General features: G+C 35.0%; 7 protein-coding genes across 10 annotated transcripts; 5 read left to right on the top strand and 2 right to left on the bottom strand.

Moving 5' to 3' along the window:
- The first annotated feature begins 2,870 nt into the window (after positions 1-2,870).
- LOC128555193 (cilia- and flagella-associated protein 52-like) lies at positions 2,871-24,397 on the top strand. Its single transcript, XM_053536801.1, has 12 exons — positions 2,871-3,052; positions 8,892-9,097; positions 11,568-11,704; positions 12,163-12,291; positions 12,594-12,693; positions 13,599-13,840; positions 15,061-15,139; positions 16,341-16,480; positions 19,130-19,278; positions 19,953-20,307; positions 21,838-22,075; positions 22,426-24,397. The coding sequence occupies exons 1-12, from the start codon at positions 2,974-2,976 to the stop codon at positions 22,570-22,572; spliced, it is 2,001 nt and encodes a 666-aa protein (XP_053392776.1). The 5' UTR covers positions 2,871-2,973; the 3' UTR covers positions 22,573-24,397.
- Positions 24,398-35,351: 10,954 nt separating this feature from the next.
- LOC128555195 (charged multivesicular body protein 6-B-like) lies at positions 35,352-47,155 on the bottom strand. The gene is made up of 8 exons (XM_053536804.1): positions 46,886-47,155; positions 45,317-45,426; positions 44,820-44,907; positions 43,563-43,649; positions 42,212-42,277; positions 40,575-40,655; positions 38,669-38,738; positions 35,352-37,131 (listed from the first exon to the last, which is right to left on the bottom strand). Exons 1-8 carry the CDS (start codon positions 46,958-46,960, stop codon positions 37,076-37,078), a joined length of 633 nt encoding a protein of 210 aa, XP_053392779.1. The 5' UTR covers positions 46,961-47,155; the 3' UTR covers positions 35,352-37,075.
- A 45-nt stretch (positions 47,156-47,200) lies between these two features.
- Positions 47,201-60,487, top strand: LOC128555194 (phosphatidylinositol-glycan biosynthesis class X protein-like). Of its 2 annotated transcripts, none has more exons than XM_053536802.1 (5): positions 47,201-47,331; positions 49,599-49,758; positions 50,137-50,371; positions 53,092-53,183; positions 55,169-60,487. In XM_053536802.1, the coding sequence occupies exons 1-5, from the start codon at positions 47,225-47,227 to the stop codon at positions 55,316-55,318; spliced, it is 744 nt and encodes a 247-aa protein (XP_053392777.1). In that variant the 5' UTR covers positions 47,201-47,224; the 3' UTR covers positions 55,319-60,487. The 2 variants fall into 2 exon arrangements, with proteins under 2 accessions (XP_053392777.1, XP_053392778.1); XM_053536803.1 differs by having other exon boundaries at positions 47,291-47,380.
- A 5,694-nt stretch (positions 60,488-66,181) lies between these two features.
- Positions 66,182-109,910, top strand: LOC128555197 (uncharacterized). 3 transcript variants are annotated; one of them, XR_008369864.1, is made up of 11 exons: positions 66,182-66,449; positions 73,294-73,469; positions 73,679-73,744; positions 74,655-74,760; positions 75,099-75,214; positions 75,882-75,973; positions 84,728-84,813; positions 86,195-86,686; positions 103,744-103,914; positions 106,391-106,498; positions 106,780-109,910. XR_008369864.1 is itself a non-coding variant. In XM_053536805.1 (8 exons), exons 1-8 carry the CDS (start codon positions 66,360-66,362, stop codon positions 86,324-86,326), a joined length of 864 nt encoding a protein of 287 aa, XP_053392780.1. In that variant the 5' UTR covers positions 66,182-66,359; the 3' UTR covers positions 86,327-91,718. The 3 variants fall into 3 exon arrangements, 1 of the variants encoding a protein (XP_053392780.1); XR_008369865.1 differs by lacking the exons at positions 103,744-103,914; positions 106,391-106,498 and having other exon boundaries at positions 109,064-109,910; XM_053536805.1 differs by lacking the exons at positions 103,744-103,914; positions 106,391-106,498; positions 106,780-109,910 and having other exon boundaries at positions 86,195-91,718.
- LOC128549504 (uncharacterized) lies at positions 95,852-99,123 on the top strand. The gene is made up of 4 exons (XM_053526239.1): positions 95,852-96,555; positions 96,772-96,940; positions 97,610-97,927; positions 98,173-99,123. The coding sequence occupies exons 1-4, from the start codon at positions 95,852-95,854 to the stop codon at positions 99,121-99,123; spliced, it is 2,142 nt and encodes a 713-aa protein (XP_053382214.1).
- On the top strand, positions 102,298-109,222 carry LOC128549507 (fatty acid-binding protein 12-like). The gene is made up of 4 exons (XM_053526243.1): positions 102,298-102,382; positions 103,748-103,914; positions 106,391-106,498; positions 109,064-109,222. Exons 1-4 carry the CDS (start codon positions 102,298-102,300, stop codon positions 109,220-109,222), a joined length of 519 nt encoding a protein of 172 aa, XP_053382218.1.
- An 18,077-nt stretch (positions 109,911-127,987) lies between the features above and the next one.
- LOC123566652 (uncharacterized) lies at positions 127,988-129,400 on the bottom strand. The gene has a single exon (XM_045360979.2). It carries the CDS (start codon positions 129,398-129,400, stop codon positions 127,988-127,990), a length of 1,413 nt encoding a protein of 470 aa, XP_045216914.2.
- Between the last annotated feature and the right edge of the window lie 14,779 nt (positions 129,401-144,179).

Consider the following 144,179-nt stretch of genomic DNA (forward strand, 5'->3'; position numbering starts at 1 on the left):
AATAAATTAAAACAAACAAACTGACAAACACTGATTTACATTCACTATTATATTTCCTACAAAAAAGAAAACTGCGGGTTTTTGCGTGTAAACAACATCATGAACATTAGCGCAATATATATCAAAGATGACCCTTTTCGCGATGTTGCACGCGCAAATGGACGTCGTCCACGAAAGATATGAACGAAATGGCGACGTTCGGATAAAACCTTTCAAAATCGGACACCAAAATACCAAAAAATACATTTAACTGGCTCTATAAAGACGAAAGGACAGGTTTATACTTTGGGCAATGAAATTCGCATTTCCCAGGATCAGGGTAAAGGTCGTGTAGTAAGCAAGTCTACAAGATAGATTAAGCTCCGCCTATGATATCATATTTCTTTATTGTTTCTGTATGTAAGATATATACATATTTCTAGAGAAGAGTATGAGTTTATACTTTGGAACACACATATTAAATATACAAACCATCCTTCGGGTCTTGTTCTGTTTGTGTGTCAATAAGCCATCTCAATAGATCAATACATATATATTACAATGACAATATATATTACAGGTCGAATGCCACATATCCTGTCGAATTGATTGGTCATGATATACCATTCACTTTTAATTTAACATTCTTTCTATAAATTAAATTTAGCAAAAGCATTAAACAGAAAACTTCATTGATATATACTAAAAACAGACTAAAATTCTATGTCATATGCATTGGAAACGTACAATGATTATCGCCCCATATTCCTCACATAATCAAAGTTAATGGAACATATCCTGGTCTATAACATTATATCCTTCTATGATCAGTTTTGTATCCTTATCCCTTATAAACATGGTTTCCGGTCAAAGCACAGCTGTGAAACAAACCCAGCAAATAAGTTTGTCCCAAGAAGTCAGTGACAACTTAGAACTAGGTCAACAAACAGATATCATAGTCATAGATTTCAGCAAAGCTTTTGATAAGGTAGATTATCAAAAACTAGTCCATAAGTTACAGAGATTAGGTGTTAATCCACAGGTCACTTTTTGGGAGGGTCGCACCAAGCAGGTTGTCGTCAAAGATCACAGTTCAGACAATCTCCCCGTCCTCACTGGTGTTCCTCAAGGCTCGGTCCTAAGACCTTGCCTTTTCCTTTCCTACATAAATGATCTGCCTGAAAGTGTTAAGGGCAAAGTGGGGCTGTTCGCAGATGATAAGATAGTCTATGTTGCGGTCAAATCCAACAGTGATGCCCAACCTCTACAGGAAGACTTTTTAAGCCTTGAAACCTGGGAGTCTGACTGGTCCATGAAATTCAATCCAGACAAGTGTGAAACCCTGTAATCTTCCATTATAAGCTGCACGACATCGAGTTAAAATCGGCTGATTCTGCCAAATATCTAGGTGTTACCATCAGCAAAGACCTATATTGGACCAATCATATCAACAACATAACATCCAAAGAAAAATATTCCCTGAGTTTCCTCAAACGAAATGTCTAAACCCCAAATAAAAGAGTCAAAGAGATTGCATATAAAAGTTATGTTAGACCCCAGTTAGAGTATTGTTTCACCATATAGCATCCATGGCAAAAATACCTAACCCTCAAAACTGAGCAAGTTCAAAGGCCTGCAGCAAGATATGTTTACATTGACTACAGCTACACCAGTAGTGTTTCCAAAATGTTAAATGAATTAAACTAGCAAATCCTAGAACAACGCCGTAAGATCAGTGCAGTTACAATGTTGTATAAGATCCAACAACACCTTGTTTTTGTTGACCACAGTCACCTTAGAAGCAGCAGAGACCTGATACCGTATTCAAAGACACACTATCATGCAAACTGCTTTTTCCCAGAAGTATACGTCTGTGGAACTGTCCCCTTGTGTCTTTGCAAGCTAATCGCAGCTTAGAAATACACCATTCTATCAGTTCTAATTCAATTTCCTGCTTTTATTTTTAACCTGGCCTGTAAAATAGTTCTTTTACTTTATCGTTGTGATGCACATAATATCTGTGTTTTAACTATTTTAACAGCTATCCCTGACAACGCGCCTGCTAGTCATAATCGTTAACGATTGCTAAGCAGTAGAACATAGACTTAGACAAGAAACATAAATGAAGTAGTTCATTTTCAGTCTGTCGGTGGTTGAAACTTTGAACAACCTACCTTAACAAGTGGTAAATGCATTCCCACCAAATTTCCTTCAATTTTTTTTCAAATTTCAATCAAGTTGCTTTAGTTAAAGGGGATATGTTCTGTACTTAAAGCCACTATATAAGCTAGTGTTGAGAATAGTGTGTATATTCTAATCGAAGCATCTAATTCTGTTTTGGATATTTTTGGCAATGTCTTTCATTTCTTTATAGTGCATTTATCTAATTTCTCACAATGCTACAAAAGCATATTATTAATAAGGCGTAAAAAATGTTTGTTTCCGGTATCCCGACCTACGTTAAATTTTGGCCCGACCCTAAATGTTTTTATGGTCTTGGAGAATATTTTTTTCCATTTTTTTTTACAGAAAGTTGCAAAACTGCACTTTTTGTGCTTTAAACTTGGTCAGTGATGTTAGAAACCAACTTACTGATGCTCTAAAGGCATAACCCCCTTATTTGTATTCATTTTTTGACACAGAAATAATTTCCGAAAAGTCTCACATAATGAAAAAAAAATATAAAAAAAATCTGACTTACCTACCCTATTTTTTTTAAGCATGTTACCGGAAACAAAGAATTTTTAGGCCTAATTATAACGTTAACATACTTAGAGAATGATATTTAGGTACGTACAACCTCCAACGAAGCGTTGTCATTTCGTGGTCTGTTACCTAGAACACGTTTATCAGAGTTGTCTACCTTACATTAGCTGGTGGCGTTGTTAGGTCGCCATGATTGTTACCGATAGCAACCAGTAAATTTCGAAGCTTGTGATCGTGTCAGAAAGACAAGGAGGTTTGATAAATTTGTTTGTACCTCCTACGATAAATATGGAGCAACAACAGATTCAGGAGCAAGATACATATGAAGTTCAAAGGTTACAATTAGAAAAGATTGATGGATTTAATGGTATTTTCATGTTTTATTCATTACCCTCGATATTTTTTTAGCTTATCGTCGCACCACGTAATTTTACGCACACCTATTTCGACGCCATTTTTGTTTTGACCTCGTTCTCGATTAACTTGGGGTTTCCGATGACGTAATTACTCGGTGTAATTGCAGAAAACATCATGGTTACTTTTACCGATAAAAAAGTTGGAAAGTTCAGGATTTGAAGATATTGATCAACTTACATTTACCCTATACATGATTTTTAGTGTTTCTACTAATGCAAATTTTCATCCATTTTAAAAACGTCCCAGTGGAAGCTTAGATTAAAAAAGTTACTGGAAATTTTGTTGTACGTCTGCAGCCGACTTTAGTGCTATCAAGGTCACATCACTGCCATGTGACATATGTAGTCGCACTATTTTATGCACTGTTTTGGAAGGTGTACGCATTATATATCAGTGCCATCATTACTACACACTTCATTTTTTTTTCTCTTGTCATGTAGGCTGCGAACACTGGGTTCATCTAAAGTTTTGTATAAAACAAAATGTGCCAAATTCCTCTGTAAACACTGCAGTCCAGAAAAATGAAAGAAAAAACATCAGACAGTGTATTAAAAATGCAGAGTGATTATTTATGTTCTTAGCCCCTTATGTTCACGAATGTTAAAATGTTTTCAGATTTATTTATATCATTTTTGGCCTTAATATTGATTATCTACTTGAACCAGCTTTTGTGTCAAGTTTTATTGCAGCATCCATGACAGTTATGGTGTAGCACATTACTTATAGTGATTGCACAAATATTTAAGCCAATCAAAAGCTTCGTAACAAGTATCATGTAAGATGCGTCGAAATAGGTGTGTTAGAAAAAAGTATGGCCGACCACACTAGTTGTTGTTTACCTTTTGATTTCTGGCAGTCAATTGTTTATAATAAGATGTTATTGGTATGATTCAATGCATAAAAGGTTAGTGCACATGCAACATCTAATGGAGTCACGTATGTTACTGAATGAAAAAGCGCGGCCATGTTGCTTGTTATGTGCGTCGAAACCGGTGAGTCTGGGATAGCATTATGTTGATTTCAAGCTCTCATAGAAATAAGAATTATTTACATTTGTAATACATAATAAGATTGTAATGAATTTGAATATGATTCGAGACGGAATGTGAAAGTCCTGCAGTACCTTCTTACTGTAATGCCTAATGAAATTAGATCTTAGATATGCTCTTGGCAGTGGCTAGAATTATGGTACCGTAATCGTAGCCTCTGATTCTAGGATTACAGAAGTTCAGTATTACTAGACAAACCTATGAGGCTAGGTTTATGGAAGTATATTTCCCCGGAAGTTTACAATGCACATGCGCAGCCAGGGCCCTCGTTTGCCGATTTTTGGGGCCGAAATTCGGCCCCATTCCCCCCTCGAAATAGTATGTTTCTTTCCCCCCAAGTATAGAAAAATTCCCCCTCGAAAGAAAAAAATATCAAGAAAAAAATCGATACCCGATAGTCTTAGGAGCCCGGGTCCGGGAGATTTTCAAAAGACGCTCAAAGGACCATGATAATTGCCTGTGCGTCACTCGGGACCCGGAGACATTTTCCTTTGATAATCCTTCCTCTTATCAGTCATTTCCCAAAGTAAAACTATGTCCACGATAAACACGTGTATTCAAAGTAAACACTCGCGGTCATGCCCTCCTTCCTGCCTTTGATCTTCTGCTAAATTCCCGCCCTTTATCCTGTGGACATGCCACGCTGATTTTTCTTTATCAGCAAGTTACGTCACGGCGAGTGCACATAGGTAATGAGAATCAATGAAGTGTTAACATTAATTCATTGATAAAGCGTTACCCGTATTGAGCCTGCATACTGTCAAAAAAGGCGCCAATTATTAAATTATCGTAATTAAGCGACCAGCTGATTACCGAGCATGTGAAAAGTGTCCTGCAAGATTTCTTCATGCAAACTTTAAATTAGATCATTGTTTAATGATTGTACCTTAACTTCAACGAGAAAATCCACAAATTTAAATGAATTTGGAAAGTAAAAATAAGTATAGAATGTCCATTCACGATTCTAATTACACCCGATGACATATGCAATTTTTCCAAAATTCACTTAAAAACTTGACTTTCAATGCAATTTTTAATGAAAAGTAGCATCATTATTTGAGGAACTATCTCTGGTTTACCTTAGTGGACCAAGTAACTGGCAAAAAACAACATTTCAGACGACATTCCAGAAGTGTACCAGTATCCGGATAGTACGTTTTTGGATACATTTTTACAGAGTGTTTTAGCACTTTTCTGCTAACAAACAAAAATATTGAAGAAAAACCTCATCAAATTAAAATGAATTTTGATAAAAATTTATTTACAATATGAGATTATATGACCTGAAACAGAAATTGTTATTATGCTGTAACATGTTCTTGGTTGTAGTAGCTATTAATTACGTAGTATTACTTTATAAGAAAATATAGTCAATTGTATCGATGTGTTGGGGCAGGACTCTTGTATTTTGAAAAGGGACCCTTCAAAATTTGGACCCAAGGGTCCCGGGACTCTTTGGTTTTCAGGTCTAGTGGAACCCCTGGTTTTACTGATCCGTATAATACGCTCGTTTTTCAGTTCCCCGGGTGCGTGTATGCAAAGTTACTTCCCTTTGAAAAAAAATGTTGCATAATGTACATCATACAGTAAAAAGATCACAGATGCAACTGGGGCGAAATGCGCAAAAATAGATTTGCTTTTTAAGCAGCATGCTCTCAAAAAACAAACTACTGTCACGGACACCGCTGTTTCATCAGGGCCAGACATGCACAATCAGGTAGATATGACGAAGGGAAGCACTGCTCCGGCTGCTGCTGAGACAATGTCCGTGGATACTGCTAGTGCTTCCGTTAATGACGACATGTGAACCTCGATTGGATGTCACCTAATTGATTTAATAAAAGAAAATAAAAGTTGCCTGTTTTCAATAGATTATGTTCTGTACAATACTTCAGATATATTCACATTAGTTTGATATCTGTAATACTCAATTGACCTTAATTTAAGGGGTTATGTTCAGATGTCATATCTCCAGAATGAATTCCCCCCTCCCTTGAAAACGACACGAAATTCCCCCCTCCAAGGGCCCCGGCCCCAATCCCCCAAAATGTAGAGAGGGCCCTGGCAGCAAGTTGGGGGTGTGGGGTAAAGCAGGGGTGTGGGGGCAGCAGCCCCCAAACATATTCATCTCAAAATAAAGTTACCCCTTTTAACTTTTAATATTTAAGACATTACTAAACTACTATTGTTATAGGGACCGCTAAAGTGCAAGTATATCTTGATCTTGATTTTGAAGCCTTCCAGCCGCAATAACTCATCGTTGTCATCTCGATCTCTGGTAAATAGTCTTACAATGTAAATGTCACTCAGGTAGTGTTTTGAAATTATAACTTTTACATTTAAGCATTAATGTGGAGTTCGGTTGTGTTATCAGCCAGAACTGACTTAACAAATCTCTTTGACCTATAAATGTATTGGGAAAGTTCGTCTAATATAATGGTTCCTATGTCTTTCCATGGGTCGTTTTTTTCTGAACTAAGTAACAATTTGAGATCAAGATTACATAAACCAGTTCTGAGATGCAAATTTGTTCTCATTATCTCTCTGTGATTCTGAAATATATGTTAGGACTATGTCACATGCATTTATAAATGATGTAATCATGTTTTAAACTTAATTCACTTAAAAATAAATAAAATAGCAATTTTTCATGCCTGCTGTATTATTTTGTGTTATCAGTCCCCCATTTTGGGTTAGTATAATCTTAAACGATTATTAATGGCAGTGGATCGATAACATGAAATAATACGGCAGGCAAGGAGGGAATTAAAACAATGGATTCAATACAATGTAATCACTATTTAAACCTTTTTGCAATTATATACGAGAAAACAAGTATCAGAAATAGGTTTTAAAAGAAAAGGGCATATTTCATGTTCATAAAAAAATGGGGCTGACACATTGCAAAGACATGAGCCTTTAATCTTTCTGAATCCTGAGTGATTTGAAACGGAATTTTGCGACACATGTTGTAGCCTTTGAAATAAGTAAGTTTACAACATCACTTATGCATGTCCTAACATATATTTGATGCCTCTTAAATACTTCTGTAATCCTAGCCTGTCATCATAGGGTTGTCTAGGAATATGGTACCGTAATCCTAGCCACTGACTTTCGTCATTCAAAACCACTTGAGATGGTATTTCAGTGGGTAGAATGCACATTAGAGGACCCCTGAAATTTACAATGTGCAGCAAGTTGGAGTGTGGGGCAAAGCAGTAGGCCTCAGACATATTTATCTTAAAGTTAAGTTATCCTCATAACTTTTAATTTTTTTAAGAATTTTTTTTTAACTGTTATTATAATAGGGACTTCCAAAATGCAGGTGCTCCATTTCAACTCTTATCAATAGTAGATGTTACCTGCCAAATACTTTTTCTATATTTTGATTCCCCAACATTAATTTAAGTTAAAATGTCTGCGAGAAGAAAAATTCCAAGAATATTTGTCAGTGAACAATTCAAGCTTTCAATGATAGCCATCACTCTGAAAAATAGAATGTTTTCATGTTGAAGGGAAACCGATGATCATTTGTACTAGCGCCTGAAAACTAAGACTTTTTTCTTAAAAAAATCTTCAAAATTAAGAAAAGGTAGACGATAAAGTAGTTCCTGTAAGAAAGTAATATATTATCATTCGATCATCTGTTTTGACACTTATGAGTTTTGATGCCCATTTTTATTTTGCTGTCAATTAGTTAAAGTGGCATTTTATGATGCCAAATTGCACTAGTTTGCAATGCAGGCAATATTTTACTTTGCTCATGTCACAGTGCAGACTTGGTCAGGATAGGAGAGATGTGTCAGGCATCTGGTTAGCTCAGTTGGTAGAGCACTCACCCTGTAAACGAGGGGTCCTGGGTTCGAGCCCCTGACTGACTGCACATTTTTCTCACCCTGTGACATTTGGTGCCCAACATGCGATCATGGTATGCTTGTTTGGTCAGTCTTATGACACATGTAGTATAATGTACCTCCAGAATTCGAGGATACCTCTGTGAATTTGAATATATTAGCAAATTATAGGCAAAAATTTCAGATGACATCGCTTTTAATTGGAATATATTGTTTTTGTTTCACCTTGATTTAAATCGCCACATGGTTTACCAAAAGTAGGAAATGTAAAGTAGCTGCAAGTGCAAATTTTTCAAAATGCTCAAGGTGAAGGCATGGAATAACAAGAATGGAGAATTTTTATAGACTGAAGAAGCATAATTTTAAACTGGAATGAGTTAAATATTACCTTGTTTAATGTTATCCAGCAAAAAGGTGTCGATAATAAACAAGTGACAGAAGAAAATTCGACTCCGAAAGTGTAACTTCTAAAAAGGTTTTATTATTACTATAAAGGATACTATTTTTCTGTAATCTTGATGCTTGCACATTATAATCTGGAATGCATTGAAATAAGATAGTTGGACTTTTGTAAATGGGCCACACTGGTACAGCATGTCTCAACATTAAATCATCTACTTTTATTTATGTTTGATAATTGTGTATAGGTAAGATAGAAAACTTAAAGGCTTAAAACAGTAATAGTAGTACAGAATTCACTCAACATTTGAGACTGAAACCTACATGTATACCAATTATCCTTAGACAGGCAATATAGGGCAGGGGATATGCCTTTTCACAACAACTCTTGCTTGATATTTAAATGACAAGTCAACCATAGATATTAGAAAGGTAGACAAATTTTGGAATAATATTTTATTACAAGCATACTCTGTTTTAATTTTAGGCAAGGTGAAACACGGTTTAAAGGTTCACCCTGACAGACAGAATATCATATACCCCCTTGGTTCTTCAGTGGTTATAGAAAATATTAGCGGAAATGGAAGACCAAGTCTACTTTGTGGACACACAAGCAAAGTCACTTGTATTGCTATTTCAAACAAGAATGGAGATTTTATTGCATCAGGACAGGAAACATATAGTGGTTTCAAGGTAAGTGATGCTAAAACTTCTGAATAATAGCTTTAGTAACAGATAATAATTTCAAATGTTAAGTTTCAACATAGGTAGCCCGCTTTAAATAACAACAGCAAAAAATACAATACAGTTTAACATAGAAATAGATAAAAAAATTGTAAAAGGATAGATAATTTTTGACAAAATGCTGAGCACTTTGAATTTGGAAATAAAAACATGATCTTAAAGAATTTTGTACAAAAAAGTCAATCACTTTCATAAACTTTGATAAACATGTAGTCCCACAGATACTTAGTAAAAACTATGGTAATAGGTGTGGCGGAATAGTTCCATTAGGGTACAGTCATGGTGAATTCTTCCACACAGCTGATAGCCAACTCCATATGTGTGCAGACAGTGCAAATTAATTAAAACATTTGTGCTATGTGACATTTCTTTTTAGCTCATCTGATTTTTTGAAAAAAAATGATGAGTTATTGTCATCACTTGAGCGGTTGTCGGCGTCGGCGTCGGCGTCGGCGTCTGCGTCGGCGTTGCTTGGTTAAGTTTTATGTTTAGGTCAGCTTTTCTCCTAAACTATCAAAGCTATTGCTTTGAAACTTGGAATACTTGTTCACCATCATAAGCTGACCCTGTATAGCAAGAAACATAACTCCATCTTTTATTTTGCAAGATTTATGGCCCCTTTTGTACTTAGAAAATATCAGATTTCTTGGTTAAGTTTTATGTTTAGGTCAACTTTTCTCCTAAACTATCAAAGCTATTGCTTTGAAACTTGGAATACTTGTTCACCATCATAAGCAGACCCTGTACATCAAGAAACATAACTCCATCTTGCTTTTTGCAAGAATTATTGCCCCTTTTGGACTTAGAAAATCAGTTTTCTTGGTTAAATTTTATGTTTAGGTCAACTTTATCCTAAACTATCAAAGCTATTGCTTTAAAACTTGCACCAGTTTTTCACCATCATAAGTGGACCCTGTACAGCAAGAAACATAACTCCATCCTGCTTTTTGCAAGAATGATGGCCCCTTTTGGACTTAGAAAATGTCAGATTTCTTGGTTAAGTTTTATGTTTAGGTCAACTTTTTCTCTTAAACCATCAAAGCTATTGCTTTAAAACTTGCAACTGTTGTTCACCATCATAAGCTGACCCTGTAAAGCAAGCAACATAACTCCATCCTGCTTTTTGCAATAATTATTGCCCCTTTTGGACTTAGAAAAATCATTTTCTTGGTTGAATATTATGTTTAAGTCAACTTTTCTCATAAACTATCAAAGCTATTGCTTTAAAACTTGCAACAGTTTTTCACCATCATAAGTGGACACTGTACATCAAGAAACATAACTCTATCCTGCTTTTTGCAAGAATGATGGCCCTTTTTAGACTTAGAAAATCATGGGTAGGACAATATTTCTATTATACAAAAAAAATCAGATGAGCGTCAGCACCCGCAAGGCGGTGCTCTTGTTTAAACATGTGCTTAAGTAAAACATCTAATCAAATTTGAAAGCGCTATACTTGTTGATGTGCACAGGGCGCTTAATATCACATCAATATGTGACGTCAACATAATATTGTTGTGATGATTAAAGTATTGTTAATCATATTAGAATTACGTATAAGATGGGGACCATGCCATCCCATGCAATGATTTGTTGTATCTTATTACTCGATGATTTCTATTTCCAACTTTGAGGAAAATGGGGTTTATTGTTTTGCTGAGTGTTCGTCTGACTATCTGCCCCCTGTTGTTTTGGAGACCTTTTGCCTTCTACATCAGTTACTAGGGCATGCTTAATCTCACAAAGTCAAACTACATAGGATGACTGCTTGTGGTCAGTAAATGACCCATATTGTTTAGGGTGAGTAGGTCAAGGTCATTAAAAAGGGGACTTATAATGGTTTCTGCTCAATAATTACAGTGGTGGAACTTGGTAAGATGATTTCATGTAGTCAATAAATGGCTTCTATTGTTTAAGAGAGCAGTAGGTCATAGGTCAAGGTCACATTTATTTTGAGACTGAAAACATGTACTTTCTACTCAGTAACTAAAGAATTTGTTGTCCATCAGTTGTCAAACTTCATAGGATCATTGCCTGTGGTCAGGGATCATTGCCTGTCTGTGGTCAGTAGATGACCCCCATTGTGTTGATGGTCAAAGTCAAAAAATATTTGGTCAAAAAGCTCAAAGCCATAACATACAAAACTGCATACCCACTTGCTTCCGACCATTAAGGGGCATGTATTTGTTTTACAAAGAAAGTCCGTAACTGTCCCGAAACTGTTCTTGTGTTTCTACTTGTTATGCCATTTTAATGCTCGAGATAAAAGGTACAAATTTGTCTCTGTTTGATGAAAAACCTTCAAATAATTTCCTTCTTTTTTTTCACCATTGAGTATGCCCCATTTCATTAATCATCAATGTTTTAAAACATAAGAATTATGCTGATCCCATTTATTGAGATAAACATTTCATTTCAGGCCATAGCAATTGTTTGGGACTACAGATCACAGACACGTCTTCACACATTAGAATTACACAAAGTTAAAGTTCAGGCTCTAGTTTTCTCACCTAATGATCTATACCTGGCAACTTTAGGAGGTCTCGATGATGGCTGGTTTGTCTGTTTTATTTGTTTCATTGAACCATATTTTTAATATATTTGATTTATAACATATTTTGACGTCATGAGAGTGAAATAAAGCCATTACATAATTTTAGTATTACAATAGTGTAATTAAGCTTTGATGTTTAATTTGTTTGAGATGAAGGAGGCATTAGCTGAATTGACTTGGTTTATTATAGGTAAAGAAAGAAGAAATTTTGATGTTTCAGTAGGAAACTCTATTATGACGTAGAATTGTAGATTAGCAATACTCATGTCAGTACCAAAACCAGATCCATATTTCATTGTTTGACAAAAGAAAGTGTGGAAATGGTCAACAGAGATCCTCATTGCATAATATGTACCGCTGTTAATGAGTGTGTAAAAACCAGATTAATGGTGACAATTTCTTTTTTAATGTTAGTATAGCTTAGATTTGTATGTCATTTTATTTAGTTTGTACATTACAGTATTGTGATATGGGATGTGCAGAAAGGAAAGGCAATCTGTGGTTCTCCTGCTCAGGTAGAGAGTGCAGGTGATACATTGTGCGTTGAATTCTCCAATGTAAGAGATGATGTGTTTGTTACTGGGGGAGAGTAAGTATTCAAACATGGCAAGACATATTTACGAAAAGTTAATTATCAACTTTCATATTTGGCTAAACTGTATAAATGTACATGCAGCTTTTAGATTCTCCTTTTTCATTATCTGTAAGCACTTGCTAGTTTTTGGAGAGTAGTTAATTGAATGAATACAAGAAAACTGTAGTTTATACCTAAAATGATTACACCTTCTATTTGTAAAGCCCAAATTTAAGGATAAAATATGGATAATTTGTAAAAATTGACTGACTGCATGCTACCAGGAGACATATTATTCTTGTTATTGTTGTTTTAAGTTCAACATTGAGAGTTTGGGAATTGGATGTGGAGAACAGAAAAATTCGACCATCAGAAGTTGACATGGGGCAGATAAAGAGAAAGATCCAGTGTATATGCGTAAGTATTCAGTGAGAACAGTTCACCTCAGAACTTATTTTAAAGATTTTTCAATTATTTTATTAGGTCACGGTTTCAGTAAACGTGTGCCTAGACCAGTACTTAGATATGTTCTAAATTTTGAATGAAAAACATTGTAAGAATAAGTGATTGGTAGGAGTACAATTATCCTGGTAGTCATGGTCTCATCAAGTCAGACTCTAGTAGTCATGGTCTCATCAAGTCAGGCTCTGGTAGTCATGGTCTCATTAAGCCAGACTGGTATCATGGTCTTATCGAGTCAGATTCTGGTAATCATGGTCTCATCAAGTCATACTCTAGTGGTCATGGTCTCATCAAGTCAGACTCTGGTTGTCATGGTCTCATTAAACCAGACTGGTAGTCATGGTCTCATCAAGTCAGATTCTGGTAGTCATGGTCTCATCAAGTCAGACTCTGGTACTTGTGGTCTCATCAAGTCAGACTGGTAGTCATGGTCTCATCAGGCCAGACTGGTAGTCATGGTCTCATCAAGTTAGACTGGTAGTCATGGTCTCGTCAAGTCAGACTTGTACTTATGGTCTCATCAAGTCAGACTGGTAGTGGTGGTCTCATCAAGCCAGACTGGTAGTCATAGTCTCCTGAAGTCAGGTGCTGGTAGACATGGTCTCATCAAGTCGGGCTCTGGTAGTCAGTAGTCTCATCAAGTCTGACAGGTTGTCATGGTCTCATAAAGTCAGGTTCTGGTAGTCATAGTCTCATCAAGTCAGGCTCTGGTTGTCATGGTCTCATCAAGCCAGACTGGTAGTCATAGTCTCATCAAATCAGGCTCTGGTAGTCATGGTCTCGTGATATCAGGCTCTGGTAGTCATGGGCTCATCAAGCCAGACTCTGCTAGTCATATAAAGTTTGTATTTTCATTATAGATGGATGATCCATATTTCTACTGTGGAACTGCAACAGGCGATATACTGGCTATTAATATGAAAACAAAACGCTTCCAGTACAAAGCTCCAGAGAAACAAAACTTTCAAAGTGGAGTCACTGCCCTAGCACATCTGAAAAACAGCAACTTCCTTGTAGGAACTGGCTGTGGCCAATTGTTTGAGCTGAAGTTTCCTCTGCCAGGTCCAAATGACAAAAAACAACCTAAACCAAAAGAAGTCAGGTATGTCTTTGCTCAGAATTTTGTATTGCAGAAATATAAAATATATTTTCTTACCCCAGGTGTCCAAGACCAGGTAGGTATATAATGTTTTAACTGTCAGTCCATCCCTCCAAATTTCTTGTAATTTCAATGCCTACAGTATTCATACAATTCAAATGGAACTTAGGAGTTGCATGTCTGATCATTGTTTTTTTGAGTTATGCCTCTTTTTTGGACTTGGCTATATTGGTGCTACATCTGTGAAAAATCAATTATTCAAATTTTCATAAATTTTCCATCCATTTCAAATGAAACATGGTATAAATTATCAACATGAAATGAACATGTGCATGTTGTCTGGATTTTCTTGCCGATAATTATTTTTTGAGATGCATTTTTTGACTTAGTCATATTAAAACTATACATCTGTAGTTTGTGCACTAAATGCCTCTTACTCCACACTTCCAATTCAAAATGAATTAAAATGAAGTGGACATGTGCATGTTTTCACAGCTTTTATGTCAGATGAATTGAGTCGTGCCATGGGAAAACCAACATAGTGGGTATGCGACCAGCATGGATCCAGACCAGCCTGCGCATCCGCACAGTCTGGTCAGGATCCATGCTGTTCGCTAATAGTTTCTCCAATTCCAATAGGCTTTAAAAGCGAACAGCATGGAGCCTGACCAGACTGCGCGGATGCGCAGGCTGGTCTGGATCCATACTGGTCGCATACCCACTATGTTGGTTTTCTCATGGCACGGCTCAATTGATGATTATTTTTTTAGCTATGCTTCTTTTTGGACAAAGCCATGTTACATGTATGTCTGTACCTTGTGTACTGAACTCCTACAGCTTCCATCCAATTCAAACGGAATTTGATATCCATCATCAATGTGCACATACTATTTGTAATTGCATGTCAGATTTTTTTTTGAAGTTAGCACATTGTTTACTTTATTTTACTGTATATTTAGTTCCATCAAGCATTTACAGGTACCATATGACATACAGTGTTGACCTAATTTTCATTTATGGCAACATTTCCTGTGCAGTGAGATGATGTCATTAAAATATATCTGTTAACACATACTGATAGCTTTGTGTTGCACAAACATGAGAAAAAGACCACGGTACATCTGATTTTATGTCATTTCAAAAACACATACAGATCTTGAAATATGAATATAGAGCCTAATTTGTATACTGTTTAACGGATGGTTGTCTTTTACATGTTACAGATCTTGGAGTGATGAATCTGTAAAGAGTGCCAGTGGTAATGGTATTACCTCTATTGCACTGAGAGGAGCTGGACACCAGGTAAAACAGTTGTTTATTTTATACTCATTTATTTTTGCTTGGTTGTTATAGCTTAAAACTCAGTGGATAGGTACTTGAATCAGTTTCAAGTCCATTTCCTTGGAAAATCCAATCATTATGCTGTAAAATGCAGTCACTGTTCAAAACGGGTTCAAACTTCTGTTTTATATGACCAGCATTGTACCTTTACCATGCTGTTGGTTTTGTATACTTCAAGTCTGTTTCTTGAAGTTCTACTTTTCAACATACACCATTGCAAGGGCATGTAGTGTTACCACTGTACATACTGCTGGTGTGTGTGTGTTTGTGGGTGAAAATCTTGATTGGCTCATAACTTTTGTGCATGGCTGGATTTCAAAATAATCTGATGCAAATAAGCACTGTAAGAAGATGATTTGTTGTGTGTAAGAATCATGCTGACAGCCTTGTGGTCAAGGTCATATTGACAGCCGTGTGGTCAATGTCATGTTGAAAGATTATGGTCAAGGTCATGTTGACAGCTCTGTGGTCAAGGTCATGTTGACAGCTTTGTGGTCAAGGTCATGTCGACAGCTCTGTGGTCAAGGTCATATTAACAGCTCTGTGGTCAAGGCCATGTTGACAGCTGCGTGGTTATGGTCATGTTAACAGATTTATGGTAAAGGTCATGTTGACAGCTCTGTGGTAAAGGTCATGTTGACAGCTTTATGGGCAAGGTCATGTTGACAGCTCTGTGGTCAAGGTCATGCTGACAGCTTTGTGGTCGAGGTCATGTTGACAGCTGTGTGGCCAGGGTCATGTTGACAGCTTTGTGGTCAAGGTCATGTTGACAGCTGTGTGGTCATGGACATGTTGACAGCTTTGTGGTCAAGGTCATGTTGACAGCTTTGTGGTCAAGGTCATGTTGATAGCTCTGTGGTCAAGGTCATGTTGACAGCTCTGTGGTTAAGGTAATGTTGACAGCTGTGTGGTCGAAGTCATGTTGATAGCTCAGTGGTCAAAGGCATGTTGACAGCTAATTGGTCAAGGTCATGTTGCAAGTCTGAACTGTCTCTATTTTATGATCAAACAGTCAAAGTATTTTATTTGATTAAATGTGTTTTCAGCTGAATGTTTTATATGATAGGTCCTATGCTAGTATGACTCTTAGTAAGAAGAAGCTGTAGCTTTTGTATGATATGTCATAATGTAATAATGTTGAAAGTAACTTCCTTTATTTCAGTTTTTTGTTGGGACAGAGAATGCTCGCATGTACAAGTTTGGGTATGAGTGTTCTAACAAGTCAGGTGCGCCGATGTTTGATTCCTGTGAACTCATTAAGTCCTGCCACTCAAGTGAAGTGACTGATGTCATCTTCCCACCGTAAGTAGTATTGTAACATAGATTCAAATTGCAGGACTTTTCATACTGCACCAAAATGCAAATCTAAATCTGGAGGATATGTTCATAAATTATATTGAATTACAAAACAATGTAAAAATTTGATATGATTCACTGCCTGCTTTGTATTAAAAACAAATGAAATAAGAACAGTAAATGCTTCCATTATTTTGTAAAAATGTAATTTGGATATTCATTTTGAAGGACTTGCAGAATTAATCCCCAGGAACTGATTTTAAGGGTTTTATCTATAAAACAAATACTTTAATAAAAGTACGTTCTACAGTTTTTGATTAAATTCTGATCTTTTGAAACTAAATACATTTAGAAAATTATATTTATAAAAAGATAATGATTATTTGAGAAATTAGTAGTGCAAGCAATTTTTAGCTCACATGTCACGAAGTGACAGTGTGAGCTTTTGTGATCGCGCAGCGTCCGTCGTCCGTGTGTGCGTCCGTGCGTAAACTTTTGCTTGTGACCTCTCTAGAGGTCACATTTTTCATGAGATCTTTATGAAAGTTGGTCAGAATGTTCATCTTGATGATATCTAGATTAAGTTTGAAACTGGGTCATGTGCGGTCAAAAACTAGGTCAGTAGGTCTAAAAATAGAAAAACCTTGTGACCTCTCTAGAGGCCATATTTTTCACAAGATCTTCATGAAAATTGGTCAGAATGTACACCTTGATGATATCTAGGTCAAGTTCGAAACTGGGTCACGTGCCATCAAAAACTAGGTCAGTAGGTCAAATAATAGAAAAACCTTGTGACCTCTCTAGAGGCCATATTTTTCTGGGATCTGTATGAAAGTTGGTCTGAATGCTCATCTTGATGATATCTAGGTCAAGTTCGAAACTGGGTCAGCTGCGGTCAAAAACTAGGTCATTAGGTCTAAAAATAGAAAAACCTTGTGACCTCTCTAGAGGTCATACTTTTGAATGGATCTTCATGAAAGTTGGTCAGAATGTTCACCTTGATGATATCTAGGTCAAATTCGAAACTGGGTGCCCTGAGTAACTAGGTCAGTAGGTCAAATAATAAAAAAACCTTGTGACCTCTCTAGAGGCCATATTTTTCATGGGAACTATATGAAGGTTGGTCTGAATGTTCATCTTGATGATATCTAGGCCAAGTTCGCAACTGGGTCAACTATGGTTAAAAACTAGGTCATTAGGTCTAAAAATAGAAAAACCTTGTGACCTCTCTAGAGGCCATATTTTTCACAAGAACTTCATGAAAATTAGTCAGAATGTTCACCTTGATAACATCTAGGTCAAATTTGAAACTGGGTCATGTGCCATCAAAAACTAGGTCAGTAGGTCAAATAATAGAAAAACCTTATGACCTCTCTAGAGACCATATTTTTCATGGGATCTATATGAAAGTTGGTCTGAATGTTCATTTTGATGATATCTAGATCAATTTTGAAACTGGGTCAGCTGCGGTCAAAAACTAGGTCATTAGGTCTAAAAATAGAAAAACCTTGTGACCTCTCTAGAGGCCATACTTTTGAATGGATCTTCATGAAAATTGATTAGAATGTTTACCTTGATGATATCTTGGTCAAGTTTGAAACTGGGTCACGTGCCATCAATAACTAGGTCAGTAGGTCAAATAATAGAAAAACCTTGTGACCTCTCTAAAGGCCATATTTTTCATAGGATCTGTATGAAAGGTGGTCTGAATGTTCATCTTGATGATATCTAGGTCAGGTTCAAAACTGGGTCAGCTGCGGTCAAAAACTAGGTCATTAGGTCTAAAAATAGAAAAACCTTGTGACCTCTCTAGAGGCCATACTTTTGAATGGATCTTCATGAAAATTGGTTAGAATGTTCACCTTGATGATATCTCGGTCAAGTTTGAAACTGGGTCACGTGCCATCAATGACTAGGTCAGTAGGTCAAATAATGAAAAAACCTTGCGACCTCTCTAGAGGCCATATTTTTCATGGGATCTGTATGAAAGTTGGTCTGAATGTTCATCTTGATGATATCTAGGTCAGGTTCAAAACTGGGTCACATGAGCTCAAAAACTAGGTCACTATGTCAAATAATAGAAAAAAAACGATGACATACTCAGTTCAAAACTGGGTCATGCTGGGACAGGTGAGCGATTCAGGACCATCATGGTCCTCTTGTTTGTAATACAGTTAATTGGAAAGTCACAACTTTTAAGATTATAATAAATGGAAAAGACATTTGTATAGAAAAAAGTTCTACATTGTCGATTTTATTGAAATTGTTCAGAATTTCAATTTACCTGTTTTATAAAATATGGTAAGAATTAATTCAAATAACTTTGTATTCCAACATTTTTGTCAATTTATATTTATGTATTAGAAAGATAAATTGTCAGCTGGTACAAAGTTTCCCTTCAAGGTTACTCATTGCAAGTTTTACGTTTCTTTGAGGTGGATCCAAGTTCATTGTAGAACAGTATTTGTTTCAGACATACAGAACTACCATAAAGATGAAAATGATTTAAAACCTGAATCAGTACTGACATGCATTACAGATTAAGTGATCAAATAGATTCCTTCGACATTTATTTAGGCTTGAGGTATTGCCTTACAGAGCAAAATACAGCTAACTTTAAGGACTTCCTTAAAGCTGCCATTTCTTTTTATTCAGGGCTTCCTCAGATTTGATAGTGACATGTCAGAAAGAACAGATACGTATCTGGGCTATCAAAAATATGAAGGAATTGAAGCGACACATTGTCCCCAATATGACATGTAATGCCATTGCTCTGGCCTGTAACGGACAAGCTATTGTTTCAGGTAATTTTATACTTGACGTTATAAATGTTAGAATTTTTAGACTACATTTGTATGGATAGATGGTTTAATGTTTAAAAGGAGAAATTGTTTGAAATTGCTTTAATATAGTATACACCTTTTCTCAAGTTTTACTTTTGTCTAGCAAACCTGTGGTTAACTATATAGACAGGTTAACAGCACAAACTATGGACTGGCTGTTTATATAAGTAGTCATGTATTGTTACTTATTAAAGAATTACAGGTATATTAGGCACAAATTCCATCTATACTGCACATCATCTATGTAAAACATGAAATAAATGTTTTTGTGTGTAGAAACAGTACTGTTTGCCAGGTTAAAAATGCACATACTTGATAAATGTATAACAAGCTACAGTATGAATTTGTACTACAGCTTAACAGAAACAAATGACTGTAAATACATGATATTAAATTGTGACTCTATGTCACAGTTTTTGTATTTAAGCAAGCTGAATATATTTTGAGAACTTTCCATGGTGAAAGATCATATCTAATGATGAATACATTTTGAGAACTTTTCATGGTGAAATTTCATATCTAATAATGAATACATTTTGAGAACTTTCCATGGTGAAAGATCATATCTAATGATGAATACATTTCAGTAAAAGATGAGTATAGTATATATTAAACAAAATTCTATTTTATTGCAGCTTGGGATGATGGGATTATTCGTGTATTTGGCTTTGGTGGCAAGAGTGGAAATGATATTGTTTTAAGAAAGATAATCAGTGCAGCCCATAGCAAGGGTGTGTCTGCGATTGCTTGTACCCAGAACTCACCTGCCTGTGGCCAAGGACAGATGGATTTCAGGATCATATCTGGTGGAGGTGAAGGTCAGGTCAGAATCTGGAATTTCCGGTATGATGGACGAAATGATCCTAGTTGCGAGCTTGAAGAAACACTGAAGGAACATAAAGGATCTGTGTCAGACATCAAAATAAAAGGAGACGACAGAGAATGTGTGTCATCAAGTGCTGATGGAACGTCTATTATCTGGGATTTGGAGTAAGTTATGCGCCAGATAGCTGCTATCATTCTCAAGTGCTTGTAATTTTTTTTTATTTTACAGAAAATTATAAAAAGTTATTTTTGGCCTTCTGTTAGAGGTGTGCATGAAACATAGAAAATTCAACTTCTGCTATATAGGAATTTTTTATAAGGAAATACATATATGATATTGCAAAAGAGAATATTGTTGAGGTTGATGTTATTAGTGTTAGCTGTTTTAGACACCAGCTTATTTCACAACACTTGCTTGTTCATTTTTAGCTCATCTGATTTTTTGAGAGAAAAAAAATGATGAGTTATTGTCATCACTTGATCGGCGTCGGCGTTGCCTGGTTAAGTTTTATGTTTAGGTCAGCTTTTCTCCTAAACTATCAAAGATATTGCTTTGAAACTTGCAACACTTCTTCACCATCAGTAGCTGATCCTGTACAGCAAGAAACATAACTCCACCCTGCTTTTTGCAAGAATTATTGCCCCTTTTGGACTTAGAAAATATTAGATTTCTTGGTTAAGTTTTGTGTTTAGGTCCGCTTTTCTCCTAAACTATCAAAGCTATTGCTTTGAAACTTGCAGCACTTGTTCACCATCATAAGCTGACCCTGTACAGCAAGAAACATAACTCCATCCTGCTTTTTGCAAGAATTATGGCCCCTTTAGGACTTAGAAAATCATATTTCTTGGTTAAGTTTTGTTTTTAGGTCAGCTTTTCTCCTAAACTATCAAAGCTATTGCTTTGAAACTTGCAACAGTTGTTCACCATCATAAGCTGACTCTGTACAGCAAGAAACATAACTCCATCCTGCTTTTTGCAAGAATTATGGCCCATTTTGGACTTAGAAAATCATGAGTAAGACAATATTTCTATTATACAGAGACAAAAAATCAGATGAGCGTCTGCACCTGCAAGGCGGTGCTCTTGTTAGCTCGACTTCTCACCCTGGTGTCAATGTCTGTGTCACACCTTGGTTAAAGTTTTGCATGCAAGTACACATGTCATTTAAAGGCATATAGCTTTGAAACTTATTTTTTATTACCAACCTCACTAGGTCATGTCCCATAACTCTGACATGTATTTTGGCCAAATTATGCCCCTTTTGGACTTAGAAAATCCGGTTAAAGTTTTGCATGCAAGTTACTATCTCCAAAACTAATGCAGATATTTACTTGAAATTTCACTTGTGTCTTCAGGATTATAAAATTAGGTGATAGCAATATTCCTGCTTCTGGGACAACAGTTGAATAGTTGAGCATTGGCTGTCTTGCAGACAACTCTTGTTTAAAACATACTTGTAAAACCTACACCTGAAGTTTTAAAAATGTAGATGGGAACTTGATTAAATGCTACAGACTATTTTCAATATTTACTTATTACAGCATATAGGCTTTTTTTACATGTTTATGTACATGTATGCATATTGAAATCCAAGCTTTTCTAGTATGATGAAATTTGTAACTTTGAGGGTTTAGTTTACTGATATATTGAAACATACTACAATGAAAATTTTTGTTTTCCCTTTTATTTTATAGCAAGAAATCAAGAAGTCAAATTGTATTTGCCAACACGCTATTTAAGTGTGTGTGTTACAACAAAGATGAGACTCAGATTGTAACGAGCGGTTCAGATAGGAAGATTGGTTATTGGGAACGTTACGATGGCTCAATAATTAGAAGTATTGAAGGTTCCATGACGGGATCTATCAATGCAATGGATATTTCTCCAGATGGACAATACATTGTTACAGGTGGTGACGACAAATTGTTAAAGGTACCAATGTCTTTTTTGATATGTATACAAAACACAACCTATGATATTAGGAACATTTAGGTCATCAACAAGCTGTCCAAAAAGTAGAAAGAAATTAGTAGTTTTATAAAAAAAAAAGTACCTAGGAATTTTGGCATGGAAAGTAAACCCATTTTAGGTCATAAAGAGTCGATACTTGATTGCAGTTTATTTCGTTGTCATATTGTGAAATTTTACATAGTGTATGTCAAGCCCATTGTATCAGGAAAGGTTTAGATGCAAAATGTATTGCATAAAGAGTTTTACTTAGTTTGTTGTTTAGATAAGGCCAATTGATATATTTTTCACTACATTGCATTATTTTTGATCAGGTATGGTCATACAAGGAAGGAGAGGTGATAGCAGTAGGAACCGGACACAGTGGAAAAATCTTACGTATCAGGATCTGCCCACAGCAGAGGTACATCTGCAGTGTGGGTGAGGATGGTGGCATCCTTTTGTGGAAATTCCCCTTCTAGACTGTTGTTGAGATATCAGTTGTCACCTAGACCATAGAAAGCAAAACACAGCCAGTCCATTTAAAGAAGAGCAGGTTTCTAAAATGCTCTCCTAGATATATTGTGTTTCCAGCTAATAATCCATGTCATTAGTTTCTACTTCTTCTCACTTCTTCTTTTCATTCTGCCTACACAAGGAGAGCATTTAAGAAACTGTTGCATGGATCTTCAAAGTTGTTAGTGTGTAAGAGAGAAACTAGCGTTACATGTGGAAATAATGTTTATGTGTTTTTGCATTTTATGTTTCTGTATGCAGTTGTGTATACAATATTTGTTTATATATTAGAATTACATGCATACAACGGACATACTGTGATATCTTGTTTAAAGGGAGAAGTCATTTCTGTTGCAGAACAGAATCATTGAAGGAACCAAATATTCTGTCCTTTGTAAACATTGTCTTATTTATCATATAAGTTTGTGTATTTGATATGAATTTGCACTAATGTGTGCTAAATTGTACAGCCGATCTTAATACAGTAAATGTTATATCCAGTGCACAGTTCTCACTTCTTTCATTTTCATATTATTTATATAGGAAATGTATTGCAACAAGTTGCTCAAAGGTGAGCTCTGGTCTGCTGTCTGCTCTGATAAATATATCACTGAATTGGTTAGATACGACATTAAATCTGTTAAAAGGTGGTCAATTTCATTCAACATTTTATGACATTTTTCTCTTTACATAGAGTTCTTCATAAGAAATATATGGGTTTTTTTTTTACTTTTATAAAATTTTGTGATTACCTCACTTAAACATATTAGTAGAAGTATTTAAGAAAGTGGAGTAATTTTTCTGATTTCGATATAATTTCTGATTTTACATTTCCATTTGAAAGATATCTGGATATTTCAATAATTGAACTAACAGGACATATAGTGCTGGAATTCATTTGTTTAGTCATGTTTGCAACCAAGATAGGCAAAAGTAAGGAGATGGTACTTTTTCAAACTTTATTTTTAATAAATTTCAACTAAACATGTGATTGTCAATGCAGATATTTGACAAATGTAATACAATTGTTCTTATATTATTACAATTTCAAATATTATTTATCTGAAAAGACTCTGTCTGAGTAGACAACCAGGATAGAAAGATCAAATTCTAAAAATGCATAGGCTGAAAAAATTGTATCATTCATTCAGCGTTCATTGCACAAGAGTAATGGTCAGATGTCAAATTTCAAACAAAGCCTTTAGTTGAACAGTTTATAAACCAACGTGTCATATTCTGATGTGTTTGAATTGTTCACCAATATGAGATGCAGAATCGAAGAACGAGTGTATCTGCTGGAAAGCTTATCCATTGGATAACATTTTGAGCAAATCTGTCTTTTCTTTCGTTTTATCAGTTAATGCAAAAAATTGCATTAATGGAATAAATCTGACATTGATTTTTGAAACTCAATATTTTTAGTTTTAGTTTGGACTTATGAATGCTTGTGTGTAAATGCTTTCAAAATGTGAAGTTTTTTTACATAACTTATTTAAAAGTATAGAACCAGATAGTGAAGTAGGTAATGCCAAACCAAGGTAACTTGAGTATTTCTTTGCCTTACTCAGTATTCAAGGTATCAGTTAGTTAATATATCTTTGTCAAAATGCAACAGGACATTTTTTAACAACACTTCTGGTTGTGTTAATGTCTAATTGTGAAGATGATTGTGTTTTCAACCTTTATTGTCTCTTTTCATTATGTACATTACAATTGCATTTTTTTTATTTACTTGGTATAAATGAATTTGTGTATATTAAATAAAATATCTATCTCTTCAAATATAGATAACATTTGGTATTTTATTTTAAAACATTGCAAACAAATATGCACTTGTGTCATATATTCATGTCCTAGGTGTATGTTGGAAGAAGATTTGCTCAACTTTAAGCATATCTGTTTGCCCACCAGATAGGTTGTTTCCAATCAACATCAGGAAAATTCTTTTACCTGAAATGATCATACTTCACCAGAGGATGGCCCATGTATTGTGTAGATGGACCATATGGTTTTTGGAGTAAATTAGTCAAAGGTCAAGGTCACAGTTGTCTTTATACTGAAAACCTTTCCACATTAATAACCTGAAAGGGCTTCTTGGATATTGAACACACCTTTAATCAGGAAACAACTTGTGTTGATTTTGGTTTCATTAAGTTAGGTCAGTTGTCAAGGTCAGATCCTCAGCATTAATTTTTTTTTTGATCATTTGGCTAACTTGGAAAATCTATCATCTTTAGACCAGGCTGTCCATAGTAGATAAACTCTTTGGATTTTATTAATTGGCAAGATCGCACTAAAGTAAGCTTGAAAACTGTCTTCAATCAAACATGAACATACGGACATGAAAATTTCATACTGTGATTTTCTTAGCAGTTAGTGAATGATATCTGATTATTTTTGATCAGCAGCTCAAAGGTTCAAGGACATATTTACTTTTAAGTACTATCTTTTGATGAGTTATGGTAGAATGAATAGGGCTATGGAATTCAAACTTGGTGATGAAAATCGGTATTGGTTGAAACACTTTTTAACTCAACTATTCGAAGAATAGGTAGAGAGATTGCACTTGACCATTCGTAGGTGCCCACATCTCCCTTTTGTTAAGTTTTTATGTGTAAGATGGTATCTCAATAACCTCTTGTAGGAATGGATTGAAACTTCACACACTAGTCTTATTCACTGTGATAAGTTTTGTATGTAACTTTTATCTCAGTACCTACTTACAGGAATAAACTGAAAATGTGCACACTTGTTCACTTCGATGATCTTACTTGCAGTGCACAGGTTCCATAACTCTACTTTTCATTTTACCAAATTATGCCCCTTTTTTCAACTTAGCATTAGGATTACTTAACATTTTTATTCAGGTTCGTTTTTCTTGATTCTATGGCTTTGAACTCTGAGGTCCCTGAACCAAAAACTATCTTGCTATTGTGACAAGAGGTTTAATGATATTGTGTTCAGCAGTAGAGATGATTCAGTGAATACAATGCCATACAACTAAACCAATTCTGACCCCAGTGCTTGACTTTTGTGCCTGAACCAGGAGATGTGTGCCCCCCCCCCCCCCCCCCAACACCAAAGCTAACCCTTACGTTGTTTGAAGAGTTAAGAAGATACTTAGAACTGTACCATACAACTTTTACCTTGAAGTAACTGTTTAACATTTCATAAGTCATCCACTTTAAAGTGTAAAGATTGAATCTGATATGTCTTGGAAATCCTTTTACAATCGATGTCCTCCTTGCTTGAGGAGAGTTGTTCATCATTCGGTAACAACCCTCTGCCCAATGTCTGTGTGCTATAGTGTCCACTGAATGGTGAATGATAGAAACAGAGGTATCTAGTCGTGCAGAACCTGGCATATTTTTGGATATCAGACTAGTTTAGTCCTGTTTTTTTTTGTGTTTTACATTTTGAGTAGAGGATTGAACAGTTGCAAAACAAGAAGGTTCTGATGGACTTACATTTCTCACCAGAGTGTTGGTATATTGAATGTTACAACATGTATTGTTACTTGAAGCAGGATGAGATCAATACAGAATTTCTAACCAGAATTTCAAAGAACAAGCTGTTTCAGGGTAGATGAGATAGTACAAGAAACGAAAAGACTAGATGACACAGTAAAAATGCACTTCTGCTCTGTTCCTTTCAGAACGATGGACACATTCTGAATAATTCAAAATAGCTATAGACAATAATTATTGTAGATCTTTGTACAAGTAAACAGGAAATGTAAAGTCTGACCTGACTGTGTTCAGAGGATGCTTTATAGATAGATGATCAATTTGTTGAATGTCCTGTTGAGAGGCTGTGCAAGGATTAGCGCCTCGTCACCACAACTTTAATGCAAATTTTGAAACTGTCCAGGTTCATTGTTTTCAGTCAGGTTTTCAGAAATCCTGGTTATGAGGCTGGCAAATGAGGCATAAAACTTTGGCTACCCCTCAGTAACTTGAGTTAGGGGTGACTGATTACAATGAAACTTGGTATATAGGTAGCTTGCATAGAAATAAAGTTTTGGATTGCATGAGGTCATTGGGATCAAGTTAAAGGTCAAAGTTATAGAAAAAAAGTTTCTGCTCTTATAGTCAGGAACGATTATGTCAATGAAACTTTGTATGTAGGTAGCTTGCATGTAGACAAAGTTCAGGATTGCGTATGTGGTCACTAGGGTCAAGGTCAAGATTGCCATAGCAAAAAATAAAACAAGAGGACCATGATGGTCCTGAATTGCTCACCGCTTCCCACATGATCCAGTTTTGAGTATGACGTCGTTTTTTGTATTATTTGACATAGTGACCTAGTTTTTGAGCTCATGTGACCCAGTTTTGAACTTGACTTAGATATTATCAAGATAAAAATTCTGACCAATTTTCATGAAGATCCATTGAAAAATATGGTCTTTAGAGAGGTCACAAGGTTTTTCTATTATTTGACCTATTGACCTAGTTTTTAAGGCACATGACCCAGTTTCAAAGTTGACCTAGATATCATCAAGGTGAACATTCTGACCAATTTTCATGAAGATCCATTCAAGGGTACGGCCTCTAGAGAGGTCACAAGGTTTTTCTATTTCAAGACCTACTGACCTAGTTTTTGATCGCAGTTGACCCAGTTTCAAACTTGACCTAGATATCATCAAGATGAACATTCAGACCAACTTTCATGAAGATCCATTGAAAAATATGGCCTTTAGAGAGGTCACAAGGTTTTTCTATTATTTGATCTACTGACCTAGTTTTTGACGGCACGTGACCTACTTTCAAACTTGACCTAGATATCATCAAGGTGGACATTCAGACCAACTTTCATACAGATTCCATGGAAAATATGTCTTCTAGAGAGGTCACAAGGTTTTTCTATTATTTAACCTACTGACCTAGTTTTTGACGGCACGTGACCCTGTTTCGAACTTGACCTAGATATCATCAAGGTGAACATTCTGACAAATTTTCATTAAGATTTCATGAAATATATGGCCTCTAGAGAGGTCACAAGATTTTTCTATTTTTAGACCTACTGACCTTGTTTTTGACCGCACGTGACCCATTTTCGAACTTGACCTAGATATCATCAAGATGAACATTCAGACCAACTTTCATACAGATCCCATGAAAAATATGGCCTTTAGAGAGGTCAAAAGGTTTTTCTATTATTTGACCTACTGACCTAGTTTTTGACGGCACGTGACCCTGTTTCGAACTTGACCTAGATATCATTAAAGGTGAACGTTCTGATCAATTTTCATGAAGATCTTTTGAAATATATGGCCTCTAGAGAGGTCACAAGGTTTTTCTATTTTTAGACCTACTGACCTAGTTTTTGACCGCACGTGACCCAGTTTTGAACTTGAACTAGATATCATCAAGATGAACATTCAGACCAACTTTCATACAGATCCCATGAAAAATATGGCCTTTAGAGAGGTCACAAGGTTTTTCTGTTGTTTGACCTACTGACCTAGTTTTTGATGGCACGTGACCCAGTTTCGAACTTGACCTAGATATCATCAAGGTGAACGTTCTGACCAACTTTCATGAAGATCTTGTGAAATATATGGCCTCTAGAGAGGTCACAAGGTTTTTCTATTTTTAGACCTACTGACCTAGTTTTTTGACTGCACGTGACCCAGTTTCGAACTTGACCTAGATATCATCAAGATGAATATTCTGACCAATTTTCATGAAGATCCATTGAAAATATGGCCTCTAGAGAGGTCACAAGGTTTTTCTATTTTTAGACCTACTGACCTAGTTTTTGATGGCACATGACCCAGTTTCGAACTTGACCTAGATATCATCAAGGTGAACATTCTGACCAACTTTCATAAAGATCCCATGAAAAATGTGACCTCTAGAGTGGTCACAAGCAAAAGTTTACGGACGCACGGACGGACGGACGGACTGACGGACGGACGACAGACACTGCGCGATCACAAAAGCTCACCTTGTCACTTTGTGACAGGTGAGCTAAAAAAATAGTTTCCTCTCTATAACTAGTCAGAAATGACATTATGGCAGTGAAGCTTAATTGGTATGTAGGTAGCTTGCATGCAGGGGTAGCAGATGGGGTCACTAGCGTCAAGGGCAAAGTCACAGTTACTAAAAATAGAAAAACTGTTATCACTCGAAAAGTTGAGTTAGGAGTATCATATGGCAATGAAACTTGGTGTGTAGATAGCTGCTTGCATGGAGAGGGAACTTGGAACGGCAAATGGGGTCACTGGAAATCAAGGTCAATGTCACCATTAATTAAAATAGAGAAACAGTTTCTGCTTGGTTACTTGACATCAAAGTGAACATTTGCATTGGAACTTTGGTGTAGGTTGCTTGCAGGTGGTCAAGGTCACTATTACTAAATATAGAAAATAGTTAATAACTCATGACTTCAGTCAGGAATGATGTATTACAATGAAACTTTATCTGAAGGAAGGTTGTTACACTGAGACCAAAGATTGGGATGTTCTTCTACTGTTTTTATAAGAATATTGTTCATGAATAAGTTCGGATGGTGAGGTTTATTATACTTTCTAGAAATGAGAAGAGTTTCCGTTTTATTAGGATTAAAATCAACTAGCCAAGTTTTTGCCCAATGATGTATTTTACCGAGGTCAGAGTTGAGTTGAGATGCGGCGTCTTTTGGATCGTCAACTACTAGATATAAGCTTGTGTCATCGGCGAATAATCGAATGTTTGATTTAATATCTTTCACAATGTCGTTTATATAAATGAGAAAAAGAAGAGGCCCGAGGATCGAGCCCTGTGGCACCCCGGCCATTACGTTCCTCCATTTTGAATTTGAGTTTTTTAAGACTACGCGTTGTTTTCTAAATATGATGTAAACCACTGTAAAAGGGAATCCCTTATTCCAAAAGACGATAATTTATGTATTAATCCACGGTGCCAAACACGGTCAAACGCTTTTGAAATATCGCAGAAAACTATTCGTATCTCCTTGCCATCATCAAGAGCCTTGCAAATATCATTATAGATATAAACTAACTGATTTGTTGTAGAATCCCACGAATGAATCCGGAACTGAAATGGGCTAAGTAGATTTTGATTTATCAAATGATTATAAACATGCTTATGTACACAACGTTCCATTAATTTACCCACATAACTTAATAGAGATATAGGTCGATAATTTCCAGGATTAGAGGATCTGATTTTTTAAAAATTGGCGTAACATTTGCTTTTCCATTCATCTGGGAAGAAAGATTTCGCTAAAGAATGTTGAAATATTGCGAAAGGGACTTGAAAGTTCCACGGATGCCTCTTTTAAACAGTTTTGGGCTTATCTGGTCAGGGTCAGACGCTTTGGATGAGTCCATTTGATTAATGGCGTCGATAACATCTTGCCTCGAAATCTGCAAAGTAGATAAAAGAGTGTTTAAGGGTTGTTCAATATTCGGCAGAATTTTATTAGTATCATCTATATTTGACTGACTACAGAAATAATTGTTTAAAATATCCGCCTTTTCTGTATTTGTTGAGGCAGTCAGATCTCGGGTTATTAATGTTCGGATAGTATCAGTGTTTTTCTGGTTTTCAGTTATATTTTTTGCAATTTTAAACCACTCCTTGACAGTTAATGAATTATCATTAATCCTGTTTATAAGATTTAGTTTATAGTCCGCTTTTGCTTTTTTTTATTTGTTTCGTTACCTCATTCTAATTTTTCGAAATTTTGCCCATAATATTCAGTATTATTTTCTTTAGCTTTTTTGTGAGATCTGTTTCGCTTTCTAATTAGTTTACGGATATTACTCTTAAACCAAGGAACGTCGTTTGGGCGGATAGTTACTTCTTTATTCGGAATTGATTTCTTTGCGGCGTCTATAATGGTTTCGTTATGCTTAGTGCTATATGTTCCATATTATCATTTGAAAGAATAGAATCCCAGTGAACACTTCCTAAAATAGATCTGTAATTATTGAAATCCCCTTGGTCATATTTCCAAATATTTCTCTTAAAACTGTCATTTTTTCATTTTGTTTAGTTTTAAGACTAGAACAACGGGACAATGATATCTGGTAAGGTCAGAATAAATGGGTCATTTACAAAACTAGCTAGTATAGCTGTTGCTATTTTTTACAATAATTAAGTCTGTAACAGAGTACGAATTTTCCGTATAATGGGTAGGTTCTGTAATCAATTGTTCAAAATTATTAGACGCAACTAAATTGTCAATTTTATGTGAATGAGAGCCAGCTACGTTTATATTAAAATCGCCTGCTGTTAATTAATTTCAAGTTTGGTGTTATATGCCCTGTCAAAACTCTCTTCTATGAGTGACCAGTATTCGTTATTTGCATTCGGTGGTCGATAAAAAACCGCCTACTAATAGTTTTTTTATCATTTATATTTGTTTTCAATCCAGATAGCCTCTAATCCGTTGATCATGAGGTCATTTCGTATATTATTACCATGTAAGGTATCACGCAAATAGATTGCAACACCACCGCCAATTCTATCAACTCGATCTTTCTGAACGGGAGACCGAAGTTTGGAATTTTAAGGTCATTAACTGTCGAATCTGATGTAAGCCAAGTTTCTGAGAAAATCAATATATCATAGGATTGGGCTTCGATCTCGAGAAGATCTATTTTCGGACGAAGACTTTGAATGTTCAAATGCATTATACTAAGGCCATTTTTGAGAAGGTTTACAGATGAAGATGGACTAGAGAAAGAGTTATCTGGGGTGTTTGGTCCCGGATTTGGATGAACATCTCCTGACAAACGTATTAAAGTAGCAATCCAAATTGCAACCAATGATTGATATAGAATCGATTCTATTTTTATCAAAACCATGTCAAACTGCAGAAACCCATATATAAACAATTCTGTGAATGTTAATGTAATGTCAAATCGCAAAACGTTGTTTATAGCCTAAATAAGCCACAGCTATGATACGGTTTAAGATTGATACTATCTTGAGTCGTCGCCTCGATTCGCGCACGAGTTATGTTACGAGTAAAAAATGTGAAGTTCAAGCTTAACAAGAATAAATAGAACAGGTGCGCAAATGTAATCCCCCACGTGAGCCCCCACACCGAAGCCAGCGAGGACCAGAGCACAAAACATGACCACACAAGCCGACACAAAAATAGTACAGCAGCATATTCTCAAACAAAAAAATGGAAAGAACAAAAAACATAGCAAAAGGAAAAAAAAGAAGCATAAAAAGATGAGAGTTTCCTAAGGAAATATTAATTTGTGTGAAGTTATTTAGGATCGTAACTACTTTCGTTATTATGATTATCGTTGTAAACAATGCGAGCTACATGTACATCTTTACTTATAACATGTAATCACTGTCCAAAAAGTGAATATTTTATTAATTTTAATTATGCTATATTGAAGTTAAATGTCGCTTCTTTCAAGTAGAAGGTGAAAACAATATTTATATAGTAATATTTATATTATGAGTATTATAATCATTTCTTAAATTCTTTTTATAACCATAGCAAGTAAAATTGTATCTGGTATACATTACCATAGAATATCACTTCTTTCATACTAAACTTTGTATCATGGGTAACTTACGTTTGCTTTTGTCTTTAAAACACATGCATATTTCATACAAATATAATTTTGCATAGATAAATTATATACATTTTATGCATGATCCAATCGAACAGTATCCGTCGATACAAAAATGTCCGATAGTACAGTGACAAGAATTTTGTAAATAATACATGCCGTAAAATTACATTAGATATAACTTTACCATACACTTCGTAAGAGACAAAACATAGGCCTACTAGTACAGTATAATAAAATGTGAACAGTAAAACTAATAGAACATTCTATATTATTGATAAGAATAATATACTTTAATGACACTAACTAAACAGTATGAACATTACAAGCAAACAAGTGTATAGTCTTTAACACATATTCAAGATCACTATAATCTGATATGGGAAAAACCAATAATTCACTCCTTTAAAAATAGCATACTGACCGCTTGTCGGGTATATAAATAGCATATAGGCGAAGGTTGGGAGATTTAGAAAGACTGCACGTGGATATCGTGAGAGTAAAGTATAGTACAGAGAGGAATGCCATTCATTGGCAATTTCGTAGTAATAGTAATAAGTGTTATTCAAGCATGAATTTAATTAGAATACGTTAGAGTATTCTCAAAGATGACTATTTGATACAGAGAGTATGCAACCTTATAGTGCGTTTTACTTGAAATTTTATCTTGATGATCTTTAGGCCAAGTTTGGATCTGAGTTATGTGGGATCAAAAACTAGGTCACTAGGCCAGATCAAAGGAAAATCTTGTAAACATTCCAGAGTCCACAGTTTAAGTTTGAAACTTGTGAGAATTGGTCAGAATGTTTGTCTTGATGACTTATAGGTCAAGGTCGAATCTGGATCATCTGTAGTCAAAACCTAGGTCACTTGGTCAAGTCAAAGGAAAAGCTTGTTAAAGGCAATATTATGACCCTATCTTCATGAAATGTTGTCAGAATGTTTATCTTGATGATCTTCAGGCCAAGTTTGAATCTGGGTCATGTAGGAATAAAAACTAGATCACTAGGCCAGATCAAAGTTAAATCCTGTAGAGACCATATTTTAAGTTTGAAACTTATAAGAATGTTTGTCTTGATAAAATCTAGGTCAGTTTTGAATATGCGTCATCAGGGGTGAAAAACTAGGTCACCCGATCAAATCAAAGAAAATCTCTGTGTGTGTGTGCAATAGGGGCTGCATTTTTGACTGGATATTCGTGAAATTTGATCAGAATGATTTTCTTGACAAAATATAGATGAAGTTCCAATCTGGGTCATCTGGGGTCAAAAACTATATCACCTGGCTAAATCAAAGAAAAACCTTGTGTATACAATAGGGGCTGCATTTTTCATTTGATATGCATGAAACTTGGGTCAGAATGTTTCCATAAAATTTTGGAAGAATCTTTATCTGGGTCACGTGGGGTCAAAGGCTAGGTCAGCAGGTCAAAGCAAAGAAAAATCTTGTTTACACTCTAGGGGCCACATCTTTGATTTTATCTTCATAAAACTTGGTCAGAATGTATGTTAACATGAAGTCTTGGATGATTTTAAATCTTGGTCATGTGGGGTCAATAACTAGGTCACTAGGTCGTCAAAGTAAAGGTTGTTTACAGTCTATAGGCGACCTTTTTGCTCCAATCTTTCTGAAACTTTGTCAGAATGTTTGTTTTCATGAAATCTTGGATGAGTTCTAATCTGGGTCATGTGGGGTCAAGAACTAGGTCACTTGGTCAAATAATTGAAATTCTTGGTTATACTCGAGGCCACATTTTAATGAAAATTGGTTGGAATATTTGTCTCAATGAAGCCCCATGTGGTTCTGGGACGATCTGTGTATGAAAAGAATTGGAACCATTGCCTTACCCTTGCATGATCCTAAGAGGTGACTAATAGGGTCTTAACACTTGGTTTTGCTGTAACTCTGTGATTCCAGCAGGTATGCAAATTTTGATTCCATACCTCATGTTTTTTTGTTTTTTTTTTATGTAAATGGGGTGTGGAACCAAAATTTGTAGTCCTGTTTGGCGCCATATAACCTATACTATGTTGGTGCGCCGTAAAACCCAAATAAATAAATTAATGTCTCCATGAAATCACTAGGTCAAACAAGTTTACACTGTTATGGTATGTTACTCAGGTGAGCGATCTTGGCCCTCTTGTTTTATAAGTTTTGAATTAAAATATTTTAAAATGGAGTGAATTTTCAAAAATATTTGCCTCTGAAAATTACAGGCCTGGCACCTTAGCGGGTGCTGAAGGAATTAATTAGTTGTGTGCATCATGACAATTGGAAACTCGCATACGAGAGGTCCTTTTCAGTAATGCTCTGGTTAAAAATTTGGCAGTATAGTACCATGGGTGAAAACTGCTTTAAAAGCCTAGCTTGTTTTGTTAAATATCGACAGGAAAGCTAAAGTTTCCCACATGATTCCATCACAAGTGCTGCAGAGACGGAACAGGAATGGACACTGCATTTGAATGGACACTGCATTTGCAAAGTGTTCCGGCATGATATGTGACCATACTGAAAATGGTGTCAGTTTACAATGTAACTTGTAGAGTTAAAGCATGACATGTGAATTCTTGGCACTTCATTGAGCAGTTATCGATCACATGGTGATCCATATAATTTGACATTTACCACAAACAGTGATTTCGTTTTTTTTAAAAAACGACCTACAAAGCACTTTTTTTTTTGGATTTAACGTCGCACCGACACATGATAGGTCATATGGCGACTTTCCAGCTTTAATGGTGGAGGAAGACCCCAGGTGCCCCTCCGTGCATTATTTCATCACAAGCGGGCACCTGGGTAGAACCACCGACCTTCCGTAAGCCAGCTGGATGGCTTCCTCAGATGATGAATTCAACGCTCCGAGTGAGGCTTGAACCCACAGCGATGAGGGGCAAGTGATTTGAAGTCAGCGACCTACAAAGCACAAGAAATCTAAAACTTCAGAGCAGAAATTGTTTTTCCTTTCGGTTGCCATGAAGCTAACCACTCAAGAAACATACCTGTTTGATTGAAACTGACTTGGTTTGGAAGGAGATGTTCTTTAAAGAAATTACTGACGACAGACAACCAAACGGATGTACAGACAATGGACATCCAACCTTCCTAAATGCTCATCTTAATATGCACTACATGCTCAGGAGAAAAAATCCCAATAGGGAACATAATATATAATTAAACGAGAACAAAATATTCATATATGTATTTGTATCATTTATTAGTTATGCCATCAAAATGACGTAAAATATGTGTCAATGTATACAAAAAATTTAACAATGATTTTTTGTAGTCAATGCAAGATAGATGTACAAGATTAAATCGTGACTAATGCGTAATTATAAATAAGGATATAATATTATAATAAATAAAACATGCAATCAGAAAGCCTCCTAAAGATACCAATGCTCTCATGATAAGGGCCAGGCATTACGTAAATATCACATGCATCTGAGTGTGTTGGCAGAACTTGTGAACCCAAGAAATTTTATGTCAATCGAGGGGCTATTTATCAAAATGAAAGATAGACAAGTGAGATGACAAAATGAAAACTTATTTTTATAATTTCAAAAAAAATGTAGTAAACTGATTACTGGAAAACCTGTTATCTGCATTTAGGAGTTTGCTATTATGACATTATTACATGGGTAACATTAACATTTTCTATTGGGGAAACCTCAAATCAATGTTTGGACTGTGTTATTTTTAAAGATATGCTATCTGAAGTTACATTTCCTGCTGGGTAAATTATATCAGTTTAGACTGTGCTATTTTTAGAGGAGTACCAACATGATGTTACATGAAAAACATTGAGAAATATGAAATATACAAGCACAGGAATTTTATATAGGGAAATGTTTGTGAGATATAATAGTAAATATGCATAGCAAAGTGCTTGTCCTGTTTGCTATTTTCAACTATGGTGATCAATGCTTAAACCCCACCACAGACTCAGACACTGGCAATCATAAAACAACAAAGCTAAAATCTGACTAATAAATGAATGAATGCTATTTAGCATTTGCCCAAATATATAATACAGCATATTAAATTTGTATGTTTATTTCAAAGATCAAAATAGGTATCAATGAGGCAGCTACTGGTGAAAATGTTGAATGAAACAAAAATTAATATCAAATATAGAGTGAACAAATTTTCTTTTTATTTCAATACTTTCAATGAAATTTATTTGCACAATGTAGCAGTGCAAAACACCATGACATTACAATGTTGATAAATATACAATGTAACAAAGAAAAAATACATTCTACTGATTCAAATATGAAGTGGATGTAAATTATCTAACTGTTAGGAGAAATTAGGTTCATCTACAACTTAAGGGATGTTTGTTTTAAATCAATGACAGAAAATATTATAAACCCCTGATGAAGGCTAGGCCACACAGTTCTTTTTTCCTGTTCTGTGACCCAGTGTCAGTGCTAGTGATAGGTATATTGTAGATACAAAACATTTTCTTTGACATATAACCAAATATCTGAATTTTTCTGCCAATTTCTTGAGAGACTTAAAAGCTGTGATAAAAGAACTTACCGGTATCACAGAGTGAAGTTATGCTAGTGAAAGTATAAATAAACATCAAAGGATATAATAATAAAGGTATTTCCAGCAAATAAAATGCACAAAATATATACATAACACAGACAAAAAAGGGTACAGCCATAACAAGCTCACAATGTAAGGTTCATTCCATGTATACTGTAAATGACAAGTTTATGAGTTAATGAATCATTTTTCTGTTGTAATTCAATCCCACACTGGTATTTCAAAGTCATATGTACAGTCACAAATGTGACAACATTTTGTTCATAGGATACCAGCATACAGCAAGTATACAACTATATATCACATGATTTGTAGATACAAGTATTACAATAATTTTATAATTAACTAAATTCCTGAGAGGGTCATGATGCCAACATGGCTTCAGGTGATCGTTTTTCTTTCCTTGCCTTGACTTTCTCTGAAATTAGACAAAAAAAAAGATACAATGAGTTTAGTTTATAACTACTCGTGTTGACTTTTGATCCTTTTTATTCCCTTTCTAGTACTGTTGAAAACAAACTTGATCCTTTTCTTCATGCAAAAACAAATCTCAGCTTTGACCATAGATGTAAGTTACAACCTATATGATGGAACATTTATGGCGAGTAGTAACTACGTAAAAAGGAACAGACACAAAATATACCTATCTTACATATGAGCCGTGCCATGAGAAAACCATCATAGTGGGTTTGCGACCAGCATGGATCCAGACCAGCCTGCGCATCCGCGCAGTCTGGTCAGGATCCATGCTGTTCGCTTTCAAAGCCTATTGGAATTAGAGAAACTGTTAGCGAACAGCATGGATCCTGACCAGACTGCGCGGATGCGCAGGCTGGTCTGGATCCATGCTGGTCGCAAACCCACTATGTTGGTTTTCTCATGGCACGGCTCATATGAGATCAACATACAACCTGAACCCTGAACCAGCATGGCTGAAATTTGTATTCTGCATGTCATCTCATTATGGCAAACTTTTGTGCCAAGATATTTAACAAGAACTGTCGTAGGAGAAAGTACACTTGATAAAACAAGTGATGATGTGGCACAACTGTTTTACATCTGAATCAACCAATTTTGTAATAACACAGGGTGAAATTGTATCAAGATTTTAACCTGAAATACTAAATAAAAGTTTAGTTCACACTAATTTATTTTAGATTGCAAAGCAGGTTCTACAACTAAAATTAATCACTCTTGACACCTCATTCCTGATGGAATCCATCACCACGAGGATATGAAAGAAGAGAAGCCAGTTTCTTTTTTAATGCTGAGCTCAAAGCATGGGAGCTACCATATATGGCCAGTTTTTGAATTTTCTAACAGCAACTACTATTTTTGTGACCAGTGACAAACCTTCATTATTCTAGTAACAAAACGTCACAAAAAATGGTTTTTGAAAACTGTCTGAAATTTATAGATTTTTGACAAAACCTTTGATTCTATTTTCTTGGTAATGTAAGTAACAAAAGGTAACATCCCTATATAACTCTAGTAACAAAAAAGTCACAAACAGTCACATACTGGAATTCACTGATTTTTGACAAAACCTCTGATTCTATTTTCAGATAATAAAGGATTGTTACCTTTCCCAAGAGTAATTTTAACAGGAACTGGTGGTATTTGTGTGAAACTAAGTTCTGGCTTTCTGTTACTAGATTATAGAGTGTTTGTTACAGGTAACAAATATACAACTACTTGTATAAAAACTCAGATTTGAGCCATATCTAGGAGCTACAGGTACCATTTTTCACATCTTTGGTATGACATGGCAGAGGATCAAACCAATGACGTCTACACTCTAAGCTGACTCATAATTCTACATCCGTTGCACGAATTTGAACCACAGCTGTTAGGAGAAAGCTATTCAAAGTCAATGGCCGTAAAAAAATCCACCACATTGGTACCATTCAAAATTAGAAAACATTAGTGACAAGTATGATATGTATGTCCCATACCTTCTGGTTCCTGGCCTGGTACATCAGGCAGCTCTGGTACACCTTCATCCTCAACTGCAGGCAGGGATTGCTGAAATAAAGCAAATAGGTTTTAAACAAATAAATAATAGAAAAGTTACATTATTATTGTAAGAATGGCTAATGTTATATATAACGTCAAGTAGTTATACTGGTGAAATGAAGAACAGATTTAAGCTACATTATTCAGGAATTCATAACTCTAATGACAATATGAACTATTGTGTGAATATTTGTACATTCCTTGCTCATTTGAAACTAGAGGAAGATAGTTAAAACTCCATACCTAATAACAATACAGGTAATGTAAATTGTTGTGATCATGACCGTTATCATCCAAGTATGACCTTGATCTTGAACCTTGTAATTTTGTCTTGACAAGGTCAACAACTGAAGTGTGTTTAAAGAAAATCCTTCAAGCGTTATATAAAATATGGAGCAGACAAGAAATAAAGCTTTTTGACCTCTGACCTCTAACTGTAACCTTAACCTTGATCTTGTGACCTGGATCATGCATGATTCTCGTTGTGTTATGATGAAGCAGTTATATGTGTAAACCATATAAAAGCAATTTGACCTTTGATCTAGTGACTTGTATCATGCAATCTGCATGTAGTCTAGATAAGGTTAACAATTTAAAATACTTCTTTTATAAAAATCCTTCCAATGGTTTATAAGATATGGAGCAGAAACAAAGTTAAGGCATCTTACATAATAATAATTTGACCTCTAAGTGTGTCCCTGACCTTTGACCTAGTGACCTGCATGGATGAACATTGCCATAACAAATCAAGTCCTTTTTTTTCTAAACCTACCTATATACCAGTGTTCAAAACAACTGATAATGAAAATTTTTAGTCAAGCGATTAGTGACCCCGACTTTCATAGAGGAACTTATATTTGTCCTCCGTTTTTTGTTGTTAGGTTACATGGAAATTTGTAATAAGGTTACATAGTCCAATTTGGAATGCGTTGTAATTATTATAGAAAAACATTGTATAGTTGTATGGTCATGCAAAAAGGTAAACAAGAGCACCGCCTAGCGGGTGCTGACGCTCATCTGATTTTTATTGTGTAATAGAAATATTGTCCTACCCATGATTTTCTAAGTCTAAAAAGGGCCATCATTCTTGCAAAAAGCAGAATAGAGTTATGTTTCTTGATGTACAGTGTCCACTTATGATGGTGAAAAACTGTTGCAAGTTTTAAAGCAATAGCTTTGATAGTTTATGAGAAAAGTTGACTTAAACATAATACTCAACCAAGAACATGATTTTCTAAGTCCAAAAGGGGCAATAATTATTGCAAAAAGCAGGATGGAGTTATGTTTCTTGCTGTACAGGGTCAACTTATGATGGTGAACAAGTGTTGCAAGTTTTAAAGCAATAGCTTTGATAGTTTAGGATAAAAGCTGACCTAAACATAAAACTTAACCAAGAAAACTGATTTTCTAAGTCCAAAAGGGGCAATAAATCTTGCAAAAAGCAAGATGGAGTTAAGTTTCTTGATGTACAGGGTCTGCTTATGATGGTGAACAAGTATTCCAAGTTTCAAAGCAATAGCTTTGATAGTTTAGGAGAAAAGTTGACCTAAACATAAAACTTAACCAAGAAATCTGATATTTTCTAAGTACAAAAGGGGCCATAAATCTTGCAAAAAGCAAGATGGAGTAATGTTTCTTGCTATACAGGATCAGCTTATGATGATGAACAAGAATTCCAAGTTTCAAAGCAATAGCTTTGATAGTTTAGGAGAAAAGCTGACCTAAACATAAAACTTAACTGCCGACGCCGACGCCGACAACCGCTCAAGTGATGACAATAACTCATCATTTTTTTTCAAAAAATTAGATGAGCTAAAAAAGAAACTGACATGTAGATTTATTTACCTTAATAATTTCATCTAATTCTGAGAGCACATCATCCTCATCTTCCTGTGTGAGACCTCCAGACAATAAATCATCTATCTCCTGTAATAACATCACAATTTAACTTTTTATTCCATTACTTTATAACAGAAGAGTCCTGTGAAAAAGATCAGAGTTTGAAAACACCTCAGATCAAAACTAAAAGGTGTTTTTGTCACACAAACATATGGCTCCCCCTATGTATTCTATTTTTAGCTATGGCAAAGCAGAAGATGCCAGCGATATGCACAACTAGGCTTGGCACTGATCACTCCTGTGAAGTTTCATCGAAATTCAGCCAGCAGTTTGCCCTGTGAAAGCTGGACAAGATTTTTCTACCTTTAGCTCTGGCATCCATTTTGTGCAGCAAAGCAGAACATACCAGCAATATGCACAACTGGGGCTGGTACTGATCACTCCTGTGAAGTTTCACTGAAATCCAGCCAGCAGTTTGACCTGTGAAAACCGGACAAGATTTTTCTGCCTTTAGCTCTGGCGGCCATTTTGTGCAGCAAAGTGGAACATGTCAGCAATTTTCACAACTAGGCTTGGTAATGATCACTCCTGTGAAGTTTCATCGAAATCTGTCCAGCAGTTTGACCTATAAAGGCTGGACAAGATTTTTCTATTTTTAGCTCTGGTGGCCATTTTGTGCAGCGAAGCAGAACATGCTGGCAATATGCACAACTGGGCTTGGTAATGATCACTCCTGTGAAGTTTCATCAAAATCTGTCCAGCAGTTTGACCTATGAAAGTTGGACAAGATTTTTCTATTTTTAGCTCTGGTGGCCATTTTGTGCAGCGAAGTGGAACATGCCAGTGATATGCACAACTAGGGTTGATACTGATCACTCCTGTGAAGTTTTGTTGAAATCGTGCCAGCAGTTTGACCTGTGAAAGCTGGACAAGATTTTTTCTATCTTTAGCTCTGGCGGCTATTTTATTCAGGGAAGCGGAGCGTGTTGGCGATACACAACTAGGCTTGATATTGATCACTCCTGTGAAGTTTCATTGAAATCCGGCTAGCAGTTTGACCTGTGAAAGCCGGACAAGATTTTTCTATTTTTAGCTCTTGTGGCCATTCTGTGAAGCAAAGCAGAACATGCCAGCGATATGCACAACTGGGGTTGGTACTGATCACTCCTGTGAAGTTTCATCCAAATCGGGACAGAAGTTTGACCTGTGAAAGCCAGACAAGCGTAATGCGGACGGACAGCAAAGGCAAAAACAATAATAAAAATAAATAAATAAAAAATCAGTTGCCCTAAACAGCATTGTTTAAAGATGAATGATAACTTGTATTTATACCAAACTTACACTACATCCATTTCATGTTATGTGCCTTACATACAAATCACAGCCACTTAAGGGTACAAAAATGTATCCCTTATCAGTTCAGTGACGTTACCTGACTTGAGAGAGATCTCTGATTATGTTGAAGAACAGAGACTATGTTAGATAATCTAAACATTGATGCTTATATAAATATTATTACAGAATTTAGTAGAACATTAAATAGTAGTTTATTAAAGTGAACAGTTGTTATCGTTGCCACCGTTGTTGCTGTTCTACCACAAACCAAGTGTTGAATTGGTAGAATATAAAAAACTGTTACGAACCTGTTGATATTCTGCTGCCTCTCGAGTTTCTTCCATGATCTTCTCAACTGTCTCAATTGAGAACATCTGTGAACATAATTTATTGAGAACATATTTGTATATTAGTTAATGAAAACATCTGCAAACATTATTTACCGATAACATCTATAAGCATAATACATTAAGAACATCTAGAAATATATTGCTGACATCCATAAACATGTTATTTAGAACATCTATGGATACAATTTACAAAAAACATCTGTGAACACAATTCATTGAGAACATATGTGGACAAAACACAGAGAAAACATATGCAAACATTTATATTGAAAATATATGTAATCATGATTTATTGAAAATATCTGTTGATACAGCTTTCATCTCATGTATATTTTCTGTCATGAATGATGCACCTAAGAAGTCAGTATTTACCCTTGTCAGTTAAAACTGATGCACTTGTGCAGTCAGTATCTGACTTTGTCAGTTATAAATGATGCACCTATGCAGGCAGTATTTGACCTTGTCAGTTATAGATAATGCACCTGTGCTGTGTTTGACTTGTCAGTTATAACCAACGCACCTGTGCTGCCACTATTTGGCCTATCAGTTATATATGTGCTGTCAGTGTTTGAACTGTCAGTTATAAAAGATGCACCTTTGCTGTCAGTATTTGACACACCTGTGCTGTCAGTATTTGACCTGTCAGTTTAGATAATGCACCTGTTTCTGTAAGTGTTTTACCAGTCAGTTATAACCAATGCACATGTGCTGTCAATATTTGGCCTATCAGTTATAAATGTGCTGTCAGTTTTAAATGATGCACCTGTGCTGTCAGTGTTTGACCTGTCAATTATAAATAAAACACCTGTGCTGTCAGTGTTTGACCTGTCAGTTATCAATCATGCACCTGTGAAATTAGCATTTGACCTTGCAGTTATCAAAAATGCACCTGTGTAATTAGTATTTGACCTGTCAGTTATCAATATTGCACCTGTGCAATTAATATTGACTTGGCCGATATCAATTATGCACCTGTGCAATTTGGTATTTGACCTGTCAGTTACAACTGATACACCTGTGCAATAAGTATTTGACCTGTCAGTTATCAATGATGCACTAAATTGAATAACATTTTGACTTACTCATGTACAATGTATACTACACATTTCAAAACTATCTGATACAAATATGTTGAATGATGTTACTCATAAAACCTGTTTGCTGTAGCTGCTCGATCTAAATTAGACTAGTCCACTTTTCTTAATATTTGGAAGGGTTTGTCACAGATGTTTAAAAGAGTCTGTATTAAAAAATATTTTCAATACAATCTGATGTAGTTGCTTGTTTGACTGTATTAATCAATACATACCTCGTGTAATTTTTTAAGGGACTCGTTACCCGCCTGTAAACCTTTCACAACCTGTGCTTCTATCTGGGCAAACTCAAGATCATGTACCTAAAACAAGAAACGTTAATACATGTATATTGAAATAATATTATATATTTCTTACAGTAACACTCTTTGGAACTAAGAAATCTTCCTATTAATTATAATGCTTTTTTCAGACAGTTCACAAAATTAATTTAAGTCAATATCTGTCTAATGACAGCATGTTCAACTATTTGAGACCATTCCACTTATGAAGAGTTTGAAAACATTCAGTACATGCACAACAGTTCTCGAGAAATCTACTTACATTAGAAACATTTACCAAAACTTCTAAGTGAACCAAGTGGCCGGCAGAACAGAACCTTGAGTATCCAAAAATGCTTATCAAGATATCACTAATGATGCTGAAGACATGTATTAAGTTTAAAAGATTTTCACCTAGTAGTTTTTTGAAAACCTGCTTACATTATAAAACTTCTGTGATGTGGATACAGATGAAAGGTTGATTACAAAAGCTATTCTAAAATTTTTAAAAGTCAAGCTAAAACGGATTTCATTTCAAGACTTGATTTCCAATTTAGCTTTTTCGAATGACAATGAAGAAATGATTACATCTATGTATATGCAGTGTAATTTCTTTCTGCTGAAAGTTGAAAGTTTAAATATTCTCAAATGGGTGCTTCTAAAATCAATGAATAAATAACCAGTCAGGGGTGTAACTGTTTCCAGTTATCGCAGTTTATAACCCATTTGAGTTACTGCTTATTCTTTCATAACTTGTTTCAGTTATATCATTGAATATTACAAAGCCCTCCTGTGCCAATTCCTCATTTTGAATGAGACTAATGCAATTTTTTCCTGAATCCTTGAACTTTTATCTTTCCAGCTATGCAGTAAAATTTTTTTACGCAAGGCTGATAAAGCTTTACGCAAAAGATTTAAAGCTATAAAACTCTTAACATCCCATTATGCTTATCAGGTCACGGTCAGACTAAAAGAGAATTTAATTAACCACAGTTTGCTACTAATTTTACTTTAAAGCCAAATTAAAGGTCAATTTGTGAGAACAGCAAAAATACTTTTTTTGAATAACTTAACCGAGTTAACTATATTTTATAAGTAATACAGGTTATAAAATGCTTGAAAAAGTAACTGAAATAGGTTACATAACTTAAAACAGTTACACCCCTGACTGATAATAGAACAAAGAGAAAACAATGTAAGTTAATGTATAACCATTCTGTCAATATTTTCCAACTGTCCATCCATTTTCTCTATCTGTGTTTCTCCAAATTTCTTATGTCTTAGAAGCCGCTTAGCTTTCCTAAAAATGAATAGATAAAACTACATGTAAGTAAAAATCTTATCTGTGCTTTGTGCATGGTATAATTTAATCTCACTGAGGTAAACAATTTTGCAAAACATGTACAAACTTACATAAAACAAGTCAAAGTTACACATTACAGCCAGGAGAAGATCAGACCAACCAATTCAAGCATACAAATAGATAAAAGAAGAGCAGTCTAATGACTGCAATATTCAATAGATTTACTTTTTCTTAAATCCAGCCTTCAGGAAGGTTTTCTGATGGAAATGGATTTTTTTCTGCAAGTGCATGTGATATATTGTGTTGTATATTTATACCATATTCCATAGTTAAATCTCACCAATTTCTAAGACAGAATGAAAAATACAAATCACAACAACAATCAATTATGTTGTTCAATACTTACTCTTTTTTACCCTCTTTTAAAAACTGCCGTGCTCTTTCTCTTTCTTTCTCCATCTGAAGGGTTATTTTCTTCTTGAGCTGTTTCAACTTGTCTCTCTGCTGTTTCAATTCCTACAAGAATACACCATTGACTAAGCTTTCTGCGAGTACATAAAATTATGAGTTCAATATAAGTAACACCTTTATCAAGTCGATCAATAACAGGTTTTCCTGCATGTCCAACAGGAGTTTCCTGTGTTTTTGCCTGTGTTCAAAAAACTTATCTGACACCCCATGCTTTATGATGATTCACATGCGGATATATAAAATGTGTTAAATTTACAAGCTACTATAACAAAGCAGTGCTTAAAAGAAAATCTTTTGTTTTAATTTATTTTATTGAGTTGAAGGAGTGCATGGAAATTTCTGGCTCTAGGGAGCCTGTTTTGTGGTATTTTGGAAGAGCTTCATTATCACCTTATTAGCAATTTTTATCTAGTCAATTCAGTAAATGGATCTGTCAAAAGCAATATGTATAACCAAATGTTACATTAAGGATTGTCCTACTCAAATATCTTCTATTTTCTCTATTGATGTGTTTGACACAGCAGCATGAAACAGAAGTATTTAAATAATGCTTTAATCCTGAGATAAATACTTCCGTGAATTTGATAAACAGTAATTATTATTCCATTTATCTGTTTGTTTTTTGTGTGTTTCTTTTTGGGTTTAACGCCATTTTTCAACAGTATTTCAGTCATGTAACGGCGGGCAGTTATCCTAAGCAGTGTTCCTGGATTCTGTACAAGTACAAACCTGGTCTCCGCAAGTAACTGCCAACTTCCCACATGAATTATCGGAGGTGGAGGACGAATGATTTCAAACACAATGTCTTTTATCAAATTGTCACAGAGAACATACGCCCCACCGGGGAACGAACTCTTGACCCCGCGATCCGTAGACCAACGCTCTCCCTACTGAGCTAAGCGGGCAGGCTTAATTCCATTTATGTGTAGTAATGGAAACTTTTGTATCAATTTCGTGTATTTCATGGGACCGAAGGATTAAAATAATACATATATATTTTAGACTAAGATATTATGCTTACAAATTGCTGAATCAGTTTTATTTATAAATTAAATTTAAGTAAGTAACAGTGACTATTGAAAAATTATAATATTTTACATTCAGTATGTCTCCCACCGGAGTGAGCGCAATTTCATATATAAAAAAAAAACAACAACAACATAATACTGGCAAAAAATGACAGCCTTTCCCAGGCAATCACATACACTGGTAACACAGCACAAGTTTATCAGACCTCTAGACTACAGCCCCTTCCTATACATAAAATTTTAGCACCTATTTCACTTTAAAAAAGCATTTAATGTTTGGCATGTTTGATAATCTGTACCAAGCAATTTGGACTCACTAGTCTCTAGTTGCAATGTAGATGTAGCTACATTTGGAACAGTACGATAATTTTGTGCACGAATTATAAAGCATTTTTAACACATTTTCGCGATGTGTGTATAAATAATATTTTTCATAAAGGTAAAGTTTCTTTAGCAAAAGAATCATTAAAAGTTACCAATACTGCTTTGTCTTGCTCTGTCACCCTGGATTCTGTCTTTTTACTTTCCTTTTTTCCAAAGAGATTGCCCATTATTGATGATGACTGTATGCTCTTCGATAAAATGTGTAGAAAGAGCGTTCAAAACAAAGCTAGATTGCACTTTAGCGACTTTATCTTTTATTTGCAGGTTTTGCCGTCTAAATAACACTGATAAGCTTATTAAACGCCAAAATTTACAGAATTTTGGCACTACATAAACATCCGGAAGTTTACATTCACAATAATTATTATCCGGAACGAATAATTGAAACGTGTTCGATTGGATGATATTTGGTTCATGAATCAGCTGTCAAAATGTTGAAAAGCATACTTGTATATTTTACATTTTTATGGCTTCCCTCATCATCAGAATCCATTCCTCCTGTTTTACAACGAAATGTAATGAAATCTGGATTCCACAGGTATAAGTGACATGGTAAAAGTCAAGTTTTGTTGGCGCAAATTTTCAAGGTATCTAGTCATACGTTCCCGAATCAACTCGTACCTAAATAGGCAATAAACTTGGAAGAGTCTAGCTGTTGGGTAAATAGATGCATTGACCGTATAGTTAAGAAAGACAACAGTATGCTCGTTTCCTCCAACACAATCTGCGCATTCGAAGCCAGGATACTAAATCCAGTGCTTACCAAAACCCTTGTTAGACCACAACTAGAGTACTGCAGCTTAGTGTGGAGTCCACATACACAGCTCAACATACATAAAATCGAGATGGTCCAACGCAGGGCCGCTCGATGGGTCATCAGTGACTATTCAAATTACAGCAGCGTCACACACATGTTAAAGCAATTGGGGTGGCGTTCCCTTGCAAACAGAAGAAATGATGCCAGGCTACAGATGTTTTACAAGATTGTCCACGGACTGGTTGCAGTGCCAATGCCATCTTATATTTTACCCCCTACCCGGCTCACTAGACACATGCATTCCCTATCTTTCTGGCAAATTCAAACACCCTGTAATTATTACAAGTTCTCTTTCTACCCGGCTACCATCATTCTCTGGAATTCTTTGCTGACATTGCTCAGGCACCTACCCTGGACAAGTTTAGGCAAGGGGTAACCAAACTGTGCCAGGACTTCTGAGTGACCAGGCTGTTTTTAATCTTTTTACTGTACATTTCGCCTTTTTATTAGCACTATCAGCTTTGTCTCAAATTCTCACAAATACTTTATGTATTACTTTATTTCTCCTGTACATTCCTGCTTTTAAACTCTTATGCACAGACACGCACCTGCATAAAATACTCGCAAGGGTGTCATGCAGTATTTATAGATAGATAGATAGATACTTTGCAATGGTTCGTTCCAATTATTTTGAATACTGCACATCGGTCTGGAACCCCACACACAACAAACATCCAACCTGGAGATTCTGCAATGCAGAGCTGCAAGATACACCTGCAACCTTTACAGAAATACCAGCAGCATGAAAGATATGCTCAACTACCTGAACTGGGATTCGTTAGGAGTCCAGGCGCAGCAAGATCAAACTCACCATGATGTAACGGCCGATTCTCAATAATCTAGTTGAACTAGATGCCGCTACCTATATTAAGCCAGCGTCTATATGTACATGGTGTCAACACTCAAAGAAACTACGGCAACCACAACCAAAACAAGCACTTATAAGTACAATAATGCTTTCCACGAACTGTACTTACTTGGAAATATTTACCGGCGCAACGGGACTTGGTACGGTTCAAGCTGAGGAGCTTACCTACCATCTAACTGCAGCTATCTGCCCAGGCTGTTTTAAGAACCAAGGATGGTCAGAGCTGTACGGGTTGGATGAATTTCCTTATAGGAGCTACACTTTTAAAAGTGAGCGGTCTTTCGCTGAGGAACCAGCGCAGTCTTGGGACTATCTGTTATATTGTCTTATTTTGAAATTGCTTGTTTCTGCCTATTGTATTATATCTATACTGCTTATCTTAAAATTGTGCTTTTTCACTTTTTCTTGTCACTAGCTGAAACATAATGGTCAAACTGATGACAGAGTTTCGTACAATGTAGATCTCTGTAGTATTTTTCAATGAATGTATTGTTGACATCATTAAAGGTATGGTATATGTTTTGGTGCACCATTTATGACTGCTAATGGTGTCAAATTTACTGCGCATTCAGACCTGCAATTTTCATTATTTGTTCAAAGGGATGTTTCCTGCTAGTAAATTATGAAGGGTAAACAAATGTGTAAATATAATGAAAACCTAAGAATTCTTTAAGGTAATTTGTTAAATCATCTGCTGAGATTAATTTCAATGAGTGTGTAATGCTATGATTTATAATTTTAGATTGGCCACATGCATGTTCAGTTATATGTTTTTATTTTATTTTTCCTAATTCACCAATAACTTCATGTTTAAATGATACAGTTAAATAAATGAAATATCCTCTAAATGTACAAGCTTGATTCAGATGAGCAATATAATTATAGGCTGTTTTCTGACACTTAAAAAGTTGTTGGGCAGAATTCAGATTAAAAAACTTTGACAAAGAAATTGTCAGAATGAGACAGGGTTTACTCTGCAACTTCTAGAGAAAAATGTCCAGTTAATAGGTAATAAATGTCTTATCAAAGATCAGTACTGCAAGATTAGATTTTTTCAAGTAGATGTAACATAATCTTAATGTAAAACAATGGTCTGTATTGTAAACCTGTATATTTTCAGAGATCTAGTGACACAACTAACAGTTCCAGCCAGTCTGATACCTGACACAAGCCCAGGGAGCGATGTACAGTGCTTCCTGATGTTTACAGAGACAATTCCGTCTGGAGCTTATGTTGATCCTGACCAAATAAACTCCTTAAAACCCTATGGCGGCCCAGATGTAAGCTTTCTTACCTTTGAGGAGACCGGTACATTTATAATATGATATAGGTTTATCACCCATTTGGAGTGTGGTGTTCTGGACAGACTTGAGCACAGGAATTGTATTCTGAGGTCCACTGGGTGCACATTTTCCATTCAGAATGAAAATGCTGAAGTTAGGCTGTCAGTTTGTCAGTGATGCAGTGATGAAGCTTCCATCTTTAACTGCTGAAAATTAAGGTCTCATTTTAGAGTTTCAGTTTAAACCGTGTCCTGAAATAGAAGATTATAGATATATGCCATTGGGTTATAAAATGGGCAAAGCTGAGGTTAAATTCTGGTACATTGCAGTGGTATGTACAGTACAGCATTTATAATCAGTTTTTGATTTCTGTAGGTTTTATTGAGCAGCCCTGTTGATGTAGAGAAACCAGAGATTGAGTCGACAGAGTTTCAAGGACATGTATTTTCAAACTTGAGCAGAGTTGGAGACAAGTTGACAAGCAGTTACAGGTTACCTGTACATCTACGTTACCATGGTATCTCAGATCAGGACTATACAACTGTAACTTTCACTAATCCAGAGGTGTCTGTCAGATGTGTGAACAAGAAACTTGGTATGCCTCATTATGGTAGGTAAAAAATAATGTAATCCCCTAATAGTAATAGTCATAGTGTAGTGTGTAGTGTGCAGTGTGCAGTGTGTAGTGTGGTGTGGTGTGGTGTGGTGTGGTGTTTGTTTTGGGTTTAACGCCATTTTTCGACAGTATTTCAGTCATGTAACGGCGGGCAGATAACGTAACCAGTGTTCCTGGGTTCTGTACCAGTACAAACCTGTTCTCCGCAGTAACTGCCAACTTCACCACATGAATCAGAGGTGGAGGGCTAATGATTTCAGACACAATGTCGTTTATGTGGTGTAGTGTAGTGTGGTGTGGTGTAGTGTAGTGTAGTGTAGCGTAGTTGTAGTGTAGTGTAGTGTAGTGTAGTGTAGTGTAGTGTAGTGTATATCACCCTGTGTCCGACATCAGTCACGATGCATTGTCAACAATTTGACTGTTAACACTAGAGGTCATTACAGCCCAGTCCAAATGAAACTTGGTCAGAATATTACCCTCAAAACTTGGTCACTAGGTCATTAAATAGGAAAATGTTGTTAACATTCTAGAGGCCACACTTTCAAACTAATCTTTATGAAACTTTGTCAGAACATTTGTCACAATGAAATGTAGGGGTAAGTTCAAGTTTTGATTACCTGAGGTCAAAAACCAGGTCACTTTGTCAAATTATAGAAAAACCTTGTCAAAACTCTAGGGGTCACATTTTCAATTTGATCTTCTTAGATTAATAGAACTTCAGATTATTTGTCTCTATGAAATCTAGGTCAAGTTCAAAATGGATAACCTAAGGTAAAAAACTAGGTCACTAGGTCAAATCATAGAAAAACCTCATCAACACTCTGGAGGCCATATTTTCTCTTTTATCTTCTTAGAACTTTGTCAGAATGTTTGCCTTTATGAAGTTCAAAATTGTGTACATGAGATCAGAAACTACGTCATTAGGTCAAACCATGGAAAGACCTTGCAAACACTCTAGAGGCCACATTTTCTACTTGATCATCATAACTCCTTCAAGGCTTGTCAGATTGTCTCTAAAATCTAGGCCAGGTTCAGAACTGAGTTACCTGAGGTCTTAAACTAGGTCATTAGGTCAGATCATAGAAACACCTTGTTAACATTCTAGAGGTCATATTTATGTCCCCCCCCCCACCCCCGGGGGAGACATATTGTTTTTGCCCTGTTCGTACATCCTTCTGTCCATCTGTCACACTTCATTTCCAATCAATAACTGGAGAACCATTTAACCTAGTACCTTCAAACTTCATAGGATGGTAGGGCTTATGGAGTAGACGACCCCTGTTGTTTTTGAAGTTACTCCATCAAAGTTCAAGGTCACAGGGGCCTGAACATGGAAAACCATTTCCGATCAATAACTTTAGAACCACTTGACCCAGAATGTTAAAACTTCATAGGATGATTGGTCATGCAGAGTAGATGAGCCGTATTGATTTTGGGATCACTCTATTAAAGGTCAAGGTCACAGGGGCCTGAACTTGGAAAACATGGAAAACCATTTCCGGTCAGTAACTTGAGAACCACTTGACCCAGAATGTTAAAACTTCATAGGGTGATTGGACATGCAGAGAAGATGACCCCTATTGATTTTGGGGCCACTCTATTAAAGGTCAAGGTCGCAACGAACAGATAATGAAAACCACTTGACCCAGAATTTTTAAACTTCATAGGGTGATAGGACTTACAGAGTAGATGACCTCTTTTGTTTTTGGGTCACTCTATTAAAGGTCAAGGTCACAGTTAACAGAACATGGAAATCCATTTCCAGTCAATAACTTGAGAACCATTTGACCTAGAACCTTCAAATTTCATAGTGTGATAAGACTTACAGAGTAGATGACCCCTACTGTTTTAGGGTCACTCCATCGAAGGTCAAGGTCACAGGGGCCTGAGCATGGAAAACCATTTTCAATCCATAACTTGAGAACAACTAGGCCCAGAATGTTGAAACTTAGTGGGATGATTGGACATTTTACTTTGCTGTTGACTTCTTGCCTATATGATTATGCATTGGGGGAGACATGCACTTTTGTACAAAAGCATCTTCTAGTTTCTAACTGATCTTCATAAAACTTTGTTAGCATGTTTGTCTATATGAAATCTGGGTCAGGTTTGAAATTAGATTATCTAAGTCAGAGACTAGGTCAGATCATAGCTAGGTAGTGTTAAAACAGCAGATTTATTTGTGTGCAAACTGTCTTTGTGAAATGTAGGCTGAATTAGATACTAGGTTATCTAGAATGAGAACTAGATCAAGTGAGCAATACAGAGACTTCAGGGCCCTCTAGTCTTGGGGTTAGTGTTTTAAGACACACATTTTTTCATAGCTCACCATAGAGAACATTATCCTGCAATTTCTTATTAGTCTTGTGCTGTTGGGGGTTGGTAAACAAATACAAACAGTCTCACTATGAGATGTATATGGATTTAGAGTTAAAAGTTTTCTTCAGTCTAATTTTATTTTTAACTGTATTAAAATCCTCATTCATGCTTTTTAGTAAGGAAAGAGACATTTGGCTTATTGATAGATAGTTATTACTTTCAAATACCACATGCTTAACTCTAGTTATATTCTCTTATCAGAAGATTTTTTTTAGTATTTAGAAAAATTATAATGATTGATGAGTCAATTTTGCTGTTGCCAAATGTTATGAAATTCAATTTCAACTTTCTTGAATATTTTCTGATATTAATCTAGTTTGATATATTTGATACAGGTTACCATGGTGATATAGTAAAACAGAAGAGTGAGATGTGCAGCAGCAGCAGTAAGATACTGTGTGACTGGATTGTTATACATTATGATGCTGTAAGTTTTTGTGCTCATTCAAAAAAAGAGGAGAACAAAAGCTCTCCCTGTCCTTTTTCAGCTTCCTTCACACATGTGTGTCATACTTTATGGACAAAAGTTCTACTTATGCGTTCAGCTTCCTTAACATCCTGTGTGTCGTACTATTAAGGACACAAGCTCTCCTTGTCCTGTCCCAGCTTCCTTCACATCTTGTGTGTCATACTTTATGGGCAAAAGTTTTACTTGTGCTGTCCCAGCTTCTTTAACATCCTGTGTGTCATACTTTATGGACACAAGCTCTCCTTGTCCTGTCCCAGCTTCCATAACATCCTGTGTGTTGTACCCAATAGACATAAACTCTAATTGTCTGCCCCGGCATCATAAACATCCTGTGCGTCATTCACCATGGACACAATTTTTCCTTGTCTGCCCCATCATCCTTAACATCCAGTGTGTCCTACTTGGTGTATACAATGCAGTAAACCTTTCCAGTACAGCGGATATCCCTTCCTCGTTAAAAAAATTTCAATGTGCAAAACATTTGATTCTCTTTAGCGGCCAGCATATAATTATATTCACAAGGACAATGATCAGTTTTGTTTTATCTGTTTAGAGATTTAAAATTCCTTTCAATAGTTTTATATACTTTGTAAATAAATAAAAAAGATTCAAACCTTTGAATGTTTTAGGTATTAAAATTTTATAAAGAAATAACAGCATCATTCATCACTTGAACACAGTTTTTACTCAGTAACCAGAAAATGCCATAGCCTGCAGCGTTCAACATTCATAGAATAATTGTCTATGGTCAGTATGAAAACACCAATTGTATGGGGGATCAGTAGGTCAAAGGTAAAAGTCATAGTGACCTTGAGACTGAACATGATTTCTAATTAATAGCTTTAGCTGGTCCTACAGTACTTACAAGTCACAGCATGATTGTCTATAATCAGTATGTGACAGCTATGTTTTGGTGTCATAAAGTCAAAGCATACAGTATACACACCCATTTGCTTTGAACAGGCCAACATAGGGGCATATGTGTATTTCAGACAGCTCTTGATTGAAGTAAATCCAGCCATAGTATTGGCATTCATTAGAAATTCTTCAGTGGGTCAAACTAAAAGATGTTTTTGCAATGCTGTGTATGCAGCAGTTGGAAGTTGATATGTCATAACATGATTAATATCTTTTGTGTTGTCTTTCCTTTCTTCTTCTCAGAGGCGTAATTCATCTTTGTCACTGCACAAAATAAGTCTAAAGCTTGACTAGCTTATCCTGGCAAAACGAATGTAAAACATTGTACATGTACTTGTGTATATTTTTGGTCACAGCTCTGGGTATATATATATCATTGCAATGATCAGCATTTAACAAGGTCATTTCTTAGATATAGGAGAAACCAGCGATATAAAGTAGGTGAAGTTTTATCTAAAACCAGGGCATTTTTCCTGTTTTGGCAAGGTCTTTTATTGGGTCTTCACTTTAAAAAATTCTTTCAAATCAGGCAGTTTTCAATTTTTCATTTAAAATTTACTTTATATCAGGATTTATACAGGGTTTCAGAAATCTGCAAATTTTCATCTGGTAGCCCGAACATTTAAGTTTATTTGGCAATGGCCATTTCGGTTGATTTACTGGGTGCTTCTATACTACAGTGGTTGGAATGATTAAATTATTAGAGGTTTCATAATTTTAGCCATACGCACATTGTTATAAATTTTGTTCTCTTAAATAGCAATTATCATTACTCCTTTTTCTCCTTTTTATCATTTTAAAAGATAAAACTACATGTATATAAACTGAGATATATTAAATTTAATTTATATGCCCCTTTGCTCAAATACTATTCTATTTTGCCACAAATAACAGATGCATGCCCTAGTGTATAGTGAAGAAAAAAAAGTAAATTTTGTTAATCATATTTAAATGTATTTCAGTATGCATTTTACTGTGATATGTAAATACTTTTTCAATCCAAAAAACATTGTTTCTATTACTAGGAGAAGAAGGACATCAGTGTGGAGGTTCCAGTGGGGAAGGTCGAGCACTATATCCTGGTGACTGTAGGTACCATGGTAACCACATTGTCTGCATGTATATTCCTTGTGTATCAAACTCTGTGTTCAGGAAAACACGTTAAAGTGAGCTGAAAAAAGTGTCCAGACTTCAGTTATGAAATAAATATGTGAAGAATGTACTGAAATGACTGAATGTTTGACGTCAAGTTAAAGAAGAAAACCAAAGATATGAGTTGTGATTTATATTGACATTCCTGAAGTCACCCAGTAGCGGACTGCATGGGTTATACCTCAGTGCAAGTTTTGGTAGTGCAGAAAGTGATGGGTATATATAAAGAGGTATACATCTGTCTTTCATGGCATATAAACCTCAAGAAACAACAGAAAATGTATTGATGATACAGTATATAGCTCTTGGGTAGCTACAGTAACGTTTTTCATCAAAGCTTAAATTTCAGTGAACTATAAGAATTATAGCACATTTAATGACAAGAAATTACTTCGCTTTAAAGATAAAGGTCTAGGACATTTTATGTGGATTTAGAAAGAAATTGCACTGACATTATGATAAAAATTATGCTTCATACTGTGAACAATCCTACACAAAAATGTTATCCCAATTGCCCAGAATAAACCTAGAATGAGTGGAAGTGATGTAGTTCCTAGTGTACAGCTGTGTTACAACCTCCATTTCAAATTGTAATAAGCATTCCAACCCATTTTGTTATAGTTATTACATTTTGCAACTTTATTACAAAACGGGTTGTAACACAGCTACATGGTATCCTATGTCCCAATTAGGGCCTCTTCTAGCTCTTGAAGAGTGTGCTGTTGACCACAATATTGTTTCATCCTGCTGGTGACTGTAGTTGCCAAATGGATTCCAGTGCCCAGATACACTCTCTGAATGACTGCAATTGCTATATAGTGGCCAGCACCAAGATGTGCTTGCTGTGTGACATATATTTTTGTGTTTGTGCATTGATTACATGTACGTATTTGCCTTTGTATATACATGTACCTGTAAAACGAGACATATTATGGAAAACCTGCACCGCGGATATGCTTTGGGCTAAAGTTGTCTGTGAAAGTTGACAGTGTGCACTGTCAAACTTGAGTAGTTCTGTCCAATGTTCACTAAACTTGCTCACAATGTTTATGTGCATAATATCTCAACCATCTAGATATCTTCAAGTCTTTCTGGTTTTGTGGACTTCAAATTACTCAAAATTATGAAAATTGATGATATCCACTCTCTAACTAGAGTAGTTCTCATCAGGTGTTCATCAAACTTGGTCACAATGTTTATGGGCATAATATCTCAGATTGGATGCTCACAGTCAATCTAATTCTTGAGAAATGGTCCTTGATTTACTTAAAATTGTGAAAATTTGACAGTGTCTGCTTGATAACTTGAGCACTTCTTATCCAGTGTTCATGTAGAATGTTTATTGACATATTATCTTTGATAACTAGCCAGATTGTCTTTGTCGCTTTTGAGTTATGGCCCTTTAAATAGTTGAAATTGAGAAAATTGACATTTGTCAGTAGAGTAATTTTTAAAAGTCAGAAGTTAATTGCTGCTACAGATGTATTTCATGACAGTTTGCTACATTTGTTAACACAGAAATTTTATATGAAAGTTTTACATGGAAGCAGGTTTCTCAGGAACTTTTGTGTAGAATGCTTTCAATTGTTTATAAGTTCCCAGCATGGTGTGATGACCATACTGAAACAGGTTTCATATCTCTAAACTTACAGTTTAGAAAATTATGCCCCTTTTTGTATGCCTGCAAAATGGGATATATTATGTGAATTCTGGAATTGGATACCACTTCAAACTCGTGACGGATGGGCTTTTACAACTTGCCATTATTTTTCAATTTTAATGTCCATTGTAAGTAATTCTAACAATCTGTGGGCTTCAGGCAAACTGGACAGAAAATGGGCCATATATGTTACACAGATGTATTGAAAATAAATAAAGAGGCATCTCCACAAAGTATAAATATGCACACTGTCTTTTATCTTATAAAATATACCCTTACAGAAGAAAAAGGCCTGCTGCGTACTCTTGCTGTGTACATACAGCGTATATGATGCGTACATGATGTGTACTGAAATCAAGGGCTTTAAATAGTACGCAGGATATACACCGCACATACACCGATAGTACGTTTGTAGTACACTTTTGACATGCAAATGAGCTCTGCCGCGTACTACTTGCTGCGTACATGCTGTGGACTACATAGTACACAGGATGTACGCTGGAGGAATTTAGTATGCGGGAAATAGTACGCAGCATGTATGCGGCACATACACTTTTCACATGCAAATGAGCCTGCGGTGTACTACCCCTGCGGCGTACATGCTGTGTACTCCTGGCCCGAGTCCTGCGGCGTACATGCTGTGTACTCCTGCTGCATACATGCTGTGTACTCTTGTGGCGAAACTGCTGTGATAATGTAAATTCCTTACCCCACCAACTTTCATATGCAAATGCTGATCATTTGGACAGAAAAAAGCAGAAAAAAGATAAGTGACATGCATCAATAAGTATTTACCCTTACCAAAATAATGTAGATTGATATTATCAAATAAATTAGTATGCTTTTCTTCATCCACTTTTCAATGAAATAAATCAATTTTTGTAGCATGTAATTTGGTAACCTTTGAAGAAAATGGCGTAACTGCATCAAGGGGAAACAACTTTAATGCAACTAAATATAAGTGTTATGATTTATTATAGACGATGTGTGCGTAGTATGTATTTATTTTGATTAAAATGCATCTGAGAACAATCTAGGACTGGAATTATATAAGCATTTATACACTTTTACGTCCGTAAAAAGTAGCGCACCAAAACATTTTGGATTGATTTTTTCCAATGGGGAGAGCGCAATTAGCCAAAAATATACGAGCAGCAAATCCGATGAACAACTTTTTAATTTGGTGAGGCCTTAATGAGTTAACATAATGAGCATTAAAGCCTTTATAAAACATGATAGAATGGTGTTTTGCTTAAGAGTATTCAAATAACAGTGAGAGCTATTAATTCTTCTCATTCGGGCACTGTTGAGGCATTATCTTGGTAATTATTTCATGTATTACAAAATGTAATGCAACGAAGTTCAAAAAAGGCTTTTCAATTATCCAAGTTAGAAAGCTCCAGGATTAATTCAAAATGAAAAAGAATATATTTTTACACTGCATGCAAGGTGCAGCTCAGAAATCACTAAGATGTAAGCTTCATAAATGAACATTGCAAATAGTTTGGCAAATTTTCATTGTTCAGAATACCGGTAATCTGAACTATTCTATGCTATTAAGATAAAAGTTACTCGGAAATCAAGTTCTTGCTTCCAAAAAAAAAAAAAATGTACAAATCCTTCCTGCATGAAGTGTACTTCAGACTTTTACCTAAAAAAATTCAAAGTATAAACACCAAAAGAAAATGAACAAGTCCCTCCCACGTATATGAAGTCTACTTCAGACTTTAACTTATAAAAAAAAACTAAGTATAAATGCCAAAAGAAATTGTACAAGTCTTTCCCGCGTATATGAAATGTACTGCACAAATTTCAAAGTATCTGCGGTGTACATGCAGTGTACTATTTTCTTGTACAAGTCCCTCCTGCGTACATGCAGTGTACTCCTTAAATTTTCAGAGTCTGTGCTGCGTACTTGAAGTGTACTAGTGACCTCCAGCGTACATGCTGTGTACTCGTCAAAATAGTATGCGTCATGTACGCGGCATGCGGTGTATGTAAAATGTACGCCTCTGGCGTACTACTGTGTTCGCGGCATATACACAGCAAATACGCAGCATGTATGCCACAGAGGCTTGCTTCTGTAAGGGTATTGTTGTTTTTAGCTCACCTGTCATGTAGTGACAAGTTGAAGGTGAGCTTTTGTGATCGCCTTTCATCCGTCATCTGTCCATAATTTCTTGAACACGGTAGAGACCACATTTTGCAGTTGATTTAACTAAACTTGCACACAGCTTGTATTGGCATAATATCTCTGTTTCATTCGAAAACTGGCCAGGTCCCATCATGGGTTCTAGAGTTATGGCTCCTAAAAGGGCCAAAATTTGCTATTTTGGCTTTTGCAGCCATATAGAGACTTCATTTATGGATTGATTTAATACAAACTTGCAAAATATCTTTAACAACAATAGATCTTGGATTCCATGATGAATCTATCAGAACCAGTCATAGGTTCCAGAGTTACGGCCCCTGATTGACCACTGAAAGAGCCAAATTTGTTAATTTTTACATTTTTAACATGATAGAAGTGACATTTTACATTCGATTTTAACCACACTTACACACAACATAATTCACAATAAGATCTTAGTTCCTTTCGAAAACTGGCTAAATTCCATCATGGGTTCTAGAGTTACTGCCCCTGAAAGGGACAAATTTTTCTATTTTGGCCCATTCAGCCATATAGAGGTTTCATTTATACTTTGATTTGATACAAACTTGCACAGAGTGTTTATCTTAATGATCTCTAGGCCAAGTTTGAAACTGGGTCATGTGGGGTCAAAAACTAGGTCACCAGGTCAAATCAAAGGATAAGCTTGTTAACAGTCTTGAGACCACATTTATGATCCTAAGGAAAAACTTAACACCCTAGAGGCCACATTTATGACCCTATCTTCATGAAATTTGGTCAGAATGTTTATCTTGATGAATCCTATGCCAAATTCAAAGTCACCAGGTCAGATCAAAGGAAAAGCTTGTTAACAGTCTTGAGGCCACATTTATGACCCTATCTTCATGAAACATGGTAAGAATGTTTATCTTGATGATTCCTAGGCCAAGCTCGAATCTGGGTCATGTGGGGTCTAAAACTAGGTCACCACTCAGATCAAAGGAAAAGCTTGTTAACACTGTAGAGGCCACATTTATGACCCTATCTTCATGAAACTTGGTCAGAATGTTTATCTTGATGATTCCAAGGCCAAGTTTAACAGATGTTCGATAATAGTAATGAAATTTTGGCCAGTTTGTTTTTGTAAAATAATAGTAATGACATTTTGGCCAAACATTTACTCTTAATATATTACATATTAGTTACCACTTGCATTCAGGTGAAGCAGTTTGTGGGGCATGTACTTTTTCAAAAGTAGTTTCTTGTCACAATTTATGTTCTTATGCATTCAGTATACTTATGTATCTGTGAAAAATATATTAGAAACCACTGTAAACATAGCATATATATTTTACTCTAATATTTTGATAATCTATTGCAAACTTTGTAATTATATGATTTAATAAAATAGAATGATCATAATACTTTGTGTCAATTTGACTCTCTTTAACTTTCTTTTTCTATTTTCATCATTAATTTGATAGTTTTTATAATCTGCTTTGTTAAACTTAAATTTAGTTATGTTTAGTTAAAGTCTCTGTGTCTTAAAGGGAAAGTTAGTGTTGTTCTTACATTAATTCTGTCTGCTAGAATCCTTATATCATTCAAAGAAGTGAAAGAAATTTTCAATATCGGTTTAAAAATGAGAAAGTTATTAGCATTTGATGAAAATGATGGCCATTTTGTTTCCATGGCAATTAAAAACAAAATGGTGGATTTATTAAATTTCTAGATACAAATTTGAACTGTACTCATTTCTGTAAAGTAATAACTCTACTTTTTATACACCTTGTGGGCAGACTGGATGGCAGGCGGCGTCCACTGATATAAAGGACAAGATTGAAGTTAACAGTCTGGTTTGGAATTTAAGTTCAAAGACAATGTGTCATTAGTTATGCCAGGGACATATGGATGTTGGTTACCAGAGCTTTGCACACACTACTCCCAGACTGTGAAACATAGTAGCTTTAAATGTCTTTTAAAATCGTATCTCTAATGGTTCAACACATTACATATAGACTTTGTAATTTTGAATTTCTATTTTTGTACTAGTATATCTAAATCCCTTTGTCTAGTGTTGCTTTATCTATGCATTTTTAGCTCGACTATTGAAACTTATTTTTTCTTTTTCTAGGTCAATTACCAACCTCACTGGGTCAAGTTCCATAACTCTGACATGTATTTTGAGCAAATTATGCCCCCTTTTGGACTTAGAAAATTCTGGTTAAAGTTTTACATGCAAGTTACTATCTCCAAAACTAATGCAGATATTGAATTGAAACTTCACATGTGTCTTCAGGGTTATAAAACTAGTTGATAGCAGCAAGTCCCATAACTCTGACCTTCATTTTGGCCAAATTATGCCCCCTTTTGGACTTAGAAAATCCTGGTTAAAGTTTTGCGTGCAAGTACATACAGCTATTACTAAAAGGCATATAGATTTGAAACTTATCTTTTCTTTTTATAGATCAATTACCAACCTCACTGGGTCAAGTCCCATAACTCTGACATGTATTTTGGGCAAATTATGCCCCCTTTGGACTTAGAAAATTCTGGATAAAGTTTGAAATGCAAGTTAATATCTCCAAAACTAATACAGATATTGAATTGAAACTTCACATGTGCCTTAGGGGTTATAAAACTAGTTGATAGTAGCAAGTCCCATAACTCTGATGTGCATTTTGATCAAATTATGTCCCCTTTTGAACTTAAAACTCTTTTGATATTTAACCTTTTTGGGTAATATTTTCCTGCTTCTGGGACAATATTTCGAATAGTCGAGTTTGGCTGTCTTATGGACAGCTCTTGTTTAATTCATCTTAACCAATGGTCAGGGTACTGAACCAACGGTCAGGGTATGCTATAAATATAGATGGATGGTCTGACTTCAGTCATAAACATTTCAACTGAAAGCATCTTCTCTGAAACCACTGGTCAGAATCACAGCAAACTTGGTCTGTAGTATACTGACAAGGTCTCCCATCAGAAGTCTGTTGAAATGATTCCACTTGAGTACTTCTATTGGGGCTGCTATAGCTAAATAAAAAAAAAGAAAATAAACAACTGATGAGCTGCTTGAAGGATCTTCATTTAACTAGGTCTTTAGTGTTTCAGTACAGACCTCACAAGTTTGTTTAAATGGTTTTGCTTGTCCCAGTTTAGAGACCTCCTGAGCTAAAAATAGGTAAACCTATGAACAGCATCTTTCCTTAAAAGGCTTGATGTAAGTTCATTAAACCTGGCATGTATCATCCTTGTATAGAATACATTTAACATTGCTCCACTTGACTCTATTTAGGTGTCTCCAGATCTGAAAAAAAAACGCTTTAAATGAATTCTACTCCAGACATACTTCACCAATTGTAGCATCATTCTTGTAGTGACCTTTATTTAAATTATTCAGCTTGGCTGCTTTGAGCCAAAAAATGGGGAAAAAAGCCTTCGATCGAAGGCCTTCATCTCAAGAACCACATGATAGGTCTTCACAAAAACTTTGTCTTAAGCATCCACCTATTGGCCTTCCTTCTGATTGTTCATGGTTTTCTGCCTGACTGCATTAGGGACTACTAGAGCTAAAACATAAGAGCCGCGCCATGAGAAAACCAACATAGTGGGTTTGCGACCAGCATGGATCCAGACCAGCCTGCGCATCCGCGCAGTCTGGTCAGGATCCATGCTGTTCGCTAATGGTTTCTCTAATTGCAGTAGGCTTTAAAAGCGAACAGCATGGAGCCTGACCAGACTGCGCGGATGCGCAGGCTGGTCTGGATCCATGCTGGTCGCAAACCCACTATGTTGGTTTTCTCATGGCACGGCTCATAAAACCTTTGAAACAACTTATGTACTGCTTAACTGATTTATGCCTGACTTGGTCTTTTATTGACCTTTTTCAAATTTGTTCAGATAGGTTCCAAAGACCACATATAGGGATTGCTGAGGCTGAAAAAAGGAAAAAGCTTTAATAAAATAGGTTTTTCCAAATGAGTTGCTGGATATACATTCACTAAATTTTGTCTGTTGTCTGTTGTATCTGCAGATTGACCTTTCTCAAGTACATGTACTTTCAGAAACCAACTTAGCCTCTTCACCAAGACAAATTTTAAAGTAGAAATAAGCATGATTATTCCCCTCTTTGGTGTGCTATAGCCATTGAGACAGTCTGGGCTGGCAGTCTTATCTAAGAACACCAGACATTAATTCATCATTCAACAAACTCAGGGTTACAGAATATAGTATCAGTCTCTGAATTCTTATATACAAACTCTTCTCAGACACACCAGACACCTCCATCCACTATCACACAGACTCTTGATTATAAGTAAAAAGATAGACCAGTGAAGCCTTGGAGGGGTTACGTGCATAGTAGATGACTTATTGATATGGGGTCGAACTAGAGACGAGCAGGATGCGATGCTCGAGGGGGTGCTTTTGCGATCACGTGCTTCAAGACGGACGTTCAAATTGCCATCGCTAGAAGTTTGACCAAAACGGAAATGGGTTACTCAAATGTAGAAAGGGAAATGTTTGCTATAGTCTTCGGTTGTAAACATTTCCATCAGTACAAGTATGGGCGAAAGGTCACTGTCCTTTCAAATTGTCGTCCAATCTCAAGTATCATGAAAAAGGAATCTCAGCAAAACCACCAGGTCTTAGTATATTCTTTCTCCAACTGTCGCCATATGACAAAGAGTTCAGCACTGGCTGCATCAATGTTCCAACCATAACTACTATATATACTTGCTTTTATCCTGTTTTTAACCCTACTAATGTTTCTCCTTTCTTGCACAACAGCTTAATATGTATGCACATGTTTTGCATTTAGGGCTATAAGGTGTTGGGTTTTGCACCTTTTTTTATATCACCAACTGTCAGGGAGTACTAGGTGGACTGAGTAGCTTGGGAAACCTGATAGTTTTTCAATTTTTACCCTCACCCCACTCGCCATGCATGGCTAAAATCTATCATTAATTGAACAAGGCCATTATCAAAGAAGAATACTTTTAAGTCGTCATGTGGAAAGAATTTACAGTTACTGAGTGGAAACTATCTAATGAAGTTTAAGTTTTGTTTTGTGAACTTTATAATTTTACTGTTCTATATTATATTTCTTTACATAACCCTTACCCTACTGGCGGCGACTGGTTTTGCCTTTGCGACCAGTGCAGACCAAGATCAGCCTGCACATCCGTGCAGGCTGATCATGGTCTGCACTGTTCGCTATTCAGTCAGTAAATTTTCAGTAAACACCCCTTCGAATACTAAATGGTATTGCCCAAACTGAATGATGGAACAGTCCATTATAGAAATTTAGCAGGCTAAGGGCTAATTAATACAATTATTTCTTTTCAGTAAAAGGACCGGAATGTAGTATTAGGTCTGATTCAACAGCAGAATGATTTTACATCTATCTATCTAACCTGCAGCTTGCATTGTGTATAATGCTTCAGTCTTTAAAAGTATCGTAGATAGCACACTTGTAATGTTTAGTTTATATCCTTAAATTTGTATATACTCACAACAAGAAATATCTTTAAAAATGATGGTCGGCGAATTATAATAAGGAAAGAAGCTTATGAATTTTTCATCTAACATTCATCTTTCATCTAACATTTTTCAAATTGCAAAACTAAACACCGCACTTTAACAATTTAAATGGTTCTCTTTTTTCGCAAAGGTTTCGTAGGGTTGCAATTTTGTTTCGTTTATCCTTAGACGAAAAATTACAGCAGTAGTTTGATGAAGATTCATGAAGCAGTTCATGAAAAGAGGTCATTAAACGTGTTTATATTTTTAGCTAAATTGATCCCTATCCCCATTTGTAACAAAATAGCAGGAGACCTTACGATATTGTTACATATCGAGTTTGATAAAAATCCATTACATTTTAGTGGTTAATGCGAAGAAAGGCATATCTACTTTTAGCTATAGTGGTGCCTAATAGGGCCCAAGTTCCTATATAAATAAATTTGGAAGAGGACCTTATAATGATGCTCCAGACCAAGTATGACAAAGATCCATCAAGCTGTTCATGAGATGCTGTATAAAGGCATTTCTAGTTTTAGCTCTAGCAGCCCCTAAAAGGGGTCAAATGTCCCAGCTGAACAAAGTTGGCTGCGGGCCTAATAAAGATGCTACAAATCAAGTTTGATTAGAATACATGAGAAAAAATCAATTAAAGGATTTTTTTTATATATAATTTTTATTTATTTCTAAAATAGGCCAACTAATCCCGCTTTAACAAATGCATGTTCGCTATTCATGAATCTTTGGACAATGACGTCACACCTATAAAAAAGTGAAGGTCAAGCAAAACATACAATTGTAATTATTTCAATATTTCTGTTTCATAAGCAAAGTTTGTATATATATATAATAATAAAACAGATTTCAACTGAGTTCAATATTTGCATACCATACTAAAGAAAAATATTCATATATAATAAATCAGTTAAATAATTTATAACAAATATATCAAAGCAAACAAGTACTCATTTAAATATGCAATCTGAATAAGTCACAAAAGCTAGAAACCTTTTCATATACAGACGACAATTGTAACAAGGAAAATCTTTTAAAAAGCACTTCTCTACATAAAAGACTCTTATCACACCCTTATTCATGTGATATGCAGACAATATTCAGCTCTTTCTTTAATTTGATATATGTTGGTATTTGAACAGGTTTTTATCATATCTATTAAACTTACTTATCATTTTGAGCTATATCAATAATTCTTGCTAAATATACTGAGCCAAAGTTAGCTTTAAAACTGTGAACAGCGTCGTTTAGGATAAACGCTTTGTCTACATTTAACTCAGCGTAGCACAATCAACAGAGTGAAAGAAATTGACACTCTCGTCCAATCAGGCAGAGTGTTGCATAAATCTTCCATTTTGATAAATTATCTATAATGCGTTATCAAGTAGTTTGATTTGCAAACTGAAGTCACGTGGCATAGGTAACGAAAACGAATTTAGACGGCCTCGCCGAAAAAGTAGTATAATTAACGTAACTAAATAATACAACAAATACCCATTACTCCACATTTTGCATCATTACGTACATAAATAAACATTACTGTAGAATGGACGTACGGTACGGGTACGGTACGGGGTTTAGAGTACACCTCCAGAAAAGTCTAGATTTAGAGAAATAAATTTCCGTAAATTTCATCATTTCTTTTCGGTTTAAATAGACTCAGCAGTAGTGACAGTCATCAGTTCGTATGTGTGAATGATGATATAAGTAGGAACTAGCAGAGAAACCCGTTTATATCTGGCTGATACTCGTATACATGTATAAAAATTATCTGTTTACACTCGCACAGAACTGTCATCTTTCTTCGATGGGAAAAAACATAGACTTCGACAAATATTTGCGGAAGGTGAGAAACATTTTTCCATATTTTGAAGTTTAACATTAAAAACAGAGGATGTTTTTACTGCTCTAAAGCCCAATAGATTGTCCGTATACATACAGTAGGCGTAGTCTAGTCCAAATAATTAAACTGAATAAGTTAAATTGTCATTTGACTTTCTACATTTAACAGGGATTTTTTTCCTTATATGAGCGGTACCGAAAAGCGGTACCATTCCCCATGCAAAATAGTGTATTTTTTTTCCGATTTGAATGTACAAATTCCCAATTTACATTATGAAAAAAAAAACAAATCAAAATCGGACAAGAATTGTCCAAAAAAATGGACAATTATGTAATACCAGACTCATTGTCAGTGTGATACAGATAAAATATTATGAGCAAAGGTATGAACAATTGTGTATTAAAGTCATACGATATGATTTGTGATTAACGTTTAACCCAAATTTTATCAAAGAAATTCCCAATTCTATGGGTACCGGCAGTGTTCCCAGAATGGTGAGAAAAAGCCCTGTTTAATATTGACATTTTACATTTTTACTATCAAAGCTTTTTTCGACATCTAAACGGTAAGTACGAAAGAAGTGTAGCATAAATTCGATTTCTAAAAAATTGTACCTAGATGGATAAAAAATACCTTTGCTTCAATTCTGCAAGGTTAAAATACTTTACAATCCATTATTATCCACGAAATGTCGCTTAATTTATTTGACATCGAATGTTTACATTTGCCTTGCCACCATCTTGTTTCAAAATTGAAAGTACAAATTAAATTTGATCGGCAATAGACGAAAAAAATATTTCCCGCCAAATATTTTCATTGTAATTTTGATTTATTTTCATCGTAATTGTGTATTTTCGATTTGTATCCTTATAATTTTTTAATGTCTCTTCTGAAAATAGAAGGATTATAGACATTTGTAGTTTCTCTGGATGGGATAGAGCAAAGGTAACTTTCTTTCAAAAAATGATTCTGATATGCAAATCATGTTTACATCTGGAACACCCTCGGTTATTACCGTGCCACTATTCAAAATTTTCAACGGATTAATTAATTGGATAATTAATAAATAAGGTAAAATATAACTTTAAATTGCTGCCTTAAAGCACATTTATGGTTATTTTTCGCACTCAGTGTGTAAGTTTCAATCATTTTTGCCTTAAAGTCATTAAAAAACCTTCGGATCAAAATTCAAATCTGAAGCGATTTTTGTGTTATACGTTATTTCAGTTCAACGTTAAGACCTGACATAACATGGAAAATAAACAAGAGGACCATGATGGTCCTGAATCGCTCACCTCTTCCCACATGACCCAGTTTTGAGTATGAAGTCGTTTTTTCTATTATTTGACATAGTGACCTAGTTTTTGAGCTCATGTGACCCAGTTTTGAACTTGACCTAGATATTATCAAGATAAAAATTCTGACCAATTTTCATGAAGATCCATTGAAAAATATGGTCTCTAGAGAGGTCACAAGGTTTTTCTCTTATTTGACCTGTTGACCTAGTTTTTGAAGGTACGTGACCCTGTTTTGAACTTTACCTAGATATCATCAAGATGAACATTCTCACTAATTTTCATGAAGATCTCATGAAAAATATGACCTCTAGAGAGGTCACAAGGTTTTTCTATTTTTATACCTACTGGCCTAGTTTTTGACCACACGTGACCCAGTTTCGAAACTGACCTAGATATCATCAAGGTGAACATTCAGATCAGTTTTCATGAAGATCCATTGAAAAATATGGCCTCTAGAGAGGTCAAAAGATTTTAATAATTTTAGACCTACTGACCTAGTTTTTGACCACAGTTGACCCAGTTTCAAACTTGACCTAGATATCATCAAGATGAACATTCAGACCACATTTCATACAGATTCCATGAAAAGTGTGGCCTCTAGAGAGGTCACAAGGTTTTTCTATTATTTGACCTACTGACCTAGTTTTTGACAGCATGTGACCCACTTTCGAACTTGACCTAGATATCATCAAGATGAACATTCTGACCAATTTTCATGAAGATCTCTTGAAATATATGGCCTCTAGAGAGGTCACAAGGTTTTTCTATTTTTAGACCTACTGACCTAGTTTTTGACTGCAGTTCACCCGGTTTCGAACTTGACCTAGATATCATCAAGATGAACATTCAGACCAATTTTCATACAGATCCCATGAAAAATATGGCTTTAGAGAGGTCACAAAGTTTTTCTATTTTTAGACCTACTGACCTAGTTTTTGAAGGCACGTGACCCAGTTTCGAACTTGACCTAGATATCATCAAGATGAATGTTCTGACCAATTTTCATGAAGATCTCTTGAAATATATGGCCTCTAGAGAGGTCACAAGGTTTTTCTATTTTTAGACCTACTGACCTAGTTTTTGACGGCACGTGACCCAGTTTCAAACTTGACCTAGATATCATCAAGGTGAACATTCTGACCAATTTTCTTGAAGATCTTATGAAATATATGGCCTCTAGAGAGGTCACAAGGTTTTTCTATTTTTAGACCTACTGACCTAGTTTTTGATGGCACATGACCCAGTTTCAAACTTGACCTAGATATCGTCAAGATGAACATTCTGACCAACTTTCATAAAGATCCCATGAAAAATGTGACCTCTAGAGTGGTCACAAGCAAAAGTTTACGGACGCACGCACGGACGACGGACACCGCCCGATTACAAAAGCTCACCTTGTCACTTTGTGACAGGTGAGCTAAAAATGTAAAATATCAATTTAAATGAACTTATAAAGTGATATGAGTTATTTCTGGTCTTATATTTAGGACTAAGGCGTAGTCAGGACTTTCTATCTGTCTGTATTGCCACTCCCTCTTCGAGTATTACATTTTTGAGTATTATGTGCAGGTAATACTCGAAAAGAGGGCATGGCAGTATAAATAGATAGAAGACCTGACTACACCTAGGTTATGTGTATACAGACACCTGAGTATCAGTCAGACGTAGCAGAAACGATTCAGCTTCAGAGACGTTATAATTATGCTGTTTTGGATCTCTGAGCTGAAACCAACCTTATATTGAAACCTAACCAGAAATGCCAGCAATCTGTTACGCTATAATGTCATCAAATTAAATGCTACACTCCCCTTTTACTTTAATATATTTTTAATCCATTTTTAATCCATTCTTATTTTGATTTGACATAAAATGAGCTATGCAACGCCTTTTGAAAATGAGTCAAACACAAAAGTTTCAAATGCCCCTGTCTGCAATATTTTGCCCGCTAATTGTACATGAGTCGCAATATTGTGATAATTTCTGCACAGACCAATATCTCTCCTCCACGTAAAACATAGGAAGGACCTTTTCTGTGGTGAACCTTCCGTGAGAGAATTTGGTTATATAACTTTACTTTTGAGAGAATGTCACTAGAACTTCATATACTGAGGGAATGATGATTGAACTTCACATACTGAGGGAATGATTATAAAACTTTACATACTCAGGGATTGATTATAGAATTTCTCATACTGAAGGACTGGTTATAGAACTTCATATACTGAGGGAATGTCACAAGAACTTCACATACTGAAGGAATGATGGTAGAACTTCACATACTGAGGGAATATTGTTATAGAACTTCACATACTGAGGGAATGGTTATAGAACTTCACATACTGAGGGAATGATTATAGAACTTATATACTGAAGGAATGGTTATAGAACTTCACATACTGAGGGAATGGTTATAGAACTTCACATACTGAGGGAATGGTTAAAGAACTTCACATACTAAGGGAATGGTTATAGAACTTCATATACTGAGAGAATGGTTATAGAACTTCACATACTGAAGGAATGATGAAAGAACTTCACATACTGAGGGTTCTACATATACTGAGGGAATGGTTATAGAACTTTACATACTGAGGGAATGATGAAAGAACTTCACATACTGAGGGTTCTACATATACTGAGGGGATGGTTATAGAACTTCATATACTGAGGGAATGATTATAGAATTTCACATACTGAGGGAATGATGATAGAACTTCACATACTGAGGGAATGGTTATAGAACTTCATATACTGAGGGAATGATTATAGAATTTCACATACTGAGGAAATGATGATAGAACTTCACATACTGAGGGAAGGGAATGTTTATAGAACTTCACATACTGAGGGAATGGTTATAGAACTTATATACTGAGGGAATGGTTATAGAACTTCATTTACTGAGGGAATGGTTACAGAACTTCACATACAGAGGAATGGTTATAGAACTTCATATACTGAGAGAATGGTTAAAGAACTTCACATACTGAGGGAATGATGAAAGAACTTCACATACTGAGGGTTCTGCAGATACTGAGGGAATGGTTATAGAACTTCATATACTGAGGGAATGATTATAGAATTTCACATATTGAGGGAATGATGATAGAACTTCACATACTGAGGGAATGGTTATAGAACTTCACAAACTGAGGGAATTATGTCTCCCCCAGGAGACGTATTATTTTTGCCCTGTCCGTCCGTCCGTCCGTCCGTACGTCACACTTCATTTCCGAGCAATAACTGGAGAACCATTTGACCTAGAACCTTCAAACTTAATAGGGTTGTAGGGCTGCTGGAGTAGACAACCCCTATTGTTTTTTGGGTCACTCCATCAAAGGTCAAGGACACAGGGGCCTGAACATTGAAAACCATTTCCGATCAATAACTAGAGAACCACTTGACCCAGAATGTTGAAACTTCATAGGTTGATTGGTCATGAAGAGTAGATGACCCCTATTGATTTTGGGGTCACTCTGTCAAAGGTCAAGGTCACAGGGGCCTGAACATTGAAAACCATTTCCGATCAATAACTAGAGAACCACTTGACCCAGAATGTTGAAACTTCATAGGATGGTTGATCATGAAGAGTAGATAACCCCTATTGATTTTGGGGTCACTCCGTCAAAGGTCAAGGTCACAGGGGCCTGAACATTGAAAACGATTTCCGATCAATAACTGGAGAACCACTTGACCCAGAATGTTGAAACTTCATAGGATGATTGTTCATGAAGAGTAGATGACCCCTATTGATTTGGGTCACTTTCCGTCAAAGGTCAAGGTCACAGGGGCCTGAACATTAAAACCATTTCCGATCAATAACTAAGAACCACTTGACCCAGAATGTTGAAACTTCATAGGATGATTGGTCATGAAGAGTAGATGACCCCTATTGATCTTGGGGTCACTCCGTCAAAGGTCAAGGTCACAGGGGCCTGAACATTGAAAACCATTTCCGATCAATAACTAGAGAACCACTTGACCCAGAATGTTGAAACTTCATAGGATGATTGGTCATAAAGAGTAGATGACCCCTGTCGATTTTGGGGTCACTCCATCAAAGGTCAAGGTCACAGGGGCCTGAACATGGAAAACCATTTCCGATCAATAACTAGAGAACCACTTGACCCAGAATGTTGGAACTTCATAGGATGATTGTACATGCAAAGTAGATGACCCCTGTCGATTTTGGGGTCACTCCATTAAAGGCCAAGGTCACAGGGGCCTGAACATTGAAAACCATTTCCGGTCAGTAACATGAGAACCACTTGACCCAGAATGTTGAAACTTAATAGGATGATTGGTCATGCAGAGTAGATGACCCCTAACAATTTTGGGGTCACTCTGTGAAAGGTCAAGGTCACAGGGGCCTGAACATTGAAAACCATTTCCGGTCAGTAACTTGAGAACCACTTGACCCAGAATGATGAAACTTCATAGGATGATTGGTTATGCAGAGTAGATGACCCCTAACGATTTCAGGGTCACTCTGTTAAAGGTCAAGGCCACAGGTGCCTGAACATGGAAAACCATTTCCAATCAATAACTTGAGAACCTCTCAACCCAGAATGTTGAAACTTCATTGGATGATTGTTCATGCAGAGTAAATGACCCCTATTGTTTTTGGGGTCACTCTGTTAAAGGTCAAGGTCACAGGGGCCTGAACATTGATAACCAGTTCCGATCAATAACTTGAGAACCACTTGACCCGGAATGTTGAAACTTCATAGGATGATTGAACATGCAGAGTAGATGACCCCTATTGATTTCGGAGTCAGTCTATTAAAGGTCAAGGCCACAGGGGCCTGTTCATGTAAAATCATTTTTTGGAAGTAACTTGAGAACCACTTGACCTACAATGTTGAAACTTAATAGGATGATTGGACATGCAGAGTAGATGACCCCTATTTATTTTGAGGTCACTTGATCAAAGGTCACGGTCACAGGAGCCTGAACAGTGACTTGAGAACCACGAGGCCAAGAGTGTTGAAATTTAGCGGGATGACTGGACATGCCAAGTAGATGATCCCTATTGCAGCCAACCATCAGTGTCTCTTTGACTTTCGCTCCTGACCCCTATTGACTTCTTGCCTATAGGACTTTGAATTGGGGGAGACATGCGCTTTTTTACAAAAGCATTTTCTAGTTTTGATAGAACTTCACATACTGAGGGAATGGGTATAGAACTTCACATACTGAGGGAATGATTATAGAACTTATATACTGAGGGAATGGTTATAGAACTTCACAAACTGAGGGAATGATGATAGAACTTCACATACTGAGGGAAGGGAATGATTATAGAACTTCACATACTGAGGGAATGGGTATAGAACTTCACATACAGAGGGAATGATTATAGAACTTCACATACTGAGGGAATGATTATAGAACTTCACATACTGAGAGAATGGTTGTAGAACTTCACATACTGAGGGAATGGTTATAGAACTTCACACACTGAGGGAATAATTATAGAACTTCACATACTGAGGGAATGATGATAGCATGATAGGAATGGTTATAGTGTCTTATTGTTACAATTATAGGTGTTTGTTGAGGAGAGAAAAAGAGATGATAAGTTCATGACAGATAATGACATTGAGGAGATTTTGGATGAAAGTTGTGGTACAAAAGATGATATTCGCAGAGGGATTGTGGGATACCCAAGTCATCCACTGTATAAACAGATAGCAGCAATGTTACAAAGCTGGATGGAGTCAGGGTGAGTTATATTGTTTAAATACAGGCTATAAGTAAATAATGAAGATTTATCCACAAAATTAAGGTAAACATGAATGTTATTTTTCTGTATATTTTGTGACTGTATATTACATCTATAATATAAAAGTTACTTCCAGGCATTGACCATTTCTAGATCTGCCAGTAACCATCCAGTCTGTATTTCATATATAATATATATTTTATTTCCAGGCATTGTCCAATTCTAGATCTTCCAAAATATGATCTACTTGATGAACAAGTTTATGTTGAATCCAGGTAAGTATTACCAGTGTTCTAATAAGTTAGAAATGGCTACTTTTAACCCATTCCCTGCTGAATTTCTATAATGAACTTGTCCATCTTTCAATTTTGACTACCATTAACTATTAAAAGGGGTGCTTACAAAAAAGATTCTGACTGAATGGCGAACAGTGCAGATCTTGATCAGACTGCACAGATGTGCAGGCTGATCATGATCTACACTGGCCGCAAATGCAGAATCAATGGTGTCCAGCATGATAAGGGTGAAGTACACTAGCCAGTTTTTACAGGCTGTTATATAATATGCAATGTACAAGAATGATTTAAATTTCAGTTTTGAAATATAATTTGTTAAAGAATATAAAAAATGAATTATTTTTACTCCCTCTTGAGGGAACTGTCAGTCTATCACACATTCTTGCATTCTTGCTCTACAGTTTCTATCCACATCAAACGAAACTTGGTATACATCATCAGTATGAAGTGAACTTGTGCATATTGCTGGGACTTTCACATACAATAATTTGTTGTTTGTTTGTCTAATTTTGGATTTTGAATTATTTAATACCTGTATATCTGTGCATGGTATACTGAACTCCTCCAGTTCAAATGAAACATGGTAATACATAATGAACATGAAGTGGACTTGGGGTATATTTTTGGGTCTCTTATGTGGGAATATATCTTTGAGTTAAGGCTCCTTCTTTACTTTGAAATATTACATCTGTACATTGTGTGCATAACTTCTACAATTTCTAAACTTGATATGCTTTATTAATTTTGTTCCATGTTACACTGAATAATTGTGCATTGATTTGTCTGTTCATGTCTAATGTTATGCCCCTATTTGACTTAGTATAATTCTGTCAAGCATTTTAAGGAGGCATGTATCATACATTGTTGACTTTACTCTTGTTATTTTCAGAGCAGCAGTTATTTCATCAATCTCTCCGATGTTGGAAGGACTTCAGACTCTTCATTCCCTATGGGTGGAGGAAGAAATAGTGTTCCGAATCAGGGAAATACTAGTGGTAAATGCCTCTGTACCCATAGTCTGAGACATTTTGCTTGTCAGATGGATAAATTAAAGTTTTCATAAGGAGTTGGAAGGTTTTAGCTTGGTTTTGAAGAATTATGTAAACGTTTGGAAAAGAAACTAAAACATGTTTCCTAATTAGTTTATGTTGTTGATGTGTAAAATGAAAAATAATTTACCTGCATTTTCCGTGGCACGTGTTTGAAGTTGAAGCTGTAACTGATCTTTATTTAAAACATTTGGACATATTCATGTTCCAGACTAACGGATAGGAGCATGATAATAAAAGACTTATATGGATTACCATAATCATGTTGTTGCTATGGTTTCCAGCTTCTAGGAAAGAGAGGTATCCTAGATTTGCTAGGCGTCAGGAAGACTGTTGGAACAAAAGATCTTTGGCCACCTGCCAGGAGTAAACTGTATGCCAGCTTCACAGAACTTCATTCGTAAGTTGATTTTTACAGTATGATTTTGATTTTCAATTTGTAGTTCAACTGTAAAGTAAAGTGAAGTCATTACTGTCAGGACCTGCTGCCATTTAAGATTCAGCAATTCTTTGTCCTACAATTGTCTAACTTAATAGGATGATTACCTGTGGTCATTAAATAACCCCTAATGTTTAGGGATCAGTAGGTGAAAAGTCAAGGTCACAGCATAAATGACATACCAAGTTGCCTTTGGGTGCATAATATAATGTGTTTTATTAACAGCTTAATATGTTAAATATATATTTATAGTCATTTCCATGTCATTTCCATTGGTTAAAACACAGTCACATGATTAGTGATAAAAAGTCATATTTACTCATGCACTTATAAAACCCACTGCAATTATACGTAGTCCTTAAATAGATAAGAGTTTATACAACAACTGTTACCTTTATGTTTCTGATGCCCTTGGTCAGAATCACGTTTCCCTAGTTGATAAATTATCAAGAAAACCTCACCTAAAAGCTATAAATGCACAATACCTTCTCTTACAAATCTTATGTTCATGATTTCTTATTGGTATCCAACCTATATACATAAGTATTAACAATAAAAATGGTGGTATCCAACTTTTATACATAATTATGTACTTGTGGTAACAAACAAATTTATACTGATATTTTAGACAGAAAGCAGAGCTCTATGTTGGTGCACGAGCTTTAGCTAAACATCATCACAGGGACCAGTCAGACTCGTGGTGGGGTAACTGTACAGGAAGTAAGTATACTGTCTACCAGTCAGACTCATGGTGGGGTAACTGTACAGGAAGTAAGTATACTGTCTACCAGTCAGACTCATGGTGGGGTAACTGTACAGGAAGTAAGTATACTGTCTACCAGTCAGACTCATGGTGGGGTAACTACAGGAAGTATGTATACTGTCTACCAGTCAGACTCATGGTGGGGTAACTGTACAGGAAGTAAGTATACTGTCTACCAGTCAGACTCATGGTGGGGTAACTGTACAGGAAGTAAGTGTACTGTCTACCAGTCAGATTCATGGTGGGGTAGCTGTACAGGAAGTAAGTGTACTGTCTACCAGTCAGACTCATGGTGGGGTAACTGTACAGGAAGTAAGTGTACTGTCTACCAGTCAGACTCATGGTGGGGTAACTGTACAGGAAGTAAGTATACTGTCTACCAGTCAGACTCATGGTGGGGTAACTGTACAGGAAGTAAGTATACTGTCTACCAGTCAGACTCATGGTGGGGTAACTGTACAGGAAGTAAGTGTACTGTCTACCAGTCAGACTCATGGTGGGGTAACTGTACAGGAAGTAAGTGTACTGACTACCAGTCAGACTCATGGTGGGGTAACTGTACAGGAAGTAAGTATACTGTCTACCAGTCAGACTCATGGTGGGGTAACTGTACAGAAAGTAAGTATACTCTTTGGATATTAGTAAACTGAACATTAGTGATAGACCTGCATGAATTGTAACAGTTTTTTTAGCACCATGGGAGTGGTTTTATCCAACCTGTTTAAGCTGAGGTGGGTATGAACCTTTAAATTTTAACAGCAGAGGTTTTGTCCAACCTGTTAAATTATAATAAAACAGAAGATGAGGTTTTGAATGCTCCATCAAAATTGAGTGGGAAAGGTTGAGTTTTATGGTTTGTCTGAGAGCAATTAAATTGAAAACATTGTTAAGCAGTAGCTATGGTAAATAGTCAGATACACTATAACAAGGTGCAATTTTCTAAAATTGAGGATTGTCCTGAAAATAAGTTTGGCAGCAAGAAAGTTTCATGGAGGTCAGTAAGACCAGGGACCTAGATGATTCTATGGTAAGAACAACTGCTATACATTGCATTTAGAAGATGCCTGCATAATTACTAGGTTATATTTTGTCTACATGAAATACAATTGACCTCTTCCAAGGGGATGGGGCCTCTGTGGCCGAGTGGTTAAGGCCGCTGACTTAGATCACTCCTCACCGATGTGGGTTCGAGCCTCACTCGGGGCATTAAATTCTTCATATGAGGAAGCCATCCAGCTGTCTTCTAGAAGGTTGGTTCTTCCACTATCAAAGCTGGGAAGTCGCCATATGATCTATAATTGTGTTGTTGCGCATGACAGCCAACAAAAACAAAAAATAAAAATCTTTCAAGGTGATGAACAAGTGTTATGTTAAAAGAAAAATATCAAATGGTTTCAAAACAAGACATTTCCATTATCACTATTGTAAACTCGATACCTGGCAAACACAGATAAGAGCTGTTTGAGCAATATTTCTGGTCTCGCAATACTGTTAAAGAGACATACATATTTTCAACAGCTCTCGTATACATCTGGTCTTTTTTTTTTTCCGAATAATGTTGTTCCAAGTAAAACTTGACCAGCCCGACATCCAGAGACCTAATGATTCTTCTGACTTGTAAATAGTTACATAATTTCAGCTGAATTTTTTTGTTCAGGTTTACTAGCACCAGGGTTCACCTTTTTGCCTGTTTCATGATTTTCATGCCTGGCTGTGAAATTTGTGAAATATCTGTGGACCTGCAGGCTGTCGACAGCCAGTCTGTCCATTGTTTGTTGTCCAGCTGGTTTGTAGGAGCTAGGAGTGCCTGTGTATATTGTTGTGAACACTAAAACCTCGAGACTAACAGCGATTATACTGAGAGTAAATATTGCCAGTGAACGTAGGATCACAGATTTCTGTTGCCTTCTTGTTGAACCGATCATCATTATTGAGGACTGGAATCACTTGCCTTGAATTCCCCATCAGTTGATAGGCTTTGACTGCTTGAAAGGAAGAAATACTTGCATTATGCATTTTGCAATGATGTACAGTTCTTCAAAATACTATACCATACTTGTTGAGTTTTAGTCTTGGGCAGGACATTTTTGATTTAGTGATTTTTATTTGATAAGAACCTTTCTTAACATACTTGTAGCTTAATAACAAAAAAAAACAATGACATTTCTTGTGTATCAGTATGTTTGCAAACATTATCATGATACGAACTTAACCATTTAATATACAGTTATACACTTGTCATGGTTTTAAAAGTTTTTCCTGCCAATTTTCAAAGGACAGGTAAAAAAGCAGCAAAAAATTGTTTCAGAAGTTGCACAAAAGAAATCTCCAGTACATGTATATAATGAATTCACTTGCACTTACAGATATTATAGATGTGAAGGAATATTTGACCAATATTTCACTGAAACCAACTAAGTGATTTCCTTGAGATGAAAATTGTATATATTATGTTTGGAAACATGTAAAAATAGTGTGAAAGTGTACTCGGGCTGACTGCATTGCTTTATTATTAAGAAAGGTTCAGTTTGGGTATCATAAGGCAAGAATTATAAATGGGAAGGGTTTACACTCTAACCCAGAACAGGATATCTAGTCCGTACTGCTCTTCAGATTCATTGCTTAGTATCTTGGTTGAAGGGTAGAGATCCGGTTTCTGTGATATTGCCAGTAAAATAATAAGGAAACAAACAAGAAATTTCTGGGAAATTTATTGATGTAAATTGACTTGCTCCCTATTTGGCTTCTCTGCTTTAAATATTAGCTCACTCACCAAACTTTACTAAACAGATAGTCTGGTTATAATTTATAATTATTTGAGCGGCACCATGAGAAAACCAACAGAGTGCATTTGTGACCAGCATGGATCCAGACCAGCCTGCAAATCCGCGCAGTCTGGTCAGAATCCATACTGTTCGCTAACAGTTTCTCTAATTGCAATAGGCTTTGAAAACGTACAGCATGGATCCTGACCAGACTGCGCAGATGCGCAGGCTGGTCTGGATCCATGCTGGTTGCAAATGCACTATGTAGGTTTTCTCATAGTGCCGCTCATTTATTTTTCATTAGATGCTCTGTCACCCAAGATATTACAAGCAGAATATGATCTTTAATTGATGATGTTTAACCCAGAGTATTTTAGCCATCCAGTAATACCTTGACATGGCTTATAATACCCCTTCTTAGCACTAATATTTGGTTTTGCTTGTGAAAAGTCATATTATATAATATAAACAGACATATTTGTTAGAAATGATAAGCATAAATGTGACTTTAAAGTGAAACTTAGATGCCAAGACCTTTAAATGTTTGGTCTTTTGAAACAATGATTTTTGTCTGATACTACTCCAGTCAACATTATTTGCATGATAAAAGATCCAAGTTCTCATAAAAATCTGTATGAAGATGTTTTATGCATTTACCATACTGTTCTATGTTTTACAATGTTCTCAGAACATATAGAAGTTCTTCTTCTGTTTTTGTTATGAAAAAAATGATACAGGGATGATGATGCAAGAGTCACTGTTAAATACCAACAAAGTTATAAAACTATATTTACCTTGTTATGTTCCATTTTGACATATAAGTTTGTATTAATAACCTATACTTTTTTTTCCATATTAAACTGAATCATATTTAAGTAATTTTTCCTGTTTAATTTAGCCCAGGGCTTGATTGATGTGACAACGTAAACATGTGATCTGTCATTAACATCCTCATTGCACACACAGTTGTCTTATTTATAACAAAAAAGAGAGATAAACTGCAGCTGGTTAAGTTAGTTTCATCACTGGCGTCCCCACAAACATAAGAAAAAGTATGTTTTAGAATATTTATTGACTGTGTTCATTCAGGAATAACATTTTTGATAGGTAATCAACTCCTTACGTAGTTAGATTAATGTTTATTATTTAATTAGGTAAATTTTTATTGTAGGTTAAAAGGGCAGGTGGTCATTTTGATTTTGTTTGTGTAATTGATTTTATTAAATTTACACTTAATTATATTTACTGAGCGTTTGATCCACAAAAGATGGTCAATCACACTAATTCTAAAATGTGATTGTTTTTTACCTGGTTGTCTCTCAAACCTAGATAGAGGTTTTCATTATTATATAAACTGGATATAAGAACAGTTTTATTGCTGGAACATTTGTCAAATAGTTTGATTGATGATATAGGGTAATTCAGTAGAAATTAGAATTCCTAAAATTATGATTACCTTCCTTCATCTGTCTTGAATTACAACTAAGATAGATTGAAAAGAAATTAATTCTAAAGTTACAAGCAGTTATGGAACATGTCTATTTGTTCAGATTGTTTAAATATCTCTCAATATCTGTGAAATGGATTTAAAAACAAAACAAGAAACATTTAAATATTTTTACCTTGAAGGGAGGTAAATGCAAGGTTTTATGGCAGACAATACAAGATAATTCTGGTTTAGATCTGGCTCAGTGTAACAGACCTTTTTGTTCCTTAAATAAATCTTCAGATTAATAAAAGAAAAGTGAATATGTCATCGAAATGATGAGAATGAAATGGTGAAATGAGTGAACATTAGATGGTAAATTGAGAGGTTCCAAGGTGAATGTTCCCCATTACTATTTGAAATCATTCATTTTCCACCTCATCATCACAGATATCATATGACACAAGATCCGTAGCTTTGGCACCAATATTTCATGAATTATGCCCCCTTTTTACTTAAAATTTCAGGTTAAATGTAAGATGCACTTTCACTCTAGCTCTGTTATTACAAAATGGATTTGATTCAGAGTTAAAATAGTCTTTCCACATGATCACCCACATCATATGACACAAGGTGTATAATTCTGGCACCAATATTTCTTGAAGTATGCTCTGTTTTTACTCAGAATATCAGGTTAAAATTTTAGTGCACTTTCTCTATATCTTTGTTATTAATCAAACCGAGTCTGCTATTATTCTTTTGGGTTGCATTCTTTGCTTCCAGAGGATCTTTTTACAGATTTTATTGTGCCCCCCATGAGTGGTGGGGGCATATAGATTTGCTCTTGTCCATGCGTCCGTCCGTCCGTCCGAAGTTCGTGACACGCCTAGCTCAAAAAGTATTTGATATAAATAAATGAAACCTTGCATGAGTCTTTATCATGATATGAACTTGCGCACGTTCTATTTTTCGTCTGGCTCTGCCCCCTAATTTTAGAGTTATGGCCCCTGAAATAGTCAAAAATGCACATTTTTACCTTGTGACACGCCTAGCTCAAAAAGTATTTGATATAGATTCATGAAACCTTGCATGAGTCTTTATCATGATATGAACTTGCGCACCTGCTATTTTTCATCTGGGTCCGCCCCCTATTTCTAGAGTTATGGCCCCTGAAATAGTCAAAAATGCACATTTTCACCTTGTGACACGCCTAGATCAAAAAGTATTTGATATAAATTGATGAAACCTTGCATGAGTCTTTATCATGGTATGAACTTGGGCACCTTCTATTTTTGGTCTGGCACCGCCCCCTATTTTTAGAGTTATGGCCCCTGAAATAGTCAAAAATGCACATTTTCACCTTGTGACAAGCCTAGCTCAAAAAGTGTTTGATATAGATTCATGAAACCTTGTGTGAGTCTTTATCATGATATGAAATTGTGCACCTCCTATTTTTCATCTGGGTCCACCCCCTATTTCTAGAGTTATGTCCCCTAAAATAGTCAAAAATGCACATTTTCACATTGTGACACGCCTAGCTCAAAAAGTATTTGATATAAATTGATGAAACCTTGCATGAATCTTTATCATGATATGAACTTGCGCACCTTCTAATTTTCATCTGGGTCCGCCCCCTATTTCCAGAGTTATGGCCCCTGAAATAGTAAAAAATGCACATTTTCACCTAATTATGTGCCTCAAAAAGTATTTAATGTAAATTCATGAAACCTTGCTTGAGTCTTTATCATAATGTGACCTTGCACACTTGGCATTCTTCTTGAGAATTTTAGCGTTTATTACAGAGTTATGGCCCTTGAAATAGCCAAAATAGTGGATTTTTTGTTTGTGATGCTCATAGCTCAAAAAGTATATGGTATAGAATAATGAATCTGTTTCATAAATATTTTTTTTGAGGCTATACCCCATTAAGACTGCAAACATTTTAATGATTTCCCCTTATTTGTGACAAAGGTACCAGTGGGGGGCACACCCTGTGTCCTACAGACACATTCTAGTTGACTCAGACTTAAAATTGTTGTTCTGCATCCTCATCCTCATCATGTGACATAACTCTGGCACAAATGTTTTATGAATTATAATCCCTTTTTACTTAGAATTTCAGTTTAATTATGTCTCCCCCAACATATTGTTTTTGCCCTGTCCGTCACACTTCATTTCCGATTAATAACTGGACAACCATTTGACCTAGAATCTTCAAACTTCATAGGATGGAAGGGCTTTTGGAGAAGACGACCTATTGCTTTTGGGGACACTCCATCAAAGGTCAAGGTCACGGGGGCCTGAACATGGAAAACCATTTCCGATCAATAACTTGAGAACCACTTGACCTAGAATATTGAAACTTCATAGGATGATTGGACATGCAGATTGGATGACCCCTATTGATTTTGGGATCACTGCAATAAAGGTCAAGGTTACAGGGCCTGAACATGAAAAACCATTTCCGATCAATAACTTGAGAACCACTTGACCCAGAATGTTGAAACTTCATAGGGTGATTAGACATGCAGAGTAGATGACCCCTATTGATTTTGGGGTCACTCCTTTAAAAGTCAAGGTCACAGGGGCCTGAAGATGGAAAACCGTATCTGGTCAGTAGCTTGAGAACCTGACCCAGAATGTTGAAACTTCATAGGATGATTTGTCATGCAGAGATGACCCCCATCGATTTTAGGGTCACTCTATTAAAGGTCAAGGTCACAAGGGCCTGAACATGAAAAACCATTTCAGGTCAATAACTTGAGAACCACTTGACCCAGAATGTTGTTAGTATTATTATTATTATACCAGAGTTATATAGCGCCCTTTTCATGGTAAACACGATCAAAGGCGCTTTACATATAGCAAACGCAGCCATATAGCAAACACAGTCATCCTCCATTAGTACAGACACAGAGCGATCTGACCAGAGGGACAGAGTGAGATAAAGCCCCCAGAACAGATAGAGATACAGATATGCAGGTACAGGCCTGTCCGGCTAACTTAGCCTAACTCTTTGCGAATAGACAGTCTGGTTCTTTAACGTGCCCGGTGTATAGCACCAGTACACACAAAGCCATCTTTCCTGGGAAGAACCAGTACAGGCCTCTTAGTCAGGTGGGAGACACTCAAGAGCATCTCAGAAATTTCCAGTGCCTGGACTGGGATTTGAACCCCAGACCTCTGGATTGGCAGTCAAGTGTGTTACCACTAGACCACCGGCCCACCTGTTGAAACGTCATAGGATGATTGGACATGCAGACTAGATGACCCCTATTGATTTGGGGGTCACTTGATCAGAGGTCAAGGTCACATTGGCCTGAACATGGAAAACAGTTTCCAGTCAATAACTTGAGAACCATTTGACCCAGAATGTTGAATCTTTATAGGATGAATGGTCATGCAGAGGAGATGACCCCTATCGTTTTTGGGGTCACTCTGTTAAAGGTCAAGGTCACAGGGGCCTGAACATGGAAAACTATTTCCTGTCAGAGTAGATGACCCCTATTGATTTTGGGATCACTCTATATAAGGTCAAGGGTACAGTGGATAGAAAATGTAAAATCATTTCCAGTTGAGAACCATTTGACCTAGAACCTTTAAACTTCATAGGGAGATAGAAATTACAGAGTAGGTGACCCCTATTGTTTTTGGGGTCATTCTATCAAAGGTCAAGGTCACAGGGGGCTGAAATAGAAAAGTCTTTCCAATCAATAACTTGAGAACCACTTGACCCAGAATGTTGAAACTTAATAGGATAATTGGACATGCAGCGGAGATGACCCCTAATGATTTTGGGGTCACTTGATCAACGTGGAAAACCGTATCCAATTCATACCTTTAGAACCTCTAGGCTCAGAATGTTGAAACTTAGTTAAATGATTTGACATGCCAAGTAGGGGATCCCTATTGCAGCCAACCATCAGTGTCCCTTTGACTTTCGCTCTTGTCCGATATTGACATCTTGCATAATATGACTATGCATTGGGGGAGACATGCGCCATTTTACAAAAGCATCTTCTAGTTTTGATGCTTTTTCACCACATTACGGTTCTTACTTAATAGATTTGATTGAGACTTAATATGGCTGTTTGACATCATCATATGGTAACAGTACTGTAGCACCAGTGTATTATAAATTATGCGCCCATTTTACTTAGAATTTCAGGGTAATGTTTTCATGCTTTTGCTCTGTCACAGTTATTACAAAATAGATTTGATTTAGACTTACAATAGCTCATTATTAGCTACATGATATGATACATGGTGCATAACTCATGCAGAAGTATTCATTGTCAAATTTTTTATCCACACTGGAGTCATTAAGCACTCCAGCAATTGGGCCCTATTTTACTATGCAGCATCAAAATAATTGAGAGGGCTATCCCCGTGAGTCAGGCTGTGACAGTGCGTGTTGCTGTTAAATGACTAATTAATGTAGATTTCACCAAGTAAAAGCCAGTATTGCTGTTTATTAGTATTTCCATGTGGTTGTAAGTTGTTGTATTTCTGTATTACAGCGGAGAAACAGAAGAATGAGCATGCTCTGAAGCTTGTAAACAAGATTTTAGACAATGCCACTTGGATCAATATACACTGGTTACCAGTAAGTAGAAAATCATGGATACATTAAAGTTAGATTTTTTACTTCTCCTGAAATTTGTTAAAGATGAGATTATAGTATAAAATTCGTCACCTTAGCGTAAAAAGTGAATAAGTCCTTCTTTAAGTCAATGCAGTTATCCACTTCTTGCACAGAGGTGACAAAATGGATGGTCTCGCATCTGACAACTGTTTTCCTGCATTAGCATGTTCAAATGGCTCCTCTTGGCTGGTTCATCAGGGACCAGAAAAGCTAAAATTAGAAGAAAAAATCTTTAAACATCATTTTCTCATGAACCATAGTTATTTAATATTGTATAGTAATGTTGCCATTTTAAGAAATTTACTCCCGGTTGCCATTGATTATGTCTCCCATCACACAGTGGTGTTATGTCTCTCACCACACAGTGGTGTGGGAGACATATTGATTTACTCCTGTCTGTGTATGTATGTAGGTGTGTGTGTTTGTCTGTCTGTCACAAATCTTGTCCGCACTCTAAGTCGAACATATCTCATCCAATCTTCACCCAAGTTTGATAACTAGCGAAATCGGCCCAGGCACTTTGGAATTATGGACCTTGAATTAACGAAAATTGGCCTTTTTACTCTTGTCCGCGCTGTAAGTCGAATATTTCTCATCTGATCTTCACCAAACTTGAACAAAATTTGTTTGACGATAAGTCCTCGACCAAGTTCAATAACTAGCCAAATCGGCCTAGGCACTTCGGAATTATGGCTCTTGAATTACCAAAAATCGGCCTTTTTACTCTTGTCCATGCTCCAAGTCGAACATTTCTCATCCGATCTTCACCAGACTTGAACAAAATGTGTTGTCCAATAAGTCCTCAGCCAAGTTCGATAACTATAGCCAAATCGGCCCAGGTACTTCAGAATTATGGCCTTTGAATAACCCAAAATCGGCCTTTTCACTCTTCAAAGGTATATTTGTAGTGAGTAATCAGTATATAAAGACTGACTTAATATTTAGATGATTAGGCAGTTGTGGGAGACATGCGTTTTTATCAAAAGCAGCTCTGGTTCTTGAAATGATTTTCGTTTCTTTATTCCGAGTTCAGGCTTTATTCATCATTTAACGCAAGTACTTACAACTTACCAAACATGCATAACTACCTTAATTGGAGTTATAGTTATCTAAAATACTGTGTAAGCACAACAAAGTAAAATATCTTCATATTTATGTGGTCCTGTAGATTATCAGTTTCCCTACTATCTGGTGTATTCTTGGTATAAAACTAAGGAAAAACTATTTATATAAACCATTGCTTTTATATATCTTGAATGTTTCAGTAGAGATGTTTGATAGTTGATTATGGTATTTATTGCAAAACTATGTGTGTTAACATTTAAAAGATATTTTATTGTAGCAAGATATCTATGTGATAGAGGCTCGTGGACCAGAAGGATATGGTGCAAGATGGACAGCTGATGGGAAGCAGTTCAGAGGATTTCTCGAGCCACAGATGGTAGATGGACACGAGGTTGGCTGGAGACATTGACGATAGATGGACACAAGGTTGGAGACATTAATGCAGGCTGTACCATATCATCTCTATGATGATCTATGATACATGATCCATGATGACTGTGATACACATGGAGTTTTATATTGTGCTGGAGCACAGTCAGTCACTAGACATCGTACCAGTATCTCACGTTGAGTATTTCATGAACAGCAAGAATATTGCATCGTAATTCTGCAAAACACCTAGAAGACTGCAATAATATGAACAAAGACAGGAAGTCGGGAGATGAAGAGTTTGGAATTACAGAATAGCTTCATTGATTTTCATAAGCTATTTGGAATGAATTACAGATTGGCATCAGTGACTGCATAAAATATTTGGAATTAATTACAGGTAAGCTACAGTGACTGCTTAAGATATTTGGAATGATGTAATCTTTTAATAACTTCACTGTGGTTCAGATATAAGTTGTCAAAGTTGTATTTCTTGTTGTATGGAAGTTATGTAAAAGGTTGAATTTAGAATCTCAGCGTTGTCTTGATATTTGGTGTTTATTGATTAGAATGTCAGTTTCATAACAGCATGTTTCTCTGTTTTGATGAGGAACCATTAATTATTTTATGAATTTTGATTGAATACATGCAGCAGTAAACTAACTTTATCAGTTTTGTTAGAGGTGCACAACTTGGTACATGTTTACATATTTATTTTTTGTAAAAATGATGTTCTGTCCAAGTTTGTTATAACTTGTATTTTGTGAAAATGGACTTTTGTGTTAACATATTGCTAACTTATTGGTATTCATTCGTTTCAAAGTATCCAGAAACAACATACTGCAAGGAGTAAAAATGAGATACTTCTGAAATAATAACAAAATAAATCAATATTCAACATGGATTTTCATAGTGTTCAAAGTCAGTTCTCATTTTTGCAATGTCACATATACATTGTTAATGTGGCAGAAATAAGGAGAATAGTGCAAATGTTCATACATGCATTTCTAGTATGGCATATTTTTAGCTCACCTGTCACGAAGTGACAAGGTGAGCTATTGTGACCGCTTGATGTCCATCGTCCGTCAACAATTTGTAAAAAAATCTTCTTCTTGAAAACCACTGGGCAGAATTACACCAAACTTCACAGGAATGATCCTTGGGTGGTCCCCTTTCAAATTATTCAAAGAATTGAATTCCATGCAGAACTCTGGTTGCCACGGCAACCAAAAAGAAAAACTTTAAAAATCTTCTTCTCAAAAACCAGAAGCCCTAGAGCTTAGATATTTGGTGTGAAGCATTGCCTAGTGGACCTCTACCAAATTTGTTCAGATCATGACCCCGGGGTCAAAATTGACCCCCCCCCCCCAGGGGTCACTTGATTTTACATAGGAAAATGTTAAAAAATCTTCTTCTCAAAAGCCAGAAGCCCTAGAGCTTAGATATTTGACGTGTAGCATTGCCTAGTGGACCTCTACTAAATTTGTTCAAATCATGACCTCCGGGTCAAAATTGACCCCGCCCCAGGGGTCACTTGATTTTACATATGAAAATCTTCAAAAAATTTCTAAAAATAAACCAGAAGGCCTAGAGCTTAGATATTTGACATGTAGCATTGCCTAGTGGACCTCTACAAAATTTGTTAAAATCATGACCCCCGGGGTCAAAATTGACCCCACCCCAGGGGTCACTTGATTTTACATAGGAAAATCTTAAAAAATCTTCTCAAAAACCAGAAGCCCTAGAGCTTAGATATATGGTGTGAAGCATTGCCTAGTGGACCTTTACCAAGTTTGTTCAAATCATGACCCCGGGGTCAAAATTAACCCCCCCCCCCCTTCCACCAGGCTTGATTGTACATAGGAAAATCTTAAAAAATCTTCTTCTCAAAAAGCATAAGCCCTGGAGCTTAGATATTTGACATGTAGCATTGCCTAGTGGACCTCTACTAAAATTGTTCAAATCATGACCCTGTGATCAAAATTGACCCTGCCCTAGGGGTCACTTGATTTTACATTTGAAAATCTTCAAAAAAATTCTAAAAATAAACCAGAAGGCCTAGAGCTTAGATATTTCACATGTAGCATTGCCTAGTGGACCACTACAAAATTTGTTTAAATCATGACCCTCGGGGTCAAAATTGGCCCCGCCGCCGGGCTTACTTGATTTTACATAGGATAATCTTAAAAAATCTTCTCCAAAACTAGAAGCCGTATAGCTTAGATATTTGACATGTAGCATTGCCTAGTGGACCTCTACTAAAGTTGTTCAAATCATGACCCCGGGGTCAAAATTGACCCCGCCCCAGGGGTCACTTGATTGTACATAGGAAAATCTTAAAAAATCTTCTTCTCAAAAAGCATTAGCCCTGGAGCTTAGATATTTGACATGTAGCATTGCCTAGTGGACCTCTACTAAAGTTGTTCAAATCATGACCCCGGGATCAAAATTGACCCTGCCCTAGGAGTCACTTGATTTTACATTTGAAAATCTTCAAAAAAATTCTAAAAATAAACCAGAAGGCCTAGAGCTTAGATATTTCACATGTAGCATTGCCTAGTGGACCACTACAAAATTTGTTTAAATCATGACCCTCGGGGTCAAAATTGGCCCCGCCGCCGGGCTCACTTGATTTTACATAGGATAATCTTAAAAAATCTTCTTCCCTAAACTAGAGGCCCTAGAGCTTAGATATTTGACATGTAGCATTGCCTAGTGGACCTCTACTAAAGTTGTTCAAATCATGACCCTGGGTTCAAAATTGACCCCGCCCTAGGGGTCACTTGATTTTACATATGAAAATCTTCAAAAAATTTCTAAAAATAAACCAGAAGGCCTAGAGCTTAGATATTTCACATGTAGCATGGCCTTGTGGACCTCTACAACATTTATTCAAATCATGACCCCCGGTTTCAAAATTGACCCCACCCCAGGAGTCACTTGATTTTACATATGAAAATCTTCAAAAATTTTCAAAAAATAAACCAGAAGGCCTAGATCTTAGATATTTGACATGTAGCATTGCCTAGTAGACTTCTACAAAATTTGTTCAAATCATGACCCCCGGGGTCAGATTGGCTCCGCCCCATGGGGTTACTTGATTGTACATAGAAAAATCTTCAAAATTTTCTAAAAAAAAACCCCCAGAAGGCCTAGAGCTTAGATATTTGACATGTAGCATTGCCTAGTGGACCTCTACAAAATTTGTTCAAATCTTGATCCATGCTGTTCGCTTTTCAATTTTGATGAAACTTCACAGGGTTGTTCCTTGGATGGTCTTCTTTAAAAATTGTTCAAAGAATTGAATTCCATACAGAATTCTGGTTGCCATGGCAACCAAAAGTAAAAACTTTAAAAATCTTCTTCTCAAAAACCAGAAGCCCTAGAGCTTAGATATTTGGTGTGAAGCATTGCCTAGTGGACCTCTACCAAGTTTGTTCAAACCATGACCCCAGGGTCAAAATTGACCCCGCCCCGGGGGTCACTTGATTTTACATAGGAAAATCTTAAAAAATCTTCTTCTCAAAAACCAGAAGCCCTAGAGCTTAGATATTTAACTTGTAGCATTGCCTAGTGGACCTCTACTAAAATTGTTCAAATCATGACCCCGGGGTCAAAATTGACCTCGCCCCAGGGGTCACTTGATTTTACATAGGAAAATCTTCAAAAAATTTCTAAAAATAAACCAGAAGGCTTAGAACTAAGATATTTGACATGTAGCATTGCCTAGTGGACCTCTACAAAATTTGTTCATATCATGACCCCCGGGTCAAGGTACCCCACCCCAGGGGTCACTTGATTTTACATAGGAAGATCTTCAAAAATTTTCTAAAAATAAACCAGAAGGCCTAGGTCTTAGATATTTGACATGTAGCATTGCCTAGTAGACTTCTACAAAATTTATTCAAATCATGACCCCTGGGATCAAATTGACCCCGCCCCATGGGATTACTTGATTGTACATAAAAAAATCTTCAAAATAAACCAGAAGGCCTAGAGCTTAGATATTTCATATGTAGCATTGCCTAGTGGACCTCTACAAAATTTGTTCAAATCATGACCCCCGGGGTTAAAATTGACCCCACCCCAGGGGTCACTTGATTTTACATAGGAAAATCTTCAAAAAATTTCTAAAAATAAACCAGAAGGCTTAGATCTTAGATATTTGACATGTAGCATTGCCTAGTAGACTTCTACAAAATTTGTTCAAATCATTACCTCCGGGGTCAAATTGACCCCACCCCATGGGGTTATTTGTTTAGCTTTAGCAAAGAATTTTATTCAAGAAAGCAATTAAACTCAGGTGAGCGATATAGGGCCATCATGGCCCTCTTGTTTAATCCCCCGCCGTGGCGAGGGATTATAGGAATGGTCTGCTTCCGTCCGTAACAAAATCGTGTCCGGTCCATATCTCCTAAACCCCTTGAAGGATTTTCATGAAACTTGGGTCAAATGATCACCTCATCAAGACGATGTGCAGAACCCATGAGTCAGCCTTGTCGGTTCAAGGTCAAGGTCAAAGGTTTGAGCCTGCCATTTTGTGTCCGCTCTATATCTCATAAACCCCTTGAAGGAATTTTATCAAACTTGGGTCAAATGATCACCTCATCAAGACGATGTGCAGAACCCATGAGTCAGCCATGCCGGCTCAAGGTCAAGGTCACAACTTAGGCTCAAAGGTTTGAGCCTTCCATTTCGTGTCCGCTCTATATCTCCTAAACCCCTTGAAGGAATTTTATAAAACTTGGGTAAAATGATTACCTCATCAAAATGATGTGCAGAAATTATGAGTCAACCATGCCAGCTCAAGGTCAATGTCACAACTAAGGGTCGAAGGTTTGAGCCTTCCATTTTGTGTCCACTCTGTATCTCTAAACCCCTTGAAGGATTTTCATCAAACTTGGGTCAAATGATCACCTCATCAAGAACTCATGAGTCAGCCTTGTCAACTCAAGGTCAAGGTCACAACTGAAGGTCAAAGGTTTCAGCTCTGTATCTCCTAAACCCCTTGAAGGATTTTCATGAAACTGGTCAAATGATCACCTCATCAAGACGTTGTGCAGAATTCATGAGTCAGCCATGTCAGTTCAAGGTCAAGGTCACAGCTAAAATCAAAGGTTTACCCTTTCACTATCTATAGCAGTGGTGGGGGATTTATCTGTCTTTCAGACTGCCTTGTTCTGTTTGAAATGATACAGTTGAAGTTTTGTGGCAGTTTTCTTTATTATATGTTTAGTGACCAGTTTATGAGTTCCCAGATTTGCTGATAAAGTTTTTAAGACTTGAAAAATGTCTTAATTTTGCTAATACCCTGATTTATAATGTACATTTATGTGAAGTTTATAATATGTAGTATATATTTATATAGTCATTGTTACTTTTTATTGAATATATTTTAATAGTTTTTTTTAAATAAAATTAATGAAAAGATGCCTTTGCCATTTTTAACTTTTCTATACAAAGTATAGGGAGAGCTATCCTACTCTTCCTTAAGTTGGTGTTCTTGTCCAGATCTTTGGTTAAATGTTTTGAAGCACTTTCGTTCTATCTCTGTAATTATTCTATGGATTTGATTCAGACTTAAATTAGTAGTTCCTGATCATCACCCGTGTCATATTACACAAGGATCAAAACTCTGACACCAATATTTCAGGAATTATGACCCTTCTTTACTTAGAATTTCAAGTTGAAAGGTTTGATGCACTTGAAACTTAAAACAGTTGTCCCACATTATCATCCCCATCATATATGACAAGGTTCATAACTGGCATAATTTTTTCAGGAATTATGTAACCTTTTTGTCCCCCTTTGAAGGTGGAGGGATATTATTTTGGCATTGTTCATCAGGTCCTTCCTACCTTGCAGGCATCTGTCCATACAAAATGGAAAATACTTATAATTCAAAAAGTATCTAAGCTAGAATCACCAGACCTCATACATTTGTATAATTATTAATTAGCTTATGGTCTTTGCTCAAGTTTAGTATTATCCCCCTTGAATTAGTAAAAGCAGAGAATTTCCCCTTGATTGAAAACAATTGACGTCCGTCCGTCGTCAACAATTTGACTGTTAACACTCTAGTGGTCACAATTTTGGCCCAGTCTTAATGAAACTTTGTCAGAATGTTACCCTCAATAAAATCTTGGATGAGTTTAATATTGGGTCATCTGGGGTCAAAAATTAGGTCACCAGGTCAAATCAAAGGAAAAGCTTGTTAACACTCTAGAGGTCACATTTTTGTCTTAATCTTAATGAAACTTGGTCAGAATGTTACCCTTAATAAAATCTTGGATGAGTTTGATATTGGGTTATCTGGGGTCAAAAACTAGGTCACCAGGTCAAATCAAAGGAAAAGCTTGTTAACACTCTAGAGGTCACATTTTTGGTCCAATCTTAATGAAACACGGTCAGAATGTTACCCTTAATAAAATCTTGGACAATTTCGATATTGGGTCATCTGGGGTCAAAAACTAGGTCACCAGGTCAAATCAAAGGAAAAGCTTGTTAACACTCTAGACATCACAATTTTGACCCAATCTTACTGAAACTTGGTCAGAGTGTATTACTCAATGAAGTCTTGGACAAGTTCGATATTGGGTCATCTTGGATCAAAAACGAGGTCACCAGGGCAAATCAAAGGAAAAGCTTGTTAACACTCTAGACGTCACAATTTTGACCCAATCTTACTGAAACTTGGTCAGAGTGTTATACTCAATAAAGTCTTGGACGAGTTCGATATTGGGTCATCTGGGTTCAAAAACGAGGTCACCAGGGCAAATCGAAGGAAAAGCTTGTTAACACTGTAGAGGCCACATTTATGACTGTAGCTTCATGAAACTTGGTCAGAATGTAAATATTGATGATCTTAAGGTCTAGTTTGAATCTGGGTCATGTAGGCTCAAAAACTAGGTGACCAGTGTTGTAAATTTAGCAGCTAGTCTTATTAAAGTTGATTTATTAATTGATTCTACTGATGTGAAACTTTGACCTCTGCTACTAGAGATGTCATTCACCAGTTACCCTCATAAATTGCTTGGGACTGGAGTGTGTATCATTTTATCAGGGTATGTTGTCATCATGTACCATCGTAAACATGTCTGATCTGTTAGAGTTAGAGGTTGCTCCATATTTGGGATGGTACCATCAGTCAACGGTTATCCTCATAAATATTAGGGGTAATCTTTGTCTTTCATCACTATGATACACTCCAAATATGGGAGGGTACCTGCTTTTGTATATAAGCCTAGGTCAGAACTTGGGAGGGGAATTCTTTACTTTTGGCTCGGACTTTGAAAATGACAGATCATAGAAACAAGAAATGAAATATTTACAGTTATAATTATAAGTGACTTTAGACCAGAGGAATGAGAGAAATTATACCTTTGATGACTTATTTCCATCACTAGACAAAATCTCATAATAAACTAACATTGAAAATTGGAATTAAAGTGTATTTTATCAATGGTGTATAAACCCCCTCACCCGAATCTACGTTTTTCAACACTGGTGGCAGCGGTGGGATCGGACTTACACACGTGCTTATAAGAAATTTGGACATATATTTCTATTCAAATATTTGTGGTGACAATTAAGTGATAATTATGGGACCTAAAAAGCAACACGAAAAAGATTCTGTCACAACTGAAGACGATGATAGTCATGAACAATTATTAGCTGAAGTTGAACTTTTAAGACAAAAACTTAAATCGGCAGAAGTTGATAACTTGACCTTAAGTGAGAGACTACGCAAAAATGAACAGGAAAGTACTTTACAAAGAGATGAATTAGTACGCAGTTACCAACAACGAATCAATGACATTTCTATGGAAAAAGACAATCAGATAAGAAATTTAGTCAATGAAAGGGACACAGCTTCGAATGAAAACAGCAATACATCAAGGCAGCAAAATCAACAGAGAGGCCGTGATAAATACGAGGTTCCTCTACCAAGGCAAATTATCTTTGATGGCAAATCATCCTGGGAGAGTTTCATTCACCCATTTGAAGCTATGGTTGATGCGTGCAAGTGGGACAATAGTGAACGTTTGTTCCGCCTTAAGAACAGTTTACGCGGTGATGCTGCGGCATACGCTTTCAAGCAGCTGGGAGCTGCCGAATTGTCAAGTTATGCGAAGATAAAATCATCTATGGCGATGCGATTTCAGGAAAAGCGCTCCACTTCCTCCTATCTGGCTGAGTTAGAAAACCGGAAATACAATAGGGAAAAAGAATCGTTGGCTGAATATGTGGCAGAGGTTAAGAGGTTGGTAATAAAAGGTTACCCCACAGCAAACAACGAGACGAGGGAAACGATAAACCTTCGGCACTTTCTTAAGGGACTTCAGGATTCTCAGGCGGCTTTGTTCATTGGGATGCAGGACCCAAAAACTATCGATCAGGCAAGAGAATTGCTCGACAACTATTCCAGCATCAGAGATGACGTGAGAGGGGTGAGAATTAGGAACATTGACAGGGGCAGGGAACCTTATGTAACAGAAGCAAGACTGCAAGAATTTGGTAGGGATCTGAAATCCAGCATAGGCAAAAAGATTGATCATCTCGCGAACCAGCTGAATGTTAAAAGTAGTAGATCAGCCTCGGATCGTAAAGTAAATCAGCGCCCAAGAAAAGATGTGCAGTGTTTTAGATGCCAGCAGTTTGGTCACTATGCGGACGAGTGTAAGGCAAACCTTCAGGAAGGTAACAAGTCGGAAAACTAGCTTCGACCAAGCCTAACGGCCCAGACTTGGTCAATAACAGTGAAGTTGAATTTAAGACTATTAAGTGTAGGAGTGCTAATACGGATGGTGTTTCCATTATATTGCCTGTAAATATTTTTCAAACTGTGCGCGCGAACTTAGTCATAGATACTGGTGCCTGTACTACAATTTTTTCTACTGCATTATATCATAGAATACCAGAGGATGTGCGACCTGAGTTGTGTAAAGTTGACCCTTCAATACGTCTTGAAGTTGCGGATGATGGTTTATTAGCCATAGATGGACAATGTGAATTTTCATTTAGTGCATCAGGTCAAACTTTTAATTACACTGTATTAATTGCACCTATTCATGAAGATGGACTAATTGGATTAGACTTCTTGTATGAAAATGATTACCAACTTAGTGCTAAAAAGGGATTAAAATTGAATGGGAAAATGTGTAGAACTCTAGTTGAAAAAGTTCCCTTGAGGGCAGTCAGAGTGACCACAAGGTCAAGAGTAACAATTCCAGCGAATTCAGAAACAATAATACCTGGGGAAGCTATAAATTACGGTGCAATTAATTCATCATTGTGCATCATTTACCCTACAGAGAATAAACAACCAGCTAACAATGTTTTGATGGGAAGTGTGCTCATTGCTCCAAAGAGAATTCAGGGTGATTCAATTCCCATTAGACTAGTTAACACCTCTAACCGAAAAGTGAAATTATCAAAGGGGTCATTATTGGGATATTTACATGAAACTAAACAGGAGGATTTATTGAGAGAAAATGTTGATTTAAATGAATGTGAAATATTGGACAATAATATCAAAACAAGTGAAAATAACATTAAACATGACATGACTAAATGGAGTAGTGGGTTAAAGGACCTGTACCATAGATCCTCTGAAAATCTCAATGAGTCACAAAAAGAAGCATTGAAGTGTCTATTGGAGAAACATAAAGATGCTTTTTCCAGTTCCTCCACAGATTTAGGGCGTACTTCATTAGTGCGACATACGATTGAAGTACCAGAAAATGTTCGACCTGTAAAAATACCACCTAGACGGGTGCCAAAAGCGTTCGAAGGCCAAGAAGAAAAAATTATTCAACAACAACTTGAAATGGGAATAATTGAAGAAAGTAAGAGTCCATGGTCTGCACCTTTATGCTTTGTAAGGAAAAAGGACCCACAGGCAGGAGTGCGTGTCGTTGTGGATTATAGGGGTTTAAATGATCTAAGTAAAAAATGTGCCTATCCATTGCCGAGAATTGACAGTTGTTTAGAAAGTTTGGGAGGAAATAATTATTACAGTTCATTAGATCTTTTGTCAGGATTTTACCAAATAGAACTGGATGAGAGAGATCGTGAAAAGACTGCATTTGGCACCAGCAGGGGCGGTCTGTATCAATACGTTACTATGCCGCAGGGCCTTACAGGGGCTCCACATACATTTCAGCGGTGTATGGAATTAGTGTTTAAGAACTTACAATGGCGGACAATGATTATTTACATGGATGATATTTGTACTTTTGCCGAAACGTTTGATCAGGCATTGTTTAGGTTAGATGAAATTTTAACCAGATTGGAGGAAAATAACTTGAAATTAAAACTAAGCAAGTGCAATCTACTCCAAAAGCGCATAAATATATTAGGTCACACAATTGACAGTTCTGGAATACGTCCTTCAGAAGAGAAAGTTAAAGCTGTGAAAGAATGGCCTGTGCCGCGGAATTTAACCGAACTCAGAAGTTTTTTAGGTTTTTGTAGTTATTACAGACGTTTTATCAAGGGATTTAGTGCTAGGGCGTCACCACTTAATCGCTTAACAGAGGCCGGTCGAGCGTTTATCTGGGGACCAGAACAGGATAGTGCTTTTATGGACTTAAAAACTGCATTGACAGGCGAAGAAGTGTTAGCATATCCAAAAGAGGAAGGCTTATTCATAGTAGATACTGATAGTAGCAATTTCTCGTGCGGGGGTTGCTTGTCGCAAATGCAATGGTCAGATACAGTTCAGGATTATGTTGAAAAACCAATTATGTTTGCGAGTAAATCATTTGACAAAACACAACGACGTTATTGTGCCACAAGAAGAGAACTGTTGGGCGTAGTGACATTTATAACCCAGTTTAGACACTTTCTGTTGGGTAGAGAATTTTTATTAAGGACTGACTGTTCAAGTTTAAGGTGGTTAATGTCGTTTAAGTCACCTACTGATCAAATGGCGCGCTGGCTAGAGGTTTTGTCACAGTATAACTTTAAAATCGAACATCGTAGTGGGAAAAAGCATATCAATGCTGATAGCCTGTCCAGAATTTCATGTGAACCAGAGGAGTGTCAGTGCTATGATGGGAATACAATACTTGAAAGTTTACCATGTAAGGGGTGTCAGACTTGTTTGAAGAAACACGATTCCTGGTCAGATTTTGCACAATTCAATGACGTTGTTCCATTATTCGATAAAAACTTTAATATTGGGAATCAGAGTAGGCCAGTCATATTACGAGTGAAGGCTCAAAATAGTGGATTTTGGAGCAGTATTTTTGTGTTCATGCAGCTGCAAATCATGAAGTTGATAGGTTGTTTCAATACACTTTTCCATGGATTAAAACAGACTGGGAAGTACTTCCGAAATCGCGTTCAACGACTTCGATTCCATAATAGTCTGGATTTAAATGGTGTACAAAGTGGAAATAGCTTCAACTTTGGTGACGATAACGAGGAGGTGTTGAACGAGGACGTAAATGCTATACTGGATGAACATGTTGCATTATCCGAGGATGCAGCGCAAACATCTAACTTAGGTTGTCTCAAACAGTTTAACACAGTTAATTGTTCACCTGTCAAAATGGCCAAATTACAGAGAGCAGACCCAGATTTAGGAATTGTGATACAGTGGCTTGAAGAAAACAGACGACCCCTGAGAGATAAGGTAGCAGGGAATTCACCAAGTGTGCGGAATTATTGGCTAAATTATGACCTGTTAACTCTGATTGATGGAGTGTTATTTAAAAAGTACATTGTCAGTGCAAAGGACCATCGGCTTTTGTTGATAGTGCCAAGAGTACTATATAAGGAACTTTGATATCTTGTCATGATTCAATTACTGGAGCACATTTAGGAATTTCAAAGACATATTCAAAATTACATCTCAAATATCACTGGTATAAAATGAAGGAATACGTCCAGTTGCATATCAAAAGTTGTGAAAAGTGTGCATTCCGAAAAAGGCCGAAAAACATACCGAGGGCACCATTAACAGAGTACACAGTCGGCAATCCTATGGATCGTATACAAACAGACATAATGGGACCACTTAATGAGACAGAATCCGGAAATCGGTACATTATCGTGGTCATTGACGGATTTACCAAGTGGGCTGAGTGTTATGCAACCAGAGATCAGCTAGCAAGTACCGTTGCTCATAAGATTGTATATGAATTTTTGTCCAGATATGGTATGTGTTTGGACATACATTCTGATCAAGGGACAAATTACCAATCCAAGTTGTTCAGTGAAGTCTGTCGGATTTTGGAAATTAATCAAACTAGGACTAGTGGATATAGGCCAATGGCAAATGGTGGACCAGAGAGATTCAATCAAGTTTTGCAAAATATGATATCTACTTATGTAAACTCCAATCAAACAAACTGGGATGAAAATCTTAATTTAATCACCTCCGCATACAGAGGATGTGTCCACCAGGCGACCGGATTCACGCCAAATTATTTAATGATGGGACGCGAAGCTATTATCCCGGTTGACGTTTCACTTGGCTGCATTTTAGAGAATAAAATAAGTTCAGTGGACTATGCCATTCAACTACAAGAGAAGTTAACAGAGGCGCATCATATAGCACGAACTAATTTGCAAAAGAATGCTGTCAGACAGAAGCGTGATTATGACACCCGGATTTCAAAAACACATTTTAGTAAAGGACAGTTAGTTTTGTGCTTAGAGAAGTCTAGACATAAAGGAATCAGCAAGAAAATTGACCCTAATATTTGGAAGGGGCCTTATGTTATTACAAGGAAGATCACAGACCTTTTGTATGAGATAAGACTTTCCCCAAATGGCAAATCAAGAATAGTGCATCATGACAGATTGAAAACCGTTTCATGGAAATAAAACGACCCATTGGCAATCAAACATGGTGAAGTCTAAGGAAAATAACCATAAATCAAAAATGAAAGGGTTCCAGCAAACTTCCAAACCCTGCCTGGACAGTACCAGTCAACAAGTGAGGAGAAGTTCTAGGAACAGGACCCAATACAGACCATACCAACATGGTGCACAATAGTTATAAATATTAAAAGTGTTAATTGTTTTGGATTAAGTTCATATTCCTTCTGGATTTTAAGTGCTAACTAATATTCGTCCTGGATTATAAGTGTGTACTTATTCATTTCATTATTCTTTGTATGGATTTAATTAGTGGCTGCAATGGTAATAATAATCCCATTCAGCACAAGTGTATTCAAATGGATTAATTATTCTTTGTATGGATTTAATTAGTGGCTGCATTGGTAATAATAATCCCATTCAGCCTTGGTGTATCGAAATGGATTTATTTGTGGGCTTCATTTTCAGATATGAAAATTTGTGCCATTATTAAAATCATATGTTGTATAATTAGATGCTCTTGGCACACAGGACTTAAAACTTTGGTAGAGACGACTACCATAGCCATATAAAATCCAACATTGTGCCTATTCCCTTTTTTTTTCTAATTAATTTAAATAAATTAAAGGCACCAGGACTTACATTAGTAAATGGTAAAGACGACTACCATATCAATGAAACTAATCAAAATTGTGCCTATTTCTATCATCATACTGTGTTAATGTTAAAATAAATAAAGGCACCAGGACTTAGTGTGAGTGAAATAAACATTGTGTGAAAGTGCTTACAAAAATATATTCACCTTATAGATGAACTGAATTCAACACTGGATTTTATTTTACATGTGTTTTACTAGGACAGTTGGCGATTTTTTTTTTACACTTTTAATGTTTCATACATACATTAGTATAATAGTCATTTTACATGTATACTACTTTGAGAAGTATTTAGTCACATAGTTCTTCCGAACTATAATCATGAGTTTTATTAAAACACAAAGTATAGCATGTTTGCTACTATTCATGACACTTAATCATTTATATTGAGGAACAATTTCAGTGATAATATAGTTTAGGTATTCATATTCTTATGTACCTTCTTCATAGTATTTGAGAGCAAGAGTCTGGCTCAGTAGTCACTTATATTTTAATGTTAAAACTTAATTGGGGACAATTAAGAAGCTAAGGGTGGGGGAGTGTTGTAAATTTAGCAGCTAGTCTTATTAAAGTTGATTTATTAATTGATTCTACTGATGTGAAACTTTGACCTCTGCTACTAGAGATGTCATTCACCAGTTACCCTCATAAATTGCTTGGGACTGGATGTGTTATCATTTTATCAGGGTATGTTGTCATCATGTACCATCGTAAACATGTCTGATCTGTTAGAGTTAGAGGTTGCTCCATATTTGGGATGGTACCATCAGTCAACGGTTATCCTCATAAATATTAGGGGTAATCTTTGTCTTTCATCACTATGATACACTCCAAATATGGGAGGGTACCTGCTTTTGTATATAAGCCTAGGTCAGAACTTGGGAGGGGAATTCTTTACTTTTGGCTCGGACTTTGAAAATGACAGATCATAGAAACAAGAAATGAAATATTTACAGTTATAATTATAAGTGACTTTAGACCAGAGGAATGAGAGAAATTATACCTTTGATGACTTATTTCCATCACTAGACAAAATCTCATAATAAACTAACATTGAAAATTGGAATTAAAGTGTATTTTATCAATGGTGTATAACCCTCACCCGAATCTACGTTTTTCAACACCAGGTCAAATCAAAGGAAAAAGTAGTTAACACTTTAGAGGCCACATTTATGACCATATCTTAATGGAACTTGGTCAGAATGTTAATGTTAATGATCTTTAGGTCAAGTTTAAATCTGGGTCAGGTGGGTTAAAAAACTAGGTCACTAGGTCAAATCAAAGGAAAAGCTTGTTAACACTCTTAGAGGCCACATTTATGACTGTATCTTCATGAAACTTAGTCAGAATGTTAAACTTGATGACCTTTAGGTCAAGTTCAAATCTGGGTCATGTCGGTCCAAAAACTAGGTGATGGGGTCAAAAGAATAGCTAGTTAACACTTTAGAGGCCACATTTTTGACCATATCTTAATGAATGTTAATCTTGATGATCTTTAGGTCAATAGGTCAGGTGAAATCTGGGTCAGGTGGGGTCAAAAACTAGGTCACTATGTCAAATCAAAGGAAAATCTTGTTAACACTCTAGGGGCCACAATTATGACTGCATCTTCGTCAAACTTAGTCAGAATGTTAAACTTGATGATCTTTAGGTCAATTTCAAATCTGGGTCATGTCGGGTCAAAAACTAGGTCATGGAGTCAAAAGAATAGCTAGTTATCACTTTAGAGGCCACATTTATGACCATATCTTAATGAATGTTAATCTTGATGATCTTAAGGCCAATAGGTCAGGTGAGCGATACATGGCCTTTTATGGCCCTCTTGTTTTTCTATACATTATTTCTTAAATAGCGTTAACACAAAATATTATTTCTTAAAAAGCGTTAAAAACACCCGTTTTTTTGATAATCCATGCCCTCGAGATTCGGCAGTACATGCGTTATCCCTACATAGTTACGTACAACATTACCGCTACTTTTAATATATATACAAAGTTCTTTCCTATCTCATTATATATATATATTACGAAAACAATTAATAGTCTTATTAAGGACACGTTTTTTCACGAGTTTCTTATATTTCGTTAGGCTCTTAAGAAAATTTGGTGATTTTATAGGATTACATGAATAGCGAAATGATATTATTCAGAACAGTGACCTTTCGAAACTAGTGGAATAAAAACTTCTTGTTTTCAAAGTTAAAACATAAGTACAGGAACATGATAAGTTCACCGTAATAGCGGCGTTTCGTCAGTGCATACGCACTCGTAACATGTCCGCCAGATGATATTCCTTACATTTTATCAGTCATGATGAGAAACGTGCAGCGTCATTTATTGCAGTTAAGTGACACCATAACTGTTCCGCTTATCTGCATTGGTTAAAATATAGAACACGGGTACGTGTTTTATCATAAACTATTGGGAGATGTGACCGTATTATCGTAGTACGGTATTTTCGTGATATAAATGTTAAAATATAGGATAGATGTGTTGAAAGGTTTATAGGGAGTTTGAATCTCGATATGGCAGAGGAAGTAGCTAGGGAGCTAGGTGGTACCTGGGTACTAGAGAGAAGTGAAAATGTTATAGAGTACCTGACAGAGTTGGGTAAGTAGATACTTATACTGACTGTTGGGTAATGCATTTAAATTAAATTAACAAGAAATTCAAAATCAGAAAGAAAATAGAAATGTTTTACAAATTCCAAAGTTGGATGGAGTTTTCCAAATGTGAAATGTTTCAACATTACAATGATTATATGTATACAGGTTAAAATGATGGCTTTTTGTAATAATAGACTACACCAACACTGCCAGGTAAAGAGATTCTGAAAATACTTCAATGTTGCTTAAACAATTTCAACGTTTGCTCAAGACAGTCTGTAACGAAAATCAAATTATATAACGCAAACCAAATAAAGAACGTTACAGGTGATCATCAGACATGCTTCCAGATGCAGTTTCACAAACGGTTTGAATATAAAAAGTATCAAACACAGTTTAGTGCGCAGTTTTTAAAGGTGGTCAATCACATTTAATCAACATTTAATGACATTTTTTACTTTTTGTATATTCTGGTAGAGAATTATTTAAGGAACAAAAAGACCGATTACATAGAGTTAGATTCCTATTTGAAATGTATATTTTATTATTTTTATAAAATTTTGTAATTACTCCTCTTTAATATGAAAGTATATAAAAAGCTGGGTATTTCTTTTTATTTCGATACAATGTCTAGTTTTACATTTGCATTTGATAGACATATCAACTATTGAACAATCTGAACCAAAATGCATGTTTTAAAGCTGTGTGTAGCTTCTGAATTCATTTATTTCCAATCTATCTTGGTTGCGCAACCAAGATAGGCAAAGGGAGGTAATAATAATTTTTCAAACTTGCGTTTCTAATGAATTCAATCTAAATACATAATTTTTAATGCAAATATTTTACAAATATATTACAATATGTCTAATATTTATACATTTCCTTAGGCAAAGTGTGTTTATCAAATTTATACTTATGATAAAATAACTTTATCTTGGTTGGGCAACCAGGATAGGAAAATGAAATTTTAAAAATACCTCCAGTGAAAATCTAATTTGTATTAAGTGTTAAGTGAATATAAATGAGTGTAAATGATCAGATGCTAAAGTTTCGAACAAATCCGTTACATGGCCGAAATCTGATTATCCACCTTTAAAAGTAGTTATTGAAAAATATATCCATGTTCGTTTAGTTTTACAAATTTTGTTGTAGGCTTCGCGGTTTATATGAATCCTCTTACCTATACGTATTGGTCCAATTTTTTTTCTGAACTTCTAAATGACAGAATCATTAATTTAACACACACTAAATGATTTTACAGGCCTCTACGATCATATTAAAAAGTGGCTTTCTTATCGATATGGTGGGGAAAGACGGTTTATTGTCGTTAAGTTATATGAAAATGTTGAAGTGTCCTTTCTTTAGACAGGAGTTGGAGCTTGTGAACGCAAGTCATTCGCAGACGACACCGCAACACAAACAATTGACGTTACCGATGACGTCATACATCTTGAGATGAAATACGGCAAGAGGCACATCAAGATGGATTTCAAATTAGGAGAAGAATTTATAATCAACGCTGGAAAACCTAGCAAGGTAAATGTTTTATGTAGTCTAGAAACAATCAAATCTAAGAAGGTCATTTGCTTTTTAAATTCGACATTCCTGCCTGAAGATGTATATTTAAAGCATCTTCACAATGGACAATGGACACCTTAATTTCTTCACATGAACTAAATGAAAATCATTCTGGTTATACAATACATATATGCAGAACACTGTTAGATGAACAACATATTTTATGTGTTAAAATTCAGTGTTCTATTTCAGTATAGAGCTACTACTGTACGTTGCAATTTATGAATTATACCCTCTTTTACTTAGAATTATTTCAGGTTAAAATTTTGATGCACTTTCACATCAAAGAATTGACTTGATTCAAACTTAAAATAGTTGTTCGGCATCATCACCAACATCACATGAAACAAGGGCCATAACTCTGACACCAATACTCAAGTTAATTTAAAGTTTAGATGCACTTTCATTCTATCTCTGTTACTGTTAAATGGATTTGACTTCAAACTTTAGTTTTTCCACATCAACACCCACATCATACGACGTAAGAGCCATAACTTTCTAACCTATATACACTTTTCACTTTATACAGCATCGAAAGTTGAGAGCGCTCTTGTAGTTTTGAATACCAAAGTCGACCGAACTGAGTATTAAGATTCGGTCGACTTGTGGTAGTCACTACGAAAGTCGTGACGTTTGACAAAACGCGTTCTGAGACTGCACTGCCAAAAATGCATTACATATATAAACATACATACAAAACCTAAAACGGTATAACGGGTTATCTGATGCTAAAATAAAATTAGCAGTGGTTGAACATACAAAGAACGTACTAAATTACCTGAACACGCAATGGTTGCCGCCAACTATTGTGACTACCCTCTGTCCTTATATTTTTCTTCGAAATGCATCCTCAGAGAAAACATCATTTCTACGCAGAATTTTTGTTCAAATGACCAAGAAAGGTTCAACTTCTAAAACATAGGAATCGTTCTATGGAGTTTAAAACCAAATAATTATGTTTTCAGTACATGTATCATTAGATTGTTGGCTGGCGTCTTGACAGGGCGAAAACGCGCGGGCCAAGATGGAATATCTTTGCGCGTCCGTGGATCTAAATTTGTCGTATTTGTATCGTCTAATTACCTTGTTTTTTTGTGTGTTTTATCCCGGCAATTCAACTGCAGTTTGACTATCAAACAAATAAAGAATAAAAGTTCATCCCACGCACAAAATATCGTTATATGTACACAAGGTGAAACGTGGCTTTTCATATTAAGCAAATGCGTGTCTTATATGACCAAGACGGAAGCTAGCTTACAAGTAATTTCTTAGCATACACGTTCTATACAGTATGGTTAGGTGAGGAATTGAGACAGACAATGAATAACCAATGACTCCAACAGCAAAAAGCGAATATCACTGCACAAGTGTGCTTAGCCGATGCTAAACACATGTAGATGTGTTAAAAAGAAATAGTCATATAATAAGACAAAAACTGTATTAATAACACTGATCAGTACATGTTTATACAAAACAACCTTTTAATCCCAAGTTCCTTGACAAATCGTCTGGACCTTTTCGATGCATTTTAGTAAGACCAAAACTCGACCGCATTTTGGTCCGAATGAAGAAGTCCAAATGTGTATAAACTCACAGAAATAACATTTAATTCTTACATAAATATACCAGTTAGAACATAGTTGTAACAGACGGACACATGAAAGCATAAACAATGATCATGACCGGGTAACGCCTTTAATGGGAAGGGCTAGTGGTCGTCGGCTGGAAACCGAAACCCCAGCATGTTCCTATTTTACATGACAAAGCAAAACAAAACGAAACAAACAACAACAACAACCCCCACCCCCTCTCAAAATAAAATCCCCACCGGATAATCCCCCACATATCTTACAGTAGCCACACGAATACAATATGCTCCTGTGATACGCCGCAGTTGTTTCAATGATATGCAAACCTATGACACCTTTGGGGCATTTTTTTGTTATATCTTAAATATACTGTTTCACTAAAATGCAGTTTGTGTGTCACGAGTATAAAACTCAACCACTATTATCACTGATTCCTCAGTATAGTACAAAGAAAAACATATAAATATAAAACAGTAAAATCATGTCACAAACGTAACAAAGCTAATAATCGTCATAGAACTGTAAATGTTTGTACTTATTGACTTTGAAGAAGCCAGAGCGCCGAGGTGACAAGGTAATACACATACTTTCAAAAGCTATAAAACTTGCACAGATTTTCTTAGGTCAAGCTGATATGATCTGAAAGAGGGTATCATGATTGCTACTATTAAGGCACTAGGATATGTCTGTTGATCTAGGATAGAATATGAAATTAGTCTTGAGATTTCATTTATTCATAACCATGTTTGAAATTATTGAAACAGTCCTACATAGTAGAAACAATTATAAAACTACACTGTATTCATTAAATCATATAGAAACTTCACCACTATTCTATTTTTTAGGCGAGAGCGTCTTGGACTAATGGTGCCCTGGTTATTACAGTCCGGCGTGTTGGCTGTGGAAGACAACAGCAGATAGAAAGAAAACGAAACGGTGACAAACTAATTCAGGTACGCAATTTGTTGCTCAACATCTTAATGTATCGTTAAAACTTTGAATAGCTTCGATCTATCGGCAGATGGCCAATCTAGGTTTCCGATCTGACCTTTACTTAGGATACAGATTTGAATGTAACTATACAGAATATTATTTAGTTGTTGCTTTGAGCTTTTACCAAATGATGGATTTGATGCAGGAAGGTATGAAATTTATGCAGACTTAGTTTTAATATTAAGAGTTTTACAGTTTTTAGCGCCTGCTTGAATTATCAAATTATTGTCCTTTTTTTCAGACGATGACGTCAAATGGCGTTTCTTGCCGGCGGATCATGAAACGTTTGTCTGTTGATAAAACATAACTTCACGCGCATTTATTCTCTGCAGAGAAACATTAAGGACAACTTGCTTACCTTATAATTAATGTATGAATCTACGTGCTTCGTCACATTTTTAGTACATTAACGTTAATACTACAGAAACACTCCTCCCCGTGAAATGGCAGACAAGAACATAATGAATCTTTATTACTTACCGTATTCATGGTATTAAGATGAAGCCGGTTAATTGGATGTTTCAACATCCTGAAACGTATACGTCACTGTAAAATTTTGTTTATACAAAACCTACAGACATGTGGCATGCACTAATGCCTTCTGTTAATTAGTATGTATAGTTTTTCCGAAGTTGTGTAACATCGCTATTCGAGTTAAGTTGTTGTTCTACCTGATCTATTTATATTTAGCTTATCATCATGCATAACTTATATTATGTAAAACTTGTTATTATATATAACTTGTTATTGTACATAACTTGTTATTGTACATAACTTGTTAAAAGCAATTATGCAGAACTTATCATTATGTATAACTTGATATAATGTAAATTGTTGCTATACTGAAACTGAATAATTTGATCAAACGCCTATTTCTATACAATGACATATTCAATGGTTGTACAAAATAATAACAACAATAATAATAATAATAATAATAACTTATTTTTAAACAAACAGTCACGACCGCACCCTGCCCCCTGAGACCATTTAACCCCTATTGCCGAATACCAGTGCTTAAAATAGAAAAAGTGGAAACTCCACAGGTCGCTCAAAGCCTTACATGGTAAGCCCAGACGGGCTGCATATAGAGGTTCATACCCCCTGGTTAATGGTGTCATCACTTATTATTAAAAAAAGAGAAATACTACACACTACCCTACCCATAGAGCCTGTACCAGCAAGTACATTTAATTTAACAAACATTGAAAATATAAATGTTGAAATGTAAAAACTTTTGCAAAAATTTAAAAACTATCACCTGCTGTTATCGCATATAAAACAATTTTAAAACAATGCCATGAAGTATCTGAAATTCAGTGTCAGTGCTATATATAACTTGTATTATATAGATCTATAACTTGTTATCATATAGATCAGTAACTTGTTATTATATATTTTATAATTATTACCTTTTAGTGAGGTCGATATGGCGATTTATCGACATCAAAAGAAAGTTATATCGACCGAGGGCGAAATGACCAACAAGATTCATACTAACCGAGCCATTAAGGAAATAATTGTTTTATTATTAACTTCAACAACTTGAGAAGAGAAAAAATAATATCAAAACATATGCATCGTTTAGTCATTTTTTCGAGTTATGTTGGCTTATATTGTGTACGACTTCACACTGTTGCGTGTAAATTTCGCTCGGTCTACAAGTCAGCACGACTTTTTATCAGTAATCATTTGACTGTTTTAGATCAATAGTAAGGACTTTAAATAGAGATTAAGTAATAAAACCTGTTATCATGTTTAACTTGTTGTTATGCATAACTTGTAATAGTACTCTGACCAAGTCTGCTCTGTACTCAGATTTTCCGTAATACATTTCGAAGGAATGAAATAAAACTTTCGCCGAATATATCCTGTATCTTATAAAACAAAGGTAAGAAAACATTTGTTAGAACATAAAATTTTGAAAAATATATAACACTTCTGCATGTGCGTTTTAAGGCTGAAAATTAAGTCCATCTATATAGTCTTAAGTTTATTTTTCTAACTGTCAACTGTACCGAGCGTCATTTATTATTATACTGTATATATATATTTTTTCTTAAGCTATCTGCCTTGATGATTGGTATGAAACTTGTAATTTTCTCAAGCTACCTTGCTTCTTATTAGATTGACCAATGATTTATTAATGATTATTTAAAACATGAATTAACTAAACAATCAAGCAGATAATCAACTCAATGTGTGGTCCGTATAAAACAACTACCTTATACCAGCTATATTTCCAACTAAATTCTCTTTCAACAACTTATCACAAACAACTCTACCTAGGAGGAGTAAATGGATCTGAGACCCCGGCAAATATGTGTATATGCCGCAAGCATGAGATACTAACCTTTCCACAATTAACCTAGGTCCAAACCTTTAATCTGTTTAAAACCAAATGACTATATAACCTAAAACTGCTGCCTCAGAAGTGAATCCTAACAGTGTTTCTTCCCAAACCTGTGTTTCAAACCTTGTCTCAAACACTACTTGAAAAATGGAATGCCTTTTTCTGCTTGCAGATGGCATTAGACTTCACAGCGGGTTCTCTAGTTACATACATGAAAATAAAAAGTACCAGTTTGAACACTGATGCCAATTGTCACTCCGAGAAACTGTCTGAAGACAAGCCATTGCCAAATACAGGTCCAGCCACATGTATACCCGTGAAATTTTTATAATGATATAACATAGGATATGATGATGGTAAGTGTGAAAAAGGTTTCCCTCATAAGGAGAACAAACATGAAAATATCTGGTTGCCTTTAATCTTCATAGAGAAATAAGCCTTGATCCCTATTGATCTTTGGTGACAATAGCTAATGTCAAGGTCGCAGGGACTTTAAATTTTTAAAGTGGTTTCTCCTCAATACCCTTAGACTCATTTGACCTAGAACCTTCGACCTTCATAGACCTTCTAGTTTCACTTGAAAATTTCTAAAAACCTAAATTAAATTTCTTGTGCAACATATCAAAAAGCTGACGGGCATATTTATTTACAAATGATATGGTCAAAGTTATTTTATTGCTTTAAATATATTGTACGTTACAGTTTCTGAAAGGTAATCAGCTTACCACTTGCTTCGTTCGTAGGTGTCTTATGCATTGAGCAATTTGTTTTATACGTAGGAGGAAACAGTGCCCGTGTGTTATGCTTAAAATGTATTTTGCACAATTCATATGATAGACATGTTATTTCGTTCGTTATTACTTTTAACTTCCCTGTTGGTCAAAATAATATGTTTCTTGTCAAGGAAAGAATGTTATCATGCATGCATTCATACTGTTGAATGTACAATGTTTATGATCTTTGTTATCTTATGAATAGGTGTTTACGTTTCATGTTTGTTTAATATATATTTTAATGAACATGGCTATTTGTGCTTTAGTAAAGTAAAACATGGTTTTTAAAATATTGCTTGTCAAATAATGTTTAGGAAAATAAATCTGTCACAACAGAACCTATTTCAGTACTTCAGTATCAATGCCCAGTCTTTAATGTGGTAGTAATTTACTCTCATCACATTTATGCAGTAATTAGCTGCTTCTCTTAATGTCAATAAGTCTTCATCAGTCTGGCTTTGCTCTTTCCTCTTAATTTAGCGTCAGAAATGTGGTCTCTGTTATCAAGTAATTGTATAATTGTTTGTTCCCCGAAAGTATTTTAATCCGGTTCTTCAAAACAACTTGCATTCTTCACTATACCTCATATTAGCCAAGTTGTCGAATAACGGAAAAATCTACATTATTTAAAGAAAACTTTACTTGGCAAACAAATTAAAGGATATGTATTCATCTACTTTGTCACATTCTTCATTTAAAGACTGTATAAACAGTGTGTACTCTTTTAAAACCTCATCGTTCCATGGAACTGCACTATGTATATCATTGAAGGTTCCACGTACAACGCCGTATGAATACATCTGTTGGTGTCTCTAAATCATATTTTGGTACTGGTAGCATGTGTAAATGTTGAGGTCTGCTCAACCCGTAGCTAGAGGGCGCGGACGGTAGCATGCATTTCTACTGCCGTCCATGAACAGGCTCAATCAAACCGAGCCTGCATCATTGTCATTTATATTGGGCGACCTTTGGTTTTCCACTTTTTCTGTTTCATCCTCCAGATCTCACAATTTCCCCAATCAGATATGTCTTTACAACCTTTACGAAGGGGGTTTCTTTTGGAAATGGGTCACTTTTGTAAGTGGGTTCCTTTTTGAAACATGTAGTATTTTAATATTTTCTGAATCAACAGTATTTTTTTCTGCTTTGTTCTCTGCATATTTCTGTTTACTTTTTTTGCGGTTTTGGTCGTTATGGTACTACATTTATTTTAATCATTTGGGTTGTTGTTTAAAGAGTTAATATCCGCATTATATGATTAACAACAAACATCGTATATATGAAAATAGATTTACCGCTCGCATACACTAAACTGACTCAACATCGCATGCGCAATATAGATGTATTACGTACGACGTACAAAGCATCATGGGAAGGTTATCAAATACTGTTACATCTTTTCTCTTTTACGGAAAAGAAGATAATACTGAACTGAATAGTACGGTGCCCCTAAAGTGACATGTTACACACATTTTTTCCAATTAGGTAATGTGAGACTATTTTTTATTTCGTTTAAACGAAATGATTTCGTTTAAACGAAATAATCATTTCGTTTAAACGAAATAACGAAATAAAAAATAGTCTCACATTACCTAATTGAAAAAAAAGTGTGTAACATGTCACTTTAGGGGCACCGTAGAATAGCTTAATTAAATAAGTATTTATGATTAAAGGCATTACTTGTTTCTTTGCTAAACGAATTCTAAATTAATACGTATTTACAAAGTCAGTAACAATCTCACTTGCATACCATGTTTAAAGAGTTAATCTCCGCATTATATGATTGACAACAAACATCATATATATGAAAATAGATTTACTCAAGCCGCTCGCATACACTAAACTGACTCAGCATCGCATGCGCAATATAGATGTATTACGTACGACATACAAAGCATCATGGGAAGGTTATCAAATACTGTTACAGTTGTGTTCAACAAAATGACATATAATGGCCTTAAACTCGTCCGTCGATTCAAACAGATTGCTATATACAAACATAAACACGTTGAATCTGCAACGAAAAAAATATCCGAATATAGTATTTTTAGTAGGGCCGGGCTTTCTGCCAGATATTGAGAGTAACACTTTAGTGACAAATTTTAAAAGATACCTTTAGCTGTTTTGTGAGATGTAATTCATGTAATATCAACTGCTACTACAGAATTCTACAAAATATTTTGGCCAGAACTAAAGAAACATTTTATTCAGTCTATCAATTATTCTTATAACTTAGGTCACTTAACTACAAAAAACAAGGAATTATAAATCTGACACCAAAGAAAGATAAAGATCTGTCATCTCTTAACAACTGGAGACCTATTTCTCTTTTAAACATTCACTATACAATTGCAACTAAAACAATAGCAAATAGAATAAAAAAATATACTGTCTGATATAATAGATTAAACGCAAACTGGTTTCACTAAAGGGAGATATATTGGAGAAAATATAAGATTAATTTATGATATAATTGATTTTTTAAATAGAAATAACAAACCTGGCCTACTTTTCTTCGCCGATTTTGAAAAAGCATTGGACAGTCTAGATCACGATTTTCTTATGAAAACTCTTGAATTCTTTTATTTCGGAACTTCTTTAAGACAGTGGGTGACTACTTTTTATAACGATATGCATGGCTGTGTTTCAAATAATGGACATCTGTCTGAATATTTCCGTATAAGTCGTGGCGTAACACAAGGCTGCCCTCTCTCTCCCTATCTCTTTATCATAGCGATAGAAATTCTCTCTCTAAAAGTAAAACATGAGCCCCATATAAAAGGTGTAATCTTAACAAACCATGAGATTAAAGAATCACTTTTTGCTGACAATGCAACATTCATCTTAGATGGGTCAGAAAAATCTTTTAACTGTTTGCTAAGCAAAATCGAGGAATTTAGTCAATTTTCCGGATTAAAACTAAATACAACAAAGTCAACTATTTTACGAATCGGGTCCCTAAACACACAGACAAAATATTTTGCAAGATGAAATCATTTAATTAAACATCTGACAAAGCCACAACGCTAGGAATTGTATTTATAAATCAAAAGAATAGAGTGGAGTTGAATTTGAATAATAAATTAGAACAGTTATATCTCTGCTGGCAAAAACACAAACTAACTTTACTTGGAAAAATTACTGTAATAAAGACCTTCGCTTTACCTAAAATAATATACCCTTTGACGGTCCTTGAAAATCCTCCAGAACATATACTGACAAATATAACAAAACGTATGTACTCTTTTCTGTGGGATAATAAACCAGAAAAAAGAATATGTAGAAGGCGGACTTAACATGATAGATATAAAAGCATATATAAGCTCAATAAAAGCAAGTTGGGTAAAGCGCATAACAAATATTGAAAATAAAAGCTTCTGGAAAGATATATACAAAAAAGAAATACAAAAATTTGGCGGTAACTTGTTATTTGAAGCAAACATCTTTGAAAACGATATAAAAGGAAAAATAAAAAATACATTTCTAAAAGACGTACTTATAAGTTGGGCACGTATAAACTTCAACTCAAATGTAGGAAGTGTGTCAAATGAAATCATATGGAACAACTCTTTTACCAAAAATGAAAATAAAACCATGTACTATAATGAATAGTTTACAGCCGGAGTTAAAAACATTAAAAATATATACGACTTTAGGAAAAATCAGTTTTTGCCATTTGTAACAGCTCAAAATAGGTTTAATCTAAACAATTCAGAATTTCTTAATTATCATACGATCGTCTCTAATATTCCAAGTGAATGGAAGGAAAAGCTAAAAAATGAAAATCAATATGATGAGGCAGAGACATTATTTGCAACTATTCAGAAAGTTAAAAAAACAAATAAATTACTATATAAACAATACCAGAGAAAACAAAACACAATGACAATAAATAAATCTGAAACTAAATGGAATAGTGTCTATGAAAATTTAAATTGGAGAATGATATATAGTGCGACTTTTTCTAGTTGTATAGACTCAGAATTAAGGGTTTTACAATATAAATATCTTAAAAGGATTAAAGCAACAAATCAGTTTCTGCATAAATGCAAAATAATCGAATCTAGCATATGCGATTTTTGTAACATGGAGATAAAATCTTTGAACCATCTTTTTTGGGAATGCCAAATCGTACAAGACTTTTGGTCAAGTATCAACCAATTCTTAAATAACAAAGGTATAGAATATATATCAAACTTCCAAAATGTTTCGTTTGGTTCTCAAACAAAATCTCCAACTCCACAGATAATAAATTAACTCAACAGATAATAAATTACATCATAATCTTAGCAAAATACTTTATATATAAATGCAAATTAGGAAATCAAAATCCAAGGATTGAATCGTTTATTAATTATCTCAAAACAATGAAAGAAATTGAAAAGCACATAGCATTCAAAAAGAATGAAATAACCAGCTATAACAAAAAGTAGGATCGGCTGCCGCTATAAATTGCGACATTCCAACCATTTTGGAGATCTAAGTGAAGGATACTTTTACTTTCTTCGGACCATTTTATTTACCTTTTTTTTTCTTGAATTATCTCTTTCCAACTTATACTCTAACTCTCTGTCGACTTTAGACTCTTATCTCATAACAAAACATCATACTTTGCACGCCCAAATTCAAATCATCATATAATCATAATATATTGAATTACGTACTGATGTATATTTGTTTTTTTATAATTATAATATATTGAATTACGAACTGATGTATATTTGAATGTTTTTTTCTCTCTGTTCACTGATTTATTCAGAAATATGTATCTATATATGAGCCGTGCCATGAGAAAACCAACATAGTGGGTTTGCGACCAGCAAGGATCCAGACCAGCCTGCGCATCCGCGCAGTCTGGTCAGGATCAGTGCTGTTCGCTAATGGTTTCTCTAATAACAATAGTCTTTGAAAGCGAACAGCATGGATCTTGACTAGACTGCGCGGATGTGCAGGCTGGTCTGGATCCATGCTGGTCGCAAACCCACTATGTTGGTTTTCTCATGGTGTGGCCCATATGTATATATGTTATGTGTTTGTAAAGTTTTGAATAAACGGGCTATATTCTTTGTAGCTCAAAAAAAAAAAAAAAGAAGTAATTCCAACTGCTGAAACAATGCTCAATATCACATAGCGTAAGAATAGAATATACATTTACAACTGGTAAGCATAACAAAAATTTAATATTGCATACCATGGAACTATTGTGACTGTGAATTACGATATGAATTACAACGACGTAAATGTTATAAATATTAATGTAAAAACATTACGTAGCTGCAGCGCTAAAGACATTACAGTTTTGTACTTTTAAAAGGAAACGATAATGTACATTTTGTAAGATTTATTCTATAAAACTCAGTGATAATCATGTCAACGTTACACAGTACGAGAATTGTTCATTTAATTCACGGACGACCGCTATAACTCTTGAACTATTTGATGTTTAGAAATAATAAAACAAGAATATTATACTTAAAATGTACAGTAAAATGTGATACATTCAATACACAGTACATCATGGCTGATTTTTTCCGTCTTTTGAACATTTGTAAAGCTGAAATTGTATACATAGTTTCTCTGCATGTAACTAAATAAATCGAACGATTCATAATTTTCCCCACAAAGCAAATATGTGACGGTATCGGGAGAAATGTGTTCACGTCGTGCATTTATCAAATGATAAATTTGTCATTTTATCACAAACTTTATCGTTTCTACTTAAGATTGACTCATAGCAGTAAATATATAATTATTTGTGTAAATCTTAGACAAATATAATACAACCGTTCTTCAAGTCAGATAATTCCTTAGGTTAAGTGTGTTTATTAAATTTATACTTATGCTAAATAATTTTATCTTGCAATCGGAATAGGAAAATGAAATTTTAAATTTGATTTTAACATGTATTAAACACGAACATAATTAAATGCAACTGATCAATTCTTCAAGAGTCTGATTGCCGTCCAAGCGGAGTACTATTATGATTACCATTCTCACAAGTTTAGTGATCTATAAGAATTGAGTTGTTTACCTGTTCATCTGTCACAGACCACTCAAAACCACATTGTCTACAAATGGAATCATTATGTCTTCAATACCTTGCAAATGAAAATGAAATGAAAGAGTTGTCCTGTCCAATGATGGAGGCAGTATGAATCAATAAGTTCTATAACCGCAAGTTTTCAGTCGTGTCGAATATGAATGCGAAACTTTCTGGACAATCAGAGAAATTTATGTACCATTGAAAACACTATCATCTGCCTTAATATACGAGTTAAAAAACAACTTGATATTGCGAATATGAACTTCCAAAGATGTTTCATAGTCATGTGTTACCTGTTGATAATTTATCTTAAAACAATAAATGGATTTAAAAATGAAAGTGCCGCTTACCTTCTAAATTTTATCATCGTAATTCGGAATAGTGATTAAATTCAAAAGTAATCTAAAGACTCTTCTGCGACAAGGTATTTCACAACCTGATTTTTACAGGGATGTGATTTACAAACTTCGTAAAACTCTAGGGCATGCATGCCATTTCGGACCATTATTTATTAAACGTTTTATTGCTAGAAGCTTTGACCGTATTGTTCTGAGACACACTGCATGTTAAGTGTTCAGTCCTTTTACTGCTGGTCACTACGCTTTCCTCTTTGATTGTGCGATGAGGTGACAGGTAGGGGACTCCATGGTAGCTAGCTCTTAAATCCCCGTCTTGGGACGGACTGGTTGAATATTTTCCCCTGCCCTGCTTCGTCATGCCCTTTATGGTGTTTCCCTTGGTTCTCTGGCTTTTGCAAAATCATTGAGTACATATGTTTATGGCTCCATGGGTTTTGATTTATTCGACGCCGCCAGGAGGCGGTGTCGAGTATATAGGATACACTTTTATTTTGGACCCTGTAAAGATGGTAATGAATAGTTTCGGAATGATAAACTGAACACAGTGAATAGTTTGTAAAAGGACTCTCGATATTGCACGATAGATTTTAGTGAATAAACAAAAAAATGGCAAAAAGAAAACATGAGAAATGTATGTAATGCAATTTATTATGTGATATAAAAGAATGTTATCTGTCTTTCCTCTCCTTATTTGTAGAGCAGAAAATATTTTTTTAATTTACAATTTCGTCAAAATGTTGATCCGATTTATTGATAAGGGAGGTTACTCTGTAAGTCAAGTTTTCTATTTCTGACCTTAGCATGACCTACTTACCTATTTAATTTTCTATAAATAGAACACACCGCAGATATACCATACTGCAACGTGTGATTTGCGGACAAGGGAGCGTTCATTACACTTTGCCTGCATAAAATTACTTGAAAAAAAACGTATTAACAAATTAAATAAAGGAATCAATAAGCATATATATGTTTAAATGAACGTAGGAAGTGCCGCTGTTAACTTATTGTTAACTTTTTGTCTTATTTTCTTTGTTGATAGGTACAGTGATGTAATTTCAGAATGCTCACATTTTTGCAGATTCCTTTTACAATTGTATATTTATATAATTGTTATGGTTACCTTAACTTTGAAGCATAGAACCACATGTACAACTGGTCAGAATATTTCTAAATATTTTATAAACTCATATTGATTCTAACCTTTGAATTTTTTGGGCTTATGTGTCATATACTTATTAGTCCCCTACTGGTTGAAAACCAGTTTCGGGGACTATAGGAATGCACTTTTCCGTCATTCCGTCCGTCCGTCCGTCTGTCCGTCCGTCCGTCCGTCCGCAATTTCGTGTCCGGTCCATAACTCTGTCATCCATGAAGGGATTTTAATATTACTTGGCACAAATGTTCCCATGATGAGACAACGTGTCATGCGCAAAACCGGACCCTAGCTCAAAGGTCAAGGTTACAATTGGAGGTCAAAGGCCAACAGGGCTTTTTTCTGTCTCTGGTCACAACCTCCCATCTTGAAGGGATTTTAGTTTAACTTGGCACAAGTGTTCCCATGATGAGATGATGTTCATGCGCAAATCCTGGATCCTAGCTCAAAGGTCAAGGTCACAATTGGAGGTCAAAGGTCAACAGGGCTTTTTCCTGTCCGTGTCAAAACTCTCCATCATGAAGAGATTTTAATAGTACTTGGCACAAATGTTCCCCATGAGGAGACGACGTGTCATTGCGCAAAACCTGGACCTTGCTTAAGGTCAAGGTCACATTGGAGGTCAAAGGTCAACAAGGCTTTTTCTGTCCGGTCCATAACTCTCCATTATGAAGGGATTTTAATATTACTTGGCACAAATGTACCTCATAATAAGACGATGTGTCATGCACAACTTTCAGGACCCCTAGCTCAAGGTCAAGGTCACACTTAGCAGTCAATGTTAACATATCATGAACAGGGTCTGTTTTGTGTCCGGTCCATAACTCTGACATTCAGTTAGGGATTTTAATATCACTTAGCACAAGTGTTCCCCATGATGAGACGATTGTGTCATGCGCAGATCCCGGACCCTAGCTCAAAGGTCAAGGTCACAATTGGGGGTTCAAAGGTCAACAGAGTTTTTTTCCTGTCCCGTCCATAACTCTGCTATCCATGAAGGGATTTTATATTTACTTGGCACAAATGTTCCCATGATGAGACAACATGTCATGCGCAAAGTTCCAGACCCTAAGCTCAAAGGTCATATGTCACAATTGGAGGTCAAAATGTCAATAAGGGTTTTTCCCTGTCCGATCCAGAACTCTGTCATCCATCAGGGATAAGTATTTCTTGGTCATAATGTTTCCATGATGAGACGACGTGTCATGCGCAACACCCAGTACCTAGCTTAAAGGTCAAGGTCACATTTGAGATCAAAGGTCAAGAGGATTTTTTTCCTGTCCGGTCTGTAGCTTTGTCATGCAAAGCGGATTTAGATATCAGTTGGCACAATATTCCCTGGATGAGACAACATGTCATGCGCAAGAACCAGGTCCCTAGGTCTAAGGTCAAGGTCATATTTTAGAGGTCAAAAGGTCAAATTCAAGAATGACTTTGTACGGAACATTTCTTCTTCATGCATGGAGGGATTGTGATGTAACTTGGACTAAATGTTCACCACATGAGGCACTTGCTTTTAGAATTACGTCCCTTTGTTGTACTAATAATAGATTTTATTGTAACTTTTTCATTACTGGCGGTATTAGAGAAAATCGGAGACCACTTTCTGTGGTATAGCATGCATGTATACATCCATTTTTAGGCGTATTTTGACCTATCTTACCTGGTAAAGTTTCTTGTGGACTTATATATATATATATATATATATATTATATATAATATTATATATTATATAATATTATTTTAAAGATTATTTCCCTTTGTTGTTACTATAAATAACTTAACTTCATGATAACATTTTTATAATCAGCCAGAAAAATTCAATATTAAAACAACTGTGGGTTTTTATATATGCACATTTTAATCCAAGTGTGTTGTTATAACATATTGTATATGTAGTACAATATTGTTTATTCATCATTGACAGATATCAATTCATTATGTTATACTGCAGTAGAGAAAATTAGGTGCCTTCCAGTAGGGGACTTTGTATTGCATGGCAATACTTCATTCACTTGTTGTTTACAGATATTCACTGGCAATTAAGGTGTGCAATAAAGGGCCATCATTTGGCCGAATTTGTCAGTGACAAGTTAATACTTCTTTAAAATGTGGTTAGATCGAAATATCAAAAGCCATGGGACCATAACTTATCAAAGCATCAGTGATTTTCAAATAGATTTCCTTATTGAATTTATATTTTCATTAATTGTATATGACTAGTCAATTGCTCCGTTTGTGTTATATCTTGTTACTTGTTTCTTTTTTCTTTTCTTTTTTTTTTCTTTTTTTTAACTTGTATAGATAGTTTGTTTTTGTATCTGTCCATTCTTGTCTAACTTAAAAATGATTTTCATTAAAACATTTTCTACACTTTGGTAGTGTGTTATTATGCTTGTTAAATTTCTTGTAATATAAGATTTGAATCAAGTTTAGATGGTCAAAAAGAAAATGAATTCTATGATATTCCAAAAGTATATAAGAAAGATTCATGACATTTGCTTTGTGAATAGGGACAATATAGAGATTATTCATGTTATATCATTCTTTTCTTGGACAAAAGTTTTGGTTGTTTTGGCAACGGAAACTGTAAAATCTGCATTCTGAAATATATAATACAGGTTACTAAGGACCACGAAACTTCATCAGTGAATAGAAAACACTCATTACATTACATGATAATAAAAATAATGCTTTCTGTGAACCACAACTTTGAAATAGCCTCTAATTATCTTTCAACATTTCCTCATTTCCCAACAAACTGCATTTCTGTGAAACTTCATACACATACTCCTGTATATAAGAACTTTTCACAGGTGCTGACCTTAGTTGGTGAAATAAATTCTTTAATTTTGTATGTAATGGGACCACCTACTAGCAATGTCAATGTCATTGCAGGTAGAGGATTTGTATTGCATGGTAATACTTTTCTATCATGCTTATTTTTCATGCTTTTAACAGTTTATAACATACATATAATGTTGATAATTTGTAACCAGTCAGACTAACTAAACTAATAATTAGGTGATTTCTCATACTGCAATAGATGTACTTCAGACAGAACACTTGGCGGCGTCTTTGATGCTTGCATCAATGAATTTCCTTGTATATCTTTACATAAGCATATTTTGTGTTTTACGACGTATTCCTGTGGTTACTGGCGGGGGCAATTTTATTTACACTTATGTCATAAAGGAACATGATGGGGCTTAAAGAGTGAGGTTTTGCGCCAGTAAACTAGTTTAATCTCCCCAGTGGTGTTTTTGTCACCGGCTCTTCCAAGTCGGCGCCATTCTGTGTTCCTTCTTCATGTATGTTTTTTGTATGTTTGTCACTTCTTTGCTATTAATGCGTTCGTTTGTGTTACTATGTACATGTGCTCAGTTACTGGGTGCGTGTATACAGTTGCACATACACATATTTCCATGTGGAGTGCTGTATGGGCGGCAGCGTTCTTTGAATGTGGCTGTTCCTGTTGAACTTTTGTCCTTGTTTTTTTTAGTAGTCACTTGCTTATCTTGAAAATGCATATCGACGAAATGTCCTTAAAGACCCATAATGCCTTTGTTTAAAATGTGGTTGCCACATTTTTCCGTTATAAACATAAAATATTTTAATTTCTTGTTAAATCCTATTTCTGATAATTACTTTCTTTAACATTTGTCAAAGAAATGAATATTGCTGAATATACTAGAATAATTTATTGAATCTATTGGTTTTTTATTACCTCCCTTTATGGCTCTAACTATATCAGTTCATGTACAATATTATATGTAGAGGTTTTCTAACCATGTAATTACGCATAACATCTATTTGGAAAGCTGTTTCATCTGTTCTTTAAGATAAAACATTAAAACATTATGGAACAAAGTGTATAATTATTTTTTAAGTCTGTCCCATCTATAACGTTTACCTCCTTTCTGTGTTATCATCGTAAGTATAGTTGTACATTCTTTACTTCAAAACATCTAGACCTGTTTTTCAATAAAATTTATTTTAAAGATTTTTTTCTCCATTGGCCGTTCTTTTGTGTTTCACATTTCACAATAACTTTATGTCCATGAAATACATGGAAGTGTAGAGCACAAGGTCCATAACTCTTTCTTGAATATAGAATCACCTCCCTTTTATATTACGTAATGTTTAACATTACATTTTAAGTATGTATATATAATCCACTAAAGATAAATCAATGTAATTTGTTATATAATGATGAATTGTAAGAGGAATAAGACAAAACTCTTGAATAATGGTAAAATTAGCTCAATTTTAGTATAGATCTACAGTTTTTGAACATTTAAGGCAACACTGTAGGGAATTTAATATTACGCGATAAAAGATGGCTATAACACGATGTGAGGAAGAGAAAAAAAAAAGGTTAGTAGAATGATCTGATAAGAGGATGACAATTGGTAGGTTAGTAGGATGATCTGATAAGAGGAGGACAATGGTAGGGTGTCAGATGGTAGGGTAGTAGAATAAAATGATAGCGACAGTTGAATAACTATACAATGTAGTAGAAAAACGGAATTGCAACGCTGGTGGAAATAATATTTTCAGAGCGTTTTACCATCGCAATCCTACCACCCTACTATAGTAAACTTACACCATCCAATCTTCGTTTACACTAAGTGAAAATTGCTGTTTACAACGCATGTATTGTCGTTATCGGCTTGCACAGCCAATCAGTCAGTTGTTAAGTATGTGGAGATGTAGGCAAACACAAACTGAAATTTATAAACTAATGATTCTGACGTCACAAAAATGTTCAATCATCTATCTTGATCTTCAAGTGGTACATGACCCAGAATTGCCAAAAGACAGCGAAGGTCGAGAGAGAAAGCAAAGAATTAGTAATTCGACGCTAACGCCAATCTATGACACCCCGCATAAAAACCAACTTCTCATGGCGCGTATCCTGTCTGAGATGCTTCGTTTAAGTGTTCAAAATGTTTTCAGTATTCTAATCTAACAACTTCTTATGACTTACTTATTGTTTATAAACTTTTATAAGAGAAATTCGCAAGTATAAATTAATGCAAACTTAATGAAAGTATCTTGATGAAGTCACGACGTCATAAACGTCGTAGAAGTAGGATTACCATTACCGTGCGCAGGGTTCGTGTAAATGAGAGTTTTCGAGGAGGCGTAACTTCTGACTGTAGAATAATAAGCACGTCAAATCTGGAGTTAAGTTAGCAGAAAAATTGCGAATCATGACAGTGTATTTCTTGTTTTACCTCATTAAAGCTTATAAAAGCTAGAAAGAAAGTCTACGTTATTTTTGAACAGCGCTCGTATATAACCCCCTTTAGTTCTAGTTTGAACATCTGACCTGGACTTAATTTACATTGTTAAGCTCAAAATTACATGTTGAAACAGTTTTTGAGGATGTAATTCGAACAACACAAAACGAGTTCAAATTATTATATGAATAGTGTTTAGGCCTACATGTAGGCAAACAAATTTGAACTAGTTTTTAACCCGGTCGTTCGAGAATTTATACATAAACACGTACTGTCTTAGTTAATTACTGGTACGACGATTTTGTGATTACCTTTCTATAGCATACTAGTAAATCTAGGACGTTGACATTGGTTATATGGAGACAGTCATCATTTCTGATAGATATAAATTGACGCAATGACTGTTACTAATCATGTTTCGGTCAAAGATGGAAAATTAGGTGTATACATAGCATTGTTATGTGTGTGTGTGTGATTATAAACTTACAGCAGTAAAACACTTAGTAGATTTACATAGACTTACTGTTTAATGTTTTGAGTCACTATCTTAAATCTCATACAGTTTTGCAATACTTTGCAGTAGATCTACAACACACAAAGTCATCGAGTCCACTCATTTATTATTATTATTATTATTATTATACATACTGTAACTGTGTATTTAAGCTGCTGATCAGTGAAACACGAATGCATGGGTATATCTATTTTCTATTACAGAAATAAATAAAACATCGCAGAATTTATAAAACACGGTGTAAAACTTCAGGCTTTAATAATTTGTTTAATAATTAAGAAATAATATATCCGAAACAGTGATTTGCCGTTGAATAAAATCATTGTTTGGAGTTTAGATGCGAAGGAATTATATCACGAGGGCGCAGCCCGAATGATATAATAATACGCATCTAAACGACAAACAGTGATTTTATTCATGAGCAAATCACTGTTTGAGATATATTATTTCGATTCTAACACGTTATCAAGGATTAGTATGTACGTCCTTGACGATATCAATAAAATATGTGTCTGATTTCTGCTGATTTCTTTTCCAGCGCGCCGCTATGCCGTCTAACGCTATGACGTAATTCTTATGACGTCAGAAAAATGAATTGTTGAATAATACACTTTTTTCAGCCATCTTTGTTTAATAGGAAAACAAATCGGGTCGTGTTAGAATGGATGTTTGACAATGTTGCCAGAAATCCGCAGAAAAATTACACAGAGCGTCAGTGATGTCATTCTACCATTACTGGGCCATTAATAATAATAATAATAATAATAATAATAATAATAATGATGATAACTTTATTTAAAGAGGATAACATATTTGGCTATAGCCAGTCTAACATATGGTCCTCTAACATAATTATTATTTAATGTAAAAATCATCCCAATATATACAGTGAAGTGAAAGACATGAATAAAAATAATGTATTATGAACAAATTAATTCTTAGAAATGTTAGTATGTTAGATGCATGCTCCTTTTTTGCTGGCTTTTAATCTTTTATTTGAATTTTTATTTTCAGTTTCAGTTTTTGTCTTTCAGTTACAGCTAGTCAGCATGCTCGCTAGTCTATGTATTTTTAACCTTGTCTTAAAGGTGTTAACATAATTATATTGTTATTATCCTACTTATTGCCAGTCATGTTGTTTTAACCATGTTTTTAAATGTATGTATTCTTGTTTATCATCTTAACTTAATATCTTTTAGTTACAGGTTGTTTTTTTTTTAAATGCTTTATTGTCTTTGTTTTATAGTCGGAAAATAGCAAAATGCTAATGTTATATGTTTGAAAACCGACTCAAAGTAAACATTCTTGTATCTTGTACACATAATAGCCTCGCAAGTTCTCCAGACAAAATTGGCTTTTGTCGAACAGTTATTTACAGGCCTGTGACCTATGATACATGGGAATGTATGCAATTGCTATCATATGAACCATATTACATGATATAAAAGTTATTTTCCATGGTCCAAACTCAACCAAAATACCATGTCATTTTTTTATACCAGAATTGCTAAAAAGTAAGTGACACAATCAGTAAGCATAGTAACGTTCAGTTAGAAATGGTATGTGTGCTGTGTCGGACAGTAAATCGTTTGCTCCAAATAGAGCTCCCAAGGGAACCTCTTTATACGCCTGCAGTTGTAGCACCACATAACGCTCCTATCCGAATAACGTTCCACGTTACATCTAAATTGCAGTAATGATAATTAATTTCATCATCATCTTTTGTGTTGTTCTGCTACTACTATTCCATCTTCTGTAACTTTACGTCAATGTATAATATGGATATATGTCCCGGACATAGACATTTCAACCATGTCAAAAGCCTTCAAAACATTCTAAGTTTGGACCAGCCAGGATCGAACCAGTGAAAGAGTCAATTTAATGCCTTTTAAGCGTATGTTAGATCATGCAGTGTAAACTAAATTCCGTGTAATATCAGGGTTGCCAACCCACGTGACATTTTTGGCATCGTACAAGTTCTGCTTACAATTTCCTTATTACTTGACTGATCTTAATAATATAAAACTCGTCGAAGATACGAAAACGAGTGAAGGTAAAGTTCTCATTGGGATTTTAGCGAAATGTTTGACATCTTGTTAAAATCGGCTAAATTATAAAAACTTTTATAAATCTACTTGAATCGAGTTACTTTTCCAGTGTATTCGATACCGAAAAGACACATGGGATGGTCATCCTATGGTATGTTATTGAATAAAAATGACGAGACGAGATGAACAAAGGTACGATACGATGCCCTACGGTATGATGAAACGCATCGTATTATAGAGACGCGCGTCGCTTAATACCATCGCCTGCAGGTGACGTCTAACAGACTTCCGCACAGATCCTTGTTTTTGATATCAAGCATGCAATTAAAGACGCTGCGCCGAGAACGACGCCGACACTGCTGTTTTATGACATTTTGTTATTTTCTACGTTGAAAATAGACGAGTTTAAATTTAAACAAATTTGATTGTAGTAATTTTTTAACATTAAAAAAGATCTATGAAGGGTCTTTTTCAATGAGTAAGACCAGACGAGATGAACATATTTTTGCTAACATGTAGATATCTGTTATTAAAAAGACTTGTAAGAATTTTAATCGTAACTATTTTAGAAAGTTATATCAACCTTTATGATCTCGTAAGATATTTTCTTTCAGATTACAGAAAAAAGTTGAGAATTGCACCGCGAATACCTTAATTTCCCTTACTATTTACGTAATCTTTATTTAAAAAAGACCCAGATTAATTCAATGGCTAATTCAATGGAAAGGAATTATACTAGGAAACTTATTTGTCAAATGTATTTAGGAGGCAGTAGAGAATACATGTAATTTGTCACGCGCACGCGTGATGCACCGGAATCGCTATTAATTACCCGTGTAACTGTTACTCATAATGTCTCTTTAGCTCACCTGAGCACAAAATGATGGCCACAGTGTTACCGAGTGTGTTACTGGGGATCTTGGTCAAACCATACGTAGCTCTCCGCGAAAGTTTCTCAGAATGTTCGTCTGCATGAAGTCTAGTGATACTATAGTATTTTGATATTTTCTGAAGGAGTATCACAAAAGCGTCTAAAGATAAAAGTTTAATTATAATACAGTGATAAAAATGTATACGTATACATGGTGTATGTAAACGCCTCTCATTAGTCGCCGGTAGAAACCGGCGACTATATTTGATACGCTTTTGGATTTTGCAGCTGATAGGAGATGTTATTGAAATGTGACAGTGAAAAAAAAAGATGTTTTAGATATAAAAGAAAAATAAGGCAGTTAATGAAAGGCTTACATAAAGGAATTAGGAGCTGAAAATTGCAAAAGATTTTTATTATTTCAAAAGATAGCTTTTTAGGAAAATACGGAAAAATGTATATAGAACTTATCCCTATACTCCGTATCAATAGCCCTATCACGTGATCTGAAACAGGTAAACATTCTCACGACACTACAGAGAGAATGCCTTTACAATGGGATTACAACCATGTCAGATTAATAACCACAGTTAATCTATTTCTTATCACTTGCTAATAAATAAACAGTTAGATCCTCAACCTACACAGAATCCTAATTTAATCCCAGTCTTTACAACATTCTACAGATAATTTCAGAAATGGCCTCTAGTAGTTCTTTGAACTGGAGTAAAAATAAAATGGAATTCTAATAAATTATTGCTATTACATAAAAGAATGAGGAAATAAAACAGGGTCTTTGAAAAAGGATACATTTTTTAAATTGAAAGTTATGTACACGATGCGTTTGTTTGTAAACAGATAATAAATTCCTTCTAAAAGCAAAATGTTGTCGAAGTCAGAGGAAACATGAATTACCAGTCCACATACATTGTCTAAAAGAATCAAACGTTCTTGACGGACAATGCAGCTGTATTGCTGGGTAAATAAAAAATGTGTTCTTTCATTTAAACAACTGAAACTTAATTGAATTTTTGTGTGTTATTTATTCAAGATAATACAGGTTAATCTTTGCAATGTGTACATGTGGTATGTATATTTATAAACACACTGGCTGGGAAACTCTTTCGGATCACGTAATAAAATTTTGTCGATATGGAGTATATGTATATCATTAAATTTCGTGATTTTTTACCTTATTGTAAATTCAGTTTTCAGGCGATTTGATGCTATGCATCAAAATTTTACTTGTATTATCTGGCTTGCTTGGTTGACATTAACGGGGTTTTGTGGAATTTGAAAGGTTGTGCTTCAAGCAAAATACATGTCATAACAAAGCACTCAACCACACATGCAATTTATGAGTGTATTTAGATGTTAAATGATCAGAGTAGAATAAATTGTAGTTAGTACAAAATCAGATTTAAAGTTCAATACACTGCCGAAACAAAGTAAAATAATAGGAAAACAGAACATAAAAGAAACTGATTAATGAAAAATTGCAAACGAAACTACAGTGGAAGATAGTAACCCCCCCCCCCCCCCTCCCCATTTATCATACTGACTCCACATATTTCCGTGGAGGTTCACTAATAATCTAGGCCGGAGCTATATTAGAGCAGTTCATACAGGTTTTTTCTGTCGTTGACGAAAGCATAAACGATACGGAGTGTCTGCAGAGACAACGATGGAAAATAAATTACCACTTGTTCAGTATGCATAGTACCCATTTACCGATCATTGAAATGGGTTAGTGAATTTTCGCGTTCATGACCATGGTGTTGATCAATTTAGGTTTATTGCTTCCAAATGTTATCAGTTTTATCTCATGCATTTCTCTTTTTTCAAGGCCTAACTCTTTTGCCAATTTCTCAGTAACGTACGTCCTGTGAGATCCTGAATCAAACAGAAGTCTTATCTCTTTTTCACATACACCAGTTTTATTTCTCACATTTGTCCTAGCCGTTTGCATGAGCACCATTTCATCACCAGATATCAAAGCATTCTCTTCAGCACATTCCTGCTCTTTATCGTCCTGAAACTTCTCATTTGACAAATGTACGTGCACTTTCATTTAAGGACTTTGAAACTATTGTCCGAGGACAAAGACTCCTGTGGCGGCTGTCTTTTTCTCCAAAGTAAACACAATTATGTTTCGTTTGCAATCTTTTGCAACATGATTATTTCTCAAACACTTGAAGCAACTGCCTTTTATTCTCTGTTTTCTTTCTTCAATTGTTCGGTAATTTGGGCACTCGTCGCTCCAATGCATCTGTTCACAGTATCTACACTGTCTAGCTGAATATTTCACTTCCGCTTTTCTATCTTGAGCCAGTAACATTTCGCTACTAGACTTCCTGTATCCGGAACTACTTTCACTACTGAATTTGGTCTTGTAAAGGGTTTTATCATCTATGTCATTCGTGTTTTGTCTATATCTGTTGATTGGAGGAGCTTTGTCATGCTGTGTGCTTCTTTTATCATCTTGATCTGTTCGCTCACGAGCAACTATATATTGATTTATTCGTTCTCTCAAGAATATTAAAGTCCATTCTTTTGTTGTCCCTTTTTGTATTTCAAGCTGTAACAGCACCTCCTTTGGTAGTTTTGACTTAATAATTGACACAAATACTTCCTGTTGCACATCTTTTCCAAGCACTTCAAGACTTCTTAAATGTTTTTCTACTTGGTCTAAGAACACACGTAGACTTGATGTTTTGTTCATCGGAGGAGTCAGATTCACTAACTTAGAGTAATGCAAGTCTACAACTTCATGTGCATTTCCGAATCTCTCTTTCAACAATGATAAAGCGACATGATAATTTGCATTGGTTAATGGTAGTCCCGATATTGCACTCTTTGCTTCTCCAAACAGCTTGCTTTGAAGATAAGTAAACTTCTCTATATCAGACAACCTCTTGTTACTATGAACCGTGCATTCAAACGAATCCCAGAATTCAAGCCATTTAATTTTATTTCCACCAAATGAAACAAGATCCAACTTCGGTAACTTGACAGACGTTTTGTCAGTGTCGCGTTTAATTTGTTTCTCTATAAACTCTTTTTGCTGAGCCTGTTGATTTAACATGAATTCTTTCATTTGATTTTGTATTTCGAACATTTTTTCATCCGTGAAAACTTCAGAAGGTTTGCTTTCTGTTTTACCTGCTGTTCTTAGATCATCTTTGAAATATTTCAAATCAATACACACTTTTTCAACTGTTTCACTCAAGTCAAAATCATCATTCAATACTTCTTCAATGAATTCTTCTTCACTTTCATCTATCATTTCCAATAATTTATCTCTTTGTTTATCTAATTTTGCGGAGTACAATCCGAGAAAATCTATACACTTACTCACTTTTGATGTTAATTCACACAAATCCACTTCACTTACATCACTTCCCAATAACTCAGAGGCGTTTCCCAGCTCAATTTTCAATGCATTTCTGTACTTTGCCCGCAAGCCTTTGTTGCTTCTAATCACTGCCTTTGTTGCCATATTTATTTTCAGTTTTAAAATCCTTTATCTGATTAACATTTATAGACTTCTTGTATTCCTTTAAGTTTCCTTTCCCGGGTTCCGGCGCCATTCAATGTGGTGAAGGCATATCTATTTTATTTATTTTTTTCTTCAAACACACATCGACATTTATTTGACACTTTTTATACACTTTAATTTAATACAAAAACACCATCATAATTTATATTCATTTTATTACTCCAAAACACAATTTATATTTATTCCACTTAGATTATTTTCCAACTATATCAAACATGTTTTAATCCAGTCATGTGTAGATGTTACCACTTTTCTATTTCTTACTTATATAATTTTTTCTTAATGACAAATAACTGCTTTTATATGCTGGCTTTAACAAAGGCAAACAGTACACACAATGGAAGGAGCAGGCTCCTCTATACAAAGTTTAAATAGTACAAAGAGTGGAGCCTTATACAATGAGAGGAGTTTTCATTCATAGTTTATTGAATTAACATATATACATATACATATACAACAAAGGAGGAGCAGAATGCTCCAAAATCTAAATTTAGTTACAGAATAACAATATGCAAATATTATTCAGATAATCAAACACATAGTAATATTAAAGTCTTTGCGATATTCGCAACACATGGTTCTTATTGAATACCTAGATGTAGAGTATGACATGTACAGTGTTTTATTTTCTTTCTGGTCTAGTGCCAGTGGTTAAACCTAACCCTATAACCTTCAGTCAGTATATTGTACGCTCAATACATCCAATAGCGGCGATTTAAAGACCCACCACAATCTAGTGACCTTCTTTTCCCTCCCACATGAACTTCGTGAAAATCGGTATATTACTGGTATAATACAGCTATTCTACAAGATGACAGGTCATACTACAATATATTTAGACATTAAACACATTGCATATATATATATATATATGCAAAACTGTAGGTACTACAATCTTTATACCAACAAAATGTGTCCATAATCAGTATCAATATATATTTTCTAGTAATAAACAGGAAAATAGTTCGTGACCTTGTACTGATATAGATCGTATCTAACCAAGTTTGCTTAATTGTTTTTGTAACAGAAAAGAAATACGTGACTATTTCTATGTATCGCTCACGAAATCAATTCTGCCAGCATAACAGATTAAAACACGTCTATTTTAGTTTTTCTTTTTCCATTCTGCCAGCGTGACAGATTTACAACATTTTCTATATCCGTTTAGGCATGATACGGATGACGTTTTTTTTTTAAGTTTCCATATGTTTCGTAATAAATAAAAAATACAATAGAATAAAGAATTTTACTAAACAAAGAGGTTGTACGAGCGGACGTGAAGGGTGTTGCATTTTTTCACATGAACAGACTGGGTCGAGTTGTTACTATATATGTAATTTGGCGGGGTCTACAGCATTTTGTGAACAGACTTTAGATGATGTTAGATTGTGTCATGACAATGACAATTTATTTATGAATGTCGGCCACGGCCTATAACAAAAAAGTATTTGCAAATAATATATGACAAGAATAACTGGAACCAATCAGGAAGTTATGCAAAATCCGTATAGTGCTCAGGTTATATACAATGTTCCAATGTTAAATTTATATTCCTAAATGTTTCTATTAAAACACCTAAATACAATAACATGTGGTTATTCTGTATTTGCTCATGAAAAATCTCTGATGCATGAAAACTCTTTAAAACCACATATTTTAAGTACTAAGGTATTATAGAGAAATGAAGGTTTCATATAAATGTCCAGAAATAAATGTACTTTTATCTGCTATAGAAACACATATTTGTACTATTCATTCAATATATACGTAAATATAAATTCTCATTATATTCAATAATTACAATTTCACCGTAGTGGTTTTGCTGTTTATTTACTTCTTGTGTATTTAAGTAACACAAACTGGTAATATAATTGGGGAAAGATAATCTTTTTACAACCAAATAATCATGTAACAACTTATTCCTTGCTTTAGATGTGTAATGTGAGTACATTGCTAGTCTTTGAATAACACTGTCCGAGTTAGAACTCATTATAATATTGAATTCATGTACATAAGGATTGACATAAAATTTCCTAGCTATTTATCTTACTCTAAATGAAAACAATTTTAGGCATACTAATACAAAATGGAACTCATTTTCAACTTTATTATTACAATGTTTACATAATCTTTGCTCCATTGGTATACTATGATATCTACCACTTTCTTTTTTTAGATTTATTGAAGAAAGATATCATTTCACTAACGCATTTCTGAATTTTCTAATCGTTAAAACAATTACATATTGTTCATGTTTAAAGACATTACGCAGACAATTTAAGGCTATTGTGCCATTCCAGCAAATAATGGTCCTTCAGTTTCTGAACAAATGCTTTGATAAGAACATCTCCATTGTTTGCCCACCGATCATACTAAATATATCCACACCCATTGCTACACAGCATATTTCTTACAGCAGAGTACCAATTTGTTTGACCGCTATTGTCTACGCACTTTAGCATAAGACAACATTTTTGCAAGCCTATGTTGTCTCGTTTTAAGAATTTACACCAGTATCCAATGGCCTTTTTGCGGTATTCATTATCCAACAATAACCAAGCACTGCAACATGTGTTGGTTTTTGTTTGACACAAAATTATCTTTTACATGCATAGTTAGGTTCTAGCTTGTATGCCCCCAAATCTCAGCCCCATAGCTTAGACTAATTTTTGTGTCAAATATCCTAAAAACTACCTAGAACCTATGTAAGGACTCACTTGCCACTCTATTAAAGGACAACTGTTGTGTTAATATAACACCTATATAACTAAAGCAATTTAATTACAATTTCAGGATATTGGCTATTATGCACCCGGGTTCTTTTTTTTATAGTCTCCCACCATTGTTTTAGAAAATAAAGATTTTGAAAGGTTAACTTTAACTTTCTTTACATCACAAAAATCATTTGATAAATTCAATAATCTTTGTAGACCAACCGAATATGTCTGCGATGAATTCAGAGTATATAAGTTCATCGATAAAGATTAGAAGCCTTGTTTAAGCCTACTGAACAAAGGATACTAGTATAGTCTGTAAGACTTTCGTTTGTTCTAACATATGCTTACACCGTTTTGTACATGTCACATAGTTCACCTTTTAAACTAGATATTCTCAATGCATGCAAAAGTTTACGTCTATTTAAATATAAACGGTAAACAAATACATAAATCCTTTTAAACACATATATAAATGAGGTAAAACATTTCATAAAGTCATTAAATGCTATGTTTAATTTACAACCTGATTTCGAAAACTTTAGTATAAATATATAATCAATTGCAGTGGAGCCTTTTCGAGAGCCGGTTTGGTTTCTTGTCAAACGTATTTAAATAAAACGTCAATATACTTGCGTAAACTTTACTGAATGTATAAAAATAAAGATATACCACTGTAGGTTTGACAATAGCGGCATCTGATCCTTTGTTTTGGTCAATTATAATAAACTTACACTTTGATTAATAAATAAACATTCTCTACTACTGTCTAATTATGGCAGTTTTGTTGATTTTGAACTGCTGTTAATCGGTCATTTAAATATTCAAGTTTTGAATACATCTGACAGCAGTCAAGTGTTGATGAATATGGCAAAAAAGAAGAAAATGGATTTCAACTGTGCCGTGCCTCTCTTTAACATGATATCCTGTTTGAAATAAAAAATGTGATATACATGTACCGTACTCCTCCATGTACACATGAGTAACCTACTCATCATGAACACGTGTGTATCATACATTAACCCTACACACATGAACATACGAGCACCCTACTCACTATGTATTTACATATACCATACTCACCCTGTAAACACATGAACATAAGAGCACCCTACTCACTATGTATTTACATATACCATACTCACCCTGTAAACACATGAACATACGAGCACCCTACTCACTATGTATTTACATATACCATACTCACCCTGTAAACACATGAACATGACACTATCACTTGTATTTACGTATACCATACTCACCCTGTAAACACATGAAAAATCGAGCTCCCTACTCACTATGTATTTTACGTATACCATACTCACCCTGTACTGAACATCACACATATACTCTATGATTTAATATACAACTACCTGTAAACATGATTACATATGTATGGATACTTATGACAGGTCTCTCTCATGGTAATATTTAAGTCATCACCGGTCCACTCTAGACATACCATGTATTACTTATACCTTCTACCTGTACAACACATAACATACGACATACGCACTAGTATTTAGTATAAAATTATCAAAAACAACATAAGATGAGTAAGTACAAATCATGCAAACATAAGAAACCACAATACATCATCATGAATACGTTAATACATACCATCCTGAAACAAATAACATACAGAATTCTCACTTGATTTACGTTACCTACTCCTGATAAAACATATTTATGAAATGTTAAATAAAGTACGGAATTTGGCATGAAAAGGGGTTTTACATGTATCTCAGAAGTTTTTGGAAGTCGGGTATCAGGGTCTTTATTTTTTTAATTTCTTTCTTTTTTCTTATCTGATTATCCAATATCACGTGCTTTATGAACACTTTTGTAAAATTTTTCTTTTATAAACTAGAATTTTGGCCTTTGGGGAATAAGGTTAACTTGCCGTGTCTACCTTCAAATGAAATTTTGTTAAACTTTTGAATGGCAGTCACCAAAAAAAAAGAAACCCCGAATGGCAGGTACCACCAAAAGACGAAAAAGGAAAGGGAATCTTTAAAAAAAAGTTAAACCGCCGTGGCAGGTTTCCCCTTAATGAAAGAAAACCCCAAGGGAGGCCCTTTTTCAAATTTAAAAATTTTTTGGATATTTAAGAATTAAAAATGGAATTCAGGGAAAAAAAAAACTAAATAAAGGGACCCCAAGGCGGGAATATAAAAAAATTTTTAATATTTTTTTAAAAGCAAAAATTTTTGCCATTTAAAAAATTACCCCAAAACAAGTAAAAAATTCCCCTTTTAATTTTCCACGGAATTAAAAATTTCCCCGGGTCAAAAAACCCCGGAATGTAAAAAAAAATTTTAAAACCAAGGCGCCCCACGTAAATGAAAAGTTCCTTTTTTTTAAAATTTCTTTGTTCATAAGTTTTTGGTTTTGACTCTTTACCCCCGGGGACAAAATCAAAATTTCAATTTATTTTACCTAAATTATAGGGGTGACTGGGCTTAATGATGCCGGTAATTTGAAAACCCGGCCCCAATTTTTTAAAATTTTTCCCCCACGAAAAAATCCTGGAAAAAAAAATTGGGTGTATTTTTAATTAAATAAAAAAAAATTTTGAAAGTGATGCAAAAACAAACACCCCGGGGAAGAAACAATAGAATGCAATTTTTTTCCCCTGACAAATGGATAAAAAGGGACCTTCCCGGGTTTTAAAGAAAAATTTAGAAAACCCCCAAATTTAAAAAACCAAGGCAATTACCCCCCTTTTTGGGGGAAAAAACCCCTTAAAATTTTCTGTTTAATATAAGAAGTTTTTTTACACATATTAAAATCGTTAAAAGTAAAACCTTTTAAAAACCGGGGGGAAATTTTTTGGAAAATTTTCCCCCCATGTTTTAGGGGGTTAAGGGAAGTTTTAAAATTTTAAAGGGGTTTTTTTTTTTCCCCAAAGGACCTGTAATTTAAAAAATTTTTTTAAAACCTTTAAAAAACTTTTTTTGGGCAATCTTTAAAACGACAACCCAAAAACTTTCATTTTGTTTTTTAAATTTTTTGTACAAAATTAATGGTTCAGTTGAAATCAAAAAAATTAAGGGTTTTGTTTTTCCAAATAAAACCCCCCGGGGGCGTTAAATTTTTAAATTTTTTTTTTAAAAATTTTTTTTCTTTCGGCCAGTCTAAAAAAAATTTTTTTTTTTTTTTGAATATCGTTTTTAAAGGAAAAATTTTTTGTCGATAAACAAGAATTTACCCAAAAAAATAGTTTTTTAGTTGCTTTTATTATGTTTTTTTTTGATTTTAAAAAATATTTCCGGTTTGTTTTGATTTTTTTTTGCTTTACCAGTGTCTTCCTTGATTTTTTTCCCCTGTTGTTATAGAAAAATTTTTTAAAAATTTTTTTTTTAACAAAAAAAATAATTTTGTAGTTTTTTTGCCTTTTTTAAAATTTAAACCAAAATTTTTTTTTTTTTTTTTGGAAAAATTTTTTAAATTTTTTTTTTAAAAAGGAAAAAACCCTTTTTTTTTTTAAAAAACCCCCGGTTTTTTTTTTCAAAAATGTTTTCCAAAAGGTATTTTTTTAAAATCCGCTGGTTTTTTTTTCGGGGCGGTTTTTTTCCCTTTCAGTTTAAAAAAGGGTTTTCCCGGAAAAATGTTGATTTTCCAGAAAAAAAATTATTATCTACGGAAATAAAAAGGGAAAAAAAAAACAACAACCTAAAGGTTTAAATGTTCAATTTTAAATTTTCTATTTATAAAATTTTTGGGGTTTTTTGGGATCATTTTATTTGGGGGGCAGGTTTTAAAGGGGGAAAACGGAAAATGCCCTTTTTGTTTTTATCCAGTTTTGGACGTTTTTGGAAAAAAAAAAAAAAAGTGGGTTACAAACCGTAAAGAAAATTATTTTACAAATAAATCCAAAAAATTCCTCCTTATATACCAGGCAAAAAATTTTTTTTTTCGTTTAAAAAATTTTTTTTTAAATAAAAGAAAATTTAGCCTGCCCTGCAAATTAAGCTTTTCTTAAGAGATACTTAAAAAAGGGGTGTTTGAAAAGGAAAAATTTTAACTAAAAAAACAATTTAAAAACCTTTATTCGTTGGGAATTTTTTTTAAAAAAAATCGTTTTAATGAGAAATTTTTAAAAAGGTTGTGCCCCCCAAAAAAAGGGAAAAAAATAGTTTAATGATTAATTTTTATCAACCGTTGAGAAAAAAAACCCCCAAACCCGTGTTCCAACGAGTTTTTAAATAGGTTTGGGTTTTTTTTTTAAATTTTCTAAGCTCGCCCCCGTTTTTTGTTTTAAATTACCATCCCCCGTAAAAAAAAAAAGGTCTAAAAGGGGAAAAGGGAAAAAAAAAATTCGGGGGGTTTTTTGGTGTTTTTCAAAGTTTAAGAATATTTTTGCATGTTAAAAGTTTAAAACCGCCTAGACTTTTCTTTTTTTTAAAACGTGTTTCTTTACCCGGGGCTTGTTTGGGAAAAACATTTTTTGAATGATTTTGGAAGGGTTTTTTCATTTTAGGGAAATTACCAAAAGTCTAATGTTCCTGTTTCAACTTTTCTTTTCCCCAAGGGTTCTTTGACAAAAAACTGCGGTATTAAAATCCAAATTTTTACAGGGGGAAAGAAAAAGGGGGGTCAACTTCCAGTTTGGGTTTTTTTTGGGGCTTTGGAAAAAAAAAAGCCTTGGGGAAAAGGGGGATTTTTGGGTTTTCCTTTTGAAATTATTACCCTCTTTGGCAAGAATTCCCCAAAAAAAACGCAGAGAACAAAACGGGGGAAAAAAACAAAATCCATAAAAAATTTTCTAGTGGTTATTTTGTTTTTGGAATACATCTTAAAAAATCGTAGTCTGTTTTTTTTTATTTGAAATCCCCCTTATGATTTAATCCCTAAAAATTTTGGCCGAAAAATTGCTCCAAAAAAAATAAAATGTGGTACATTTTCCAATAGGGGAAATTATTTATTTTTAAAAAAAATTGCCTATACCTAAAATTTTTTAAAAATCCCAAAAATTTTTTTCCTTTCTTTTTTCCCTTTTTCCCAAAAAATTTTATTTTCTTTTCCGCTCGTTAAAAAAAAAATTTGATCCCTTTTCGGTATAAAGAAAAAAAAACTTTTAAAATTTTTTTCTTGGAGAGTACTGAAAGGAACAAAAGGTAAAAGTGTTTGAAAGGGGAAATTTTTGGAATTTTAAAAAAAATAAAAATTTTTTAAAAAAAACCCAATTTTTTTCCTTTTTTAAACTATATTTTAAATTGGGGTTTTTCCTTTAAATTTAAAATTGTTTTGGGGTTTGGGTTTAAAAAAACCAGAAATTTTTGGGGGAAATTTAAAAAAAGATGAATTTATTTGTATGATTAAAAGAATTTCTTTAATTTTTTTAATATTTTTCCCGGTTTTTTAAAAAGAATAAAAACTGGCAAAAAAAGGCCCCAAAGAATTTAAAAAAAAGAGGTTTAATTTTTAAAAAAGGTTTATCTTATTCTTTTCATTGGGAAAAATTTTTAACAAATAAAATTGCATTTTTAAATTTTAAACATATAAAAAAGGGGGGAAAGAAAAAAAAAAATTACAAAAAAGAGCGGGCTCCATAAAAAAATCCCCGATCTCTTTTGAAATTTTGGCCCAGGGTTTTGGGCCGACCAAAGGGGTGGGTTTGCCCCACCTCACGGTACAAAATTATGGTAGGTTTTTTTTTAAACCTGAGAATTTTCAAAGTTTGGCCCCAAGGGGCCTTTAAATTATTAAAAACCTTTCCTTTTTGGGGACCTTAAATTTGACTAAATGGCTTTTGGGGGGGTTCCCTTTCTGTGAAAATTCACCAATATTTAAAATATATGGTTTAGTTTTGGAAAGGTGCCCCTTGAATCCCCTTTCTTAATGGCCTTGCTTGGTAAATTCTTCCCAAAAAACATTTGTGGGCCATTTATGGTTTTTTTTGAAAATTTTATAAATTAAAATTTTAGGAAACCCAAAATTTTCGGGGAAAAAAATTACCCCCCTTGGGGGGGTAAAAAAAAAACTTTGATTTTAAAAAAATTATTTTTCTTTAAAGTGGTTATTTCCCCCAAAAAAAAAAACAACCCCTTTTGGAAAAAAATAAACAAACCGGGTAAAATAATAAAAGGGAAAAAACCGTTTGGGGTTTTATTAACAAAATTTAGGGGAGGAACGGTTGCCCCCTACCCCCAAATTTTTAATGGAAATTTGTCACAAATAAGGGGGAAAAATTTAAAAATTTTTCATTTATTGGGGGTTTTAAAAAATTAAAAAGGGTTAAAATTTTTTTAAAAATTTTTTAAACATCACAAACAAAAAAATATAAAACAATTAAGGGAAAAATTTGAAAAATTTCAAAAACTAAGGAGGTTTAACCCCCCCCCCAACAATTTTCATAATTTACATAAATTTTTTTGAGTTTTTAAAGGCCCCGGGGCTTGAGTTTTAAGGTTTTTTGGTAAAAAAAGGCTTTATGTTTTTTTTGGAAACTTGGAAAAAAACCCCCAATAAAAATAAAAAGTAAAATTTTTTTTCCAAGTTCATTTTATAAATTTTAATTTTAACAAACATTTTTTTCTCGTTTAAATGGTAAAAATTTTTGCATTTTTGCTTTTTTGGGCCAAAATCAAAATTGGGGGGGGGGCCCCCCAAAAAATAAAAACGAAAAAATATTGTTAAAAAAGCAATTTTTTAGAATCAATTTAATTTCTTTTTAGCTACTTTTTTGGGGGAAAAATTGGAATTTTTCATTTGGGGCCAAATTTGATTTTTTTCCCCGCGAAAAAAGAATTCATTATATAAAAAGATCATATTTTTTTCCTTTTTTTAAAAATTTGAACAGGTGTCGGGGGGGGGGGGGGGGAAAAAAAAATTTAAATTTTTTTTTTTTCCCGGGGGGGTACCAAATTTTTTTTATTCAAAAAAATTTAAGGTTGAAGGGCATTTCTGGATTTTTAATTAAAATTTTAACAATACTTTTTGATTTTTGGCTGACTTTGGGAAAACCCAAAATCACAGCAAGAAAAAATGCAAACTTAGGGGCCCCCCCCCTCCGGGGACAAAAAGTTAATAGATCCCTTTTTTTTTAAAATGGGAAAAATTTTGTATTTTGTTCATATTTATTTAACCCATTTTCCCCCGTTTGGAAAAAAAATTTACCCAAATTTTTTTTCAGAATATTCTGATATTAAAATTTTTTTTTTTTTTTTTCATTTCGCTGAAATAACCTTTTTTTTCTTAAGAAAAGACTTTTGTTTTTTTCCATTGGCGTTTAATTTATTAAAACTTTTGGGTTTGGGGTTTTTAAAAAAAAGTCAAAAATGAGTGTTGTTTTATTTTCCCTTTTTGTTTTTTATATTTTAATTTGGGGGTTAAACTTTTTTTAAAAAAATTCAAGAAATTGTGTTCCCGCTTTTATGAATTCCCCCCCCATTAAAAAAATTTTGAATAAAAAACGGGAACAACATTGAAATGAAATTTAAAGAGGTTAATTTAAAAAAATTTAAAATAAAAAATTTTCAAAACCTTTTTTTACCCCCTTTTGTTTTTTTCCTTGTTTTTCGTTTTTAAAACCCTTTTTTGCTAAAATTTTTTTTTTTTATTGGCTTCTTGGTTTAAAAATAAGGGTTTTTTTGGAATTTTAAGGTTTTCTTCAGAAAACATGTTTAAAATAAAACGAATTAATTATTTTTTTTAATTTCAAGGGGTTTTTTGTGTTTCAATTTTTATTTAAGAAAATGGAAAGAAATAAGGGGAAACCCAAAAAAAAAAAAATGTTTTTGAAAAGAAACAAACTAATGAAATTTTTAAAAAAAACCCCCCCCCCCCCCCCCCCCCCCCCCCCCCCCCCCCCCCCCCCCCCCCCCAACCCCCCCCCCCCCGAAAAAACCCCCCCAACCCCCCGGAAAAAAATTTTTTTTTTAAAAAAATTTTTTTTTTTTTTAAAACCCCGGGGAATTTAAAACTTTTAACTTTGGTTTTGTGGGAAAAGCAAAAAACGGGTTCTGAAAACGGGGAAAGCCACTTGTTTGGTATCTTTTTCCCTTTCCGTTTTTAAAGGGGGGGGGTTTTTTTGGGGTTTTCCGTTTTTATTAATACCTTTTATAAGAAACTTCAAGTTTTTTTTCTTTTTTTCCTGGTTAAAACCAACCTTTTCCTTATCAATAAATTTTTAAGCTCAATTTTTTTGGGCATTACCCTTTCCCCCTAGTGTTTCTTTTTCCCCCCCCCTTTCCCGGGAAAACTTATTTTTTGGTAAAATAACCCAAATTAAAATGTAGGCTATTAATTATTTTAGGCATTTTAAAATTGCCCTTTAACAGATTTATTCAATTTGAAGGTATTTTTATTTTTTTTTTTTATGCAAAAATTGTTTTAAAAATAAATTTAAAAAAATAATTTTTTTTTCTCCAAAAGTGGAAAAAATAATTTTTAATTCAAAAACTGCATTAATGGGGGGAAAAAAACAACATAAAATTAAGGTGTTTAAAAACTTTTGACCAAAAATTTTGCGAAAGCTTTTTTCTTCCTTTTCATTTTCCTTTTTTTTTTTTTTTTTTTGTTTTATTTTTGTTCTTTTTTTTTCCCTGTTTAAAAATTTTAAAAAAATCTCAAAGCAAAAACCTTTTTTAAAATTTTAAAAAGTTACCCACAATCTTTTTTAAAAAAAAGGTTTATTATCAAATTCAATTTAATTTTTTTTAAATTTTAAAAGAAAATTTTGGCTTTTTTGTTTAAAAAATTTTTAACCCAATTTTCTTTTTTTTTGAAGGTTTTTAAATTTTTTAGTATTACGGGAAAAAATTTAAAAAAAAATTAAAAAAAATTAGTTTTTCTTTTTTATTGCCCCGGGGGATTTTAAATTTTCTTACCTTTAAAAAAACATCCTTTTTTTTTAATTTCATTTGTTTTAATTAAAACCCCTAAAAAAATTTTACTAAAAAAAGGTCAGGGGTGAATGGCAAAGAAAAGGGTTTTAGTTGCTTTTTTTCGGGGTTTTTGTTTTTAAATTAATATGTTAAATTTTTTGACATGAAAATTTTTTTATAAGTTCCCCGGGGATAACAAAAAATTCAAATAAATTGAAAAGATTTTGGAAAACCCTCAGGAAAATGCAAAAACCTATAAGGGTATTTTTTAAATTTCCTTTTAAAATTTTCCTAAAGCTTTTAAAAACGTTAAATTTAAAAACCTTAAAAAAACTTTGGATTCTATTTTTTGAAAAAACTCATCGAAAACCTTTTTAAAACAATTTTTTCTATGTATTTAAAAAATATTTCATTAAACCAAAATTAAAAAACTTTTTTCAAAAAACACTATTTGATAAATTAATATTCGAAATTTTAAAATATTCAAAATTTTTTAATTCCCCAGGGTTTTTTTTCTTTATTTTTGTTATTTAATAACACAAACTGGAAAAATTTTGGGGGAAAATAATTTTTTAAAAACCCTACATGTAACAAATTCCCGTTTTAAAAGGAATGTAGTCACTTTTTAATAAACCCGCCCATTTGCCATTAAAATATTGAAAGAATTAGGTTTCATAAAATTTTTTTAATTTTTCTTTTTCTTTTAAAAAAATTTTAGGTACAACAAAAACCATTTTTTTCCCTTTTTAAAACATTTCTTTCCTTTTCAAAATTATACAGCAGTCAAGTGTTGATGAAAATGGCAAAAAAAAAGAAGAAAATGGATTTCAACGGTGCCGTGCCTCTCTTCAACATGAGATACTGTTTTAAATAAAAAGTGTGATATACATGTACCGTACACCTCCATGTACACATGAGTACCCTACTCATCATGAACACGTGTGTATCATACATTAACCCTACACACATGAACATACGAGCACCCTACTCACTATGTATTTATGTGTACCACACTCACCCTGTAAACACATGAACAAACGAGCATCCTACTCACTATGTATTTACGTATACCATACTCACCCTGTAAACACATGAACATACGAGCACCCTACTCACTATGTATTTACATATACCATACTCACCCTGTAAACACATGAACATACGAGCACCCTACTCACTATGTATTTACGTATACCATACTCACCCTGTAAACACATGAACATACGAGCACCCTACTCACTATGTATTTACGTATACCATACTCACCCTGTAAACACATATGTAGTGAAACTTTAAAATAAAAACACCTGAGAAATTTGGCATTACAGGATTACAGTAGTCCTCAGAAAGGTTTTTGGAAGTCGGCAAGTCATCACAGGGGTCTTAGATTAACATAGACTTTCTTTCTTTCTTCTTATCCTGATTCAATCACAAATAACACCGTCACGCACTAATAAGGAAACCACTTTATGTGGAACATTTACTCTTTAAAGTAACCACTACCGAATGATAAGGTACCACAGGCGAATAACAAGTTAAACATGCCGAATGGTCAGGTACCACTATCAAATGAAAAGTTAAACCTGCCGAATGGTCAGGTACCACTATCAAATGACAAGTTGAACCTGCCGAATGGTCAGGTACCACTATCAAATAACAAGTTACCATTGCCGAATGGCAAGTTACCTCTTCCAAATGACAAATCATCACTGCCGATTGACAAATTAGCTCTTCCGAATGACAAGTAACCACTTCCCAATTACGAGTTACCACTGCCGAATTACAAGGTACCACTGCCGAGTGGCAAGTAACCACTGCCGAATGTCAAAACAAAAAGGTGGAAAACCACAGGCCGCCCAACACGACATAAATGAAAATGTTGCAGGCTCGGTTTGATTGAGCCTGTTCATGGACGGTAGTGGAAATGCAAGCTACCGCCCACGTCTTCTAGCCCCGTGTTGAGCAGAACTCAACATTTACACATGTTATACGTACGAGAATATAAATTAGAGACATCCGCAGACGTATTCATACGGCGGTGCACATGGAATCTCCAATGATGCACAGAGTGCAATTCCATGAAAAGCGGCGTATGGTCCCCAGATAAAATAATGCCTTTGCCCTAAACGAGAAAACAATGGGCACTGCCGAATGAAAAGGTACCATTGCCGCCTGTCAAATAACCACTTCCAAATGAAAAACACAACTGCTGTCTGACAAGTAGCCACTGCCGAATGACAAGTGACCACCGCCGAGTGACAACAAACAACTTCAGAATGACAAGGTACTACTCCAAATGACAAGATGCCGAATGACAAGTGACCATTGCCGAGTGACAAGAAACAACTTCAGAATGACAAGATACAACAGCCGAATGACAAGTTATCACCGCTTAATGACAAGAGACCACTTAAAAAGTATGTCTGTTTGCATCATATTAAGAATCGTTGCATACGATGAAAACCTGTAATAACAGCTGAGAGATATAATGGAAAGTGTAACAACCCTCATGCTCCCTAGCAGCGGCTTAAGCGGAACTGTTAAAAGTTTAATGGGGTACATTTTCCCCCAAAGGACTGTGTGAGTCATTATATATTGTTTTAAAACACTTGAGAATTAAATGCTATTTTGTGCATTTATACGGGTATAAACGCACAAACAACAGCATTCAATCCTTACATTTATGTTTTATATTAGCTTGCTACGAAAATAAGTGGTTCAGAGTGTCAGAAAATCAGAGTAAATGTAAGGATATCGTTCTTTCCAACAGTCGAAAAGACCCGCCCGGCCACGTTAAATTGTAATGTGCCTTTTTTAAATTTTAGTTCTGTTCTGTTCTATTCTTCAGTTCCTTTTGTTTATTTGAACTATCGTTAAATCCAGCGAAAAATCATATGGTCGTATCAATTCAATTTTGATATTTACCGTCAGAAAAAATAGTGTTAGATCTAGCTATAATGTAATGTTCGTTTTGAATTTTGAAAAAATATTTCTAACGACGCCATTTTGTTCATGATTTTTGTGCATGACGTCAGATAAGATCATCCTTGATATTATTACACCAATGTTGTTTATAAGAAAATTAAAACTTTTTCTTTTCATACAAAATAAATAACGTATGTAGATATTTAGCTGTATTTCGAAGCACACTTTTGTGATTCAGTATATTCTAAA

The sequence above is a fragment of the Mercenaria mercenaria genome, chromosome 2, assembly GCF_021730395.1.
Source record: "Mercenaria mercenaria strain notata chromosome 2, MADL_Memer_1, whole genome shotgun sequence".
NCBI classification, from domain to species: domain Eukaryota; kingdom Metazoa; phylum Mollusca; class Bivalvia; order Venerida; family Veneridae; genus Mercenaria; species Mercenaria mercenaria.

Bases quoted from the DNA above. Each gene is read 5' to 3' on its own strand.
- LOC128555193 (XM_053536801.1), top strand. From the start codon at position 2,974: ATGGAGCAACAACAGATTCAGGAGCAAGATACATATGAAGTTCAAAGG. The intron at 9,098-11,567 runs GTAAGTGATGCT...ATTTCATTTCAG, and splicing joins AAACATATAGTGGTTTCAAG to GCCATAGCAATTGTTTGGGA. The intron at 22,076-22,425 runs GTACCAATGTCT...ATTTTTGATCAG, and splicing joins GTGACGACAAATTGTTAAAG to GTATGGTCATACAAGGAAGG.
- LOC128555195 (XM_053536804.1), bottom strand. From the start codon at position 46,960: ATGGGCAATCTCTTTGGAAAAAAGGAAAGTAAAAAGACAGAATCCAGG. The intron at 45,427-46,885 runs GTAACTTTTAAT...GTATTCTTGTAG, and splicing joins AGCAAGACAAAGCAGTATTG to GAATTGAAACAGCAGAGAGA. The intron at 43,650-44,819 runs GTTATACATTAA...TTCTTGTTTTAG, and splicing joins TGGAAAATATTGACAGAATG to GTACATGATCTTGAGTTTGC.
- LOC128555194 (XM_053536802.1), top strand. From the start codon at position 47,225: ATGTTGAAAAGCATACTTGTATATTTTACATTTTTATGGCTTCCCTCA. The intron at 47,332-49,598 runs GTATAAGTGACA...GTATATTTTCAG, and splicing joins ATGAAATCTGGATTCCACAG to AGATCTAGTGACACAACTAA. The intron at 49,759-50,136 runs GTAAGCTTTCTT...TGATTTCTGTAG, and splicing joins AACCCTATGGCGGCCCAGAT to GTTTTATTGAGCAGCCCTGT.
- LOC128555197 (XM_053536805.1), top strand. From the start codon at position 66,360: ATGTATAAAAATTATCTGTTTACACTCGCACAGAACTGTCATCTTTCT. The intron at 74,761-75,098 runs GTAAATGCCTCT...TATGGTTTCCAG, and splicing joins GAATCAGGGAAATACTAGTG to CTTCTAGGAAAGAGAGGTAT. The intron at 75,215-75,881 runs GTAAGTTGATTT...CTGATATTTTAG, and splicing joins AGCTTCACAGAACTTCATTC to ACAGAAAGCAGAGCTCTATG.
- LOC128549504 (XM_053526239.1), top strand. From the start codon at position 95,852: ATGACTAAATGGAGTAGTGGGTTAAAGGACCTGTACCATAGATCCTCT. The intron at 96,556-96,771 runs GTTAGATGAAAT...TAGTTATTACAG, and splicing joins TTTGATCAGGCATTGTTTAG to ACGTTTTATCAAGGGATTTA. The intron at 97,928-98,172 runs GTAGCAGGGAAT...TATAAAATGAAG, and splicing joins GACGACCCCTGAGAGATAAG to GAATACGTCCAGTTGCATAT.
- LOC128549507 (XM_053526243.1), top strand. From the start codon at position 102,298: ATGGCAGAGGAAGTAGCTAGGGAGCTAGGTGGTACCTGGGTACTAGAG. The intron at 103,915-106,390 runs GTAAATGTTTTA...TCTATTTTTTAG, and splicing joins ACGCTGGAAAACCTAGCAAG to GCGAGAGCGTCTTGGACTAA. The intron at 106,499-109,063 runs GTACGCAATTTG...TTCTGCTTGCAG, and splicing joins ACGGTGACAAACTAATTCAG to ATGGCATTAGACTTCACAGC.
- LOC123566652 (XM_045360979.2), bottom strand. From the start codon at position 129,400: ATGGCAACAAAGGCAGTGATTAGAAGCAACAAAGGCTTGCGGGCAAAG.